Here is a 119,098-nt window from a genome sequence, read left to right as displayed (position 1 = left end):
TACAGTACTTTACATGAAAACAATTATTTGTATAGCCAGTATTGTTTTTGTAATTATCAATGAGCAAGAAAATAGAAAGAAAAAAATCCAAGGAGAATGAGGCTCAAACACGCCTTAAAGGGTGGAATCGTGTTCAACTGTTTTTGTTGTGTTTTTGCATTTCTCTGTTGACCCAATTTGAGCAATACTATGCTGCTGTTTTTCTTTTAAAATTGACATTAATGATTAACTGATTGAGTGAGTGAAAAACTTTTCACCAGAAAAACACACAGCTGCTGTTTGTAAATGTGAGAAAGTCCGAGAATTTACACTAGTAGCAAAAGCAATTGTGTATGGTATATGTATTGATATTTGTATATGGAAAAACAAATTCGATCAAAACATAAACACCAACAACATAAGGCTATAATAACAACGTCAGTAACAAAAATGTTTCTTTTTGCAATGCAAAGCTCCTAAAATACATTTTTAAAAAGCCAGTATGGGTGTGGGACAAGTCATACATACACACACATATATAATAGCAAAAGTACATTACTGTAGGTATCTAAGCACTTCAGCTGTTTTGTTTTACATATCTCTATTGAAAACTACATTAGTTCATGTAGAGTGCACTCCATCCATTATTTAACGTTATTAGGTAATTAATAATATATATATATATATATATATATATATATATATATATATATATATATATATATATTATTTATGCAATCTTAAAAACCACAAGAATGGGATCATATTCTGTATAAAGGTGTTCTAGGTGGTGCGTTAGATCCACAACAAATATTTACCGACTAACAAAATTGTGTATGTTTTCCTGCAGCAGATATATTTGTGAGAAATAAATGCATTTTATAGAGAGACTGAAAGAGATGACATACCAGTACATGTATGCACCTTTTAATCAGATTTGAAATTCACTAAACATTAAACCTGTTTAATTATGAAAGAATATTTCTATAATGAATTAATTCAATTCATCACAATATTTTTGAAAATACCAAAATATTATGCATTTTGTATTATTATTATTAGAGTTAGATGTATTTGCTGTATTTTTTAGATCTTAGTAACTTCGTCATAAATAAGTAAAGAAATAACAGAATAGAAAGCAATGTTTGGCAAAAAAAAAAAAAAAAAAAAAAAGGTTGAACTAAAATTGTGATGCATTCTGTCTGTAGCATTACATTATGAAGTGTATATAAACAAAAAGTATGTTGCCTGAAAATATTAATAGTATTAGTACAGGGTTAACCAAGATATATACCCAAATAAATGCTCCCATGCTTTAAAAAATGTAAATAAATAATGAGGACAAAAAGTCACAAGACATGCTATTTATCTATTTCTATTTTTTGTATTATTCATAGTTAATCTGTTGATAAACAGACAGAGAGCATGAGTCTTAAAATCCATATTGGAAATGGGCACTTCATACGCAATATAGAGCCCACACAAAACTAAATAAATATTTGACAACCTGCTGAACCTTGTAGGGCCTCACAGAAAGTTAGGAACACCTCTGCAAATTGATATCTAATAATAATCAAGTTTTAAGTTTGCTACTATGCCATGAAGAGAACTCAGATTTAATTGTAGGTTGTACTATTAGCAACACTTACACTATTTCTGACATAAGTAGAGAAGGTTAGCTGCACTGAGCTTGGCACAGGGTACGGTACTCTCCACCGGACACACACACCTGGATACGTCTGTGGTAATTTACATCCTCAATAGTCAGCCTGTGGGCCAAATGTGGCCTACAACATCACTGTGTAGTTATGTTGCCTTTCAAATTCAATGCAGTCTATATTTAAGGTTTATTAACCAAGAGAACAAAAACATTTTACTATTAGCATGCAATGTTTTTATGTCACATGTTTATGTTTTTCGTACTGATGCCCTACCTATACAACATTTCTTAAATACGAATGTCTTTTGCCACATGCACAACTTAAGACATATTAGTTTAGCCTATGTGTTGACTTTATAGCCATGAAAGTAATAGATACCAACTGTTTCAAATAAAGACTGGTTCAAAAAAACTATTAATTAAATCTACTTAATTAATAGTCGTGTAGGTTGACCAGGCCTGTGCCAATTTATATTCTATCTGTAAGGCCATAGACACTGAAATTAGTTTATAGAACTGTTTCTTTACCATGAATAACCTGAATAATATTTTAAGTTAAAACATGTTTTGTTTTGCTACACCATTAATTGCTCAAATGACTCATTCAAGTCTATAGAAGAGATATAGTGGTAGGTATATAAGCCTTAAAACAAATTCACTTAAAGCATAGCAAACTATTGTGAAGCAAGCTCCCATTTAAATAATTCATTAGTATTTTGTAATTATTGTGATTATAAGTGTATTCATAAATTCATAGGGGCTGTTTCCTATAAATAAGCGAAATACATTTTGAAGAATAGTATAGATATTGCATTTAAATAAAATACAGACTGGTATAGCTCCTTTTTTTTACCATGAATCATTTATGCTTCTTGTAATTATGCATAGTGTTATTTATCAACCATATTGATTGTTAAACATGGGGGTTATTATCTACCCACTGTAGACATATTGCTCCTTTGGCTATTGGCCATTGTTTGTACCACTTTTAAATAATACACACAACAACATTAGCCAATATCGGTGTGCTGTAAATTGTATTTTTCTTTTTTCTTGTCTTTTTTTTTTTTTTATTACAATTCGCCTTAATAAGAGATCTATGCTAATGTATGAGGTCAGATGGCAGGAGCCCAGAGGTGTTGACCTTTGAACCTTAGGCAGACCTTCGTGACCTAGGATTCTTGACCTCTGCTGTTAATATTGAGGCAACAACAGAAAGTCATTTACATCTATTCAAAATAGGCTGCAAATGTGGTTACATATTAATGATTTCTTTAGTAATTTAGCTTATTTTTTTTTTAAAGTGTACTTATTAGAAATTCACAAGTCATAATAAATTAACAAGAATTCTGAATGTGAAAAAGAAGGGCTCATTCCTTTTTTTTTGCTTATTGTAGAACCCTCTAAAATGGAGTTGCTGGCAAGAGTACAAATATTTAGTTAGTCTTGGACTTTTGAAACTCGTGTATTTCAAAACCAACGCATACAGTGTGCTTAAATGCTAAAAGAACTCGGAGAAGCAAATATTTTGATAGTGTGGTTACTTATTACAATGTCACTGCTTTCATAGTCGAGGTTCATTACTACAGACTCAAAAAAAAAAGTCAACATTTAATACTGGACAAACAACATGCACATTTAATTTCACTTCAGTTCATTCAATTCAGACATTAACACTTTACTACTTAAAAACTACTTAAGAAGTATTACTTAAACACATAATATTTCAAATATGTATTGGTAGGTTACATATAAAAACGAATTACATGTTTCTCCAAATGAAGGTTGTATTACTGAGTTATGATTTATTTAAATTCCGCTGATGATATGTGCTGCAACTTCATGGTTTTACTACTGGGTAATTTCAATCTGGATTTATGTGACCAAATAAGATGCCTTGAACTTGCATTTAGAAATGTTAACCTGATAGCCCAATACACCAAATTGAATCATATTAATCAAATTAATATGCAACCTATAAATAACCCTAAAGGAGACCAAATCTAATGTTTCCAAAATATATTGAAGATAAAGGGCCTAGATGGGAAATAAAAGGTCTAGGCATTTAATTCCCGAAACAAACAAAAAAAATTAGCAAAATTATAACTCTTCACACAGCAACTGGTGACTTTTTTTTTTTTTTCAAAAGAAATTGCATCTGTCTTACACATCAATCAATAATTAAATCAAATGATATGATTAAAAGACTGCATGTCTCTAGGCATTAAATAGTCATAACATATTGATAAGGGCTCCATTTTATTCAACGCTATGCTAACAAATACTGATAACACGAAGCACCTAAATATCGTGTAATAATTTGTAAGCCATTTTCTGGGAACTTTCCAGACGATTTTCGAAATCTATTCATTCTTGTTGTTAACGAAGACGATTTAGACATTTAATTGATAAATTGATAGAAACGTGTATCCCTTTCCTGGTATTTATGGGCATATTGTTTTTATTTATTAATTCGTTTTTTGTTTTTTTTTTTAATTATGAAAAAATTCAGAATTATAGGCTAAGCTTTGATGTCTTGTTAAAAACTACTAGAAGCTTTCTTCTGAACATAGTTCGAATATTAAAAAGGACTCATTTTTTATAAACGCAAGACGTGTTGAATATTGCAGTATTCATAATTATTATTAATTATTACTCATAATTATTCATAATTATTACAATCATGTATGAACAAAACTGTGTATCATTTGAAACTGTTGCGTTCTCACTTACAAACAGTTACAACAGCTCCGTCTTTAAAGTTAGCTGGAATAAAGGTTTTGTGACAACTAAAAAATCCACTTAAAATCAGTTTACTCGTTTAAACATTTTATGGCGAGACGGTTAACTTAGAGCGTCTCTCTCTCTCTCTCTCTCTCTCTCTCTCCTCTCTCTCTCTCTCTCTCTCTCTCTCTCTCTCTCTCTCTCTGTGTGTGTGTGTGTGTGTGTGTGTGGGTGGGTGAAGGAGGGATGGGGGTGGGGTAAAGATGTTCATTTTTTGTTGCTGATAAAATAACAGTTCTTAAAAGCAGACGTTGTTGAAGTAAAGTATTGCTACAGAATGGAGAATACAAGTGTGTGTGTTAATGGTTAGAAATATATTAAAATAATAACCCTATTTGTATAAACACATCCGGATTAATATATATATATAATTATATAATCTATCTATAGCTATATATATATATAATATATATATATATATATATATGTATCTATAATTAAATCATATAGACTATAATCATGATTATTTCATAAGACTATAATATTATTATATTATTATTATAATTATTATAATAATATCCTCTTATATATAATAAATACACGAAAAAATTTATCAGTCTTTTATTTCCGACATGTTAATATGTGATATGCAATCCCCAACATGTAAGTAAAAAGGCTGCACGTAAAACGTTTCGAATGTATGTTTAATGTATTCTCCACTTTTTTTTTCTCTCTAATAATCGTCAAATGTTCTATTTAGACAATTTCCTATTCATGCAAATGCATAACGCCGTGCTGTTATTTTCCATGGTAATAGCACTGCAGCGCTTTTACACTATTGTATTTATCAGTACACATTTTTACCCATCATCAGCAACGTGTGGTATGATTTACACTTATTTTTCATATAATCCAGTAGATCTATATTACATGTGAATGTATTTATTTAAATCAGTTTAGATACAACACAAATTATCCTGCATAAAAGTTACAAGATTTGTTTTTGTTTGTTTGTTTTTGCGGTGGTGTATTGTGTTTTTATTTTTGTATTTTCACACCCAACTTTTTAGAAAAGAGAATCCAAGAATGTGCACAAAGTTTAAAAATAAATAACATTTATTAAAGACGTTTATTAAAGACATTGGCTAATCTATTATACACTCATAAAAATATGTTAGAGGATATGCTGTATCTTTAATTGAATGAAAATGCCACTATTAACACACACCTGTATATAGAATAAAGGGTTACAAGTGGGGGTTACATATTGCCACCCAAATGTAGAACCGTTCTTTTGTTAAAGTCGTCTCTTTATACAATCAACTACAACCTCTGCCTTCTTTTGTGTGCTTTAATAAAACAGATTTCACGGATAACTTCCTCCTAACAAAGTGACCTCACGCCAAAGTTTTTTTTCTTGTTCTTTCAGCTTAACAGAAATCATGAGCTGCTTCAAAACCCCTTTGTCTTGACCGTGCAGACCACTGCAATAGAACATGTTAAAAGTCCAAAAAGCTGTAAAGCATGTCAATGCTCAGTAGCTATTATCATAAATACTAAAAGTATTAGTTCACCGGTAGTTCTGATCCCTCAAATTTGTTAAAATAATATACTGAGTACAAAGAAAATGTTTGCTGTGGATAGTTATTAATGCTGGTAACTGATGGTATTAATATAAATGATACATAATAATAATAATAATAATAATAATAATAATAATAATAATAATAATAATAATAATAATAATAATAATAATGTCCTGTTTCTTAGAATTTTTAATTTTTCCTGTTTATTTGAAATTTTAATTCGGTGTCAATTTAATATCATAAACAAATAGTACGCATTGTGTGTGTATTCTGTCAACTATAGCATTTATACTGGCCTATCTTTTTATTTTATTGCGTTACTGATTAAAAAACAAAACATAATGAAAGGTTGGGGTCCGTATCACGAGAAGCGTTGACTTGTGCTTCTTGTAGTTTGTTGAGGAGAAGTTCAGACAATGCTTTCTGTTTCCAAAACATTTGCACCTCTCAGGTTTTAGTGACCATTTCTTGAAAACCAGATTCATGTTCTGCATGAATTCCATAGGAAAGCTACTTTGAACTATGCGGTAGACCCGTTCAAATAGCTGGATAACATATAGATTATTAAGATTATTTCCACAAACGCTGGTTCATGTAAGATACCACAAACGAACACCTTGAAAAAAAAAACACAAAACTTTCAGATGTTCAACCAATAATATAACATCATAAAAGCATCATGCCAAATTTACAATTTTTGTCAATGTATTAGGAGTTTTTGTAACATTTATTCATATACCTTATACATCTTGTTTTAAATAGTTACTTAATTTAGTTAAAGCTACAATAAATGTATCTGCCTACTGTAAGTTAAAACACCGGCCGTTGTCATACAGTTCTTGTCAGCTTGTTGAAAAGGTGGATATCATTTGATGTTATTTTTAATACTTTTTGTGACCCAATTCAACTTATCCATAAACTGGTAATTAGAAAAGATTTTAAAAAATAATAATAAAAAAATAACGACAAAAAAAAGTCCTTTGCAACAGAATGACTGACAAGCCAAACAGAACATAAACAGATTAGGCCCTGCTGAAGCGCTATTGCAGCATGCAAAACAGTACAATTTGTAGGTTTACTATAATATGTCGCATTACAGATTTTTTGTTCATGTGTCGCGCTTCATTGTACAGTTACAAAGGAATTTCACGTACTTACCATATTCCTGCGATACATAAATATATTTTAAAAGGGTTATTTTTTTAAGATCGTGCTGTAAAGACAGATGCAACGTTAAGCTCAAACTGATTGCCAGTAACGCTATAGATTAGCATGGGGTCTGCAGCACTCTGATTCTGATCAATACCACTGCACTCACATACCAGATGGCTTGGGAAAGAACAAAAAAAAACAAAAAAACAACCCCAGTTCAAATCGACCCACAGTCATTTTGGCCGTCTTCGTTCTATGCACCCTTTCCTCCCAAATGAACATAACTAGTGGATAAACTCACAAGCACTTAACTTAGTTCTATATAATTGACCGTCTATCTGACATTGTGACCGCATTGTGTACACATGGCTATTATTATTATTATTATTATTATTATTATTATTATTATTATTATTATTATTAGTAGTAGTAGTAGTAGTAGTAGTAGTAGTAGTAGTGTACAACAACACACATCGTCATTAAAATTAATATAAAATTTGGTGAAGTGACATAACTGTATTGAAATGCATTTGCATTACGTAAACGTAGAGTTAAAGATCAACTTTTAAGAACAAAATATATATATATATATATATATATATATCATATATATATATATATATATATATATATATATATATATATATATATACACACACACACACACACACACACACACACACACACACACACACACACATACATACACACACACACACACACAAACCCGTCGATGTATTTTATTTACTGGAGTACCTATTACACGGTGGCTGCTTAGTCGTTTACCAATTTTTTTTTTTTCAAATGGACGTTTTTATGTTATGCGTCCAAATTGAAGAGTTCTAGACTGCTGGAACTGCATACTTTTTAAAACGATTTGGGGGATGAAAAATATATATTACAATATAAATGGTCAGGCCTATGTGATTTTGTTTGTTTGTTTGTTTTATTATTGTTGTTATTATTTTAATGTCTGGAGCTAGATAGCTAGGCCTGTTTAGATATATGTACAGTATAATAAAATAAACAGAAAGAGCTTACGCTTTAACAGTAATTTAGAAATATGTTTCAATTATTTAAAACGCAAAATTGGCTTTACTGACTACACCATTATGTTATCAAATAACTTTTAACTAAAGTATGTATTACTCTGTCTTACAGCATAAACCATTGTCAATAATTGAACGTTTTGTAGTTTCTTTTTATCAGCCGACAACAGTTAAGGGACTGCATTTAATACTATCCATTAGTAAAAACTAATCGAATCCACAGATAACATGTTCATTTGATGCTTGGTATGGAACTTTAAGGACTGCTAACTACCACATCTCAACCATTAAAAAATACAACATATATTTCTTAAAATTGCTAATTGCCAGCTTTTAAACATCTAGTTTTTATTGCTAGTTAAAAATAATGGCCGTCAGTAGACGATGTAGACTACTTTGCACACAAAGGGCGTATTATTTGCCTGTTACATAATATATACACAATTACTATTTGTATTATCTGTGCCACAGTTGTAATCCGAATTAAACGAGGTTAGTAGAAGCTTTTACAATTGCAAAGCGTCAAGTACAATGTTAGAGGAACGCTTTATTGTAAATTAACACCCAAGGGGAAATCCATAACAGGTATATGAACCAACTTCCCATTTTCTTGCAAGTTTTCCTAACAGCTGAAAGTGCTTGGAGGAGGCAGTTTCAGAGAGACCCCCTGCTCTTCTTTTGACAGCTGATCAAAAAGAAAATAGGTCACGCTTCTCAAACTTCTCTCCACCCCATCCTTAATTACTGTCCCTTTAAACAATAGCAACATCTGCGCAACCTCCGCTAATACAGCCACCCATGGCAAGAGAGAACAACCTGCTTCCGAAGAATCTGCTGCTTTAAGATTTTTAAAATCCAACCCATTTTTGTGCTAATGCCCCTTTGTCATGTCAAAGCAACATTCTTCTGAGATTAAAATATAAAATAAATAGCAATAGGGGGTAGTGTTTTTCCAACCAGATGCCTTTGTGATCAAAAAGTACAGTAATGGTCGGCCCTATACATGTAATCTTTAACTAATACGTTTTTTGTCATAATCTGCCGAAGCAGCAGAGAGGTTTTTTATTACAGTAAATCAGCGAATAAATTACTGCTAAAAAGGGGGTCACTACAGAATTCATTGCAAAAGCACGACCCCTCAGCAAAAGCAGATAGAAATATACAGTAACATTACCCATCTGTCATTAAACTTGGATAATGCACTTAAATGAATTCTTCTACATGGAATATGAATTGTTATTAGTATGATTAGTGAAGCAGCTGTGATTCAAAAATATTTCAAGAGCATACTGCAGTAAAGGTTTATTATTATTATTATTATTATTATTATTATTATTATTATTATTATTATTATTATTATTATTATTATTCTATTAAAGAGTAAAAACTTAATTTCAAACCATGGTAAGCAGTTTCTAGATATCCCGTGAGGGCCTGTTGGACTACGGTCCTGATGCTCTGGCAGAATTGATCTGAAAAGGTTTAAAAAAATAAATAAATAAAAATAAAAAAACATATGTTCGAGCAGCACTTGGTTCTATACACGAGTGGTGTATTGTTTTCTATATAATGTACTACTAATAACTAATAATAATAATAATAATAATAATAATAATAATAATAATAATAATAATAATAATAATAATAATAATATAGTAAACGTGATTATGATTACATCCAAGAAATGTGGAAACAAAATGTACATTTGGTTTATAATTGGTTGTAGAGCCAGATGGGGCTAAAATGCTACAGTACTGAACAAATCAAAGGGCTCAAAATGATGTATAAAGCACAGACTGTGGTAGTGTAATTTGAATGTATGCACACCATCGTCCTTCTGCATTGTGTTCAATGCGATAATGGACGTTAGCCTAAATACATGTTAAGGTAAGTGGAGTACTGGAGAATATGTTTTCTTTTGCATAGATAATAGGGGACGAACTGGTTAAATACAGCTAAAAGCAAATCTAAGTTTCTGACGTTAGAGTCCATATGTAAAAGCAGCATACAAATCTCAACCGAACATGAAAACTAGTATCCCACGCCCCTCTCGGTGTGTATTGGAGAGATTGCCTTGCTAGATATTCAGAAGCGTGCACTGTGAGAGAGGGTTGCTCAGACGTCACGTCTGTCAGAAGATAAGGCCCGCCCACTCCGCTGGGGTAGGATGATCGAATAGCAAACCCATCCTGGACAGCTCCAGCAGCCTAAACAGAAGACGTAGGAGGAGGAAAGGGCTCGGACATGGCGAGAAACAGCACTGGCCCGTCTGCTAGAGATCGGTAATATTTTATTGTATTTCTAAAACCCGAGAGGCCTTACAAAAACCAATAAAACCCAACCCTGGCACAAAAACATACAATAGATCAATGGACTGAATGAAGACTGCTTACAACGCCTATAGATGTCTGGCCAAGGAGCTGGATGCTTACGCCATGAACCCAGAGATGACAATGGACAGCATTGGCAGTCTGCATGGCGGAGTAAGCCATGAGCAGGATTTGATGAGCAGTCACAGCCCCCATCACGATCGGAGCACTGGGGCTTCTTTAAGGATACATCAGGACTTAGCTGCTGCTTCTTCACGATCCGCTATGGTTTCCAGTATGGCTACGATGCTGGACGGGGCTGGAGACTACCGCCCGGAGTTGTCTCTCCCGCTCCACCATGCAATGAGTATGCCCTGCGACACATCCCCACCTGGTATGGGCATGAGCGGCACCTACACCACTTTAACTCCACTCCAGCCCCTGCCACCCATCTCTACCGTTTCAGACAAATTCCACCATCCGCACCACCACCACCATGCCCACCACCAGCGTCTCTCTGGGAACGTAAGTGGGAGCTTTACCCTGATGCGGGACGAAAGGGGGTTACCAGCAATGAACAATCTCTACAGTCCCTATCATAAGGAAATGACAGGGATGGGTCAAAGCTTATCCCCCTTGGTCAACAGCCCCCTTGGCAATGGTTTGGGCTCCATCCATAACACCCAGCAAAGCCTCCACAACTATGGCGCACATGGGCACGACAAAATGCTCAGCTCAAACTTCGACGCCCACACTGCCATGCTGGCCAGAGGGAACCAGCCCCTCTCAAGGAGCCTTAGTGTCCCTTCGGCGGGTATGATGCCACATTTGAACGGAATGCATCACACTGGTCATCCAGGCCACCCTCAATCTCACGGGCCCGTGTTGGCTTCCAGCCGGGAAAGGCCGCCCTCCTCCTCGGAAACTCAAGGTAATAACTCGGGGCAGTTAGAAGAAATCAACACCAAAGAAGTGGCACAAAGGATCACTGCGGAACTCAAGCGGTACAGCATCCCCCAGGCTATCTTCGCCCAAAGGGTGTTGTGTCGCTCACAGGGGACCCTTTCAGACCTCTTAAGAAACCCCAAACCTTGGAGTAAACTTAAATCTGGAAGGGAGACCTTTAGAAGAATGTGGAAATGGCTGCAGGAACCCGAGTTCCAGAGGATGTCAGCCTTAAGGCTTGCAGGTAAGACAAGGTATCTTGACAAATGCTATATAATATAGAATTGCGCCGATCGTACAGATTCATACAATTTTGAAACCAAGCACTAAAACACAGTTCGCGTAAAGAGCTATTATTGTACAGTCTCTAAAATAATGTTTTTTTACACGCAAATTTCCAACAGATAACCAGACGCACACATTATCATAACATTAATTTAACTACCAGTAAGACACGTTTTACATACCATCGTATTGACATTTGTGTACTTGGCAAATGTTATTGAAATTTAAGTTTGTTGCTCACCTTTTCTTCAAAGGTTTCTACTAAAAGTAAAACAAAACACATAGTCTCGTGTTTTAAATTCTGTTAACATATACTAAGTCAGTTTCTACATGAACGTTGTTTTAGTGACAAGGTGGTTCTTTTGTTTTATACATAATTTTTTTTTCCATCCTTAATTTAGTTTTATATGTTATTATTTTTGTCTGCTAACGTTTGCTTTTAGGAGATTTATAGGAAAACGCATAGTGCTACAACATAATGCTACCAGATTCCCCTTTAAAACATTTGTAATCCCCCTTTGTCTCTTGTGCACTTGAAGGGGAGGAGGGGGGAATACAGCTCTCTGCGGTATTAATATGAATCTGGTGAATTTAATACAAGGACATTAATTGGTATTGCAAATAAAGTAGTTGTTGTAATATTACACGTGTTGTTGTAGCTAATATATCCACTATTAATGTTTTCATGAAGTCAAGCTTTGTACGGCATATCATTGAAATTGTAAATATATTTTCTTGAAGATATTTGTGCAATTCTAGCGTGATACAAGTACATCGATATTGTTCACATTCGACAACTAAACCAGCAGCGATAATTTACTGGGTAGTTAACGCTGAGCAAATATATTTTGTGAAGGTTGTTTAAAAGGTTTATTATCCCAGGTGTTGTCCAAAGCAAATGTATTAATTCATAACAGACTTCGGTTAATACGTTTCGATTTAAGTAAGAACGTCTATGGTTAAAAATAGGTTTACAAACGCATAGCTGAAATGTAATTGAAGCCGGTTGATCAATTGATGTCTTTTATTGTATTGAAAACTAGTCATTTAAAAGAGACCATGGAGAACAATACAAACAGCTGCCCGTGACTTGTTCTGTTGTGAGGTGGGTGCACTCTCTAGCGGTACGAAATGGAAACTTTTATTAATCCGTTATCTATTGTTCTATATATATATATATTTCCGATGCTGGTTTATCATTACTGTTTAATATAAAATGTATTTTAAATTGTTTGCCAATGTTTCATTAGCTATATTAAATCTTTTTTTTTACATTTATTTACAAATTCACACGTTATTTTTTTGTTATTTCTTTGTTTGAATAATTACCAATGCGCTAAGTGTGATTCAGTAGTAGTTATCAACTCTACTTTCGTGTTGGCGATATGCTTATAAATGAGGATTGTTGCGCGTATTCATTGGTCTCGTAGAGCATAAGTATCTATATATATATATATATATATATATATCTATATATATATAATATAATATATATATATTATATATATATCATGTTATATTCTTGTAAGATAAAAATGTAGCCTCTCAGAATATGATTAATTGGTGCTTTATTTCGAACAGCATATAGATGTATTTTAAGTAATTAGTCAAGCTGTTTTCTGTATTTTGTTTGCATTAAGGTGTTAAATACAGTTTTTTTTCAGTTACAAGTGCTTACTTAATAGTTTATTGGTTGTTTCTGTGGAAAAAAGCAAATGTTTTAATTAAACAAATTTGTATATATGATCACCTTTAAAAGTTAACAGGGTTTTGGACATCTGCCTTGTTTATTTTAATACAGTATGGTAGTAATGTCAAAAGGAAATGTATACCAAAATATTTTACATGTCAACATCATAAATAGACTGTGCTGGGTGTACAGTTTAATTATAGCATAATAATATGCCATTTTATAATACCAGCACTTGAGTTTTGCGTTACAAAGATAATGTATTTTCCTACCAAAACATTAACCTGTTATAACAAACCAATGGAACACATAAACGGTCACAAAAGACAAAATCCTAAATTGACACAATATCCAATTGTTTACAAAGTATGCATGTGAATAAATCTAAACCGAACCCAACCCCCCCCCCTGCATTGCTAGTTTGGAAAACTTAGAAATATATTGCGCGCACTGTTTAAAACATGTCTGGTTGTGATATACCATTATCGTTCGCATGTCACAAATCTATTGAAATGTATTTATATATGATTTGCTTCTATTTAAACGAGATAGCAGAATAAGCCGTAGTGACGATAGTTAATCTTTCCAAAGGGCTAACATTACGTTTGATTTTACTGTTGTTCAGTCCACAGATTGTAAAATATACATGTAGCGGGGGTTCTGGAGGGCAAGTATTATGTGCTCCGAGAAGCTGTAGGGATTGGAAAGCGAGGAGCAGAAACTGCAGCAACTCAATGAATTATTGATAGAAATCTCTGCATGACCCAGAGCTGGAGCTCAAAACGTCACCTTGCCTTGGGTTAACCAGGCACAACGTGAAGATGGGAGCCAGGCTTTTGTTCTTCTGTGTGCGCCATAAATCATGTATATTCTTAAATAATAGAATGCTCCTTTTTAATTTACTCTTTGACCTTTGTCCCACCAGTTTGAGTTACGCAGTTCATTTTAAAAGATCTGCAATAATAATAATAATAATAATAATAATAATAATAATAATAATAATAATAATAATAATGATGATGATGATGATGTCGTAGGCAGGCTTATTAAATGCATAATCAGACGCACGGTTTATATTTAAAAAATGAAACTCACAGAAATCATAAAATTGTTCCACTGAAACATGTATTATACTTAAAAGTCACTAAAGGTGTTAAATCATATCACATTGTCTTAAACAGTATCCAGGGGGATTTAATCAGGAGTCCTGCCCCTGCAGCGTTAATCCTGTCCTAAGGTTAAGCATGGTCTGATTGCTCTTTTTGTATTCGTTCATGAAGCTCCAACAAACGACTGGGAAACACAAGCGTACGTGATCCTTGTATTTCTATATATAAGGGATGACTATCGGATATACCAAAACAGATAGTTAAAAGAGACAGACACAGAAGCGCGCACTTAATTAAGCAGCATGTTAAGGCATTTTACTAATTGCATTTTAAATGGAAAAGAGGAATAAGAAGTAAAATTACAATTAGGATTGTTGCTAAATTAATTCAGTGGAATTAGCTATTTGTAATTAGGATGTTAAATGTACAGTCGATTAGCTGGGAGATGTTATTTAGTATTCACAGCTCTGTTGATGTGCAAACGATTTATGTAAAATACCCTCATTGCACGATAGATGATAATGTACCGATACTGGCAATTTTGCAACCCAACTAAACGTACGATTAATAAAGTATCATTATTGTCATCAACATCACTATTGTTTATCTTTCTTTTAGTTTTTGTTAACTAGAACGATGTACAACGGTTTCTCTTAGAATGTTCTATTGTAATTGCCTGGTTTATTTTTAAATTAGTAATTTTACACATTAAAACATATTAGTACCGCATAGATTGTTCCTTGTAAACAGGTAGTGTGTTCTTTCTGACACCCCATTTTCAACCACTTACTGCTGCCTGTTGGAATAAGTAAAATGAATAATTAAAGAGCCCCGTGTTGTTAGCCCTTGCCTCTAGCATTCCCTTGTGAAAGAATAACACCTTCCAAATATGCATTAATGTAAGATCCCTAAGAGCATTGAGGGTAGAGAGAAAAAGACACACGAAAACATTGGAACAAGATCCAATGGAAAAAGCCTCCCTCATTTATTTTTATTCCAATCTTTCAATCGTGTGGTTATGTCACTTTCTAAAACAAATGTGTGTATATGGATGTGGATCGATACGAATAATCTCTTGAAGATTAAAAGGGCATTAATGCTGGCAACAATAACATAAACGTGTGGACCCAGTTCTCATTGATCTGGAACCTGATCCTGGCTGATTCCAGTAAAGGTGATCATGGCACTCTCTTCCCAGCACTGGACTCAACACCAGTCTCCGTTTATGATCGGCGTCATCGTAACCATATAGTTGAACTGACTACCTGTTTGGATTATTATTATTATTATTATTATTATTATTATTATTATTATTATTAAATGTAGGTATATACGCAATCAAATTGCAATATTTTCTCGTTTGTTAAAACAAACAAATAATAAATAAATAAATAAATAAATAAATAACTGTTGTAAGTTTATGCAAATTTTAGGTTTACAGTATTTTAACTAAAGGTAAATCCCATAATAAAGTAACCATACACAGATAACCAAAAATGTTGTTGTAATAAGCCACCTTTATGCAGAAAAATCTCGGAGCTCAGAGCAGCCATTACATCGAATATGTGCTCGATGCCTCCTAATTCATATAGCCTAGGACAATCACACAGTGTGTGTCAGTGGAACGCTTTTCTAATTATTTATGAATACATCTGGACGTAAGGGATAGCCAGCATGATATGTCACATTAATTACACGGAAATTTGCAAGTGTGCTTTCCAAAACCCTGAGTCCTGATTAACAGAAAATAATAAAACGTAAAGAAAATTAAGTCACCGCCTTTTTAAGAAAGAAGCCCATGTGGACAAACTAAAAGTGTATATGCACTGATTAGCAAAACGTACATGGAACCACCTTATTTCCAAATATGTGCATGGACAGCGAAAGCCTTGTCGCCATGTTTTTTAACACGTATTTGATTGCCATTAAAACGTTTAGGCCTCTCCGTTATAGGTGATACATTGCTGTTAGCCGACCCATTGCTCGACCGAAATTTATTTTCAAATATTAAACTAACTTTCCGAGTATACAGTACGTTGATGTTTTTCCTCTGAAACCCACGATACGCTGTAGGTTATCTATGTAGGCCTAATGCCCACTCTAACAAATATTGTATTCCTCAAACAGGAATCTAATCCGGCGTTTATTGCAGCTCAGAGATAATGTAATGTACATGTAAATGTAAGATATAAGATGTAAACCATTGATTAAAAACAAAAGCGTATTTTCATAGGCATGACGATCGCGTGACGATTAAACCCTTTTTTTTTAACCGGGTCTCTAAACCACAGGAGGCAAAGGGAGGTTGAATGGATTCGGTTCACATTTTGGACGTCGAAAGCACGTGTGCCTACATGGTGGTAAATTTCCTCATTAAAATTTTGAAGAATAAATATCAATGGAGATATTTACATTTTGGTATAGCTGCAATGTATTCAACTTTCGCTGTTCAAAAGCCATTTCCCACTGGTATCAAACTTAGATTTTTTCTAAATCTGTAATTTAGATTACTAACATGAAGATAGGCCTGTGTATCATCACCAAACAGTCCTATAATTAAGGTGGGACTATGAGAGATGCATTTTGTAAGTGCAATGGCTGGTGCCAAGAAAGTGTCTGAACTTCTCCCATGTGCTATACAAAAATATTAATTGCCCCAGGTCCAGCTGTTAACTTGATCAGCTTAACAATGATTATATTCCTTGTATACTATTAACTATGCTATTGGTTTGAACGAATACATTATCAAAACATTAATCTACTACAATTCTGCAAAAGTGCACACATTATTTTATTACATTTTTGTTATTATTAAAATATACACCAGTAAAATAAATTGTATTTTTATAGTTGTTTTTATTTTTTATTTTTATAAATACAGCGATGATTGCAGACATTACTGGGGAAACACATAATATGTACCTAACGGATAAACATGCAGTATGCTACACTGTATATAACAATAATAATAATAATAATAATAATAATAATAATAATAATAATAATAATAAACAACACAGAGGGCTCTTTTCAATTAGGCTAAATGGCAGTGGATCAATGCTATCATAAAGAGGCCACAGTTATGAAAATTAAACACCCAGAGCAAGTTCTTGTCCACATTGTTTATATCGCTAAAAACAAAATGTTCATATTTGAATGATTTAAATGAGTGCTTCAGTTAAGCAATACACACAGTCTGTGTTAATTTCTGATTGAGTGAGAAATGTAAAAGTCAATGTTGTTTATATAAGCCTTTTTTTTTAACGTGTACATTGAGTTGAATTAGTGAAATACAGGTTAGTGTTAAAAACAATAAACTTAATGTGGGGAAATAAACTATGTATGTGTTGGCTAACACAAAAATGTTTGTGCTTTTACTAATACAATTATTTTGTTTATTTTTCTATGTACATTTTTTACTATCATTTGGGACATTATTATTATTATTATTATTATTATTATTATTATTATTATTATTATTATTATTATTATTATTATTATTATTATTATTTTCAGCTGTGTAAGTCATCTGCATATTTGGAGTAGTCTATAATAATGGTCTAAATAGTGCCAGATCTAAATACTGCCACCCTAAAAGCATAAGCCTGTTCTGGCAGAATTCATTCCACTGTATGTTTTATTGTCTTTTCTGATATTAAAACAGGGGCCAGTAAATATGCCAGCAGGATTAATACAGGATGGCTCTATTTAGATGCAGCACTGTCAAGATCATTAAAATAGATCCCTAGTGATGTTTAATATGTTTAAGTGTGAAAATGTTAAATAGACATACTATGCCAATCAGGTGAGGTAACCTCATGGTTTGTAGTCCAATCAGTATATCTAACACAGGTCTTATAAATTGTATACAATGGTCTGATTTTTCACATCAATAATTCATATCATACTTATTTTTTACTGACAGCTTATGCAATGAGTCTTACTAGGACACTCATTTTTTTTTAACATAACCATCAATAATACTGTGCTGTTTTTTAATGATGTATCTCGCTGTCCCCACCAGGAGGTTACTGTAAACAAGATGAGGCATCTCAGCGACTTATGTTCTCTGGTAAATTATCATTTTATTTTTATATTTTTTGAAAAAAAAGGAGATTCCCTTTGTCTCTATAATAATAAAACAATACTATGTTATCAACATTTGAATATGTTCTTGTTTATTCAGGAAATCTGTGCTAAAGAAAGGCATTGTCTATCAAGTTTCAATATTTATTAGTATAATATTTTGTGATAACCCTATAACAAGTGTTTTTATGGGGATGAGACTGTATTCATTTCTTATGGTAATACTATATTTTAATGATCTTTTACAAAGGATTCATAATGCATAGAATTGTAAGTCTTTTTCAAACCCATTTTAAGGACTTATTCTCTTAAAATGTTACATGGTTGTTGATATTATTGAATAATTTATAAGACACCTTTGTGCAAGTATATTTAATGATTTAAACAGTGGCTTCAAAGTACTAAAATCAGCCACCACTTTCAAATTGCAGCCCTTGCTGCCTATTTTATGCAAAAAAACTTACTAACTATATTATGTTTTCTGCAATACTGTCTGAAATTCTGTAGCATAATTATCTTTACCAGAAGGTCAAATAAACTAAGGCATTTAACTTGGATAAAATGACAGGAGCTCATGTTAATTGTATTATTGTAAAACATGTAACCAAAAGGCAAGATCTAATTATTGTTTTACAGGCACACAACTATTGTTATCACCTGTTACAGACTGAATTTGGACAGGCTTTGAGACTATAGCCCCTACAGATTGCTGCTCTTTGCCGGTTGCTCATTAACAAAGGAGATGTCCAATAAGCAGCGCTGGGGGGTGGGGTGGTGAGAAGGATGAGCGACGGGGTGTGGGGTCTTTCCGTGTGTTCGACCTGGAGCTAGGACAGATTGAGTTGTCAGAATAGCTTTACTTTCTCAACAATTCATAATTACAAGGAAATGTATTTGCAATTATTAGTATCCTTTTAGGTACCTTTTAGGTACATTGCATTTAATTCAGAAGAGGTACTTTTGATTTATTTATTTATTTATTTATTTATTTATTTATTTATTCGTTTGTTTGTTTGTTTACATCTGTCATTTTGTTTATATCCTTAGATAAATATAACAGACTACCAGCTATTTTGTTTTTACTTCAAGGAAGCTAATAATAATAATAATAATAATAATAATAATAATAATAATAAATAATAATAATAATAATGGATAACAGTGACATGCATATCTGTATTGTGTAAAACATACTTCTGCAGTCATAATATTATTATTATTATATATTATTATTATTATTTATTATATTATTACTTATATATCCTAATAATTACAATATATTTTGGGTTTGAACGGTTTTGGAAAACATTGCTTCAAAATGTAGCACATCAGTCTTTTTTAAAATGCATTTTCTTTCTTTAAAAAAAAAAAAAAAGGTCTCACTTTTGAAACGCAGGCATCTCATGGCAGTTAATTTACAACCTGCCCTCGGGTATTGATTTCTATATTGCAATGCTCATTTTCTATTTATTGTTCTGTATTGGCACTTCCCCCATTTTGTTACATTTTGCTGGTCGGGTTTTCCCATTTATTACGTCTTTCTCTTCTTTTGTGATATCTACAGACTTTATTTTAGTTTGAGACCAAGTGTCCCTGTTTCACCCAGAACGGTATTAAAGAGGTACGAAGAACTGAACCCACACTTGCGTTTCACGCTAATTTAATGGATATATTTACTTTAATCTTTGTTTAATGTGCCTATAGGATGTACTCTCAAGGTTTAAGTTGTAGATATATTTTAGTCACTAAAGTGGTTTGTGTTCAAATAAAACGTTAGTTCAATAAAAAAAAAAACATAGTTTGTGTTAAAAATAACACACACACACACACACACACACGCACACACGCACACACATTATGTTTAATGTGACACAAACAGTTCTTAAATAAAAAATTTAACAGAAGACTTGATGGTACACATTCTTTTTTTAATTTAATACCTCTACGAAGTCCTTATGTAAATTCATTACATATTAAATACAGTATAGCTTTTGATAAATAGTATGCAAGCGAAAACATTTCAAAGCATGCATTTCAACGAATTTAACTACTTCAAATTATGGGTAAATTGTATAACCAAAGATATAGAGATGGTATCACAGACGCCAATTATTATCAATCTGGGGCTGCCTTATACCTAATGTAACATTGGGTAATCATTGCTAATTGGGGTCTGTGAAACGTTATGATTACGTCTGTGATGAAAAGACAACATGATATTTTTTCCCCTTTTTTAATGAATCTTATTTAGCTATCATTTATAGTAGGCTACCTTAAATAAATTCTAATTCAATCCAGGTAATATCTAGTGCAATGCCAGGTATTCTAGCAGGTGGGTTACTATACAGTACAGTACAGTGTCTTCTTTCCCAGTGCTGCGCTGTTAGAAGCCATTGATTTACATGTGTCAGAAAGAAAAGATAAACCACAGGAGAAGCTGTTACCCTTTTGATGCAAGGCCAGGGAAACCTTCGGTATTGATCCTATTGATTCAACCTTTCCCTTTAAGCAAACCACATAGTTAAAGACCCTCTGTTCAGTAGATTCAGGCTTCATTCTGAAAGTACTCCATTAAATATTGTCCTTCGATTTGTTATTGCTTGGAAATCCAAGAACATCATGCAACACGGATTTAACACGCAAATTAGGAAGCAGCGGTGCAGAGTACAAGGGATAACACCGTCTATTTTACACGTGTACGACTGAGTCGAGGAGGTGTGAGGATTGAGTCGAGGAGGGATGGGGTCTGAGGCTGTCCTAAAATGGACACCGTACACATGGCTCCAGTTTTATCCACACGCGACACAAGTGTAGTGTAACGATAAAGTTTAGACTGCAATATGGTCACAGTATTAAACAGATGATAAATCACGGACGCCTGTAAAATGTAAAATTGTTCCCACTACTAAAGGCTTTATACTAGTGAGTTAATAAAGTCTTCATGATATATCAATAGGAAATATATACACACAATCTTCTTTTCATGATGGTGTTTATATAAAGATTTAGGCATATTCGAATTCTATACATATGTTTATTTTTATTTGTATTTTTTTATTTTTAAACACGAGAAAGTTGTTTATAAACAGAAAAAAACTACTGTATTTCGGACTGGGACTTACTATTTACTAACTCGTTATAAAATAATGACATACACTCTCCCCTCTCTAACAGTGACAAAGCCTCTGCAATTCTTCCAAGCAATGATTTATTACAACTGAGGGCAGTGTGCTAAGAAACTGAAAGTACAAAGCAAAACTAAAACAAATAAAAATGTTAACACACAACAAATGACAACTGATGAACACATTAGTTGTCGTGCCATTTAATTTAGAAGTTAAAAACTCTTTATCCAGAATCCAGCAAACAATCAATAGCGCCTGGATGTCAAGGTAAAAGTAAAAATACAGGTGCAAATACATTCAAACCTCAAATGTGAATTCAGACTATCACTCCTGTAACCAAATGGCCTATTTCCTGTGTATAATTTAAATATATCTAGTACTTCACCGACTGTTACTATGTATAGGGGTTCTGTATACTTCCTATTTCTGTAATCAAGGCCTTTTTTAATTTAAAAGGAGAAAAAAAAAGATCAATTCCCTGCATGTTGTGTGTGTGTGTGTGTGTGTGTGTGTGTGGTGTGTATATATATATATAGTATATAATATATATATATATATATATATAATATATATATATATATATATATATATATATATATATTTTATATTTAATTATGTTTATTATTAGTGCAACAAGATAAGCAACATCGAGGGGAAAAAATCATTTTCTATTATAACCCCTGTTAATGGATCGAGTCAAGCTCATCTTCTGATTAGCGTCTGGAAATGAGAGCAACACATAAACAGTTAACAATGTTACCTGTCTTCAAACACACAGAGCCAAACCCAACATTTTAAGAAATCAGCAACAGTTACAACAGTGTGTAGGTCCACAACTAACCCGATCACATTTGCTAAGCTGAGCGACAGAGTGGACCATTAATTGTAGGGTTAGCAGTAAACCACTCTGGTTCATTCCAGTCCATTAAGTCCGTTCTATATACCGTCTATAAAATGTTTTTCTCAAGTGTTTTTTTTTTTTTATTACACAATGTACTGGAGTTGACATAACCTAAGGCTGGATGTTTGCTATTGCTCGACACACATTGCTACTTCAGATCCGTGTTATCATCGTATAATACTAAACAATGCAATGGAGATTAGCGCACCCTACAACATTTATAAACGTACTACGCGTAAGTTATGTTATTAATAGTTTTTTGGACAGTTTTGTGGATAGATTCATCACGTTGGACTGTAAATTGCAGTTTTCCAGTTCAGAAAATTAAATTAAAAAAAAATCAAACGGCGAGAATGTTTGTGCCCCTGCAGTAACAGATTATAAATTGCCTGAGTTCAAAGGGACAATGTTTATCATTTGCAGAGTAAAACCAAAATAAGCAATCGACTACCCTACCCTATAAATGCATACAGGTATAACACAAAGCAACGTGATGAGGAAAGAGACATCGAATAAGGGTTTACTCATTAATATTTTTGTTTGTGTTTGAACCAGAATACAATTCATTTAAATTATAAACAAGTATATTATTTTGTAAGATCCTCGTTTGTCTTGCTTGCACGATTTCTGCCAGGAATGTTATATGTTGTACAAATGAAAAGTGAATAAATAAGCCAAGTAAGAATTTTAATTAGTCAACACGTCTTTAAATCTTTAGATAAAGACACACACACACACACACACACACACACACACACACACACACACACACACACACACACACACACACACACACTCCTGTTGAGTTTAAGCTCATCATAACACAGACTACGTCGCCACCCTCTGGACACCAAAGAACTACATCCCTTTAAACTGATAGATCAGACGGCCTTTAATTAGTGTATGGTAGGAAACGGTACAAAACTTAAGCCAACTGCATTGTTTTTGTTTTCATTTTTTGACAGACGCTGCATCGTTTGTTAGGATTGATGCATTGTATTATTATTATTATTATTATTATTATTATTATTATTATTATTATTATTATTATTATTATTATTATTAGTAGTAGTAGTCGTAGTAGTCGTACTATTAGAACTAGTAATATTAAGCAGTTGTAGTAGGATAATATTAATGGTATTTTTTATCAAGCCTTGTTACATAAAGTGAAAGTTCATCATAACAACCACTACCACATTGTTTATTCTTGATATAAAAAAGTCAGAACTGAAATAATTTGCTTATTCGTGTTGATACCATTCTCTGGGAATTAAAAAAAAAAAAAAAAAAAAAGTATAATTAGTAGTTCTTAAGTAAAATTAACGAGGATGCCAGTGTGTAGAGCGCGCCAGTTTCAGCACCTTGGACAGATACACGCAGTTGCTTACTAGACAAAGGAAATAATTATGACACAGAATACTACCTGTAAGAATTGACCGCTGTTTGGTATCACTACTACAATTGTATGGCTTCTTGAAACGTTTTATGTAATTGAATTGTGCAACGGTTCAACTGCATTTTAAATTATATTTTCTTTATCCGTAAGGAAATTACAAAAACGTTTCTATTTGTACTTTTTTTTGGTTGTTTGTTTTTAAGATGGAACCATAGTTTTGGTTGTTTGGGTAGAGAACATCTGTAATGATTTAACATAATGACTGCAACAATACATTTTAAATGTAAACACTAGAAGCAAGTGATCAGTATAGTACAGGATCGGGAAGTATAGAGCTGTGTAAGTTTCAGAAAATAAATCCACGATGATTCCTTGTCCATGTGTTTATTTACATCCTAGTTCAGATAGTTTCTTCTTACATAATGGTTTTGTACACAATGGAGTACTTAACCTGACTTATATTGATCTCATTTGGTCTCAGTTGTGCATACTTAATTCAGAGAGGTAATCAAAATGATTTCTGAGGCTTTCCTTTATAGGACTGTACCAAGCTAGACAGACTTCACTGGAATGGGCTTTCCACAAACAACATTATTAAAGTGTTTGAAGTTTCTTTATCTATTTGAATGGGTTGCATTTTACATTAAGTCCAGTGAAGTCTTTGCATGTAAGTTTGTTTTTGCTAGACTTAAGTAAAACCATATTTACTGGTTAGAAGCCAATTGAAAATAAGATTAATAACCCAGTATTTTAAATGACAGGGAGCTTATTCCAGTATTGGAGATTGTGTTTTCAATTCAGATTCATTTGTTCTATGTTTTTTTTTTTTTTTTTTTTTTTTGTTGATGTTGGTGTATTTTAATCCAAATCAAATTGTATATGTGTGTGCTGCTGGCACACTGTTGTGTGAGTTATTTTTGGGATTTGTAAATATCTCTATAAAATGTATATTTTAAAAATACCAAGTAAATATGGAAATATGGCAATTTTTCAAGAATCTTTACAGATAACACATGTATAGTTTTAATTATGTGTTTTACTGAGTCTTAGCTATCTTGGTTGTTTTTTTTATCTTCTAGTTAAAATATAAAAAATATAATACTATAATAATATTATGTGTCTACTTACAGTCAATTTAGTTTACATAATTAAAAAAAAGGTTATTTAGTATGAAAACTCGATATAAATCCTTTCAGGTATCAAACCAGCTTCTATTTTTTTTTTTCAACCAGCAGATAGAAATACCACCTTAAATTACAATTTTGTCAACTTCCATGTATCTAAAATGTAAGTTAACTTGCAGTGTCTCTTTTTTTCTTCCATTCAGCATGCAAACGCAAAGAACAAGATACAAGCAAAGAAAGGAGCATTACACCAAAGAAATCCCGTTTGGTTTTCACTGACCTCCAGCGCAGAACACTTCTCGCCATCTTCAAGGAAAACAAGCGCCCCTCCAAGGAGATGCAGATCACAATCTCTCAACAACTGGGCCTCGAACTGACCACGGTCAGTAACTTCTTCATGAATGCCCGGAGGCGGAGCTTGGACAAATGGATGGATGAAGGAAGCCCAGGGGCCTCTTCCTCAACCTCCAGCACTTGTACCAAAATATGATTGAGGACAGTGTACCAGAACAGGGCACGGTACCCGTCAACAACATTTTTAAATTTGCTTTAGAGGGGATCTGTTCACTGGTGAATAGCAGACACACACACACACACACACACATATATATATATATATATATATATATATATATATATATATATATATATATATATATATATATATTTTTTTTTTTTTTTTTTTACTTTTCAACATAAAAGCAGAGTCTATTCAAGATTAAAGCCACTGCCAGTAAGAAGTCATGGGCATTTAGTTTAACTGCAATTTTTATATCCACCTGTGTCTTTGGATTTGCACTTAGTTGCTTTTCCGTGAAAATGATCAACACACAAAAGCTTTTAGACCACCCCCCAAAGCAATTTTACTTAGGCAATCATAAGCCAGGCCAATATGTTCAGTTATTATTGGAGATGCTTGCACGTGGTTGTCAAATAATAACCATCCCCATAACACATTTAAGATTTGACAAAATGTGACCAAAGAAATTAGAATCTTTTGTAGACAATTATCCATATATTAAGAAAATAAAACATTGCGAAGGCACCAGTAGACCAGTAATGCAAGTTGTGGCAAGTGGTTTAACCTTAATCTTTAGTGGCACGGGAGTCCCCCAGTAACTGTAATCTCAGTTTGTTTCCCAGTCTCAGTTTGCTTTCCAGTGTCAGGTACTGGCAGGTATGCAAGCACAAATTTTACAGATTTGACTAATGCTGGTATTCAGGAACACACATCTACATGTATGTTAGTCTTATAACATGCACCAACTACTAAAAGTGTTCTCTGAATGAGGTTTTAGTGGTTGGCTTTGTATGGAGCACAATGTTTAAGCACATTTCTTTTGCAATAGAAAATGGACATTTTAGGGAATATCGTTCTTCATACATTAGAAAACTCAGGATGTCATTTTTCAAACATTTGAAGAACATATTAGCTTCATTCTCTCACAAACATATTTGGGGTATTTTCTTAATCACGAACATTAAATGTTAGTTCCTCTAGTTTTAAAACGACTTACTAGCAAGTGTACAGAGAACTTTCTCATGATACCAAAGTAATTTCTATCCACACCAAATATTTATTCAATTTATCGAAATGGCAAAATGTGTATTTTATACAATTTTAATCTCATACAAGTTTTATTTATTTATTTATTTGTTCTTTAATAACCAAAGACAAAATGGCTGTAGGCTGTTAAGCAAGATTGAGGAACAATAAAATGTGTATACTATATTTAGTTTAACTACTGATGTAGTTAAGCTAAACTACATTCTTAATTCTATTTAATTGGAAGACACTCATGCCCTTTTCAACATCACCCTGGTTTCTACCTAAAGATAGATTATTTAAAAATGTGTGTAGCAGTTGCCAGGTGTTCTTGATTTTTTCCCATTAAAACTGAATACACCAAAAATAAAAGTGACAAATGGACTGTTCAGAATGGGAGCCAGGTCATCAGTTCCAAACTACAACATGTTCCCAATTTGGCATTTACTGTATTATATTTACTATGTAGTGTCAGGATCAAACACATAAGGCGTCGCATTCATCAGTAAACAGCCCCTCCAGGAACACCCTTCCGTGTTCAAAAGCAAGCCAAAGGCTTTAAAGACTCTTCAAGGACACTTGAGACTTTTTCTATTTATTGCCGAATCGAAACCAAAGAAACTTTTTTTCTGCACCTAATTGTTCTGCAACAAACTGTTATAAAAAAATAAATAAAGAAGAAAAAAGAGCACGTCAGGAAATGGAGAACATGCTGTGTTTCGTTGGGCGTCTTGGACATTTCATGGAAGCAGATTATAAGAAAGGGTACAACAAGCAGGGAAGCAGTGCCACTATGGCCGTTGCTTCATGAGACTGGGCATTTTGCATCTCTTAAAATTGAAGAGTGTCTTTAACGTGTGCCTATGCAGTTTTTCAAGAAAATGGAAAAGAACAACCAAAACCTCATCAGCTACAAAACCAAAGATTAATGGATATTCCTACACTTTCCCTTTGTTGTTGCATGACTTAATGCATTCACTATTTACAGGTAAATTGATTCTAATTGTTCTTTCGATTGAAGAAGGGGCTAATTCACTTGTGCATTTTTTGTTCTCTTTTTTATATGGGATTTGGAAAAGGATTCATTTCTTTCTCCAAGCATTAGATGTTGGGATAAATAAGCCAGTACAGCACCAGATTCCATACGCATAACTATATTGAAGCTAGTGATTGTATTTAATGCATCCCTGTTGAGATGGTTAACTGATAGTTGAGATTCTGTTTTTCTTTGGGACAGTCAACCACAATACATTCTTGAATCCAACCCCATTTCATCTCACATCTTAATTTGAACCGATCGCTCTCTTACTATGTCAGCAATCAGTCAAACCACAATATTCATCATTTATCCTCTTTACCTTCTGTGCATCAGGAATGATCTATTTCCCATAACACTATAATCTCTCTAAAAGATACCAACTGTTAAATACATGTTTTTTGTTTTTTTTTACCAAACATAATTTGCAAATATAGGAGGCTTTACATATGGATAACATTTTATAGAGGTCACTTGGTTTTGGACACTTAGTCAAAAATTGTTTGAGATCACAGGGCTATACTAGCTTTCTTTAAACACTTTGCTTACACTAATTCATTTTCTAAGGCAGGGTAAACATTTACAAAGAAAATGACTTGAGAGAATCATAAGTTAATAATGAAGACAACCAAGACCAGTAAGGAAATACAACAGGATAATAAAGACAGCTTTAAGTATAAACCCATCCATGTACATAACTTTGTTTCCAAATTCAGATGTAGTTACAAATAAATTAAATGCAACTTCATGCTTAATGGATAGCTGTCAAAAAGTAAGGTTTGTTTTCCTTTATGATGCCAAATAATAATAATAATAATAATAATAATAATAATAATAATAATAATAATAATAATAATAATAAAACAATCATACATCATCAAAGACATAAATGAAAGTATTTTGCAATAAAATAAATCTGTTATATTCTTAAGGGAGGACTAATACTTGAATATTGCATTATTCTGTCATTAGGTTTAATCATATTTCCTCATATAACTTAATTACTCCATAATACTATAGTACAATATCTTCAATTATAAATCGTAATCAGCTTCTACAGACATTTTGCATTTTTAATAGCATTCCATGTACATGATCCCAATGTCTCTTGCTTGGAAGAGAAGTGAAGTCTGTGGGCACGTCCAAGATGAGTTCAACTTTCAAGAAACAAAAACTGTCAATCATCAGTTACAACTGTACAAATACTTCGGTTCAATAGCTTTATCCTTTATTGTTCTCTCTTTCTCTATTATTAGAGCTTAACCCAAAGATTCTACATAGGCTGAACAAGCAGGCCACCACTTCAGCCTTTCCAAAAAACAGGGAGCTCTCTTTATGAGGATTGCTTCATAATGGTCTGGCTGTATGAATGGAAAATGTGCCAACCAAGGAAGTGAAATCATGATATTTTCATTGCTTGTCATAGTACTTATATTTTCAATGCTTTCTCCAAAATTGTGGGGTTTTTTGTTATGTGTTATTCTTTGCAGTACTTCGTTTTTGTTTTTTTAAATCAGATTTTAACTTAATCAAAACCACACTGAAGTACCCTGTACCCTAATCAATAAGGCAAGGTTTACATTTCTCCATGTTTGTTCTTTTCATTTAATTTTTAACTTGTTGGAGTTTATTTATTTATGGCGATTGTATGTTAGAACCTGAGAATTATAGAGGGTTTTTTTTTTTAATAATGAATTATTTAATTATTTTAATCTTATTTAATTAGATTGTAATTGTTTGGGTAAATATTTATGATTATTTAAGAATGTTAGAATGACAGTGCATCCAAGATGCAATGACTCATTTTTGTCTTAATTTATATAATTGGTTTTAGTTTTGCTTTAAAAAGCAACTGAATGGGGTATTTAATAATTAGTTTAGTAAAAAAAAAAATGAATAAATTGTTTGATCTGTTATTTATTAATTTATAGATTGTAGTATTTATGAAATTGCCAAAAAAAAATGATAATTTGAGGATTTGTAGATCCCTTTATCGTGTTAGCTTTAATTAAGTATCTTCCTTTCTGTCAAAACAATCTTTTGAAACCAAAAAAACATTAGAGTACTACATTTGTTTTCTATGCTATTAAATATTAGACTGAGAGCTCCTCACAACAGCCTGCTCAGTACAAGGACAAGCAATGAATCTGGGATTCGTAGTGCTACTCTTGCGGATGGGGACACACGTTTAATGGAAATTTGCCGTTTCACCAAAGATTACCTGCAGTTCAAAGTGGCTTTCCACAGCTTTATATGTTGGAGGAAGAAAAGGACTAAGGAAAGAAAAAAAAAAAAACCCTTAACTAGCTGCTTCCAAGACTGAATTGTGTGTGTGTAAAAAAAATCTTTCTATTTCTAGTGAGAACCAAAGAGGCTACCTCACTGATTTTTTCCATTTGTAATTTTAATCGTGTTGATGATACCAAAGATACCAAAGATTTCTTTCTATGTGCGGTCTGCGCTTGGCCCATGCTCTTGTTTTATACCTGTATCTCTCTGCCTCTATTTCTATCTCTATCTCTCTTAAAACAAAAAAGACTGCTTTCCCCAAAAAATAAGTGTAAGGGGAGGGGGGCTTATTTGTGTTATGCTGAACTCTATGTACATGTGATTGAAATTCACCAATTTGACCTTAGAAAAGTGTCCTAGTGTGAGTGGAAGTTCTAGAATTGCTAGAAGGTTACTGTAAAAATTACCTGGATTCCCATAAAGTCTCCCTCAGCTGTTTGCAACCCTCAAAATAGGAATTAGGATTTTAACCAAAGAAAGCTGAACTCAGTAGGAACACAACAGCAATACAGCTTCCAAGAAGTACCATTCAATCTGTACTTTAATATAGATGAAATGGTTCTTCTCAATAGGACAAGAATTGAAAAAAAAGAGCCCCTGTAATCACAGCAATGCTATTTAGGCATCAAATAATAATAAAAAAAAGTTTCTACAGCGATACAAAGGCACTGTCATTTTGATTTAGTGCAGTCTGTCAAAATAAAACTCCAGAAAGTGTCCCTAATTAGTCTTTTAACTTTTCATTTTCTTTTTTAATTGAATTCCACATTTTAAGTAATAAAACTGCCAAGTACTGCTTCCATTGTTCCAGTGCGAGCTATAAAATCTTAATTCACATGCACACACACACACACACACACACACACAAATCTAATTGTTGAGAAAATATTGTATGTACATAGGGAAGGTGACATTTAAAAAAAAAAAAAGAATAGTAATGACTGCTTTTCATGGACTCGAAAACGCTTTAGTTGCAAAGTATGAAATAACAATGGGACGAGTGCCTTGCTTGAACCAAAGCGAAGTTTTTTCAAGTCTAGACCTCTCTGTGCTTTCTATTCCTGTGAATACCTCTGCGTCAAATGGGCCACATTTTGTGTTATTTTGGTGGCCCATGTACTGTGGTGCTTTGCAATGCAATCATGCAAAGAACAAAGAGAAACTATGATACCAAAGGCTTTTTAAATCTAATTTTCTTCTATTTCTTTCTTCTAATGGTTGCAAAGCTTTAAACAAAAATAAATATTTGAGGCATGTTAGTGGCGCAGACCGTGCAATTCCTTACCGAATTTTCTCAGATATACCTCATAGATAATAGTGTTTAGAGTAATGTTATTATAGCGTATGTAATAAATTATTCATTTGTTTTTTTGGTAACTGTGACTTTATGGGAAAAAAAAGCTTTGTACATTTTAAGTTGTGATTTTTGTAATAGTTGAAGAGGTGCGCTTACAGAAACAATTTTCTTTTCTTTTTTCTTTTTCTTTTTTTTTTGTTTGGTTGGTTCTTTGTTTATTTGTTTGGATTGGGGACAATTGCAGAGCGAGCCCAAAGTTTACAGTTTTCATATTTTGATGAAGAAAACATCTGTTCTTTTTGTTGTGTTTTAGACTGTGTTCATTTTCACATCTGTCTAACTTGGTCTTACTTGTTCTGTGTTAAGGTGTAGCATAATTAGCAACTGCCAAACAGTGCTATAGGCCTAATTTTATGCATGAGGCTATTAACAATTAGCAGTGTGATGCATTGTGATTATTAAGATTTTTGATTTAAGAATAGATTTTGTTCCTTTTTAATGGACTTAATTTATGCATGGGAGCCTGTTATTTGTTGAAGATTGTGGCTCAGTTGTGCATATACTGCACTGTGAGAACATACACAGTTGAATTGAACACACTGGTAAATTTGTTGCACAGGGATAGATGTTTTAACAGGGGGAGGGCTTGGTGAATAAAAGGTAACCTCGCCAACAATCTAAGGACATAAAAAATGCTACTATTTTGTATAAATTAAATGTGCTATTTGCAAAGTACTTGCTTTTCAAGTTATTGTGAAATGTATTTCATAAAGGGGAGGCATGATTGATTTCTGGTTTCTTAGGCTAAACCCAAACTGGGCAATCATAAGCTATTGTTTTCCAAGGGATGTTCAGACACATACCACTGCGTAATGGCTATACAAAACCAATACATAAACGATCCCGCCAAAGCCACAAGGAAAGTAGTAAAAACCATCGAATTTGATTGGATTACTCTTTGAAAGGGGGCACATGAACTGATGGGAGTTGCACTGTGAATGTCATACAGGAATGTGTTACCCCCTCCAGCTTATAGTAAGGACTTAACAGTCTTTAAATTACTGCAGGCCTCCAGAACAAATCCAGAACATGTAGAGCCATTTTAAACAAACCAAAAAAGCTACATATGGAAATCAAAAGTAATAATCAGCTTGAATATCTGTCTGGGTGTATATGAATATCTATCTATGAGATCTAACATGAGAACTGTGTGTTGCACAAATGTGTACTGACAACCACAGAACGAACCACACTTCCAGGGTATACAATTAGAATTATAGAATCAGAACATAGAATTATCCAAGCCAGTAATTGTGCAGACCTTGGATCAGTTGTCAGTTATGAATACCTATAATGGTTTTGTCTTGCTTAGATACTGCCGTGTACATAAACAAAATTGATAGAGGGTTAGTTGGTCAAGTCAGACACTCATATTGAAACAAAATCTAGCTCTACAATATATGCTTGGCAAGACACACCAGTTAAAAAAAAAGCATACCCACTATTAATTCTTACATTGTTATGTGCTAAACAATGTGAATTTCCTTTGGAAAACAAAACCCTAGCCTAAGAAATCAATGTCTTTAACATGTAAAATTCAAAATAATGACAAGCTATACCTAAGAGCTACTCTTGGCCCAGAACTTTTGTTGTTTTGTTTGTTTTTAATTATGTGCCAAAAAAGAAAGTCAATTAGGAAGTTGTTTGTGTTCATTATCTCTCTATCTATAGATACATACATACTAAATTGCTGTTCTTCAATCAGAAACAGAAAAAAATAACAATAACATAGACAGCTCTATTATGCTGAATGCTTATACTAAATACACTTTGAATCTGAAGTTCTGCCAGCCTGGTGTGCATCAAAAATAATGATCAAAGGTCTGTTTTCATGGCGTTTTGATTGCACGGTCTCTGCATCATCATCAGTTAAACAGGGTGTTCTTCTTTTGTTTCAATGGGCCATGGGGCTTGATAGATTGGGATACAATTTTGCCCTTATAATTAAAATTGGTATGCATTAGAAAAGTAATCTTACAAACCAGTAATGTTCAATGTTACACAGGTATACTTTGTAACTCCTGTAGGTTATTGTATTGTGAGACTCAAAAGTCCAGAATTGCATACAGTATGTGTTTTGTTCTATGCTGTCATCTGGAACTGTTACCTGTTTTAATGTATTGCCAATATTATGATTACTTGAATACAGTAAAACCACCTTTAACCAAAGTGCCCAAGGGATACGAAAGGGTTGGTAAGGCAGATAAACGGATTGGGTCCACCAGAGTTTATACTGGTGAAAGATTTCATGAGATGGATGAGAGGGCAGTCTGAGGGGCGAAGTGGCAAAACGCATAAAACACCGCCATGCCTTTCACCTCTGGGTGCATGGGTCAGTCCAGCTTGGGTTCAAATAAAGGGGATTATACTGTATGTTAATTTCTCCAACAAAAGGTAAAATAGGGCATTACACTGATGAGATAATGAAAACAAAATGGATGATTTTAAGGTCACAAATTCAGTATAAAGTTTATAATAAAGTTTCTTCTAGTTGACTGAAAAAATGAAGAATAATTTGGTGTTAAAAGGTATAAATCTTGAGCACTGGGAAACTTTTAGTATTTGCTTGGCTTAAATCTATCCATTCCCACATTGAATTGGTTCACCACTGGATAAAGAAATCATAACGATGAAAACTACTATAATAATCCTTGCAGCTTCTGCAAAATGAAGTTGGCTAGTCACATGTCTCAACATCGCTGTGACCTTAATAAGTAGGTTGGAGAATAAAATGATGTTGACAAACACACGATCAAAACTTTAGTCGGCATTTCTTAATCAAAAGCATTGCTTTAAATTTCATAAAATGATGGCATATTTACACAACTGATGGATGTTTCAAAAGTTTCTTTTCTTCATGAATATATATATATATATATATATATATATATATATATATATATATATATATATATATATATATATATATATATATGTGTGTATGTATGTGTATCTGTGTGCAAGTGTTTGTAAGTGTTTCGTAACAGTTTATTCAATACTGAGCAAAATGCAGTGCACATTTAGTTTGCATTATTTCAACATCTCTTGGTGTATAAATCCTACAACCAGGTAGGATTCAGAATTAGCATTTGAGCACTTACCTGTAATCGTTTTACTCGCTGAATTTGTAACCTCGACACGTGTAAGCATCGTGTGTTAAAAAAAAAAACAACAACAAAAAAAAAACAACTGGAGTTACAACTTGCTGTATCAGTGTTACATGTTTCAACTACTGCATACATTGGAGCTTTTAATATTGTTGAAGTTGTTGATGTATTGGGCACTTTAAAACCTTTGCAGAACATCCCAATCCTTTTTTCAAAATAATCAGTTGTGTGTTTGTATATGTTTACTATTTGCTGTTTAAACATAATGCTCTACATTGCGTGCGCATTAGTGTTTTGTCTGCATCATGCTAAAGTTTTTTTGTTCTTATTTAATTTTTATTCCCACTACCATCAAATGGTAGTGCTGTATATTCTGCAATTAATATCAAATAAACAGCTTTGATTCATTCACATTAAACTTGAGAGCTGTTGTTTTCATTGATTTTTTTAATGTTTCTTTGTTCAAGGCTGACTGCACGTTCACCTGCAGGAGATCCTATACGTTAGTATTATTATTACCAAGTAAGGGAGGATTGCTAATGTAAAATTGTAAGTGAGCATTGCATAAATAGAGGTGGGCAGTAACACTGGTATGTTTCACTGGGGATGCCCTCCTTTTAATCACAAACCCTACCAGGGCACAACAAAACATTACTTAAAGCAGAGTCAATAATGTCCATTTTTATTTCAGATAACTTTCAGGTTCAGCAGGACCCACAATTAGGATCAAGTTCCACAGTGATCAGCTTGACTTCAATTTTACTGTTTTTTTTTTTCTGGAACCAGTATAAACCAGCTGAAAACCATTACTGGGAGAATTTATTCCACTAAAGCCATACCCTTATAGTATATTCAGAGTTTGCTCCAGTGCAATAAAAACAAATTAACAGGAAAAACACATTGCACAGTTGTCAAAAATAAAAAATTCAAATAAAAATACAAATGTAAACAAACAGCTTTGTTAATTTGAGGCCTTGCTAGTTTTGAAGCATAGCCAGTATTTCTTTTTCACTATTTTTAGGAAACAGAACCTATCTTCTGGTGCCAAAGCATTTCCTCTTGAGTTTAATTGAATATCGCCATAACACAGGAAAACAATGCTGGCTATAAAGCGCTGCTGGATTTTACGTTCAGGCTTGACTCTGGTGGGTTACCAGGCCCCAGTGGAAAGACTGTTGATTGCTGATCCAGACATTAGGAACATCCGGGAGGGAACAGTCCAAGACACTGGAGATCTGGTAACTGTTACATTTATTTCTTGCTATTTCTTATTACAGCAGTGTTAGATAGTCCGGTTATAAAACAAAGCTGAATGAAGCTCCAGCATCAAGACATTCTGTGATAAGAACTGAATTACTAGAAACTTGACTGCTCTCTCTCTGTCTTTGCATGCGCCCACATGATGAACACTTTAGAATTTATCCAATTTCTCTTACAGTCACTCACGGTGCAAAAGAGAAAGCGTCTTTGCTCATGCTGTATCATGAACATCGACATTAACTGTAACATAGAGTTCTGTGAAATGGGTCTTCTTTTCTGTTTAGGATCAAGCAGCCTGGCAGGATGCCAGCAATATGTTTAACAAGTAAATTAAAACAAAAGAAAGCATTTTAGGTCAAATTACAAACTACTTTTCGTTAATTCAGACAAAGTAAGAACTCAAAGGAAGTGAATGACAATCGCAGACCATAATGGTCTAATAATCTTGCAATAAAAGTACTTGTGGGACTAATGCTTCCACTAGCTCAGCATAGTGCTCTAGATGCAGCGCTACCCTTAAAATCCACAGTGGTGTACTCAAAAGCATTATAGCTTAAGTGCCCATTTAGGACTTCCTCCCAAATGTGATACAATCTCTCGGGATCTGTAATAATGCATCAAGAGAGGGTGGTGTTCACACATTGTAGATCATTCTCAAAGATGGCAGCACTTACAAACGGCCTGCTGTGTTTTAAAAAGTATTTTATAACTTGTTCAATCCCACCATTGCTGCACAGACAACATTGGTCTGGGTTTAAGTTTTTCAACTTCTTATCTCCATATATAAAATGCAAAGTGCAAAGTGGTTTTTGGGGCTGTAGGCACACACATAACCCTGTGCCATGATGCAACATGCTTTCTGAAGGATTGTTTTCTTAAACCCCATGGGCTGCTATTAAATACTTCTATTGCTCATTGCTCATCTTCATTCCTCACCTTAAAGACATCTGTGGTTACAAATACAGAATATGAAAAGCACACCTTAGGAAAGGTTGCATTAGAGATGCTGTTGTGGACATGGTCCGTGTTGATGTGTTTAACGTAGAGATACTAAGAGACCTTGACTGAACTAGCACACATACAGTGGATCTCAAAAGTATTCACCCCCCCTTGGACTTTTTCTACATTTTATTATTACAACATGGAATCAAAATGGATTTAGTTAGGAGTTTTTGCCACTGATCAACACAAAAAAGTTCATAATGTCAAAGTGAAAAATAAAATCGACCAATTACACTATATAACACAATTTTGGTTCCTGGGTAGTAAGTGTTATTTCCTAATTGCTTATGCCTCAAAAGTATAGAAAATGGCTATTACTCCCCACAAACTTTGCTTTTGTGACCAGGACAGTGATATTTTGAAATTTACCTATTTCCAATGAGAAAACGGGCGAATTTGTGTCTTTTCGTTCACATAGTCAGAAAAAAACAACATATGAATCCAAATTAACATGTATTTATACTAAAGTAATACAAAAATGACTACAAAAGATTTAGAACTGGTGGAAGCACTCGCCTTGCTCCTCTGAGTACGCTCCCATGTTCTCCTTGAATTTATCAAGATGAGCATCAAGGATATGGACTTTGAGGGACATCCTACAGCCCATTATGCCGTAGTTCTTCACCAGAGTCTCAACCAGCTCCACATAGTTTTCGGCCTTGTGATTGACCAGGAAGCCCAGAACCACTGCGACAAAGCTGTTCCAAGCCGCTTTCTCCTTACTAGTGAGCTTCTTGGGGAATTCATTGCACTCCAGGATCTTCTTTATCTGTGGTCCGACAAAGACACCAGGTTTGACCTTTGCCTCAGACAGCTAAGGGAAGAAGTCTTGAAGGTACTTGAAGGCTACCGACTCCTTATCTAGAGCTCTGACAAATTGTTTCATAAGGCCCAATTTGATGTGCAGTGGTGGCATCAGCACCTTCCGGGGGTCCACCAGTGGCTCCCACTTGACGTTGTTCCTCCCCACAGAGAACTCGGTCCGCTGTGGCCAGTCCCGCCTGTGGTAGTGCACCTTGGTGTCCCTGCTGTCCCAAAGGCAAAGATAGCAGGGAAACTTGGTAAAACCGCCTTGGAGACCCATCAAGAATGCCACCATTTTGAAGTCTCCTATGACCTCCCAGCCATACTCATCATACTTCAAGGCGTCCAGCAAGGTCTTGATGCTGTTGTAATCCTCTTTGAGGTGCACCGAGTGAGCCAGGGGAAGAGACGGGTACTTGTTACCATTATGGAGCAGCACGGCTTTGAGGCTCCTGGATGAGCTGTCAATGAAGAGGCGCCACTCATTCTGGTTACAGGCAATTCCGATTGCCTCGAACCGACTGGTCACATTGTGGCAGAAGCAGAGCCCATCTTGACGGGTGAAGAAGCTGGAAAAAGGTTGGTGACGCTTCCTCTGATCTGTGACTTGCACACTTTCATCCAACAAGTTCCAGTGCTTGAGCCTAGACGTCAAAAGCTCGGCATTGGACTTGGTGAGACCAAGATCTCTAATCAAGTCGTTGAGGTCTTTTTGGTTGGGGTAGTATGGGTTTCTCTCCTCAGCTCCACCTCTGAAATTGTCATCTGGATCTACAACATCTTCCTCGCTCTCTGACTTGCTGCTCTCTTCTAAAGACGGCTGCTCTCTCTCCGGAGGAGTGGGTACGGGGAGCTCATGGCAGTGTGGCACCGGGGCGATGGATGAAGGAAGGTCCGGATACGTGATAGCAGGTGCATTCTTGCCAGTCCGACGTTTGGAAGGGTCCACCATGCAGAAGTAGCAGTTGCTTGAGCGGTCAGTGGGTTCCCGCCAAATTCTTGGGATAGCGAACTTCATGGCTCTCTTTTCCCCTCTGTACCATCCTACAAAAATACATTTATTTCACCCATGACTAATGTGTAAGAGATTCTTGCAACATTTTTCATATATGATATATTTTTTCAATAACATTGAAAATTGTAAAACATTTTAAAATTAAAAACTTTTACAATTTTAAAAATTAACAAATTTTATAACATAAAATTCCGAGCAACAATTGTCCATCTTACCTTCCAGAGTTTTTTTGCAGTGCTCGCAGGTGAAATGAGGTGCCCAGGGTTTGTCTTGATCCCCGATAGGCATGCCGAAATATGCCTTGTAGGCCTCACACATCTTGGCAGATGCTTCCACGGAGGACTTTTTCGCTCATGTCTTGATAAATTGGCCGCAGACATAGCAAAATGTGTCTGCCGGATGCTTGCAGCCTCTTGATGCCATCTCAGAAAAATGCAGATATGTATCCACTTAGGCAGCTGGAACTAAACTGAACTGGTGGGCTTAAGGCCCCTGTATTTATATTACTGTTTATATTACTGGAAAGTTCTAGAAAGTTCTAGAAGTTACTCCAAGTTTACTCAGCACTGAATCTATCTGGAATGTTCTGGAAAATAAATAAATAATACATTTCAAAATATCACTGTCCTGGTTACAAAAGCAAAGTTTGTGGGGAATAATAGCCATTTTCTATACTTTTGAGGCATAAGCAATTAGAAAATAACACTTACTACCCAGGAACCAAAAAAACAAAACAAATTTGTTACACGGTGTTATTCTAAATTAATTACAAATATAAAACAGAAAATAATTGATTGCATAAGTATTCACCACCTGTGCTATGACACACCTAAATAAGCTCTGGTGCAATCAATTTAGAAGCCACATAATTAGTTGAATGGAGTCCACCTGTCTGCAATTAAGGTGTTTCACATGATTTCAGGTTAAATACACCTGTCTCTGGGAGGTCCCACAGTTGGTTAGTACATTTCCTAACAAAAACTACATCATGAACACGAAGGAACATTCAAAGCAAATCAGGAATAAAGTTCTTCAAAAACGCCCATCAGGGGTAGGACATAAGAACATTTCCAAGGCATTGAATATCCCCCAGAGCACAATAAAGTCCATTATTAAGAAATGGAGAAAATATGGCACAACTGTGAATCAACTCACATCAAATATTGGCTAGTTTGCCAGAAGACATGTGGGAGGCTCTGAGACTAAGTGGAAGATTCTATGGTCTGATCAGACCAAAATAGAGCTTTTTGGCCTCAACACTAAGCGCTATGTTTGGTGCAAGCTTAACACCGCACATCATCCTGAGAACACCATCCCTACCGTGAAGCATGATGGTGGCAGCATCATGCTATGGGGATGCTTCTCTGAGTCAGGGCCTGGAAAGCTCGTGAAGATAGAGGGCAAAATGGATACAGCAAAGTACAGAGAAATTCTGGAGGAAAACCTGCTGAAGTCTGCAAGAGACCTGGGACTTGGGAGAAGATTTATCTTCCAGCAGGACAATGACTGCAAACATACAGCCAAAGCCACACTGGAGTGGCTTAAAAACAAAAAGGTCAATGTCCTGGAGTGGCCCAGTCAAAGCCCAGACCTCAATCCAATTGAGAATATGTGGAAAGAGTTGAAAATTGCTGTTCACCAAAGGTCCCCATCCAATTTGACGGAGCTTAAGCAATTTTGCAAAGAAGAATGGGCAAAAATTGCAGTGTCCAGATGTGCAAAGCTGGCAGAGACTTATTCAAATAGACTCATGGCTGTAATTGCTGCCAAAGGTGCAGCTACCAAATATTGACTCAAGGGGGTGAATACTTATGCAATCAATTATTTTCTGTTTTGTATTTAATGTAATTAATTTAGAACAATTAGTAGATTTTATTTTTCACTTTGACATTATGGCCTTGTGTTGATCAATGGCAAAAACTCCTAATTAAATCCATTTTGATTCCATGTTGTAACACAATAATATGTGGAAAAGTTCAAGGGGGGTGAACACTTTTCACAGCCACTGTATCTATGCCAGGCAAGAAGAACTGAGTTACTTACAATAGGACATTGATTTAACATCTCATCCACTGGATGGAGCACAAGGAGGATGCTCAGGGTCACACTGTGAGTCAGTCAGTAGCAGAGGTGGGATTTGAATCAGTGACCTTCTGGTTACAAGCCTTGGACCTTAACCACTGGACCACACTGCCTCTAGGGTCAGATAAAATCCTCTTAATAGTGTTCAAAGAAATGAAAGAAGTTATTTACAAACCGCTAACCAAGATCATGCAACAGTCTCTTGACACAGGGGTTGTAAGAGAATTGCAAACGTAATACCAATCCACAAAAAGGGAGACAAAACCGAACCAGGTAAGTACAGACCAATTAGCTTAACTTCTATTATATGAAAGCTTACGGAAACTATAATAAGATCCAAAATGGAAAATTACCTATATGGTAACAGAATCCTGTAAGACAGCCAGCATGGTTTTAGGAAAGGGCGATCGTGTTAACTAACCTGCTTGACTTTTTTGAAAATGCAACATCGACAGTGGATAATTGCAATGCATATGCCATGGTTTATTTAGATTTGCATAAAGCTTTTGACAAAGTTCCACATAAAAGATTAATTCTCACTGAACACCGTAGGGATTCAAGGAAATGCATGCATTTGGATTAGGGAGTGGTTAACATGTAGAAAACAAAGTACTGATTAGAGTAATCTCAGAATGGAGCAAGGTAACCAGTGGAGTACCACGGGGATCACTATTAGGTCCTCTGCGATTCCTAATCTACATTAATGACTTAGATTCTGGTATAGTAAGCAAACTTTAACTTTGCAGATGACACAAAAATAGGAGGAGTGGCAAACCGTTGCAGTAGCAAAGTTCATTCAAAATGATCTGGACAACATTCAGAACTGGGCAGACACATGGCAAATGACATTTAATACAGAAAAGTGTAAGATACTGCATGCAGGCAATAACAATGTGCATTATAAATATCATATGGGAAATACTGAAATTAAAGAAGGAATCTATGAAAAAGACCTAGGAGTTTATGATGACTCAGGAATGTCTTCATCTAGACAATGTGGGGAAGATATAAACAAGGCCAATTAAATGCTTGGATATATAATGAAAAGTGTTGAATTTAAATCAAGGGAAGTAATATTAAAACTTTACAATGCACTAGTATTACAGTTGCTTAAACGGCAAAGAAAAGCTAGGCATTAACTAAATACATTTTTTGTTTGAAAGCAAAAGGTAATACTTAACAGCTACAATTCATATATACTTTTCAAGTACAAAGCTATTGTTGACAAAAAGAGCAGCCTGAATGGTCAGTAGAGGATGTGCTATTAAAGAGATCTTGATATGAGGCAGCTTTCTTTTTGCAAGTACAATAAACCTTACTGCAAAATGCATATAGATTGCAGCATCATTCAGTTATAAAGAGGACAGCACCCTCTAAACAGTGGTGGTTAACATCTAATGGCAGAAGATAAATTGGTCACATTCACATTTACAATTGTAAAATAAGTTATATATTATTTAGTCTAATTTGTTCTTGACAAACACTAATACCTCATTGTGGTCACAGATTATACTCAAAAAAGTGTTTGTCACCCTACACCTATCATATTTAGTCTGTGCTTTTATATTTCCCCTGGTTGACCAATTTCCTTTTCCCATTGCTTTGTTGCTGAGCAGTTGGCAACACGTGTAATAAAACACCCAATTGGGAAAGCTCTCACTGCACTTCAATCAATCAATTCTTTGATTTGACTGGGTAAAAAACCATTGAGAAGAACTTCACGTTTACAATACAGGACCTGTCCACAAAGGCTCTAAAAAGCTGCAAAATATTTAACACAGCAGTACACATCATAACCCTTCACCAAGCCTTTACAGCCAAATAACAATTACAAGACCAAATCATGTCAATATTTCAACCTATTTACCCAAGTCGGAGTCTTTTTGTTTTTTCACTTAGGTTAGTTCTCAAGCTATGGCAATCTATTTAAGTACTTTCATTCTGAGGTCATGCAGTGTCATCTAACTGCCTCTCTAGCTTTTCAATTATTAGGATGCAGCTGAAGAGCAAATTTCAGATCCTACAGGTCAGCATCTTTCACTTTCTAGTTTCCTTGTCAGACTGCTGATGACCTATAAGCCTGCAATGCATTCAGACTCCAGGCTTATCTGGGTTGAGAAAGCTCATTCTTTACAATTTGATCAACAGCCATTGTTGACTTTAGATAACAGAAAAAACAAACAAACAAAACACTTGATTACAAATGTATTTATTTTTAAATAGGAAGACCACTTTAAATGCCAAACATTAGCCACCGGGTGAGTCTTTTTTTCACCCAGAATTAAATCAGCTGCAACACCAATTGATGTCTAATGCTATCTATTGTATGACTAAACTTACATACCCCATAGAGCGGAACAAAACTGCTAAATCCACAGGCTATGGAAGATAACTGCTCCTGTCCTCCTCTCCAAGCTTGCACATTTGAGGCAATGGTGTTTAAGGCATCCTGCAATGTGTGATTTATAAATGGTGTAAACTGGCTCTATATATAATATATATATATATATATAATATATATATATAATATATATATATATATATATATATATATATATATCTATAAATTCGTCAGATTTTTCGTGTTATCAGTACCAAGTGAGTGTGCATGGGAATATGGAAACTGTATTCTTATACTTCCAAATCACCCAAGTCAAGGTGCAACAACAACCCTGGCAGATGTAATTGTAGACGTTTCAGTGCAGATAAGCCCATTCCTGACGCATGTGAACTGGTAGGTGCACAGAACAAGAGTATTCTGAATAGTGTTGATATTGAATTGCTTTTTAAAACTGAATTGAAATATCCACCATAACACCAACTGGAAAACAGGTATCTAAAATAAAACAGAAATATGACAGAAATTCCTGTCCTAAAGACTTTTATAATTTATACAAAGAAATGAAAAAAGGGCAAGACGCTCAGGTAGAGGAAGAGGCGGTGGTTGGAAGTGAAAATGCAAGCAGCACCACCAACACCAACGTAGGTGACACCATGTCTTTTACAGGCAAAAAAAGATTGAAATAAAAAAAATAACATTCTGTTGTCCTCAATAAGTTATTAGTCTAGGACAGAAATATTAACAACTGACCCTGTCCCATGTGGTATAGAACTATCTTCTTGTGAGCAGAACTTGGGAGGGCAAAAACACATCAAATTGTTTGCTGAGTAGACTAAAATATAATTCAAAAAGCAAGAAGCGAGAAGATGTTCTTACATCAGTAGTGAACAACCCTGGGATTTTCTTCCGATTAGGTACTAAACATGTTTATTAACCTCAATAGCAGGTTCAAAAAGCTTCAAAAGCTTGGAAAGGAACTGACTTTGACGGGAGTTCTGCACCACTGCCTTAAAACAATATACAGTGCGTAAGACAGGGCCAGCAGTATACATACACACGTTTAGTTACACTGTGTAACATTTTTTTTTTTTTTTTTTTTGTTCCTGGGTAGTAAGTGTTATTTCCTAATTGCTTATGCCTCAAAAGTATAGAAAATGGCTATTACTCCCTACAAACTTTGCTTTTGTGACCAGGACAGTGATATTTCAAAATATCACTATTTCCAATGGGAAAACGGGAAAATGTATGTCTTTTCGTTCACATAAAGTCAGAAAAAAACAACATATAAATCCAAATTAACATGCATTTATACATACATACATTTACGATTATACTGTATTTACTGTATAATTGTAAATCTCGAAAAACTACTCACTTCTAAATCTTTTGTAGTCATTTTTGTATTACTTTAGTATAAATGCATGCTAATTTGGATTCCTATGTTGTTTTTTTCTGACTTTATGTGAACGAAGAGACATACATTTTCCCATTTTCCCATTGGAAATAGTGATATTTTGAAATATCACTGTCCTGGTCACAAAAGCAAAGTTTGTGGGGAGTAATAGCCATTTTCTATACTTTTGAGGCATAAGCAATTAGGAAATAACACTTACTACCCAGGAACCAAAATTGTGTTACATAGTGTTATCTAAAATAAAAACAGGAAATACATATTTTTTACCAAGACTACAATTTTATCTACTGATCTACCAATTAAAGCACCAGAGGCAAGTATACTGCATCTTTCTGCTCATTATTTTGCAAGTAAGTTAAAAAATGTAAAGATTTTCACCATGACAAGACACTTCCGGCAAATAAAAATAAAAAAAAAAGCATTGGAATCTCTATGAATCTGCCTTAGCTGAGATGGCATGTCAATTTCAAATATGCTTGCAATTTCCTTTTGGAAGTATTTTCTTTTGAGTGCAACTTGTTTCACAGATCTAAGAATGCAATCAGAGTTTCTGTCTGGCAAAGAAAGCTTTAGTCTGTCCACACACTGGGTTAACACAGAGCGGGCAGCGCAGGGGTAGCTGTCTCGAACATGCCTCCTTGGACTTCAGGTGACTTTGTACCAAATCAGCAAGTGCCTGCAACAGAGATTTGAGAAAGATCAGTGCACATACTGAGAAAGAAGTCCAAGCCCCACATGCCCAAAACTATTCAGCGGACGAGTAATTCTGTTAACTAAAACTTGTTCTTCAGCACTGGTAATGATTTTCGCAGTCTTAACAAGTTCACATTTCTCTATCCCATTTCGGTGTCAGTTCAATTTCCACGTGCAATATTTTGTAGGATTAATGCTGAGGAAGCTTCTCGCTAAAGTAGTCTCCACCTCCTGGGATTACAGCTGTGTTTGTTTTTCATTTGAATTATCAGCCACTAATTCAATCAAAGGGTTTCAACTGACGTCATAACCAGTGAGAGTGAAGTTCAAGTGGTTTAGAGTCAGCTGGAACCCTGAGATTGATTTAGTGGCTTCATAATACAGTAAACGTTACAACAAGCCAGCTGTTCTTGTGTATAATGTATAGTGCTTTTAAACTAAAATAGCGAAATGGTTTATTGAGATCATTTTACAGGAAATGTTTTTCAGGTGATAGGTGAGATGCTTGGAGGACAAATGATCAGTACACAGTGCATTACTGAGCTGATACATACAGGAAACTAGACGGGAACAGGGAAAATGTTTTAAAAAAAAAAAAAAAAAAAACAGAAAAATGCTACTAATAAAGAATTTACCAATTACATTTTTTTTGTAATAATAATAATACAAATGCTCCCTAAGAATCAGTCTCCAAATCAAATGTTTGGTAGACTGCCTCAAAAACTCATTGAGACAGTTGCTATTTTTTTTAGTATCGACAGTTGAATAGTATGGTACATTGAATCTCAATTTTGTAACGCTTTAAACTCTTGAAATGAAATGCGTATTTTGAAAAACCTTTAAGTTTTTCCAATGGAACGATTTGCTGACTGTACTAAACTTAGCAGCCTGGAGTGCATTATGCAACGAACTTGCAGTTAATTGCTCGAAGGCTGGTGCTAATGACTGTTTTGTTCTGAAAGCTTAGTTGAATTGAACTTTAAGGAAACTCATAATATATTAATACTTGATGTCAGCAAAAAAAAAAAAAAACAGGACAAACAGCTACATATACCGCAGGAAAAACCCAATCAATAGTTCTGGAGAGACAATACACTGCAAATCTTAAACAAAATGAATTGAAGTCAATTGTATCAGGCATACCTTAAAAAACAATGGGTTTCCGTTCAGGGATTCTGCTCTTCTGATATTTTCTGCACCGCACTGAACACACAAAGTAAATCAAATATTTAGTTGCTGAAGATCCAGGTTTTCCTGATACATGTCTCTTAAACAGTTTATCTCTTTAAAAACAAACAAACAAACAAACAAAACCTGCACCTGGATCTGAGCAGTTTAAATAAAACTGTAAGTGTTTTAAATCACACACAGTGGAGCTGTATTTAACAAAGAAAAAGGCAATTTTCTTCAGAGGTGAATCATTTTAACAGTAGAATAATAATTTGTAATTGATCCCGTTCTTACTTCTTGCTTACTTGTTTCTTGCTAGTTTTACAGCTCCTCTCAAAATAAAATGCATTTAGCTTTACAACATTGCCTAAATCTATTACAACATTTACACTGAGGCATTATCTAAATCACACAAATTAGTGTAGATTGTCCTAAAAGATGCCAGATTTGACAGTGTCATCAGATTGCAAGAACAATTTTATTGTTAATGTACCTTTGAAGACTGCAGCATTTAGGGAATACTACAACTACTAAGACAGCAAGCAAAAACTTTGATCCATCACACTTTTATACTTGAATGAAATACTTATCAATAACAATTGCACCAAACCTTCTATTTTTTTTTTTGGACACCTGTTAGCAGTGTGAATTCCTTTAACTGCATTTAATCACATATTTTAGGCAAACCATGTCACACACCTGAATGCTGAAGCAGTATTAAACTATTAAAAAAAAAAAGAAGAAGAAAAAGAAAAACACAATACAAATCAATGCGGAGTGTGCCATTCACCCTGCATGGCACCAACAGAATAGATTTGCGGTTAGCACATGAGCCCTTGGATCAGGAGGTCAGGAGGTTCACTCAAGTCTAGACACCAGTCTAAAAGAAGCACTCCACCGCAGGTTAGACTCCTCTCTGGGACAGAAGGTGAAATCCTGCTTGGTTGTGAAAAACAATCTCGGCTGAGATTTTGCTACTTCCCCATAGGTCCCCACTGGAAGGGAGAAGGGCTTTGCAAGCTGTATCGGCCAACGGAAACGCAGAATACTGCTAAGCACATTTGCCATTGAGCAGACCAGAAACCTGAGAGTCTATGTCAATCCAATGTCACTTTTAGGGACATTTACAATGTTTTCAGCTTTTTATAAATCAACAAATAATAGATTTGCATTGTTCTATTTTTCATTGTTCTATGCCTAAAGCATCTCAAAGCTCTTTACAATGCAAATACTTGATGGAATAAACTTCAGTAGACAAATGATTTTTGTGCTGCATGTAAAGCATAATGCAAGCTCACAGTGTGCAAGGACAGGGGTCCAATGGACCCTGGAGGACTGCAACACATAGAAAAAAAATGTTCACTCCCAAATGACCCTGACAAAGCAATGTTTCCCAGACTGAGGGATCAATTAATTTACATGAACACTGCTGTTAGGTGCTTGGGGTTATTTTGAATGTAACATTAACGTCAGCTCAATGCGCCAACAATATGTACCACTGTACAACAAAATGGAGTGAGTGGATGGAAATTATATGAATGTATTTCTAGCATTACATTTTAAATACATGCTAACATACCAGTGTATGTTTTTATGGTACAAGTTCTTGATATATTTGCTTCCCCTTATATAAAGAAAATAAATATTGCTCCTGTTTACCTTCACAGGCAGGTTTACATTGCATTTGCAGTCAGACGGTGTAGAACAACCGAGTGCAGTCATTCTGGAGAGATTTCTCAAACGTCAGGGAAATAACACTGAACATGACAAAAACAGTAATACTTCTACCTGTACAAACAAACAGCCTCTCTCACTAAAGGGATCAAAATCAAAATTCTGGGTGGAGGTGCTTAGTCAGGATGCCCGTCATGGGGAGCCTAGAGCCAAGAAAGTTTGAGAATCCCTGCTATGGCAAATTTGGTTTGTTAGTCCGACTGTTAGTCCTTCAAAAACGTCCATAGAGTTTGAAAATATTTTCAGTATTTATGAAACCTTCTTGCCTATCGTAGTATGTTTTGTACATTCTGCTTGGTGGAAAATACGTCACCACTCACCTCCTTCCCCAGCACCTGTGAATACTCAATGTCCAGCTCATGCAGTGTTTCAATGTGGTCACTGGTGAAAGCTATTGGGACCAAGAGGATATTCTTCTTCCCTCTCTCACACAACCCTTTAATCGTATCGTCTGTCTGAGGGCCGAGCCAGGCCATGGGACCCACCTGAGTCATGAAAACAAAACACAAACCGTCATTTTCCCCTCGCTCACTGTAAACTGCATTGTATCAACACATGAATTAAGAAGTTATGCCTTACAAAGAGTGAAATAGAAACTGCGCCTATGTCAACAGAATAAGCACTTCTAGAGATAAATGTAAAAAAGTAAGACAGACAGACAGTGGTTCTGCTTATTCCCCTAAATTTTGATACTTTCAAATCACTTCTCTCAAAAAATGGGCAGTTACCAAGTTTCATCATAACATGGCAAAGGTCCAAATGCGGTTAAAATGCTACTTTTGATGGCTGGCTTATTTGTTTTTGCATTTCTTTGCTGCAATTACAGTATGTCAATTCTTAACAATAATACCATTTTGTACCCAAAATAGATTTGGCAGATGTAGAATTAAAAGAGAACTACAGTAATAATGAAATAATGGGCTTTGTGCATTAAAGAATGCTGCTTTATAGAGTGTCTTTTTGAATATGGGTGTGCTTCTGTGACTATTAAAGAAGACAAGTCTGGAGAAGTTAAATGAATAAAATGTACAAAACACTCTTTAAAATGGCTTGGTGATTCGGGACCTGTATCTGCAGTTACAGTTTCTTGTGCTTTAATGTAAGCAGCAGAGCCACAAGAGGAGGGCTTTATTGTCTGGTAAGGCCCGCCTCGTGCATTTACAAGTCCGCCACGAAGAACATGCTTTGTTAACGGTATGTTTTTATCTACCGAAAATATAGAAAGAATAAAAAGTAAAGGAAGTAGGCTTTGAGTCCAGGTTCTTGTATGTAAGTTTCAGTGTTTAAGTTAGGTCTCAATATAAAATAAAAATAAAAATGCAGTATTTAAAAACAGGTAGTAGCCAATCATGTTAATGCTGATTGTGCGATCAGTCTGCATCTAGTTGTTTGACTTTTATAAGTTACCATTCAAACCAGAGACTAGGTGCTATTCCTGCTGTTGTGGTTACTGCATTGCCGCTGACTCAAACTCTATTCAATTATTTTTTTCACTTTATGTGCTAAACTCAGTTTAAATAGGCAGATTGAACGTAATGGACACCAGGGAAGCAGCCTTTAGGTCTACATTATTTAAAAGACAACATTAGAAAGGGCACGTACTAGAACAGCAGAAAAGGGTCAATCGTTTTTTTATTTATTTATTTTTTCCCGCGGATTGATTTGGAACAGAGATTAAATCGTTTGAAGGATAACATTCAAGATCCTTTACTAGAGGTCCCATACTGACCAATCACTGATTTATTTCCTAATGCTTGCTAATGGTTCAGGACATACATTTCTTCATTTTCTTTGTAAAGCAAAATAAGTGTTCTTGCACTACAGTAACCAGGCTGTAATAAACTACCATATCCACTAGATGGCATCACATAACTATTTTCTATCATAGGAAAGTTAATTATCACAAACCTACAGCTACAGTGAAATAACCTTTATAATGTCTGAAACGCAATCATGTTGACTAACCAAAATGAATGACCAAAGCGTTTTTTTGGTCCTAATGGCAAACAATTTATTCTCCACTCAAATAATAAAAACATACATTTCAGGAAGTGTGAACTTAAATAGGCCAAGGTTGTATGTATTGGTTAATACTAGAGTGCCAAGCAACTATTTCAAGTGCCTTATAGATGAATAGGATGAATCCACAACTCCAAACACTCAATAACAAAATAGGAGGTAAAACTGGAAGAAACTGTTACCTGCGATAGACTTCTTTAAATTATTTTTAATTGTTGACGTGGTAAAATTACATTAATTCTATTTAAAAAAGGAACAAAAACTATTTTAGCTTGAAATCAACTGAACATTACTTACAGGTCCCTTCTGTTAACTGAATACTAATAAATGAATAACTAAAGTTAAATTATTCTCATTTTATGCTCCCATTCCTATAGTAGCTACAAACTACAGTGGAAATTCAATTATTTGCAGACACGTGTGTTGCTTAAATACTGGATCTGTTAAACAACACAAACATTTAGCGTTGTAAGATTATGACAATGGATTTGGGAAACGTTACCCTGGACTGCCACACCAGTCTATAGGGGTTACAGTGGTTCAGCTTCTCCATGACATGCTGGACAGTGGCGCCCACCTCCTGAGGGTAAGGGTCCCCTCGATTCACCACCTACAACAAAGGCAAAACACTGAGAGAAGAACAAGAGAAAATACAACCGTGGAACCTCCCAGCTCTACACATCTCTTCAATGAGGACACCCAACTGAACAGAAATAGCAAAATGCAATAAGCACAATGCCACTGCTCCCTCAAGTACTGTAGTACATTAAGCTATAGTACCGTAAAAAAGTATTTGCCCCCTACCTGATTTTCTGCATTTTTGCATATTTTTGACACTGAATGTTATCAGATCTTCAACCAAAATCTAATATTAGATAAAAGGCACCATGAGTGAATAAATAACACAACATTTTTATACTTATTTATTTATTAAAGAAAGTTATGCAACACCCAATGCCCTTGTGTGAAAAAGTAATCGCCCCCTTAGACTCAATATCTGGTTATGCCACCTTTAGCAGCAATAACTGCAACCAAATGCTTCCTGTAGTTATTGATCATAGCACCATGGAGGAATTTTGGCCCACTCCTTCATGCCGAACTGCTTCAACTCAGTGACATTTGTGGGTTTTCGAGCATAAACTGCTCGTTTCAGGTCCTGCCACAACATCTCAATGGTGTTTAGGTCTGGACTTTGACTAGGCCATTCCAAAACTTTAAATTTCTTGTTCTTCAACCATTCTGATGTAGACTTGCTTGTGTGTTTCGGATCATTGTCTTGCTGCATGACCCAGCTGCGCTTCAGCTTCAGCTTCAGCACATGGACGGATGACCTGACATTCTCCTGTAGAATTGTCTGATACAGAGCAGAATTCATTGTTCCTTCAATGATAGCAAATCGTCCAGGTCCTGATGCAGCAAAGCATCCCCAAATCATGACACTTCCACCACCATGCTTGACAGTTGGTATAAGGTTCTTACTGTTGAATGCAGTGTTTGGTTTTCGTCAGACATAACAGGGCCTATGTTGGCCAAAAAGTTCCACTTTTGACTCATCTGTCCATAGAACATTGTTCTAGAACTCTTGAGGATCATCCAGGTGCTTTTTGGCAAAGTTGAGACAAGCATTCATGTTCTTCTTAGTGAGCAGTGGTTTCCATCTTGCTATTCTGCCATGAAACCCATTTTTGCCCAGAGTCTTTCTGATGGTCGAGTCATGAACACTGACCTTGAGAGAGGCGGTGAGAGAGGCCTGCAGATTTCTGGATGTTGTTCTAAGGTTCTTTGTGACTTCCTGGATAATTTTACACCTTGGTCTTGGAGAGATTTTGGCAGAACGGCCACTCCTGGGAAGATTCCCTACTCTCCCAAACTTTCTCCATTTGGACAATATGGCTCTGACTGTGGTTTGGTGGAGCCCCAGAGCCTTAGAAATAGCTGTTTTTCAAGAGGTCTTCAAGAATTTCTTTTGATCGTGGCACGATGTGCCTCTAGAACCTGTGTGCTGACAACTTCACTCTGAAGGTAAGGGCCAAAGTTAGTCAGATTTATATTGGGCAGGGCTGGCCCAAATCAGGCCTGATTGTTAATCAAAGTATTCAAACAGCTGACACTAATTATCCCTTTAACTGGGTTGAGTAACTTTTTAACACCTGAAGATTGCATGCCACCAAATGACACCAAAACAAATGAAAGAAGCACCAAACTTTGGTGCCATTTTTTCTCTCAGACTCCCTCTATATACTACTACAACCCACAAAAAGGATCTGACCAAATTCAATGTGAAAAACATGCAAAAATGCAGAAAATCAGACAGGGGGCAAATACTTTTTCATCGCACTGTATTTTCTATATTTCACACCTGTTTTTATGAATTGTATTTTCATGTTTTAAAAGCACCTTTATGTCACCACCCAACATTAGACAGATATATGACAGCTCTCCGCGCCAGTTCTACAAAATAACCACATTAACGTATCTGGTACACTTTACCCAGTACCCCAGTGGAGTATGTGTACAGATAGTCTGGAAAGTAGGACATATAGCATATTTTAGTCTTGCATTCAAAAGCAATGTTTTGCAGTGGATTTATGATAGTATCTTACCAGTGCAAGTGTATGCATAAATTACAAACATGCCCATGCTGCCCATTAACACAGGTGGAAAATAACCTGCAACTTTATTTATTGCCAAAAGACAATATATGAATTTACAAAAAACCCAACTGTTAAATGAAGTTCATATTAAAATACAGTAGCTCACAACTCCTAATAAAATCAGCCTTAGTTAACCAACGGGAGGTTCTTCTCTCTTTCACTTTGCATTACATGTTGAAACAACAACAAACAAGAACTGGCGAAATTAATCTAAATCCCTATCGAAAACCCCCTGTATCAACTACCTACACACTTCCGAATCCCTTTCTAGAGCAGCTAATGATGCAGTTAGAAACTGATACTTACAGACATGGGCAATGAATGAGCAGAGAAGAGAATGACCACGTCGTTACGTTTTTCAACAGGAAATTTCTTTAGCTCTTTTTGTACATGATCTGCAAAACACTGAGAAAAAAAAGGAAGAAAAAGGAATCAGGAATCTTTCTGGCACCTGTTGCTTTGCAGTTGCTATACTCTTTAACTAAAGTAAAATGGTTATTAACTTCCTTGTTATAACCATGCAGAGTCTTGAACAGTTTCACAAACATCTAACTACTTAAAACAAAAACTAAAAATCACTCATCTTATTAAGCTGTGTGGGCTCCATCCAGAAGTTTATCCTTTTCTGAATATGCAATAAACACAAACACTACCACAAGGGGGAGCATGAACTTCTGTACAAACAGCCCAGTGCTCTGTCACCTTGAATTTATAAATACAACATCTATTTTCTTAGATGGATAAACTTGTGGGGTGGGGGGGGGGGTTGCAGTCTGAAAGGCAACATAATTTTGGCAATATGAAATGTGTCACAGACCAGTGAAGAATACAGTGGATACACCATGAACGTTCACAGCTAACTAGCTACTCCAAGAATAACCCAGGAGCTTCCGAAGGGACTGAGTGGGTTATTTAGGGCTATCCTCAGGAGTGAAAAAACAGCACTCTGTGAATGTTCATGGATAATTCTATTTGTATAACAAGAAACATTATGGAAAAGAAAGTATGTTTAAACCTAAATTATTTTGGAAAATTACTTTCCTTGGATCTGCTAACAAAGCGGCATGATTTGGAAAGGTGCTTTTTTTTTTTTTTTTTTAAATCACTCTGCACCAATGAATATAAAAATAAGTTATTTGATGTTATATCTTTCAATGCTTGTTGTAAAATAAAATTGCTCAATCCACAGTCACAGCCATTGTAATTACACATCTCAGCTATAATTAGCCTTTTTATATGAAAATTAGCAGGTGGTGTCGGTAATCTTAGTTAAGATTCACCATTAAGGGAGCAAACCATTCATTGTGATGTCACAAGCCTGTGCCACTGGTGCTTGATTCTGTGACTATAGAATCCAGACAGGTTTCATCCTTGACGCCTGTCATCGCTTTGTAACTTTTGTTCTTATAACTTCATGTCTTACTTCAATAAGAAGAGGGTGCGTGGGCCATCTGTCAATTGCACTCCACCTCATCTTTGGTTCCTCCCCTTTATTGTTGTAGTATTGGTAGATTGCATTTAAACTGCTACCTATAAACCAAAAAAAACAATGTTATCTTTTTTTTAAAAAGAGTTCTGATAAATACATGAATGAATGAATAAATAAACACACACACCATATGGCTTTTAATTATCACTTTAGATTGAATGATTTCCTGTTATTTTATTTTGTTAGTTCCCCCCAGGGTTTCCGTTACTATGCAACCAAAGCTGAGCTGCAGGCACAATTTTCCTCTACTAATACCACAACATGCCCAGAGGAATGGAAAAATCACACAGGCCCAATGTTCAGTGGTAGTCAGGCTCAGAAACCAAACAGAACATTGGATCTGCAGGACTCGAGGAGCGTATTCATTTAAACTGTGGCTTACTATAAAGAAAGGAAAACTCAAAACACATGCTGCCATTATGCAGAATTAAACCGCATCTGGACACTAATCTCCCATTGCTTTTTATGGAGGTCAGCCACGCTGTTATTACTCAATACAGTAGATGCCCGCTGGAAAGTCACAGCATCAATTGTAAATCAAAACCTAAAATCAACCCGTGCAAGTGCCGACTTTATCACATTTATTGGACAGCAAATACGAAACAGACACAACTGGTCCAAATATATTTTATTATCCACCAAAACCAGCCTATCAATACTTTGCACCGACTGAAGCAACCAGTCCTATAACCATAACTGCCGAATCAGCAAAATCACAACCGAGTGGTGCTCAGCATCAAAAACAAACCGAGACACAGACAGTTAAGTAATATTGCTCCATTCAGATATCTACCACTGTCCTGAAACTATAAGCAGCTCTGACAAGTAAAATTTTGTTTTTTTGCTCTAATTATGCATATTACCCTTTACGAACATTTTTGGGACTATTTTCCTTAAACTTCTCAGCGGAAGGCTACCCAACAAATCATTACTACTTCAAGGTAAATCTAGGTTTTAAAGTGTATTATTAATAATAATAATAATAATAATAATAATAATAATAATAATAATAATAATGCAACAGTGCTAATGAAAGTCGTGGTCAACTACAACATTTTAGAGACTGCATCGAGAGGGCACTATCGCCATCAGAAAATAATTGTTCTCATTATTTTCTTTAAAAAAACCACTTACCTAGTTATCAAATAACCTTGTACTTGTCAAAGTTGCTCATAGTTTGCCTCAACAGTGCCAGATATCTGAATGGAGCAATAACAATGAATTGTCCATGTCGGTTTGTTGTTGTTGAAAGATGCTGTCTGAGCTCCACTCAAGCGGACAGGCTGTGATTGGCTGCCTTGGCAGTTGCGGGTACGGAACGGATTGCTTTCACCCGTGATTGGCTGGCTGGTAATAAAATACATTTGGACCAACTGTATCTTGGTTTAGTATATGCTGTCCAGTAGATGTGACCTGAGCTTTCATTACTGCAATCAAAACAAAAAACTGGCACTTGCATGGAATCATTTTTTTATTTGGTTCAGCTGATGCTGCCATGTTCCAGTGGGCACCTACCGTCTAACAGACGCCCGCTAGAGCAAGTAGCTGATGGTACTAAATCGTTTAAGTCATGGCAATCTTTGGGATCTAAAATTTAAAAAAAATAAGAGTTGGGCAGTATTTTCTACAGCGATATACCTGTAACCTGCTTTAGTTAAGGAGTATTGTGTTTATGGTGTATGATTTTACACACAATACTGGCAGATAGGGCTCATGTTACCTGTTGTTGAACAGCTATACTGTGGGTACTGAGTAAAAGCTACAGCTCTTTCCACTCCATCCCTCTCCATCTCTTCAATGGCTTCTTCTGTAAGTGGATGGACGTAACGGAAGCCAATGTAAAACTTGTGGGGAGCTGCCAAGAGAGAAAAACAGACCATCAGTAGGTATAGGGGCAGGACAATATAGCTTGTTTGTGTGGCCTATGCTATTTTAACAGATTTTTGGAAATACTGAAAAGACAAGTAACATACGGAGAATTCTAAAAATGGCACAAGTAAATCCTACAATATAGAAAGTCTAATTATAATTTGAAAGTCTAATTATAATTTAGGTAAAAAAAAAAAAAAATGAAAAAAAGAAACCAAACCGAGCAAGATACAATGTATTGTAAAGATATACGCTTGCCCTAGTTTTTTTTTTTTTTTTCCTCATATAACTGAGGAGGTGAATCAGCTCCTTCTGCGCAGTGATTATAAACAAACCCTGCCTGCTTTATCAGGAAATCCCCATGGACCACCTTGCACAGAAGTCTCCCAAACGTTCACTGGTGCTTGTTATCTAATCACCAGGAGACACCAGCACCCTGCTTCTGTATATCACTAAATGACAGAATGCTGAGGTCCAACGTTTCTGCAATGCTAACTGCTAACTCCTTGCAGTCATGCCTAATGCCTTATTCACTTATTCAGACAGAATGACTCGTTTTCTGTCTAGTACTTCAGACTTTTTTTTCAAATGTGTGGACACAATTTATACTTGTACTATAAAAGTATTATATTTAAATGAGGTTCCTGGAGTTAACCTAATGACTGGACAAAAAGAAAGAAAGAAGTGGGGAACCCAGACTAGGCCAGTTGAGCAAAAATATTTATGTAAATGACCCAAGATGTAATAGGGATGTCCTTTTAACCATACGGGCCAAAATAATAGTGAACAATGCCACATAAATCACAGTTGTTTCAGAGTATATATTAATTACACACAACAGGGTGTTCAAATATGGTTCAATATTTGCATGCCCAGGCATGTTAAAAAGCAGAATTGTGCTTACAAAATGGCACCTCCCACCCTACCAAAGTGGATTGTCAAGTAAATCTGTCTGAGTGGTTCTAAAAGTTGCAAGTTATGCTGGTATGGTGACACTTTTACACTGCTGTGGCAGGTTGGAAGCCCTGGCTATGTAATGTGTGGGTGTGTTTGGTGAATATTGGGTTGGCAGGAGGGGGTTAAATTCCTCCCTGCCAGAAGACTCGTGGGAATGTGGCAAAAGAAAAAAACTGTTGGGGGCTGGTGTTAAGGTTGTTGTTGGTGTCGAGGGCTGTGCTATACTGTGTTGTGTTGTAGGCTATGGGTATAGTATTGTTTTGTTTAAGACTTTTACTCTGGCCACTGCTCCCGTTTGTTTGTTAGTGTGTTTTTGTTTGTTATTAAAACATGCACAACAGTACTTAACACTAGAATGACTAAGGTGTCATTCTGACCGTTTTTGGAATTAAAATTTAAGATGCGGTGCATGTGTTTAAGACAAAGTGCTGTGCTTTCCTGACTTTTCCTAAATATATGCACTAAATACACTGACAAAGAAAGAATCGCATAGATGCAAAAAAATAGCAAGATATAATACTGTCATATCTATTCCGACCAGGTGTGGTCAAATTGACCGATGTATATAAAACATATAACAATGAAACGTTGCGGTATTATTTGTATTCATCAGTCGGGACTTGCCGCCATGTACTGAAGTTTGATTATATCAGTCTGCATTCCTCAAGTGAGCAGTCTGCTGACATTTCTACTACTTCAATGAGCCTCCTGATAGCCCATCAATCAGCCTTGACAGCTCACAGTGCCAGGCTGCCTGTGTGCACTCTGGTTACTACACAAGTCACCCGTTTTTCTAAGAAATTCATTGTTATCCCAATACACATTGAAAATGTATCATGGAAGATGCAGGACAGCAAAGCAGTGTTTGGAATTACTGCACATTTTACCAAACAATGATTCTGATGCAGCAGAGACGGACAATGACAAATCTAGCCCTGAAGCAGACTGGATGTGCGAAGATGAATTTTCCAGCAGCAGTGACACCGAGGGTGCAGGAGATCCAGTGGGAGAAGCAATCTTGTGGCAGCCCCTGCAAGGATGTCAGCCACTTCACCTGATTCAGCTGCTTCTCCAGTGGTAGCGCCAGCACCACCTGGCATGCAAGGCTGGTAATGATGGTACTGTTTGGAATACTATAAATCGTTCTGTTGAAGCCGCAAGTAGAATGGGTGAGCATAACATTTTGAAGAAAGTTCCAGTATGCAAAATGCAACATTGATGAAAGAGCATTGAGTGCTTTTCACCTATTGATTGACATGCATACACTTCACAACATACAATGCTGCACTGAAGCAGAAGCCCATCGACAACTACAAGATGATTCCTGGTCAATGCCCTTGGAGGAATTAGAAGCTTTCATTGCACTAGTATATGACTGTGGAGCATTTGGTGCAGAAGCCTGGGTTACTGTTGATAGCTGTGCCAAATGCGCAAAGACAGTGTGTGGTAAGTGCACTCCATATTTTGAAAAGCGCAGGATCTGTGTGATTTGTGCCACCACTTAGGCTTTGTAAATGATTGTAAATGAAGCTCATTCTGTTCAAATGTTTATTTATGCATGTAATTTCGACTATAGTATGTCTGTGTGTAAACGCATGGTTTTCCATTGCGTATATGTGCTGTTATGTTGGCAATATAAACCCATTTATTTGAATCTTTTTATATTTATTTACATCGTTTCAGTTGTATATAAATGCATGTATTTTCAAATATCTGTTTATTTAATTTTCTACCATTTTTTGAGGTTGTGCTTTATGTAGTCTGTATATAAACAAATTTTGTTTCAAATGTCTGTTTATTTACAATGTTTTGGTTGTGCAGATGCTTTATATGACTTTCCTCAATAAAACTACGACTTATATTAAATTGTTTGTCCTTTCATTTTAATATTTATGTTGTTTTTAATTAAAATTGACCGGTCTTGGTTGTTTTAGGTATGCATATAAAAGTGGTTGTTCTGGTGTTAAAACTGCAGCTTCTTGTGTCCAAGTCTCATCCTGACAGTAATAAGCCTTGCCAGTGACGCTACCCTGTCAAAACAGCTCGGAACACTTGTTAGCCACTGAGATTGCTTCTTTTATTCCAGGCATTTTAGAAAACCTATTATCCTCTGGCCACTGAGTGGCTTTCTTTCCATGTTTTTCTTTTTTCTACTTTAAGAAACTCCAGTCTAGTCCGTTTGTATCTGACTTGGTAGTTTACCAAACTGACAAGGAAAGTACATTAAAGCATGCTGTGCTAAAATGAAGAATAGCACAACAGGGAGCCCGAGATGAGTAAAATCAATCACTCAAATTGTTTTCGCCATAAAACTTGAAACTTTCAATGTGTAGTTGACAATATTCTCTTTATAGAAAACGAAGGCTTTTATTGTCCCCAGCTAGCTTAGCTGTTGTGTGAATTGGTAGTGGACAGTAATCATTTGTTGCTCGTCTGCAGCTCTTTTCTAGTGTTTTACTTATACTTGGCGCCTGGGTTTTAATATGGTGTTACACAGACCCTACCGGAACCAGCTGTAGACCAGCGTCAAATTATCATTTTCTACGAAGGGCGTATTGTCAACTACACGTTCAAAGGTTCAGGTTTTACAGAAATGTCACCTTCGAGCCAGCAGTGGTCCATGGGACACTGTTCCTGTTTTTTAGGTTCTGGCAGTTTTTGTTTTTTGTGTGTATAGCCGTTTTCACACTATACCATCCAATCCCGTGTCCAGTCGCCACGGGGTGACTCACCCCTGAGTTCAGCCCTGCCTGCACTCACGTTTGCCTTGCTCTGCAATCTACGGGGTGATATTCATCCCTGGTTGGATGTGATAGTTTCACACTACATATTTTCATATATATATATATATATATATAATTGCATTCACAATTCATTTTTCAACCCGAGGCGAACGTTTCACCCTGGGTTGAAAATTCTCAATCCTAGTCTCTGGCAGGGGCGAGTTCGCACCGGGTTGAAACTGTCAATGTGAATGCGCTTGTCTGATCGCCCCATGGCGAACAGGCAAGTGTGAAAAGCCCTTGTGGTTTTGTAGGGGGTTAATAGAGAAAACTGATGCAAGACAACACATACCTGTCTCTGGAGACATCTCATCCAGCAATTTCACCATTCCTTCTCCTTGAAGAGTCGTCCACATCTTAATCGGAGAGCCTCCGCCAATTCGGCTGTACTGTTCCTGAATTTTTGGGGTGCGTCTTTTAGCAATAAATGGTGCAAGTTTACTGCAATTTACAACAGAACAAAACAAACAAAAATCATAACCTAGTGCAGTAAGACACTGCAGTCTGCATTAAATATCATACTTTAATTATTATTAGTGCAAAATATACTTCACACATGCTTTGAGACATGCCTCCTGCTTTTAGTTATTAAAATACTGTCGGCGCTGTTTTACTGGGACGCCCCGCGTGAGATATATCCCGAATAAGAGGCTGTCCCAATTAAACTGTTCTGTGCAGCTGGATGACTGACATTGGCGCAGTTTGTGTCATTTACAATGTGTTTGACAATCTCTTTTTGTCGTTAGCCTCCAACATAGGTGCTACTTGGAAACAGTGTGTTATTTTATTCAAGGCAGAATGTGGAGTAGCATTGTTAATCTCTTTTATTGTTTTTGCATGCCATTAATGTGGACTCTTATTGAGACTGCAGTATTGCAGAAGCCTTTGGCTGTGTCTCCTGGATCAGCAATAAACCACCGTAAACAAATAAAATAAGAGAGACTTTACTTGGTTATTTACTTTCAATGTTAAAAGATGAGCTCTCTTACTTCTTTACAAATACAATGGAAACTGAAAAATATCAGCATGAATAAAAAGCTCTTTTTTATGTGTGTGCTGCTCTTACTCGATTCTGATTCGATGTGTTATGTTGATCATGTTGTGTCAATCATGGCAGAGATTTCTTGTTTCTCGGGTCCAAACCGTCAGCCGAGTGTAGATATACTATTTACATCCTCGCTATAGGCCTTCATTATATGATTAAATATTGATTAAAAAATAAATGAAAAAAAATCAAACTGCTGCTGATGTTGGCTCGTACAGCTCTATGCAACCGCCATGGCAAAGCATCTTTTTTTAAAGATTATCTTTTTTTTTTTTTTTTAATGAGGAACTAAGATTTCGATTAAACATTTGCAATTGACACAAAACTGAAACTACTGTGTTCTTCAGTGAATAGGATACAGCCAGAATACTGGATGCAGCATGCCACAAATAGGTACTGTACTTGTAATTCTACTTGTATTCACAATCTCATTGCTGCTATTATTATTATTATTATTATTATTATTATTATTGCTAGTAGTGACAAACACTGTAATAATAAAGAAAATCAAAGAATAAAACAGTACTAATATTATTAATAATTTAGCTAATGCCTTTATCCAAGGTGATTTCCTTAACTTACTCAAGCAGCTTATATTGTTCGTTTTGGTTTGTCCTTTTACTATAGCAAATAAAAGGCTTTGGACCCAAACAGGGTTGTTATAGCGAGGGTGTACTGTATTTAGTATTTGACTTGTATGTTTAATACAAGACACTTGCACACTTGTTATTTCATTTTTGTTATTTTTCACCTCCCAGTGTTCAACATTTAACAGAGGGTATAAAGAAGTCTGGATCAGAATCCAATATCATCCCCTACAAAAAAGTAATATACTTCAAGTAAACTTGTGCCAAAATTGTCTGGTTTTAGTATACTATTGGTACCATTATACTATTCTATTTTGGCACAAGTATACTTGCAGTTTAAAACTTTGTATATTCTTTTTGTAAATAATGTAACATAGTTCTCAAATATTGTACATCTTAATTCTCTGTTGCATACCTGCATCGTCTCTTGCTAGATATGCATCTACAGATTCTGACAAATACTTTTAGAAAACCAGGAGCAACTTCTGCTCTGGATCAAAAAGCTATAATGCTCTGCGGCTGCCCGCCTATGTGGATAACTATCAAAAAACTAGTAGAAACTAACTAAAACACAAGTCTGAGAAAAACAAATGGAAATCTGGAAAAAGCATGGAATTTTGATGTTGAAAAAGTGTATGAACCCTGAGATACTGTACCTATATTGAGTACAGTGTACAAATCACACTCCATAGGTTAATTATGGGCAACTTGACATTTTTTTGTACAACCAAATGTCTACAATGGACTGCCCGAAGAACAAGTACTATTACCCAAATTTTGCGAGCCGTACTTTGTATCCTCCTTACTTTTGCACTGGAAGCGTCATCAGATCCCTGTCCATGAAAAGCCTAAAAAGAAAATCATAGACATCTTCTATCTTCTCAGGTCCCCCCATGTTGAGCATTACAATTCCAGTTTTGGGTTTCCTGTTCAATGACAAAGCACATACAAAAGTTTCAGTGCGCATGCTCAAAGAAACTGAGCAACACACATGGATATGTGGCATTGAAACATTGAAAGATATAAAATGATTCACTGTAAGGTAACTTGGAAAGCAGGCATAGCATGTGAAAGAAACTTCCTCGCTGTTGAGGCTAATTTCAGCCAAGTGCAGTCAATTTCATTTTTTAAATCACAGGCTCCCTGTCGTGCTTCAATACAATTGAACATAATCCTGCTTGACTACAGTAACTGGAAGTTGTATGGAAAAAAATATGATTCATCAACAGTTCCAGAAAAACTGAACACTAACTAGTTTTGCACTAGAGCAGAATGAAACTGCTGTAAATACAGGACAAACCTGTATAAAAATAATAAAACAAAATCAGACTACACGTGCAATTACAAATATTAAAATGCGTCTTACTTGCTTGATACTTATTTTACTTCTTCACATTTAATTGTTTGAGAGGTGTATTATTGTAACAGGATTTCTTTAAACTTTTAAAAATAAACCCATAACTATTAAACACTTAAAGTAGTTGGGTTCCAAAAAAATATAATGTTTCACGTCCCCTCTCCCCACATGTTGCTACAACTGTTTAAAAGTAACGTACCTGGAATTTTTCTTTTCATTCTTAACATACTGCCAACTTTTTACACTTAGGCCTAAAATCAAGCTAAATTGCCTGTGTTGATGATTATATATGATAAGTGTGTTGGTTTGGTTATCAAACAAACCAAAAAAGTCTGGCATGTTTTTTATCCCGTCCCAAGTGTGCAACTAAAAGTTTTCCAATGCATAGAAGGTAGTTCATACCATTTCAGTTTTTAATAAGCCCCATGAGAATTACATTGCATTTAATGTCATCCTCTCAGCTTGAATCCTGTCTAAGTCGTGGTGGGGATGTGTAGTAACAGAACCACAAAGACAGAGGCAGTTAAGAGCATCAAAGAATCTAAACAGAGAGAGCGAGCCCTAAACATGGCGATAAGCTCTCTACCTAGAGGGTTTTGTTTTTACTGTCCACTGACAGCTGGGCTTTAAAAGGGCAACTTTTATTTGAACCTGCCAATGAGATATCATGGAGTTTGAGCCCAGAATCGTTAAAAGTTATGCAAGGGTATCTGTTCGGTTTCATACTATACTGGAATAATGGTCCATGTTAACTGACAAATAGATATATATGTAATCGATATAATGTTGAAAAACATATTGCTGTGATAAGTATAGCACAGGAGACAACATAGTGTTCTGTAACATTTTAACATTAAAAACCATTGGTAAATGGCATGTTTTTTGTCCATGCATGCATACATACACGTTCTTCATAATTAGTAGAAGGCTGACTACTTACCTTTTACAACTGGTTCTCAAACAAAATGGAAAATAATATATACTATAGAACTGAAACAAAATGGCTCGACTGAATCCTACATCCTATAAATGAGTGGTGAAAAATATTCATGTACCCTAGATCCACATTTAATAAAACTGCGTAACACAAAATTATACACCAACCAAATAGATGAGGCAGTTTTATCTGATCACTGTGTTTCACAGTTTGAGCATTCTAATAATAATAAAAAAAATAATCATCAATTTAGCATATTTATTTTGGAGCATTAGATTTCAGTGTAGAATATCTATATGTGAAAGCTGCAGAGATGTACTTTATTAAAATTACTTATTCTCAAATAGTTCAGCTGACCAATATTTCAGCCTCTTAAATGCACAGAGCCCCAATCAGTATGGACCTGACTGTCACCTTTTACATACTTCTGTTCCTGAGACTGTGGTGTGGCAGCTGTTGTCTGCTTTGTTGCTGTCACTGCTGCTGCTCTGGACTGCCATCGGGATGGCTTACTGGCACACAGCGTTCTGCCACTGCTACCCTTTACAACTGTAAAGGACAAAGGACACAAATAGGACACAAAAGGAACAAGAGACATACAGAAGTAGACACAAATGCAAAGTAGACAACTTACAGACTTGCTCAAGACTGTTTGGCACTGGCAATTAATTGCTGGCAGCCTGGCACACAGGACTTACATGTGAGGTCAATGCACGGGGCTTTGCAAAAGAGCTCACCCTACCTAAACTAATGGATGCAACCTTCCACCAGCGGTGACCTCTCACCAGTGTGGGAAAGGTGGACAAGGGGCTGAGGGGTGTACCTGTTAGAGGTAGAGGAAGATAACCTGGCTGGACTTCTAATTGGGTACAGCGTTTACAATGTTGTGTCTATGTCTGTAGGGCTATTTAAAGAGAGCCTGCCAGTCACTCAGGTTGAGTAAGGAGTGTTGCTGAGTACTGTGCTCACAATCGTCTGAATCTGTTTGCTGCCTGTACTGTACAAAAGACCCTACTCTATTGCTGTAAACCTGCTTCCAGTCTCGTTCCTTTGCGTTTCGTTACAATAGCATTACAGTCCTAGTAGACCATTCATTTTGACTCGTGGTATTCCAGTGTAAAATCAGCTTGGAACATGTAGCTAGCAGTTGTGCTGTAGTACAGTACAATAACCAGCTATCTATGGAACACAGTATTTTCACACGTGAAAGAAATTATATTCTACTGCGCAGAATAAAATCAAACATTCAATACATTGTTACATTTAAAATTGGAGCGTTTTAAGTAACAACTGCTGCATGACACAAACTCCAGCTCGTTATACAAGCTGCAGTTTTCTCATGAACGGGTTGTGTAACTACACAGCAAGACCGATATGGTTGGTATACCCGAAGTGTTTATCTAATTATAGCATATCTAATTATATTTTTCACAATCAGTGTATGGGGGAAAAGCGTTTGTATCCACTTAGCAACAATAACACCAGAAAAACACATTGATAACATAAATAAAGTACAAGACATATATATATATATATATATATATATATATATATATATATATATATATATATATTTTTTTTTTTTTTTTTTTTTTTTTTAACTAAAGGAAGTCAGTTCAAGGTCATCGTATTTACCAAATATTAAACATAATCAAAACTACCGTTGTAAATAAAGCGAACATTCGGTACTGTAGACTACAGCAGAAACATCTTATTGTTAGAAACAATAAGACATTTCAATGCTGATAGAAAATATGTCACAACGCGATTACTACGATCAAAGATCTCAACACCAGACAAAAAAAAAAAAAAAAAACAACAACAACACTGTTTTCAAATTACATTTGCATTGCGTACAGTGCACTTACATTGTCGTAATAGCCGACTTGCACTTCCCAAAACTGCCATGTTGTGTTACTAAAATATCTTCCCGTGATTTTAATAACTTCAACAATAAAAGTTCCTCTTAGAAGTATTTTTTTCCTGTTAATATAATATATATATATCTATATATAATATATATATATATATATATATATTATATTATTATTCTGGACAAGTGTTCCAATTCCTGGATTATTGGTCAACTGTCTGCAGTTTTTATGTACCAGACCTCCTGGTTCTCACATGTTATCTTTACAGAGGTCCTGGCGGGATCGTTTTGATTGGTTCCACCCCAGCACGTCGTTGTAGCCTGACACGTGATCTTTCTTGCGCTGACACTGATATCATCATCAACTCGATTCTACGCATGTCTCGTACTGGACAGTTGCAGAAATAATAACGTCACAGGCATGTAAATTCGCCTTCGCCTAACACCAGTATTGCTACAATTGAATATTTACTACCGGATTGCATCAGTCTGGAATTAGGGTTGCCACCTGGTCCCATAATTCCGGAACACTTTGGGACGAGACCTGGTTTTTAAGTTTCGCTTAAACTGAAAGCAATAAACGCGTGAATTGAGCGCTAAGCACTTGCTTAATTTATACTGCTTCTTAATTATCTGAATCATTGTGATAATACAAATCTTACAAAATAAAAAAAGCATCTCGAATAAACGTGTGTGTAGGTTTATTCAAGATATTTATTTATAATGATATTTCAGTTCTCAATATTTAAAAGATGCTATTTATATCCTATTAATTAGTAATATATAGCCCTAATTTACATTGACTCTCCCAATTAAATAACAACACTGATCCAGTGTTCACGCTATCTGGTGTCAAGAATAGTGAACAGCTGCTCAGTATTAATGATTTCAGTGGGAGAAGGTGATATACTATTAGAAACTATAAAGAAACTTTAAAATATATATTTTTAAAACTATTAATAAATAAATATTGAATGTGTACTTATTTATTTCATTTGTTAAAAGCTATTATTGTATTGTCATGCTGCCTCAAGATAATTAATCACCAGAATCAATTTAGCAAAGGTTTAGGGCTCAATTCACATGTTGATTTCCTTCAGTTTAAAGGCAACTTCAAAATCCTGTTCTATCTCACAGTGTTCCGGAATTATGGGGCCAGGTAGCAACCCTAACTGGAATGCAATCAGTAGAAACCGTTCATTCCACCAAAGTTATATTATTGAATTCAGTAAATATTACATCAATTACAGGCAACTGTCAACATTAGTACACACAGAGACTAATGAGACAAACTAAAAGATTCAGAATATATAATGTTCATTCATAGAAGCTGAAAAAAAGAAAGGCAGTGCAAGATACATTCTTTACAAGAGACATGACCTAACTGTTTATTTTTTTATTTTTTTTTATTTGATAAACATTAGCTTTGTAATGTGTCATTAAAGTAGCTGGGTGTGACATCTTTTAATAAAGACAACATGTGTTTTATCAATTAAAGTTTTCAGTTTTAAACATTTGCTCTCAGTTGGTAAAAAACACATTAAATCAAATTCAAATAACTGCCACAATCCCAAAACAGGACAAGTACACAATGTGATTTGTATGTTATCATTCATAAAGCTTTAAATTGACTTTCACTTACACATCCTATCTTGGAAATGTGGCTTTACAGTATCTATTATATTGCATTCCTTGAAAAATAATGTTTGTGTACCAGATCAATATTAAAATGCCATACCATTTCCTTTGTGTATGTTCATCACATAATTTCATAAGTCCTACAAAAATATGTCTGGGCACAATATTCTCTGTATTATCACTATTTTGATTGCAATATATCCTGCTTACTAACAGAGCAGTATGGGTATCATGCTATTCTTTTTATTATCAAGCTCTGCCCAATGCTTTGTTGGCCTTTGTTGGTAGAAAATTCTAAAGACAACATGATGGTTCTACACACCATCTCACTTCCTACCTTTGGTAATTCCAGTACATGTCAAGGATATACCCTCACAAGGAGGTACTTCGGGGAATTATTATTTCTTCTTTCAAAGAATTGCACAGGGATAGCTGAGCTTGGGTGCTGTATTTCTTTGTTTAATCATAAATAAAGTGTGCAAACGTGCTTAAAACTTAATGACAAAAATATTAGCAGCTTTACATTAAAAGCCTGTAAAAATGTACTATAATTGACTAATTATATAATATATAATATATAATATATAGATATATATATATATATATTATATATAATATAACTATATATAATTATAACGTGAAAACTATTACACAGTAACTGAGTTGCATTATAAAGCCAAGAGCCAAAGAAAGAGCTAATTATCTCCAAGAGCTGCTGAAGAAGAACGTTTTTGCAACACAGCAGATGATGGTCAAGACAAAGGAGTTGTATTTACGTTTAGAAAAGCACCCGTAGCAAACTACAAACTACCTACAGACAGTACCAAATAAATATGGAATAGCAAAATCAGAGTAATAATCAAGAAGTACCGGTACCACAGAACAAACGCTTGAAAGAAGTGGATATCCAAAGAAAATTAGGGGCACAGCAGGTAGGGGATTTAAAAAAAAAATCCAAGATTAAAAACCAAGGACTTAAAGAAAGATTTTGAAGCATCAGAGTGTTTACCATAGTGGTGTGTGAAAGAACTACAGAGGTGAAAAAGGGGAAAGCCTTCAATGAAGAAAACCTTGTATCTACAGTTAAACATGGAGGTGGTTTGATCACGATATGGTGATGTTTCAGCATTTCAGGGACTGAAGACATTCATGTGATTGAAAATTGAATGAATGCACCCATGTATCAAAACATCTACAAAATACAATGATACTATCTGCAGGTAGGCTGATTGGCACCATTTATCTTCATATAGCTCTAAACTCTGGAATTATTCAAGAAAACAAACATGAAAGTTCTGGATTGACCTTTGCAATCACTGGATCTCAATTCAATAGAAGTGCTTTGGAATGATCTGAAAAACGCTGTAGCCAAAACTTGGGTATCCAATTTGTTTGAGCTGAAGGAAATATTCAAGGCAGAATGGGCCCAGATTCCACTAACAATATGCACCAGGCTGGTCATGAATTATCATAAATGTCTGAAAGCTGTAATAAAAGAAAAGGATACGGAATTCTAAAGCAGGGATGCCAATACAATACTTTCATCATGAACACATATTTGAAATTACTTAAGTGCTTTTTTTTTTTTTTTTTTTTTTTAAAGACTGTTTGTTAAACGACCAGAAATTGTGTATTTTGGTCTTTGTAATATTAATTGGTGGCTACTCTTGACTAAATTCTTTTATTTAACATGTTTTCTTGAATTATCTAAGTCTAGGGTGCCAATAATTTTGTCTGCGACTGTGTGTGTGTGATATATATATATATATATATATATATATATATAAAATTTAAATGGTACAGATTTTGTCACTGAACCATTTGAATTCATCTAACAAAAAATGTTCTTAAGCATGAGTAAATGAGGGTTGCTTCCCCTGAGGTTAACAAAAGACAGACTCAGCAAAACTAAAGGGAGGGTAATGTTTATCTAATCAGGCAGCAAACCATAGTGTTGTGGTTATCTACACAGATATAACTGCAGCTGTCCATGTATGTGGGAGGTCCTTTTGTAGGGTTTCACTGTTTTAGATAGCCCATATGAAATGTGTGGGCAGAATGTGAGCAAAGCCACTACAGCACAGTAGTCGAATGCAAACTAACACAGGTCATTTATTAAACCTTGGAAGAACATGCATTAACTGTTTTCTAATTTAAACATTTAAAGTTTATTGTCAACTCACATTTGCCACCCAATCACAGGAACCTGAAAATACATTGAGTTCTGACCTGTATACATGAAATAGTACAGTGTAGATCAATTATGAAAATGAGTAAGCTTAAAACTGATAATTGTTGCAATTCTTATACTGATGTCACATTAATAGACAAACATTTCATGTTATGTATTTAAAGAGAAAATCTGAACTTTAATGTAAAATAATAAGTTCTCTAGTTACCGTAAGATCACTTAAATATGGCACATAGCCTATTTATTTTTATATATAGTGCAAGCACTAAACTACGGTAACGGCAAAGTAAGTCACCAATTGGTCTCTACAGTTTACAGTCCCTGAATACACAACCAAGCTGCAGCTGTAGTGTTACATGTTGACTCAATCAGGGCAGCAGGCAAAATCAAACATGAGAGCACGGAAATCATAAGATCCAAACTTTAAGTAAAGCAACATTTTGTCAAGAATAACCAACAGTATTTGTGAGTCTTTGACCTAGATATTTTCTATGCATTAAATGGACATTTGTCTGTACTCCCTAGGGAGTATTATGTGATTGCACAACTGAATGAGAATTGTCTGTATTGCAAAATGAAATGACTATAATCAAGTACTGAAAGTTTTGCAGATACCCAATGCATTTAATGACATGGATTTCTTAGCAGACAAGGTAGCGCTGTGTAAGGTTCTCTTCAATTACAATCAAATATTCTGGACAAAGATTGTGGCAATTAAAGCATTTTATTGTGGAAAAAGCAAAGAACAAAGCTTGAATACAAAAAAAAGGGTGTCTCCTCAGTCAGTTGTTGCTCTGAGTTTCAAAGGAGCATCTCTCTTAATGGCATCAGTATAAGTTGTATGTGAGCCCTCTCTCCGAACGGTTTGATCGGAGCTGCAGAGGAGTGTTTCTTTAATGGTGTCAGTAGATGTTCATCTGAGCACTAAGTCAGTTACACAGTATATAAAGATTAATTGCAATCACGTTTTAAAAGCATTCAGTGTACATAACAAGAGACACGTCTGCTAACAATTACACCCAACATCTGCCAGGAATGCAAATAATAGCTTCTTTCTCCCTTCTTTACGAGCTGAGTGTCACTTAATTCAGCCAGCCATCCACCCCCTCCTTCACACAAGACCCAATTATATGACCTGTGATACATTCCAGGGCATGTGCTGAACTCATGATAGTTAAAACTAGCTGTATGCAAGCATTGTCTAATGTTTAATAAACCTTTAATGCAAAGCTTACAGCTGTTTTTACAGACAAGCAACACTTCTCATAATGTGAAATCAAGGAGAAAAAAAAAAAACCCCACAGCATGTAGCCAGTTTGAAGCGTTTCCTTATTTAAGAATCTTATTTCTAAAGGATAATTATTTCTATGCTATGTTTAGAGAGGACTGTTGTTTTCCACTCTCAAGGTCTGCAGCGCTGGATGAAGCGTGGGTACAAGCACACGTCCCGGATGTGGTGTCTGTTCAGCAGCCAGGTCAGGAATCGCTCCAGCCCCAGACCATACCCACCATGAGGACAGGTGCCGTATTTGCGCTACAAAATACAAGAATAATTGAGATCAATTTAGCATCTGATAGGATATATACAAACGAGAATCAATATAAAAATAATGGATTATTTACAGCTCTAAAAAAGCCACAGTGACATTAAAGGCACTGATAGCCTTTCACAGAAACACCTGTTTAAAATATTACCAAGTTTGTTTTTACTGTTTAAAAGTTAAGGATTAAGTCTAATACAGTATGCTGTGTGCACATACACGGGGGAGGGGACAGTTTTGCAGGGTGTGATGTTAAATCAGGACATTTTCAAAATTACAGATAATGTACAAACAGTTAATAGAAAAAATAAAGTATGCCATGAAATGAGTATTGAAGTTAATGATATTTTAGGTTAGCAAGCATATCCTTAGCAGTATATAGACAAACTACATTTCATTTATTATTAGGAATGAGTCTTGGTTTTAATGAGCCAATATAGATGTTTTTAAAAAACAAAAAACAAAAAACCACCACACACAATTGAACCTGCTTATACTTAACAAACCGACACATTTTTTCAGGCTAAATACATGGATTATACTGACATCTAATGGCTTAACACTGTAACAACCAAACAGAAATAGCACAGCAAGCCAGTAACCTTTCATTAATATGAATTTGAGAATTATTCAAAAACTGCATTTTTATCATCTGTAATTGCATGACAAATCACCACAAAAATATCAGATTTAACACCCTACCCCCCATCCCCTGGATTTACACCAAACTTGGATGCTCAGGGTTGTTCAAGGCAAAAAACTAAATTTTCATTTTCAAATTGCATTTAAAACCCGCAATATGCAGAAGCTGAAGTGAGACTTGGGCATTGCACTGCACAGCATTTCTCATTCCTCTGTAGCCAGTGATACTGCTGACTCCCACCCCCTCCCCCTTCCCCCCGGGTAAATGGATACGATAAATAAATTGTAGTCTCCAGATTCTTCAGAGGTTTTTAATCATTCCGAGCCAAATTGTATATGTATCTAACAATGTATTTTTCCTCAGCTTTCATCTCTAGCTCATACAGTTTTATAGGGGGTGGGGAGTCCAAAATCAACCAAATGCTTAACCCTGTAAACCGGAGGGGGTACGGTGTTACCTGTTGGGCGATTTGGACATTCTGGACAATCGTTTTTGCATTCAGAATCAGAAATCGGAAAACTATTTCGGTTTTTCATAAAAACAAAACAAAAATTCTACCTATTTTTCATTTTACAATTTCTGTGTTTAAAATATAAAAACAGATTCAGGCTTGTTTTCCCATTTTTCATATTGGTTTTTGCAACAAAATATTTGAAATGGAATAATCTGTAATACAGATTATTGAATAAAGGTAGTCTTTATTCAAGCAGATATCTGGAGAGACAACACTTCATAGGCAATCTGTTAATGCTTCTCTAACAGTACATACTTAAACAATGACAGATACCCTAATGTATCGGAAGAGGGACAGACCTATTCAACCAAGCGTGCCAGCCCCCTTTAGTGATCCTACGACAAGCTCTGTAAGATGCTAACATTTCCTCTCTCCCTGCGGTTTGCAGCTCTTACAAAAGAAGGAACTGCAATACAATGCGAAACTGTAAACAGAATTCACCCCCACCCTTCACCATATTCTGTTACAGAAGAACCCCCCACTGCAGCATGAAAACACTCCACAACATTTCATATCTTAAACATTATTTAACTCCTTCAAGACCTTTTAAAAAAAAAAAAAAAAAAAAAAAGGCAGACACGGCCATCTCTCTGTGTCCCGCTGTTATGACAATGCAATAATTTTGCTCCTGTGCTTATTGTTGTGGTAGTGTACTGTCTGTTTACCAACATTATTTATTAATTAATTTAGCAGTTGTTACAAAGTACTGTATTACAATACAGCCATAGGTCTACGTTAAGTTAATATAATAATCATCCTTGTATCACTCAGGTACAGTGCATTATAACATTAAAAATAATAAGCCTTCACACACAATGCGGAAAAAAAATCCAGGTACAGTTCTTAAAATGTATATCTGGCTTTATAACTTAACTGGATTATATTATCATAGCACATTTGTCCAGGGTGCTCACATATGTTTAGAGCTCCCCTTTCACGGGTACCCAATTTGTTTCACTCGGTGGGTGCATCAATAGATAAAACAAGCCTGTATCAGTTTTTGTATTTTAAACTCAGAAATTGAAAAATGAAAAACGGGTCGATTTTTGTTTTTATGAAAAACAGAAATAGAAAAATGATTCATTTTCTGGTTATCCGATTTCCGATTTAGAATGCAAAAACGATCAGCTGGAATGAACACGGACCTTATAACCAGGCCAGAATGTTACTGAGCTGAATTGGAATTTACCCATACTTATTGTCCGTACCTGATCTGTGTACCAGTAGTAGGGAGTGGGGTCGATGTTTTCCCTCTTGTAGCCTTCCAGCAGTTCTTTACTATCCCAGATACGCATTGACCCTCCAACAATCTCACCAACATTAGGCATCAGTACATCAACCTACAAAAGCACATGACAATAAAACCTAAATTCAGCATAGACATAGCTAAAAACAAAACAAGTTATTGAACTCTTAACAACGAATACAGTACAACATAGACGTGTGGTACCTTCTCTGGTACTACCCTAAAGCACACCATACAAGCTCAAACCCATCAGTAACTTTGACCTACACCCACTGTAAGCACATGTAAAATTATATAAGTGTATTATATCAATGTGTCATGGAGGTAAGCTCTCTGTACGTCCTACAACGTTACTGTAGATCACTACCAAAAATCATCTGTTGACAGGCATTTAGATTCTAGTGTTCACCGAAAGAGAAAGGCAGAAAACCTGAGCAGTACAGCGACTACTTTACTTTCAAAGAAACAAAAAACGGTGACTTCCACGTTCTAAATGTCCAGTGAAAACTGTGAAGCATGAAACATAACATTTTGACCTGACAGGCGTTTGTTTGCGCAAATATGCCTATTGAAAAATTGGACAACCAAAAGTTACAGTACGTAAATTATTCAGACTATAGCAAATGGTGAAGCGATTGTTTCATCAGCCCAGCTGAGACGTGAATACTTCACAAGCAGGAGATTATGGAATTGGAAAAACAGTCTGCTTGCTTGTCATTGGTCACTGACGAGTCGACTAATACCCAAGCTCAGTATGTGTTACACGTTGTATTTGTTTTGCAAGATCTAACTGGTGAACATGCATCTGACATAGAAATGAAAGCTGTCTTTGCAGATACACTTTACCTACAAGCTGTTAATTACAGCACCATTTTCCAAGCTATTGTAAAGTGCTTGAATAACTTTGAAGTTGAGTTTCATGCTGTCAGTGCATTTGTCTTGTTATTTGCTGTTTAAAAAAAAATGTATATATATATATGTACACATAATTTATAAAATAGTTCTGTGCACATTCCGCAAAAATATTACACTGCCATGAATTAAAAAAAATAAAAATAAAATAAATCTGCGATTTTCACAGGGCCTTAACTGTGTACAGCCTTTGAATAGAACCCTTTAAAGGCAATTTAATCTCAACATAAAATGCACTCTCAAGCCTCATTCCCCTGGTCCTCATGACCCAGATAGAGGAACCTACTGATTCAGTAAGGCGTCTGTCTTCAGGGCAGCGCTGCATATAGAAAGACTTGATCTCAGCTGGGAAGCGACAAAGCAGGATGGTCTCATTGATGGTGTCAGTCATGAGTCTCTCAGGAGCTTCAGGAATGTCCTATTGAAACAACAGCAATTTCATTTAATTCAGGTATTTAGTGCATATTAAAACATCAAGCAATGAACATGGAACTATATAGGTATTTTAGTACTCTTTAAAACAAACCAGCCAACAGGATGCCCTCTCATTGTTGCATGTGTAACTGAACTAGGGATGAGTCGGTATACCGGTTTTTCGGTTTACCACGGTTTAGGTACATTACGGTATTAATACAGTTTCTTTTATTCTAAACCGCAATTATAGTAATTTGGTTATACAACGGTTAACACATTTTTTTCAACTGCAAACACGCTTCTTCTAAATCAAGCGATTGTACTTGCAGCCTTAGCAAAGTGTCTGAGGAAGATCTTTTTGTGAACTGATACTATATTTTGATAAAGGTTTTGAAGGAAACTGTCAACGACACAGAATACACGTTTCCATTGCTGCGTTCTGTTACCCAGAGCTTGCTGCGCTGGCTGCTCTTGGCTGCTGTATTTCTCATGTCACATGCAGCTTTTAGAGAAACACCTTCTCCAAACTTTGCACACATTTTCAACATGCTATATTTACATTGGTCTGGATTATCAACAGTCAGTTTAATGTAATAGATAAACATTAACTATTGTAAAATTATACATCACTTATCATGGATTTAGTACATTATGTTTTTTTTTTTTTTTTTTTTTTTTTTTTTAAATAATTGATTGATTGATTTAAGGTAGCGGCCTCCCACGGTAAAATTTCAAAGCTGCGCTGGGCTATGCAAAATCTGCACATATTTCTGTGGGTGTTGAGTGACGTCTACAGCGTATCTTCGCGATTCTGTGCAGAACTGAGGAAATCTGCGCTATAAGAACACGACCAGTTTCAAATAAAACTAGCACAGACCCGCAACTGCAGCAGGATAGCCTACTTATTATCAACATAGTTTTGTTTAAACTAGTTGTAACAGTATTCCAATTTTTGTTGGTAAGTGAAGAAATCTTATTTTATTTTTTTTTACAAACTCCACATGTGTAATAATCACTGGAAGCTTACTTGTGCAATGTCGTAAATGTAAATCCAATAACATGTTTTAGTACTAAAATACTTTTTTTTTGCTATACATATTTTATTTATCTGGTAGAAAAAATAAATGACTCATCTGCTCTTAAATAACCTGAGGTACATATTTGTGTTTTAAGCAAAAGATTGATCATTTCCTCAGTTCTAGTTACCATCAGCCAAACAAAGTATTTATTTATTTATTTAATTTTACACGTAATTTTTTTTTAACAAACTACAGCACCACATCATTTTGAGCAAATAATAGACCAATACTGCTGTAATATAACATTGAGAGTGTACAACTTCATTATTATTATTATTATTATTTTTTTTTTTTTTTTAATTATTATTCTGATTGTCTTTATAAAAAATAAATGTACCAAGTTATCTGGCATAGTAAAATACTAAATACCAAAAGTTGAAATCATTAAATGAAAGGAAGTGTGATTTGTTGGTTTTATTTTTGTGAATTATGGCAATTTAAGTGATTTACAGAAGCCTTTATTTGATAACTTGCATGATGTACTGTATACCGTGACATTAAGATTACCACTGTATTTTTTTTTTTTTTTAACGGTTATCATACCGTGCAAATTTTATACTGTCCCATCCCTAAACTGAACAATACTTCTTAACAACCCTTTAAAATGACGGAAAATGAAGAATGCTTACTTCTCCAAATTCATAGTAGGTCCCATCCTCTTTTTTCACATCGTGCTCCTTCAGCCAGGTGATGGCCTCTGGGTAATTCATTCTCTTGAAAGGACGTTTAGGGGGCTTGAAATCCTGGAGGCATCAGAGCATGGAAAATGTTATATATACTGAATCCACAAAACAACAATGACAGAAACAGTAAAAGGAACAAAGTTGGGGTAAACATTTTGACTTTAGTGTGAAAATAGTCAATTCTCACTAAAATTAACTTAGATTAGACAAATTTCCCGACACTACTTTTGGGACAACTGATCCAATGATATCAATGTCATTACCATGTAGCAGCGCAAAAACCTGCACGATCCTAGCAGACAAAAGAAAAGCTGTTGAAAGCAGTGGATGATGCCCCACTCTAGAAGATGCTGCTGCAGATTGTAATGTTCCCGCAAACACTTTATCAAACAATTTGAAAAACCGAAATACAATAATACAGGTCAATGAACAGCAAACTGTGGACTCAAGTCGTCAGAGTGGCTGATTTGCTCAATACCCTGATGTTAACGAAGCCTTGCTTTGTGATTTAAAAATGCCCGTGATCAGAATGGGACATGCAGGTTTCAAGTGCAGTTCATTTGCAATGTATACTTTTAAAAAGTTCACTTTTAACAGTATTTTCAATAAAATGCACAATAATTGTGCATTACAATTATGTACTATACTGTTCATTGTTCTGTAATTGAAATTTGATTTCAGCGTTCTTTTAAGTACAGCATGCATTTAGTTTAGGTTTCTGATAATACGAATTACTGACAACACGATTCTGCTTGCTGGTCCCTTGAAATTCGTATAACAGCCACGTACAGTAAAATAATCCAAGTATGACATGCATACACATTGCACCCCCACTTACCCTAACTCTGAGGACATGCATTCACAGATATGGATAATACTGTAATGCACTCACAAACTACATTTCTGACTAAATAAAGTCTATGGTACAGATACACTTTTTGCCATTATACATTTTTTCAACATTTAAACTTCATAAAAACCCACATTATATTTACTATGTCAATGAAATCATAAATATTACAGTAGATTTTTATTGAACATACTGGGTTAACATCATAAAGCATGGCAGCAGCTGGAGACTTCAGAACCCTGTCCACAACATCACAAACCAGGTCTTCCAGGCGGTTCAGCAGGTCCTCAAATGATATGAATGGACACTCTGCCTCGACGTGAGTGTATCTGGGGGAACAGGTAAAAATCACATTCCATCACAGAGTAGAAGCACAGGTTTTACCCAACAACCTAGGATAACCTACCCAAGCAAAGTAGATTGTTGTTTCCAGCCTGCTTCTAACCCATCCTAGGGATAGGTGGGACTGAAGAAACAGTGACTATTAGATAGGAGTAAATCTTAGGTCGGGGAACGTTGCAATAAGCACCAGAGACCCTTACCAATACTATTCAGAAGTATAGAACCATTGTGAGGAGTTTGATATTTCTTACTCTGACAGATGTCTGCGTGTTCTAGACTGTTCTGCGCGGTAAGACTGAGAGATACAGAAGGTATCTCCCAGAGCGGGAATGCATGTTTCCAGGTAGAGCTGGGAAGACTGGGTTAGGTATGCCTCTTCCCCAAAGTAGTTCAGGTTAAACAAAGTGGATCCTCCCTCGACTTGAGTCTGCACCAGGGTAGGAGGTGTGATCTGCAAAAACAGAAGACCTGGAGATTATGGATTCAAATTTAGGATTCTAGTGCCCGTTCAAAACTTGATTTTGCTTTTAGCATTTCTCAGTAGCTAGTGTTAAAATCTATAAGTTTGTTGTATTACTTTAAAATGGAAGGACAAATAAATACTTTTCATAAAAGGCTTAATATCCACACAGCATCCTGATTAAAAACTGTAAACAACATTAAAAGTGTGTCGACCTTACTGTATAACTAGGAGAAACCTCAAAATTAAAAGGTCAAAGTAAAATTTCTTCTGTTAAACCGAGTTGCAAATATTTTGGGAAAAATACATATATATTACTGCCATTTCTTACATGTAACAAACGTATTAATAAATGTAAATGAATTATTAACGTATCAATCAATAATAGTTTTACCTCATTGTATCCCCGGCTAAAGAAGTGTTCTCTGAAGCAGTGGATAACAGCGGAGCGCACTTTGAGGATCTTGGACACAGTTTCTCCACGGATCATCATGTGCCGGTTGTTCAGTTGCACGTCCACATCTGATTCTTCATTGAGCAAGTTATCAGCACCACCAGCTGGAGCCAAGCCAATCAGCTCCCAGAAATCACAGTGGAGCTCATGGCCTCCCGGAGCCTGCAAAATGTAAAGTAACATTAGCTAGGTCTCAAACACTGGTATAACACTGTATAAAACAATTATGTACATCCATTTGTACCAAAATGTTTATGGCCACAAAGAAGCTTTAGTAAAATAGATCTAGATTTTGAAACTATGGGCCCAATACACAGCTTTAGTTTATGCATTCGTACCACTTTACATTTTACATATATCTGGAGAGCTGATTATTCAATTGTCATGAAACTTGGAATGAACTCCAGACATCCAAGTATCTGTATGTCACACTTGCGTTTACCTGGAAAATAATTATATTTTGAATTCACAGCTGTGATGTTTGTTTTTTCTTTTAAAATATACTTACTTGCTTCCCTTCTGGTACAAGCTTCAGTGTTCCATAAAGTGCAACAGTGCTTTCAGTGGACAGGACCATTGCATTATAGCACTGACACTAAGAAAAGAGAAACACATACATATTTAGTTAGGTTATAACACAATTAATGGCTTAGGAAAAGAAATGGACACAAGAACGAATACTACTTTACAATAAACAACCCAATCTCAAGATCTGCAATGAGAGCTCTGGGACAAGATGTGGCACTCCAGGTTTGTACCTGTGACTGGACCAAGGTGACAAAGATTAGTGGTCTGAAGAATTATCAAGGGAGAAAGAGATGTATGAGGGAGAAGTGGTATGGGCCTCACCCTGTTATAGTCAAGAGTAGTTCCAAAAAGAGTACAGTTAGTAATAAAACCAATGATCCTGGTGAGCCTAGTCAGGTGAACCAGCCTAGAAGAGAAAGGAACCTTAAATGGCACAAACCAAGGTTCAAGTCACCTAGAACCTCAAGAAAAAATAGCTTGGCACACGGTTGAAACGGACCTCTGCTTTTTGTTGGAGAAGTGAAGTGGAACAGTAGAAAGGAAACTGGATAAGTTTGGGGATGCCAGCTATGTGTATTTTGTGTGCTTTGTGATGGTGGTCCACTATGAAAGGTGCTATATAAAATAAAGATTGATTGATTGATTGAATGGGAGTGAGAGGTTTGAAGTAGAAGATAGAAAGCAACAAACAACTATGATTCCAGGCAAGTCTAGAAAACAACTTGAGAGAGAGAGAGAACACCTGGTTAGAGAATGGAAGCAACTGAGGAAGGAGTGGAGGAGGGGTGAAGAAAGCCAGAAGGAGGCCATCAGGCTTCTGCAAATTATCTGAAACTGGGCTCTCCAATCTTGGTCCTGGAAGGCCGGTATCCTGCCTGATTTTTTTTTCCAGCTGTACCCTAAATTACTTAATTGGACCACTTAAATGCTTAGTAGAAGCTTAATTGGTGCAATTAAGTAATTAAGGTTATAGTTGGAACAAAAACTAGGAGGGACACCGGCCCTCCAGGACCAGGACTTGAGACCCCTGACCTAAAACATAAGCTTGCAAATTGCACAAAGCAGAGCACCTATGAAAGAACTGTAAAACAAAAGGCCATCCAAGAACAGCTTTTATAAAGATCCATTCACCAGAGGAAAAAAATGGTATACTTACAGCAAATAAGCTCTTCACCAGTTACCCAAAAGCACATTCTTACTGGGTGTAATGTGGGTCTGAGCCAGGGTCGCTTCACTTGGCATAATGCCAGGTGTTGTGATGCCTGGACTTAGCACTGGAAGAACAGTGTAATCAGATCAACAGCTCGCTGCCAGTATCAGCAATAGCTGGTACACAGAGAACAACATTCCTCTGTCCAGGACCAACAGGAAAGGTTATTAGAACTAAGATTCACCTAGAACAACTAGAGGCTGCTAGAGATTGGAGAATTGATGTGCCAGATGATGTGCCAGTGCCTTATTTTTCCACCAGATATTACTACAACTACTCTTTGACCTGACATTGTCCTGTGGTTAGTCTCAGTTGGAGCTAACAGTGCCATGGGAGGTTTCCGTGGATAAGGTATACGAGAGAAAGAAACTTCACTATGCTGAGTTAGCCGCTGAGGTGGAACAGTGGGGGTGAAGAGTCTGGCTTTATCCATAGAGGTGGGTTGTCTGGGATTCGTTGTGCACTCCATGACCCAGCTTTTTAGAGATACTGGGTTCAGTGGACAGGAGCTGCGGTGTACAGCGAAGGCTCTAAACAAAGTGGCAGAGAGAAGTAGAAACTGGCTTTGGTTGGGACAGACTGGAGATTTCAAAGAGAGGCGATGGAGGAAGTTAGTATCAATGAAAAGGAATGGATAACAAAGGTAAGTGATGGAAAAAGTTAATATCAATGAAAAGGACTGGATGGCTAAGGTAAGTAAACTGGGCTGGGTTGTGTTAAGGGGTGGAGGGGAGTGGCACTGGGATGCCAGCGTCACTGTTGAGACTTTCTGAGGTGTTAGTTGCCCACTTGATGACCCCTGTGAAGTGCCCCACCCAGCCATTCCAGATGGTTGTCATGCTGTCTCTAGGAAGGCCGCACTTTGGTTGATCCCTGGAACCAGCATCGCCGCTGTTACATGTGCAGATGTGCCAGGGAAGCCACAAACGATCCCTAGGGCCAGCATTAACACGGAACCAGGCAGAGGAAAAGTGCTGCCTGCTCATACATTACAGCAAAGCTAAGTCTTGCTTGGTCCCCACCACTACAATCTAATTTTATCTTGGCAAATGCATAGTCCAATAGTAGCATAAAGTAAATAACAGCTAATACAAATAGATATTGTTAACTTTAAGAGGTTGAAAAAAACCTTTTATAAATATGAATTTAGAAGTTACTTGTACACTAAACATAAGCACGGTAAAAATGATAATTTGAAATCTCAAACCTACGACAAATATAGGAGGATTCAACTGATTTACGAGTTTTTTTATAGCATAAAGTACTGGATTATAATTTAAGACATACTTTTTAAACCAATTTCCTCTTCTCAAAAATGACCTGCGTCTTAAATTTGACACAATGATGTGTGCATTAAATTTGGCAAAAAAAGAAATGACTGCCCGAGTTGACAAACGTGACGGACTGCCGAGAAATGAGGAACAAAAATAATACTGCCCGATCTCGAATCATCCATGACATACAGGCAGCTGTTTTCAAAGAAGCAGAAGTCATTGTCTGGGAGATGTCAAATAATAAAGAGGACTGCAACTCAAAGGATCATGACTAGGAGAGATTTGTTGATATTACAGGCATGTTAATTTGCCTATGTACAATATGCTTCGGCAATATGCCTAACAGCCGAGTTTGTAGCATTTCAGTGCAAAAAAAAAAAGTGAGTATTCCTTTGAACAAATGGTTCTTGTATGTGTAATTTAGGTTACATCTTTGTAAATGCCTCTATTTGAAGTTTTTCTTTTTCCTCAAATTGAGGGTGAGAAATTTGGGCTGCATCTTCAATTCGAAGGAATACAGTATTCCTTTAAGGAATTCTCATATCATCAATATTCTCCTAATATTTAAAATTGTACTCGTTATTTGCATTGATTACTAAATATTGCAGCAAAATGGAATTTGTCAACTGATTTCTTACATTAGAAAAATGGAAATGATACAATGCATCACTTACAGCAGAACAGCAGTTTTCAATACTATTTTAACATCTGTCAAAGGACATTTTGCACAACTCACATTCTTATGTAACAAGGGAAACAAATATTGGAAAATAATTACCAACTCATCAGTAAGGACACACTGCAGGTGGCCTGTACCGTCTCGAAGAACTATGAACATCAGGTTCTTCCCTGCAAAAAAGTTATACAATTCCTATTGAGAGATGCCAATCAATAGAATGTGGTGATGTGTGTACAAAAGACTATTGGACAAGTTACTATTGACAAATATTTTGTTTACTTTCAGTTTTCATATTTTTAAAACATGCTTATAAAGGCATTGTGAGAGGGTGTGTGGGTGGTTCACGGGAGTCAGAAAGTGTCTAAGATGCTGCACAAGTCCAGCAACGGTATCTACAACCCCCCCCCCCCGCAAAGTGTCTGTACGTGTAGAAATAAAAATCCATAAATCAGAAGGAGAAAACAGAAAAGATACTGTAAATAAAACCAAAAAAATAAATAAATTGTTCTTTGTTTATTCCAGTTCTCCAGCCAGAGTTTCCGCTGTGTTGTATCTTGCAAGGGCTAAACCAAGGGATAAGAGAGGGTCAGTTTTATGGGATCTACTGTCTCCCCAAGACCTGCCCCCTCAACCAATCAAAGAGATCCACGCGACACACCCTCGCTCAACCTCTCTGTGTCATCACCATGATTGACAGGCGGGTCAAACAGGGCTTCTGACCCCCCACCCCCACCCCCCCTTCACCCCCAGGATCAGGCATGGGCCTGATAGCCAGCACTGACCTCCCATCACAGGCATTCATAGAAAAATATATTTCTGTACCTTGTCTGCGCAACCTGTGCACCCAGCCAAACACTTTCACACGCTGGTCCCTGAATTCCTCTAAACATCGAATCTTAAGCTGGAATCAGAAAACAAGCATGTTATTAGCTGGCTTCTGTTGTACTTTCACAGAAGACTGGAATAAACTGCGTGTGACTGTGTGATTTATCAATCAGTGAAGTTTACTGTACAGACTAGGAGTTTCAGATGCACAGGTGCAACCGTGATGTACCAGAGGAGAAGTATGCTACTTATCTTAACTGAACACCTTTTAAAACCATGCAATCTAAATCCACAGTTTGGTGGTTTTCTAGAGATCATCATATTATATAGAGGGAGTTCAGATTTTAACAGTTCCCTTCATGCCATGCCCCCATTCTCAATGAGACCTCCACATAGAACCCAGTTGATAAGGATTTATTAGATTTCAATTAATTACATTTATAATGTTGCACAAACTAGTACCATATGAAACCTAACTCACTGTTTTAGGCTCTGGAAGACTAGGATCATTCTTGATCACAATCTTTTTAGCTTCTTCCAAGTTCTTTTCTCTGCGAATTGCATCTTCCGCCTGTACATAAAATGTCAAAAATCCCATTATCAGTACAACCACAGCAAGAATGAATAATACAAAAATCAAACACAGTTTTAAGCACGATAACTAACCTCTTTTTTATCTTTGCCTTCATTTTTCATTTGTTCCCGACGCCAGAGCTTTACCACACTCTTCATCTGGGTTTTAGATATAAGAGCCCAGCGCTAAAAAATGAAAATACACACGCATTTTAGAAATCAACATTAATCAAATTACAATTTAAATAGTCTAAAAGATGTTAAAAAAATAAAATAAAATAAATAAATCTCCAACCCCCAAAATATACTACATATATTTACCTCATCTTCCTTTTGTGAGTCGACATAAATATTGGGAAATGGTTCCTTTCCAAAAAACAACATTGCCTGAAAAGAGAGAAAAACTATGAACTTAATGCTGTGACAACCAAGAATTTTAATAAATGTACATCTTATTGGCACTAGCGACATCACGCTCCACTTTTTTCTTGAGTTTATGCGATTCTTTGCAGTTTGCATGCATATATATTAGTGCCTATAGGAAGTATTCACCCCACTTGGACTTTTTAATAATGTGTTGTGTTACAACCTAAAATCTTGATGCATTTAAATTAGTTTTTCCCTTTGATTTACACAACCTACTCAACACTTTCAATGAGTCTTCATTAGGTAAGTATTCACCCCCTTTGTTATGACACTCCTAAATAAGCTTGGTTACAAACAATTGTATTCAGAATTCGCACAATAAGTTAAATGTAGTCCATCTGTGCGCAATAAAAGTGGTTCACATGATTTCAGATTAAGTACACCTGTCTCTAAGGTCCCACAGTTGGGTAGTGCATTCAAAGCAAAGATACTGCCATATAGACCAAGGAGCTTTTAAAACAACTCTGAGATACAGTTGTGGAAAGGCACAGATCAGGGGAGGGGTATAAAAAGGCATTTCAAAAGACATTGAATATCCCTTGGAGCACAGACGAGTCATCATTAAGACGTGGAAGGAATACAGCACCACCCAGAATCTGCTTAGAGCAGGCCATCCTCCCAAACTGAGCAGCCGGGCAAGAAGGGTATTGGTCAGAGAAGTCACCAAGAGGCCAATGACAACTCTGAAAGACCTACAGCATTCCATGGCTGAGATGGGAGAAACTGTCAATGTGTCAACAACAGCGGAGGTACTCCACAAATCTGGCCTGTATGGAAGAGTGGCAAGAAGAAAGTCATTTCTGAAAAAAGCCCACGTAAAATCCTGCTTGGAATTAGCCAAAAGGCACATGGGAGATTCTGAAAAGATGTGGCGAAAGACTCTGTGCTCAGAGAAAACAAAAATTGAACTATTTGGCATAAATGCAAAGCGTTATGTCTGGCGCAAACCCAACACTGCACATCACCCAGGTAACACCACCCCTACTGTGAAGCATGGTGGTGGCAGCATCATGCTGCAAAAGACCTAAGACTGGAACAGAGATTCACCTTTCAGCAGGACAATGACCCCAAGCACACAGCCAAAGTGACACAGGAGTGGCTTAAAAACAAGAATGGCCCAGTCAAAGCCCAGACTTAAATCCCATTAAGAGTCTGTGGCAAGACCTGAAGATTGCTGTCCACCAACGATCCCCATCCAACTTGATAAGAGCTTGAACAATTTTGCCAAGCAGAATGGGCGAATATTGCACGATCCAGATATGCAAACCTGGTAGAGACTTACCCAAAAGACTCACAGCTGCAATTGCTGCCAAAGGTGGTTCTACCAAGCATTGACTAAGGGTTGTTGTTTCACAATAAAAATTCTCTTGCTTCTTCAAAGTGTTGAGTAGGTTGTGTAAATCAAAGAAAAAAAAAAATCCCATTTAAATGCATCAAGAAAACTTACTACAGGCACTGTGTGTGTGTGTGTTTATTTTATATACATATATAGACACACACACACGTATACAGAGTACCAGTCAAAAGTTTGAGTACACTTGCTGGAAACTAGGTTTTTTTCATAACTGACAATGCGTTACGTCGTATACGTTTCTGTAAATACTTGAAAAAGAAAACACATTTTTACAATATACAAAACATAAGGAATATCAATGCAATGTTCAAGAAAATTAAAAATGGTCTCTAAATCTTGGATTCCTCCAAATAGCCATCCTTTGCCTTAATAACAACCTCACAAACACGAGGCATTCGGTTAACAAATTTCAGCAGGAAATCACCTGACATGTCTTCCCAGCTCTTCTGCAGCAATTCCCAGAGATGTAGGGCACTTGTGGGCAGTTTTGCTTTGACTCTTCTGTCCAGTTTGTCCCATACAAGTTCTATGGGACTGAGGTCTGGAGACTGGGCAGGCCAGGTCATTAGATTGAGTTGTCCTTCTCTTTCCTTCTTCTTATAAACAATCATACACATTGATCCCTCATTATTATACAATATATGCATAAAAAAAAAAAAAAAAACGTACAGTTTACAGAGGGGTCGTGAATTACTGAATGGTCCTTATACAGCGTGATACGGTAAATGATAACGACCACACACAATGCATTATTTTAGCATTATTTTAGTATACTGTATACTGTGACCCCTTTTGTGTGGGTTTTAATGTACTGTAATATTATTAGGTTGTATGAAGGATAAAACAAACTAAAGCATCTCCAAAATAAATCTGTGAGGAGAACATACTGAAGATCAGTGCCGGCGCTAAGGGGGGTGCTGGGATGGGCCCTGCACCACAAAATGTCCCTTTGGCCCACCCAAGTTCACTGTCCTTAGCAGGAGAGTAAGCTTGGGTGGGCCAAAAGTGTACATTATTTTCCATGTTTCATTTTCTAACTTTATTCAATACATTTTTTCAACCTGTCATCAGTATTTAGAAATCGTTCTTGACAGACACGACTGAATATAGATTCTCGCAAATCACGTTAAATTATTCCAAAAATACCCACCTACTCTATTTCAATTTAACAAATTGAAAAGTTCACATCCAGTTTAAGAAGCCTTTAGAGAGTGAGAGAGAGAGAGAGAGAGAGAGAAGTACTGTTGTTAAGGAATGTTAACAGAAAGTGAAGAAAAAGGTCAATAAATTGAAATTAGTGCTGTTTTATGAGATGAAAGTAACAAAAAGTAAATAATATACCGCAAACTCATCTATTAACAAAAGAATCATCTATTAACAACAAAACAGCATACCTTAAATTGAAATTCAATTTACTCAAGGACAAAAAACAGCTTCCCTTAAATTGAAATTCAATTTACCCTAGGTGCGGATGTTATTTATTTGAGCAAATACAAAAAAAAAAACAGCTTCCCTTAAATTGAAATTCAATTTACACTAGGGTGTGTAAGATCTTTATTTCAGCTGTGTATTTTGCTCCAGTTTATTTAAATAGGTTTTATTTTAAATGTGCAAGCACAATGTGTCAATCATTCCCCTCAGCCTCACCCACTTCCATCGAGGAAATTGTGGCTCTTGCTGTCTGCTGACACGTTCACCCAATCACAGCTAACTTTAGTTGGAAGCCAAAACTGACACTCAACAGACGAGTTCTGGATGGGGGCTCCGAGTTTTACAGAAGAACCAGGCTTAAGTTAGTTACTTATTCACAGTTATGTATTGAATATTAGCTCACACTCTAAGGGTGAATCACATAGTCTGGATGTGCCACCTCATGCAAGGTATCATTCTAAAGCTTGAGCAGTTCTCTTCAACATAAAGGAGACTGCAGAGTGGCACAAGTAGGCATTCAAAGGCTATGCTGTGACACACACATACACACACACACCCCTCTCCTGCATATTAGTGCACATTGTGACGGCTTTGCCACCTCAAGTTGGGTGTGATGTTAAAGGTTAAGCAATTGTCTTGTGAATAGAGTATGGTGCATAGCGGCATGTACAGTACTATTAAGTGCTATTTAGTATGAAAATTAGAGCATTTATTATGAATTATTTTGCTCAAATTGTGAAATTAAAAATATCAAACAAGCAAAGAACAAAACAGATTGAGCAGCATTAAAATCTGTTTGGGAACTGAGCATTTGATGAAAGCACATTTAGCAATTTGATTATATTGTTTTACTCAAAGACCGACGAAGCCGTTTCTTCTGTTTTGTTCTTTGCTTGTTTGATATTTTTCATTTCACCAAAATAATTTACTCAAAGACCAAACTAACCTTTCATTTAATTATTTGATACTTTGTAAATGCTCCGAATCATGACACTGCGTGTAACACATACACACACATACATTACATTAAGGTCAGTATACACTAATGTGGACTTTTCAGGCTCAGATTAGAGGTTGTTTGGGCAGTAAATATTTAATAAAACACAAAACAATAACTTGTTGAAATTCTTGTTCCAGTTCAAAATGCTTCATTACACTGTCAAGAAACACTGTGTGTATGGTAATTCTTAAATAAGGTAAAGCATTTTTGCATTGTTTAATCTGTGTATACTGGTTCATAGCTTGAGTAAATGTATACCGCTGTTATGGTGGCCCACATAACAGTTCTACTCCCCCCTGCAGATGATGGATATGAATTACAGCCAATTACATAATTCCTCTTTATACAAAATAAGATACAACAGTACACAAAACGAATTATTTAAAATCTTTATTCCAGGAAGAAACACACTGAAGTTGTACACTTCATTTTTGTGTCCTTGGAGGATACAGGATAATGTTACATCATACACAATACAATGCATAAGAAATAATGTGTTAAACACAATGTGTTAAACAAAAAGCAAAACAATACAATATGCACAGCAACATGTTCTTTAAACGGATAAATTGCTATGATAGAAAAGGCCCTGTTAATTGGATGCATGTTCCAGTAAGATGGCATGAGACAGGAAAAGGAGTGCTGGCCAGAACTACAAGCATGACTAAATTAGGCACTAAATATGTGAATGAATCTCCTGGGGCCGGTTTTGCAAAACTTTCAATCTGGATCAAAGTGATCCAGATGAAAATAATTGCTATTTTATTTATGCCTACTTAGCAGAAATTAAATAACTAAATCTGAATTGAATAAAAATAAAACTTTTAAAGACATCTTCATCGTCTTCCTCTATTTGGACATAGTGTGTTTGCTATGACAATTCAAACAAAACACAGATGCTCTATGACCATTTAAAAGCTAAATCCACCTCTGCAGTAGGATCACAACAAACCTGGTATTTTGGATCAAAGTAATCCTGACCTCCTCCTGAAATTCTGAAAAACCCAATTGAAACATTTAAATCGTGATTAAAAGTGCGATCGGATTACCAAAACGAAATCCGGATCACAGTAATCCCGATCGCATTCTGATGTTTTGAAAAACCCAATTGCAAAATATAATCCAGATCAAAATGCGGAAATCCGATTACTAAAGCTTTGAAAAACCAGCACCTGAGCAAAGTGCACAGCGTGAACTTTGTTTGGAAAAGTCTTGCAGGAAATAGGAAGGTGCATTTCCAGTAACACACCTGTAAATGGGAGCTGTGCTTTTGTTTCCCTTAAGATACACTATCAAATCTGAATTAATCCAACAACTGGCTCTGTGGAATGCCAGACAGTGTGTTTACATAGGTTTTAATAAGAATTTATAGCAAGAAACTGCACCATTTAATGCACAGTGCTGATAAGGTAAGGTCATTTTGGTAAAGCTATTGTGTTGGTGTATTTGTAGACTTGATAGTCAAATCATTACAATCTCCTTTACATTACCTTCAATGCAGTTTTGAAAGGTTTCCCTTCCGTCCCATCTCCAGTTAAATCATCTCCTTCTTTATCAGAGACATACAGCTCCCCTGGGTTATTAGAAAATAATAATAAATAAAAGAGGGCTGTGTAGGGTGATTCGCATCCACACAAACAGAACTACTGAAAAGAAGTGCAAAAGCTGATGTTTGCTGAAGTCAAGTTTGAAATGTGTTTTTGTTTTCCCAAATTAATTTACAATAAAAACTATTTAATATCACCCATGTTTCTGTCACTCTGCATAGTATCACAACAATGGGAATCAATAAGGAAAAATTATGATAATATCACTTTGGGTATCACAGCAGGGTTATTATCATGCACACTGATCAGTAAAACAATTAATTTCCAAACCACTAATATCACTTGAAAATAAAAACATACATCTGGCCACTTGTTGCTATTGAAAATTGCTGTAGAGTAATTGAATTGTCTTGACATATAGTGCACAATACAGCACAATAACTTAGCAAGGTATATTTTTGGTGTTTAGTAAATTTGTTGAACACGAACAGTAAAAGTATCAGACTACACTGAATGAAATTAAATATAAAAAGACAATACTGTAATCAATGAGAAATTGAGGATAATACAATGACATTGTGATCAACACTATGTCACCTTTTCTACACATGACCTACTGATAATTATTTTGCAATGGCCTACTGAATGAAAGCAATCGAGTATGAAAAGATATGTGCATGATGTTACGTCATCTGTCTCATTTATAGCCTGGCACAGATAGCAAAACTACATTAAATACAACGTTAATTAGATATCATCGCCACATAACTTATGTCAAATTTAAAAGACACCGTTAACGTTACCGTTTGCTAGCTCGCAACGTCTGTTACACTGTAACTTACAGGCAACCTCACATAAAAACGTATTGGTTAACAAAGCTTTGATTATGACCAAAATCTATAGTAGTGAATACTTTCTTTCTTTCTCTTTCTCTCTCTGTTCTAACTTACCTGTCTGCATGAATCCGTCCTGTCAGAGCCTTTTCCTGTCCGTTTACTGTTAGCTAGCAGTCTCAAGCCACAGATGTTGCTAACGTTAACCAACATGTTAGCTACAAGCAGACCTAACAGTCACTAGCTAACTACGTCCCTGGTAACGAGCAATTGGCAGAATGTTCTGTTTTTGTGTGTGTCAGTTAAATGTACCGTACCCGGATTAAGTAACCATTGTACAAGTCTCTTTGATGTTCTTAAGGGTTGACATTTTCATTTTCATAAACAAAGGGTCACATACAATTTACCTTACATTAGTTTGACTGAGTATCGCTTCCTGGAGAATTCTGATACGTACAAACAGATAGTGTACTGAGATGTGCATTAAGTAAGCTGTACAAAAATTAGGCTATGGGTAAAAACAAATATGAACCAAATAAGCACAACTAGCACGTGCGACTTCAATAAGCATACCAGTTCTAAAAAAAAAAAAAACTGAACAAGAAACCAAACACAATACAATTGTAGTCGGCTACTACAGAGCTTATAACAGATATTTTTTTTTTTTTTTTTAATGCTTTACTTACACACGCGTTGTAATAATATAACGTAATTTTAGGTGATGTGTGCTGACTTACCAAGTGACAGCTGTTCAGCAATCTGTGTCACTTCTGCAGCCATGACCTCGTCTTATACTTCTTTAAGAAAAATATCTGATAACCTGGTATAACTATATATATATTCTAAATTACAACCACTAAAAAAACGTCTTCCTGGACTCAACCCTACGCCTCAGAGTGCAATCAAACTAGTCTTCTTGTCAGATTCCACCTCGGCTTCTCATTGGTTAGTAATTCATGGAGCTAAAGAATGTACCCAGTAGTGGAATGACGATTGCATGTTTGTCTGTCCTTCACCGTAGCCCTACCTTGGCTGGGCATGTATGGTTGAGCAGAACGCTTATTTCAATAAACGACAGGACGTTGCATCAGCATTGCACTGCGGCGATTGAAAAGTCGCATGTTGTTTTAGTGAGGACCAGAGAAACTCAAATTAAATAAAAATGTTTTTTATTTCTCTCTCTCTCTCTCAAAAGTATACACACTGTAATTTTTTTGTTTTTGTTTAATGCTACATAGTTCCATAATGTTGCACTGTTACACAAAAGACAACATGGCATTTACCCCTCAAATGTTCTGTCTGTAAGGATGGGATGGGAAATCAGTGCAGAAATTCCTGTTCCAGAAATATTTACCATAGGCTATACTCTGTGTGACTGGGAAGCTAGTTCTACTTGCATGCTTTTATAACCCCTTTAACTTCTGAAGAGAATTTGAACCCACGCCACCAGATATTAAGTGCTTGTGCATATTCCATATACATGCCTGATGTGTCCTTCCTAGAGTATTATCTTACCTTCTGCCTTTTGTGCATACTTTATTTATTATTATTCAGGCTGATTGTGTGTGTGTGTGTGTGTGTGTGTGTGTGTGTGTGTGTGTGTTTTGCTTTTTTGAAAGCCAAGCACAACAAAATGTTTTTATCTGTATGAACTTTGTTCCCACAATAGCTTTAATAGTTTGAAGAGTTTTTTGTTTTTTTCCTTATCTCTCTCTGAAGATGTGCCTTGGCACTTGCTTCTAGGGTACTATGACTGCTTGAAAGAAGCCCCCAACCTACAGAGATCATACTAACAAAGGTATAGCACAGAAACAAGTAGTAATAGAGTAGTCCAATAAACCAAGCAATTCATTTAACAGTCTTATGATAGATAAGCAACCATATTTATTGAATTTCCACTTTACAAGTCAGTGTTTAAAGTACATATTTTTATTTAAAAAAAAAAAACAGCCATAAAATTACAACTAAAGAAGCAGAAATAACATTTTGTTGATGCTGTGATTGAGGCAAGCAAATTTATTTTGCTCGATAAGTCACAAGTCCCAACAATAATCATTGAGTGAGTGATATAAATTTGTAAATAGATAGATACATATTTTGATATCCATAAAATGTATTTTTGAAAAACAACATTAGATACATAAACTACTTTTGTTTTGGCAGACCTATGGATGACTCAAGTAACTATTGAATCAACCAACGATCATTGGGGTGCAGTTTTGCAATATGAAGAACTTGTGAAAGGTGAAAGAAAGGACAGAATGTTCCATCACACCCTTAGGTTAAGTCAGAGTCAGATGACCAGGGACAGAAGAAGGGTATGTTTATGTTAAGTGTTATGTTTGCTTAACCATAAAATGCTTGCTTAATCTTAACTGGTTTCTGAAATGAATATAACAAATGTAATGGAGGGGGGTGGGTTAGGATTAGGCGTGCCAAATCCTGATAGGAGCAAGGGAATTTATGTAGAAACTATATAACCCATGTGCATGCTTTAAACCGGTAGAATACACTGGTTACTGATGAACTGACTGTTATTCTCCGGAGCGCTCTGTATTTTGATGACCACTGCAATAAACCTTTGATGCAACAATCGGTGGCGATTGATTGTCTCTGCACTTCATTTTGCGACCCTTTTTGCGCAATTAACAAAAAGCTTGTGATCATGCACTTAATGGCTTCCTCAGTTTAATCAGGGTATTAAAGGTCATTGCCAGGGCATGAGTAATGGCGAGAATACAGATACAGGTGAATTGGCATTTTCTGGATCTCCAAAACTCAGAAAATTTACAAATATTTTAAACCTTCTTTTGGAGGGTTATCTGAAGACATATCTGTTGTAGGACAAACCTATTTGTGCTTTTGTTTATCAGCAGGCTGCACAAAAAAAGTCAAAAAGTATTTACATTTAAATTGACTTTAAGAACATGTTGGTCCTGGATCAAAAACCTGAATCTGTTTCTTTTGGCCCAAATTAATAGTTGTACCATACTTAAATTGGTCCTTAACTTTTCTCATATTCACAAATATTATTATCTTTACATTATTAACATAACTCTCTCAATCTTTTTTTATTATTATTATTATTTTTTTTAATTTGCACTGCTTGTGATGAAGCCTGTATAAATTGCTTTATTATAATCTAGCTCACAAAGATTAACCATTATTTATGGGCGAAAAAAAGAATCTAATTCTATAAATCATATTTTTGTTTGGTTTGAAGATAGAAGTTTTTTTTTATTATTATTTTTGGATGATAGTGGATATTTTTATATAAAACATTTGCTTTGACTTCTGTAATGTCAGTTTATCCTGTCACAGAAGTTCACTTCTTGCGTTATAGGAAGTAGTTTATATGGGCAGGAGGAGGTGTCCTCTTACTTTAATAAGTGAACCTACAGTGTTGTGACAGGAGAAAAAAATGGTTAACTTGAGTCTGTAAAACAAGATGATCAACAGCAAAACAAAAATGTACTGTTAAGAATTATGTTTTTTGCAAATAATAGGTAAAAACACAAAGCTGATTTTATACTGGGCCTTTCATGACACCCACAAGTATTGTGTGCAATATGTTTTTGCCAGCAGTGTACATTGGTAACTAAACCAACGGCTTATCTAGGTTAAGCGTAATTGATATACTATTGTGTTGTACACTAAAAACAAAACAAACTCAAAATACTTATATTCCTACAAAACGGCAAATGTAGGATCCCATGCACAAATGCACAACTGTAGAGAGCTGTTTCCAAATAAACAGCTATTATGTAAAGACTTTTTTCTTCATCCAGTAGTGATGAAGCCTACCAACTGCAAAAACAATGTATAAAACTTAAACTATTTGTAGCGTTACATGCAACAAATATTCAGATTGGGAGTGACACAAAGCAGGAGCTTCAGATTTATTTCCAAGAAAGGGGGATTCAGTTTCTTTTAGGTATAGTTTACTTTAGCAGTAACTTTATTGACCTTTTTAAACACAAATGCACCAAGACGCTAATCAGTTTGAACCAGTCTTTATCTACTCTTTAACAACTTTACTATTGTCAATAAAGAAGGAAAATAACTTCTCCCTTAAACACTGTGGGTACAGTATCTTGCAACTAACTATTGACACTGTAACCTATAGTGCATGGGAATTGCTTATCCAGATAAACTTCAGTTCAAATACTGTGATGTTAATCAGGGTGACCTAGTCTTTCACAGTAGCAGGTGTTTTGTTTTTGTGATATATATATATATATATATATATATATATATATAATACACACACATACAATACACACACACACACACACACACACACACACACACACACACCACAAGTGTGTCTATCTAGCGTGGGATACATTTTTGTTATTCCACTTGAGTGGGATGACAAGAGTGGGATAACATGCTTACCAGAACTAGTTTTGAATATGTTTTTTTATTTTTACATTCCAATCCAGTGGTACGCTGCTACAGTTCAGGACAGAACTGTGCTTTGGTAGTTCAAACAGTACTGCCACAAATACATGTTTTATAACAACTCTGAAATGTTTTAAATTATTTCAAATTTCTATTGTTGTTTTGATTTGGAGTCTGATTTCCTTGAGAATAAGTTTAGACAAGAAATGCCAGCTACTGGTCTGCACAGTCTGTTGACAATTAAAGTAAAGATCTTGCAGCTAAAATAATCCCAGAATTAAATGATTTAATATTTTAAAAATTACACTGCACTGAACATTGTACTAGTCTTGGCAGTCACCACTCATGTTTTGCTTGAAACAGAGAACAAATGCAGCACCTGCTTATTGTTAGTTTTGTCCTTGGCAGTCATTAGCAAGAAACCTATTTCTAAGCGTAAAATGAAGAGAAACTGTCACACCCAGTAATTCCGCATTAGTAGTAAGTGGATAATATTTGTGGTACCACAGTAGTTGTGGGAGACTGTTCATTAAAATATCTTGCATATTTTTAAAGATGAGACAATTAACTACTCAGGGGTACCAAGCTATTTAGTGAGCAAGTAGTCTGAGTGAAGTTATCCGGCACCAAACCAGTTGTGAAGCTTTCCTAAAAAAAGGAGAACACTTTAGAGTACCATTCTACTTGTGGCATGTCTTGTTCATTAAAATATTTAGCATATTTTTTAGAGAGACAATTATATATGTAGGAATACCAAGCTATTTAGTAAGTAAAGGGTCTGAGTGAGGAGAAATGTTTAATACAATCAACACCCCTAATATTTCTTTAAATAATTTGCTGTTTTCAAACTTTTGAACACTACTGTATTGTGGTATAAACAGAATATATAATGATCGTTCGTAGTATACATTTTTTATTTGCCTTGGGAGAATGTCCTTAGGTAAACCACTCACTCCTCTCTAAGCTCGTGATTTAAGGCCGTTAACCAGACGCATTGAGACAAGTGAAAATGTGCAGCGATGCCACAAAATTAACAGAACCTATACTTTTGATATATCAATTATGAAGGAACTGGATAAGCCTGGTATATATGATTTATTGTCATATGTTGAAATATCGTCAGATATATATATATATACACATTTTACTATAATTTTTTTTTTACAAAACATTTTCACAATAGAATGTTACTGTATATTCATGATCACTTACTTAATCTTCTGAGGCCCAAGTTACCTATACAGAGCAAATTAAAACAAACATAACGAAGTATAACGACATGTTTGTGTTGAAAAGGCATACTCAGATGGATATTTATATTCAAAAAAAACAAAAACAAAAACAAAACAAACAAACAAACAAAAAAAAAAACGTTAAAATGTGCAGTGTCTGTTTGAACTGGTTGTCTTAGCTGATGATGGCACCAGGTTCGCAGCTCGTGGATTTGACGGTTTTATAATTGCTTCAACTTCACTCCCTAACCGTCTGGCAAAGGCTCACCAACAAGCCCTGGTTATATAATTTCGTGTTATTTAAGTCTTGTTTTTGTTAACCAGTTCTACTGTTTAGCCCATTAAAAAATCACTGCTTTACCAACTGTTTATTTAAGTCTTTGAACACGTAAAATAAAACGTTTATAACCAGTATTAAAAATAGTCTTATCATCTCATTTACATATTAGCACACAGCAGTGAACAATTTGTATGCGCTCCTTCACAATCTTTGAACTTATTTCAAAACGTGCCCTATATAGTCTAACTATATAGTGTGCAAAACCCAATTGTATTGTACCATGCGCTGTTCTAATACTAAAGCAAACAACACTGCGGAAGCAGCTGCTCTTGTGTAACACTGAAGCACAGACTGCGTGACTATGCAGAAACACTCCGGTCAGACGAACACGCTCCGTGACTTTCTGGCAATTTGCGACACTCTTATGACATTTACGCGAGTTCTGTTCGAAAGTTACCAGGTAATTGTGTCGTTGCTAAGGGTTAATCCCCCGCCCCTTCCTATTCATCGTGCCTCTGATTGGTAGAGTGCGTCTCTACCGTCAAGTGAGTTGACGGGGTCTATTTGCTGTGTGATAAACGAGTTGTGATTCTTTTGCTAACACAAGTCAGCATTTGTAGTGTCCCTTTCTGAAAGTATTGACAATATCACAGTGTTTTTCAAGACGTGTAAAAAAGCGCCCTGTTGTTGTATTTTTTACATAAAATGGTCGGGGTGAAGATAATCGGGAATGACTCTGAGTTCCAGCCAGAGCTCACCAGCGCCGGTTCCAGGCTCACCGTAGTCAAGTTCACTATGGCCGGGTAAGATGGGGAAATCCATTCACACAGGCCCTGGCCATTGTGGGACCGGCAAGCAAACAGTGGTGATGATTCTTACCATAGGCTAACTAAAAAAATGGGGTTACGATCTGTTTATTTGATTTGTTTAAAGAGGTAAATCTGCTTTAAATCTGTTATGAACTCCTAAGCACACAAACAGTAGTCAAGTACAAAATTTAAAATGGTGTGTTTGCTTTAGTAAAATTGTTGGTTAAATACGCCTTTCTTTTGCTTTGTTGATTATACTTTGAAATTAGGATATTTTCTATTGCATTTGTTTTTAAAATGTAATACAGTTAGGAGTAGGTAATTGTTTGCCTATAAGTCAGTTCTGTATGTATGGTATCTGTATTTACAAATAAAACCCTAATTTTAGTGTTCCTAAGCAAATATGTTTATACGCCGTTTCGTTGTGATTATTGGCTCATGACTGGACCAGAAAGCTGATACAACGAAGCTGTAGCCTACTGTACGGTTATTACAGCACAGAGAGTTTTCAACAGGAAGTGCAATACTTTTCATCTAAATTGAAATAGTCTCATTTTGTGCTGAGGACGTTTATGGTAACTTTCAGTTTGTGTTTCAACTATGTGGTTAGCAGAAATTGTGTTTGTGATGTATCACTTATTTTTGTAATCCGTAATGCCTCAATTTAAAGTAAAAACAATAGGCTAACTAACACAAGCAGAAGTTGGTGTTAAAAAGTAGCCCAGTATTATACAGTATTTACAGAATAGTCTTTATACACTACTTAACAAATAGCTTACAGTACTGGTGCTTATGTTTTTTTCTTCTTTTTTTATTGTGTGGTCAGATGTATATAATGTACGTGTAACTGAGTATTTTGTAATAGATCTCTAGCAAGTATCTAGCAGCAAATTATTTTAATAGGTTTGACTCAGCATTGCTTACTCCCAAGTATCTACCTGTATGGATAGAAACTGCTAGAAGACTATACTGTAGAAAAAAAATTCTCTGCCTTGCATATGAGCAGATCGCTCCAGAGTTTTAACTTTAAGCCGGGCTTAAACTGCACGATTTTTGCAATTGGGAGACGCAGCGTCACTCACACTTACCGATTGAACTACGATTTCTCACTGTAGATCGGGGATTGCAAGCTACACGCACTACACAAGATATCTTGTCACGGACTGCGCCTATTTTCATTGCAGAATTGTAGACATCATTCGGGAGAATCGTGGACTCAAGCGAGGAGGCGATTGCTGTTGTCTGTGCATTGTTTTGCTCAGAAAAAAAGAAGAAAACGTAGAGATGATACATCTGAATGCGCAATTGGCTTAATAGACTGATGATGCAACTCGAGTCGAGTAGCATCCAAAATATTAAAACATAATCTGTTCAAAAAGTGATCTTCATAAGAATACCAAATTCTAATGAATAATTTGAAAACTTTTAAAGTTATAACAATTAACAAGTTATAACAATTATTTACTTACCAGGCACCTTCAATGAGTGATCATGATAGGAAGTGTCACTTGTGTTAGAGGGGCACAACCTTTCTCTTTGTCGCTATTGTTGCTAGCTTGTCCTATTGGCTGCTGGCAGCATTCGTCAAAAAATCGGCCTGTAGCCCCTCACACACTTCAGAAATTGCTTTGTCGGGGACTAAAGTTTTCTGACATGTTAGAAATTTGTCGGGGCGTCGGGAGATCGCAGAAGCTATTAACGGGGCATCGTAGACCCTCTCACACTTATCGACCATTTTGTCCCAGATTTTAAGAAATTAGTCACAAACTCCTCAGCTTATCGGCGATCAGCAAAAATTGTGCAGAGTAAACCCGGCATTAGACTGAGTCATTCTAATGGTTGATGCTGACAATAATTTAGAGCTATTTGGGATTGAACCAGTTTTATTGCAGGTTGAGCACTTGTACTATTTTTCAACAAACATATGTTAATTGATGTATTTTGTTTCTTTTAAAGGTGCCGACCTTGTGTAAGAATAGCTCCCGCTTTTAATATGCTAAGTAATAAATACCCCCAAGCAGTTTTTCTTGAAGTGGATGTTCATCAGTGCCAGGTAAGCAATTTCACCTGTAGGAGCCTGCCTGAAATGAGCCCACTTGTGCTGGTGTGTTACCATATAATTTAATCATTTATACTGTATGTTTGAGTTGGTTCCCCAGGAATCTTTTCTTTTTTTGTAAGTGTGACATCCTGTTATGACTCAACTAGTCTCGTTTCCAGAAATAATTGAATGCTGATATGTCAATGAATTGATTACCTTTAATAGTAAGGCAGAATGCTTTACAGTTTAATTGCTGTAGTCACTTCATGGCCAGATATGTGTTTACTGCTAAAAGGTTTTTTGTTCTTTTTCTTTTTGCAATCTAAGTACAAGTTAATGTTGTAAAGCTGTACACATAGCTCCTTCATATTCCGATATCCATTATTGTCAATGGACAAGAGAAAATCAAATGTTGGTTAATGCTGAATGTTTGTAATGCATCCCACTAGCCAGAATCATTAGACTGCATTCTCTAGTTGTTGAAATAGCTATCCAATCAAAAACAAGTATCTCTGTAATTATGTATCACTTATTGCTCTCTCAAGATGTTGAAATAATGAACCCCTTTAGGAGTTGCAATGCTGTTTGACAATTCTTTTTTTCCAGCTGGCAAAAAAGCAGGATACCCAACCTTTAATTATGGAATATACAGTAACACTATCAAGACCTGCTTTCAACTAACATTTTTAGATCACTACAGAAAAAGTAATTACAAAGCCACAATTTTGTGGTTGAATCACGGGGCTACTGCATCTCCTAGTGTGCTAGGTAGCTAAATATCTCTGGTTTAAATTTGACATGTTCAGATCACATTTTAACTTGCCTTCATCATTTACCAGTTTAAAGTAAACAGAAGTGCAACTAGTATTAATGTTGGGCAGAGCCATACCGAAGGGTAAATAACTATTTTTATTGTTGTGTAGTGAAATGGAAATGGGAGCCATGAAGTTAAAATCGGCTAACTAACTTGTAACAAGATAGGCAACGTCGCATGTTGTGCTAAACATACCGATGAGTATCCATATATTCATCAAAGCGTTGTCCATTATATACAGAACTTGAGCAAATTTTCACATACCGAAACGTGGTAGAAAGACAGATGCAACAAAGCTCAAGAATCCATATTGAAAATCAGCTGGATCACACATGTTTAAGAGTATCAGATTTTCTCTTTATTTTATTCATTTTTATCTTTACTTTGCAGGCAACTGCTGCTGGAAACAATATATCAGCTACACCTACATTTTTGTTTTTCCGGAACAAAGTGCGAGTTGATCAGTATCAGGGGGCTGATGCCTCGGGACTAGAGGAGAAGATAAAACAACATCTAGAAAACGACCCAGGAAGCAACGAGGACGCTGATATCCCCAAAGGATATGTGAGTGCCCGTGTTTAATAAAGGGACAATGTCTCGATGTATATTTTGGTATGGGACGGGGAATACAGTGAACCCTTATCCTTGGCATCCGGAACAAACACATTTCTGTGAAGCTTTCAAAGTTACAAAAATGTGTTGTTTCTTTATAAAAATATCTAAGTTATTCATTAATTAAATGATTACGTGCTATTTTAGATGGATCTTATGCCATTTGCAAACAAAGCTGGATGTGAATGCCTTAATGAAAGCGATGACCATGGGTTTGAAAATGGATTACGAAAAGATCTAACCTTCTTAGAATCAGATTGTGATGAACAGGTAAGTGAAATGCCCATCCTGGTACAAACTTCATTTTTTCCTGCACTGAATATAAATTATATGAGCAGCAGCATACGTATTTACTAGGAAATAAGTGTTGTCTCGAGAGTTGCAGGCAAAAAGAACAAGGTGATGCCAAACTCTCTTGTCGCACAACTGATTTCAGATCTGACAATTATTCCTTGACAAGTGCTTCTAAACTGCTGCTACTAATACATTATACATTCATTGTCTATGTTGCCAGACTGAGGTTTCTTTAATCTTTTTGTTTTATGCAATTAATCTGTATAACTAAACATAGATGAGTAGTTGGATTTCTCATGCACATCAGTTCCAATTAGTTTGAAATAAAAAATGTGTCTCTTCAATTTATGCCAAGAGACTGTGCTTCTTAGAGGAAAGGTAAATGAGAATTTGAAATTTAAAGATACACCCCCCCTGATTTAGTTACTCTGTATTTCTGTCGCTCTAGCTATAGGATTGCATTTCAAGACAGGCTACTAGGCTTTTGCACAGTTTAGTTTAAGATTTTGTGAGGCCAGCTTGCATGGCGTTGGAAAGCCTTCAGTGTAAAGCAAAAGTTGTTTCATGTTAGGTATGTTAGATTCCATTTAATTTTTCAAAACTTTAAGATTAAAGATATTGGAACTGTAACATTTTCTGTTTTTTTTTTTGTAAAGCCATCATAAGAAGACCTCCATTGGTGCTGTTACTTAATGATGCACTGCACCATTACTGTCAGTGCGACTACATGGGTACAACATTTATGTGAATATGGGCTATTGCTCCTCCTACTAATTTGTTCCCAGCCTATGCACCAGATTTAGACAGCTCACATGGCAGTATTAGATATGTATGTAATGGTCCAACTTTCTTCCAGGATGCTGCATAGGATTTATATATTTGTTAAATGTTTTGTCACTTCATTAAGCAGCTCTACCTTGTCAAAACTGTAATCTTGCCCAAATGTAATGGTTTCTCTTTCTCACTGTATAAGCAGTATATGCCTCTGGAGGAGTTTCAAGTTTTGTAATATAATCTTTGGTTCCTGGATAATGCTGACTTTTCATTGTTTTTGGAAACCTCTTTTTAGTACTAGAACTGAAGTCATTTATTGCACTTGTCAAAACATTTCACCTCAAGCCATTATGCTTGACCTAAAGTGTTTATGAACAAAGTGTTCAACTTTAAGAATTTGGTGATAATGTTAAAGGTAATGCTGAATAGAAAATAAACCTGCTTTAAATGTTTATTGTTATAATGTACAATTTCTCTTTTATTTCAGCTGCTAATTACGATGGCCTTCAATCAGCCAGTGAAGCTTTTTTCAATGAAACTTCACGCCATTGATGTTGGTAGGTTTATTTATTTAATTGTATTTATTTGTTTGGCACCATGGGTGAAGGATGCTTCTAAAACAATGATGTGCTGTGCTTTCATGATTGCAGTTATAGAAAGTTTCAACAGTTGCATGAATGAAGTACATTTGTTTAAAACTGCAATATGCAGAACATATGTTATTTTAGTTCAAATGTACAGTACTTGGACACAAGTACTAGACTTGAATGCATCTCTGCATTATGAAAAATGTTGGTGTTGCAGAAACAGATTTAACTACTCCTACCTCAAATCTGTAAAGTTCAAATTACTGCTTTTAAAGGAAAACATAACTTTAATAATTATTTATCCATACAATCAATTTTATGGTCACTACTTTGGCATGAGTTACGACCTTCATTCTGGCTAACAAATTCTACATTTTGATTCATATTTAGTTAAGATTAGTTTATTCGCTTTCGGTCCGCAGTGGTAGAATGTAGTGATCTTGTAGCATTTCCAATTTTATCACTAGAATAAACATAAGAAAAATGCTAGCAAAACCACTAGAAATTAATATATTGATTCTTTTGTATGCTATTATTATATATATATCAATATATATAATATAGTATATATATATATATTATATTATATATATATATATATATATATATATATATATATAATCGTTCGTAGATGATAATTTAATGAAGCAGCTACTAAATTCACCTGCCATTTAATAGATCGAGCGACACTGGTGACACAGCCTGTAATTACGAAAATTCGAACCCCATGACCATATTTACAGTCTACCATTTTACTTAAATAAAAAGTCATGTCATAAGAAAGTCTTCCCGTGTAGTCTGGGATATACACAATTTACTTACACGGTGTAATTATTTTGTTACTATAAACACTTAAATAAAGCAAATGTCCACCACTTTACACCTCCATTTTGTCTTTTGAATGCCATGTGTTTCTTTGTAAGTTAAGTCTCTCTCAGCCAGTGCTACTGTTGAAATAAGATTTAATTTGTTTAAAAATATTCAATTTGTTAAACGGTTGTGATTTAAAAAAAAAAAAAAAGTTTGAAACAATATGTCCTACACAAAAAGTACACAGTAATATAAATGGCGAATGTTATCCATCTTATCATTGGATATCCAAGAGAAATTTTTGTATTTTGTTGTTACTTCTACTACAATTTTGATTTGTGCAAACTACACCTTTGTATAACAAATTTAAACATGTGTTTTTTTCCTTTTGTGTGCAGCTCAAGCCCCAAAGTACGTGAAAATATTTATTAATCTTCCACGCTCTATGGACTTTGATGATGCTGAGAGAAGTGAACCTACCCAAGCCCTAGATTTAACAGAAGATGATGTTAAGGAAGACAGCCTAATACCGCTGCGTTATGTGAAATTTCAGAATGTCAACAGTGTAACTGTAAGTGCAAAGCCTCTTGAATACCTTTTTAACAAAAAAAAAAATGCATCCCCAAGTTTTAAATAATCCTTTGAAAATATAAAACATTTAAGAACATAATGGTTTATCTTGTTTTAATTTTATACAGTGAAATATAATTTTATTCTTCTAATGCTATAATTTATAATTTATTTTTCCCCAGCTATTTATAAAATCAAACCAGGGCAATGAAGAAACAACAAAAGTGAACTATTTAACTTTTATTGGCACCCCAGTACAATCCACAAACATGAATGACTTCAAACGGGTAAGAACCTTTTTTTCTAACCAGATTTGTTTATCATAACCAGTGAATAAGTAGAATTTATACAGAGCTGAAAACTATTGCTGATCCATTAATAAAATGCAAAATAATTTAGCCTTTGGTTGTAACAATGAAAAAAAAAAAAAATTTATAACGTTCCTATTGTAACAATACTTTGACTACCAGAGGCACACACAGCTATTGTCTCATAGGACACAAATACTGAAGCAGGTTAGAAAGTTTTAATTGTTTGCACTTTAGGCTGTGTTCACTTTAGACTGGTCCGTTGGTGTGATGTGTGAACAACAAAGTTCGCTTGGGAAATTAACCGTACCAGGTCCACCAAAAGAGGTTGTCTCTGTCCGTTTGGGAAACGCATGAGTCTGGTTTGCTTGCTAAGCCTCAGTGTGAACAACTGCTGGACTCGGATCCTTTTGCACATAGGAATCAAACTATAAAATGTAACTTGACTCAGAAGTAAACATTTCACACATAATTTAGTTAATATTCTGAGGAAACAAGTAGAGCAAAAACAGCCTTCGTCTCTTATCCCTGTCGGAAACAGTACAACTGTTAAATCGTCCTGGTTGTGGATCGGTGTGCTCGGCAAGATAATAGCAGGGTAATTATTAGATTGCGTTAGCACCATTCAAAAATAAAATAAACAATGGATCTGTTTCAAACCAGACCAAGGTCTGTTTTGAAACAGACCCAGTGTGAATGCAGCCTTAGTTTGATTAGACTTGCCGGTGTTCTTGTAATTTTGCCAATCTTCTTCTTAATTACGTTGGTTATATTTTAACATTAAACTCAGTGAATATGTTAAAACTTCAGTATAAATCTATACATACACATAAAGGAAATGCATTAATACGTTATAAAACAGTTAGCCTAATATTATAGGCACCTTTGTTTATCTGCCCCTGACGATAGTTCCAGTTGGATTTGTAGCTGAACTGTGGTGTTTATGCTACAACCTTTGAATTGGTCTTATTCTTACTGTGATTGGCTGCAGACACAGCAGTTCTAGCCAGAAATTGGATAATGTTTGTGTTGCTTTTCTTGTGTACATTTCAAATTTAAATTTAGTGAGTATTTTGGATTTTTAAGCTGCATACCTGCCATTTTTACGCATTAATCTGGACCGCAGCACCTAATATTTAATTTTTAACTCTTAACGGTCCATTTATTCTGCGCTTGTTAGACGTGTCATGTCCAGTTTATTTTCACACATGCTGTTTATTTTAATTTAAAAGTTTATTTTTTTTTAAAAGGCATTGAATCACAAAAGAACACTCAGTACTGTATCTCCAGCCAAGCCCCACCCCTTGTTCGCTATATTTTTCACATACCTCTTTTTATAGACTTGCATACTGGTAAATCCTCTCCTGATCACTCGTTTTATCACCAAACTCCTCAGTAATGAGATCCAAGTCATTATTTTATTACTATAACATCTCAAAAAGCTCTGCAAATGTCAGTGATATTTTTTGAGCATTTGATGCAGAAGCAGCTACCTCCTTTATTTGTGTCTGTGTTCTCTATGGTGCATGGGTCTATCAGATACGCCCTTTTTTTCGGCTTCATTCGGCTCCTATCGGTCTCACTCGGCCATTGAAAAGTTTTCTCTGCTTTTTCCGGAGAAAAAACCAACTAGAGACCTGTGCTTTACATCTTTTTGATGATGTCGGACTGGAAAGGGAAAGTTGTAATGCCGGACCTGGTCCGACATAGGACTGCACAGGGTTAAACTATTATTGTGGTATTATATATACACTGTTATTTTAACAGCTTTAGAGTTGGTATGCTGTCAGTGAACTGAAGAAAAAAAAATACTGGTAACCTCTGGTAAATCTGGTAACCCTAATTACATGGACAGTATGAGAAACTAAAGCTCAGGTAGAAATTTGGTAGACAGCAAGCCGATCTGGACAAAATAAAATAGTAAGTGTACTTTGTTTATTGCCTACAGTAGGAGAACAACGCAGTGTTGCATAACTGAATACTGCATCATTCTCCTACTGCAGACATTCAATAAACAAATTAATTAAATTAGCGAAGTTTCCGTTCGTTCTTCCGCAGCAAAATGTAAGAATCTAAAATGCTATTAAAAACTGGAGCAGGACTTCAATAGCTTCCATCTTTCAAGTACCTTGAAGGATAGTGTAAACATCCGGTTCACAGACCATATAAAAAACCGAGTGCACTTGCAAACTGCATTCTGAACACAAAACAGACTCTGTCCTGAAAAAAAAATGAAAAGGGGCCAAAAAAAGAACTTTAGCTCGCATCAAAACGAACTCTGTCCCATTGCTCACAGATAAGTGTGAACAGCAAGCACATTGATACATTGTTTCAAACTAAACGAACCAGACCGAGCCCGTTTGAAACAGACCCAGTGTGAATGCAACCGTCGGTTGATTAGACTTGTCCGTGGTGTTGTAATTTTGCTGATCTTAAGAATAATGTATACTACTGAGCCTTGCTTTGTTAAAATGTTTTCACTTAAATCTGTGCTTTTAATGCTTGTCCCTGTGTAGCTGTCTTGAAATTCCGTCGCAGTTTTATGAGTCGCATTATTTAGTTAATTTGGTAGTACAGATACATGTATGCTAATTTCTCATCAAAAAATCTAGGAAAATGTGTGATCTTTAACATTTTACAGTTTGACAAATAATACCTCTTGCAGATAAAGTTGGTAATTCTGTGTTCAAGCAAGCTGGTCTTTATGACTGAAAGATGTTCTTGTCCTCCCAGGTTGTAGGTAAAAAAGGAGAAAGCCACTAAACTGATGACGAGGAATCAGGAGATTGTGCTGCATTTACGTCAAGGACCCCACTTTGCCAATGCTCTGGATAGCTGAATTACAGCAGCAACAGACAGTTCTTGATCTAGTAATTTTCATTTTCAAAGAATTAATCACTGCTTCTAATGAGGCAAGTCTTTTTAGCATTTTTATTGTAATCTGCTAAATATTGTAAATAAAATTAATCCTTTTTCAAAGGCAAGTTGATTTGTTAAATTTTTTAAGGAGATTGAATGTTGGATTAGAATGGCATCTACATGGTTAGTTAAGTTTTGTGCAATTTCTGTGTGCAGTTGTCAGTGTTGCTTACTGCATTTACAGTATGTTCCATTAAGTGTGTCTTTGTAAATGTATTAGGCAATTCATTCCAAAGGTCATTTATATATATATATATATATATATATATATATATATATATATATATATATATATATATATATACACACACATACACACACATGCACACAAAAAGTTTTGCATACTATTTGGGCATGTATTTTATGAAACGTTTGTTTTAATATAGATCATCAATAATGTGGTTGTGTGTTATATATAACCATAGTGCCTATAGAAAGTCTACACCCCCTTGAACTTTTTTCACATTTTGTTGTGTCAGTGCCTCAGAGTTTCATGCATTTAAATGAGGATTTTTTTTCCACTTATCTACACACCATACTCCACAGTGTTAAGGGGGAAAAAAGTTTTGTATTAAAAATACAAAACTGAAAGATCATAATTGGATAAGTCTCTACCCCCCTGTGTTAATACTTGGTGGAATCACCTCTGGCAGCAATTACAGCAGTGTATCTGTTGGGATAGGTCTCTACCAATTCTGCACACCTAGATTTGGCAATATTTGACCATTGTTCTTTACAAAACTGTTCAAGCTCTGTCAAGTTCCTTGGGGAGCGTTGATGGACAGCAAGCTTCAAGTCATGCCAAAAATTGTCATGCCACAAATTTTCAATTGGATTTAGGTCAGGGCTCTAAGTGGGCCACTCAAGGACATTTACCATTTTGTTCCTTAGCCACTCCAGTGTAGCTTTGGCTGTGTGCTTTGGGTCATTGTCATGCTGAAAGGTGAACTTCTGTCCCAGTTACAGCTTTCTTACAGAGGGCTGCAGGTTTTCCTCAAGGACTTCTTTGTACTTTGCTCATTCATTTTTCCTTCTATCCTGACAAGTGTCACAGTCCTTGTCGTTGAGAAACAGCCCTATAACATGATGCTGCCAACACCATGCTTCACAGTAGGGATGGTGTTCTTTGGGTGATGCGCTATGTTGGGTTTGCGCCAAACATAATGCTTTTCATTTAGGCCAAAAAGTTCCATTTTGGTTTCGTCAGACCACAAAACTTTTTGTCACATGGCTACAGAATCTCCTGAGTGTTTTTTTGCATACTTCAAATAGGACTCAAGGTGGGCTTTCTTGAGTAATGGCTTCCTTCTTGCCACCCTACCATACAGGCCAGATTTGTGGAGTGCTTGGGATATTGTTGTCACATGCACACTTTGTTCAGTCTTGGCCATAAAAGCCTGTAGTTCTTGCAAAGTTGCATTGGCTTCCTGGTAGCCTCTCTGATCAGTCTCCTTGCTGGGTCGTCCAGTTTAGAGGGACTGCCTGATCTAGACAGGGTCTTGGTGGTGCCATAAACCTTCCACTTCTTGATTGTGCTCCAAGGGATATTCAAGCCCTTTGATTTTTTTTTGTACCCATCCCCTGATCTGTGCCTTTCAAAAACTTTGTCCTGGAGTTCTTTTGACAGCACCTTGGTGCTCATAGTTGAGTCTTTACTTTGAAATGCACTACCCAGCAGAGGGAACCTACAGGAACTGCTGAATTTATCCTGAAATCATGTGAACCACTATAGTTTAACACAGATGGAGACCGCTTAACTTGGTGTGTGATTTTGAAGGCGATTGGTTACATCTGAGCTAATTTAGGATTGTTATTACAAGGGGGTGGACACTTATACAACCAAACTATTTCAGTTTTTATTTTTAATTCATTTTCTATAAATTTCTAGAATATTTTTTTCACTTTGACATTGTGGTGTAGGATGTGTAGGTAAATGGAAAAAAAAAACATCTAATGCATTTTAATTACAGGCTATAAGGCAACAAAAGGTGAAAATTTTAAGAGGGTGTAGACTTTCTATAGGCACTGTGTGTGTGTGTGTGTGTGTATATATATATATATATATATATATATATATATACACACACACACACACACACACACACAGTACTGTGCAAAAGTTTTAGGCAGGTGTGAAAAAATGCTGTAAAGTAAGAATGTTTTCAAAAATAGACATGTTAATAGATTATATTTATCAATTAACTAAATGCAAAGTGAGTGAACAGAAGAAAAATCTACATCAAATCAATATTTGGTGTGACCACCCTTTGCCTTCAAAACAGCATCAATTCTTCTAGGTACACTTGCACACAGTTTTTGAAGGAACTCGGCAGGTAGGTTGGCCCAAACATCTTGGAGAACTAACCACAGTTCTTCTGTGGATTTAGGCAGCCTCAGTTGCTTCTCTCTCTTCATATAATCCCAGACAGACTCGATGATGTTGAGATCAGGGCTCTGTGGGGGCCATACCATCACTTCCAGGACACTTTGTTCATCTTTACGCTAAAGATAGTTCTTAATGACTTTCGCTGTATGTTTGGGGTCGTTGTCATGCTGCAGAATAAATTTGGGGCCAATCAGATGCCTCCCTGATGGTATTGCATGATGGATAAGTTTCTGCCTGTACTTCTCAACATTGAGGAGACCATTAATTCTGACCAAATCCCCAACTCCATTTGCAGAAATGCAGCCCCAAACTTGCAAGGAACCTCCACCATGCTTCACTGTTGCCTGCAGACACTCATTCGTGTACCCCTCTCCAGCCCTTCGGCGAACAAACTGCCTTCTGCTACAGCCAAATATTTCAGATTTTGACTCATCAGTCCAGAACACCTGCTGCCATTTTTCTGCACCCCAGTTCCTGTGCTTTCATGCATAGTTGAGTCGCTTGGCCTTGTTTCCACGTCGGAGGTATGACTTTTTGGCCGCAAGTCTTCCATGAAGGCCACTTCTGACCAGACTTCTCTGGACAGTAGATGGGTGTACCAGGGTCCCACTGTTTTCTGCCAATTCTAAGCTGATGGCATTGCTGGACATCTTCCGATTGCGAAGGGAAGTAAGCATGATGTGTCTTTCATCTGCTGCAGTAAGTTTCCTTGGCCAACCACTGCGTCTACAGTCCTCAACGTTGCCCATTTCTTTGTGCTTCTTCAAAAGAGCTTGGACACTACATTTGGAAACCTCTGTCTCCCTTGAAATTTCTGCCTGGGAGAGACCTTGCTGATGCAGTATAACTACCTTGCGTCTTGTTGCTGTGCTCAGTCTTGCCATGGTGTATGACTTTTGACAGTAAACTGTATTCAGCAACCTCACCCTGTTAGCTGAGTTTGGCTGTTCCTCACCCAGTTTTATGCCTCCTACACAGCTGTTTCTGTTTCAGTTAATGATTGTGTTTCAACCTACATATTGAATTGATGATCATTAGCACCTGCTTGGTATAATTGTTTAATCATACACCTGACTATATGCCTACAAAATCCCTGACTATGTGCAAGTGTACCTAGAAGAATTGATGCTGTTTTGAAGGCAAAGGGTGGTCACACCAAATGTGGATTTGGTGTAGATTTTTCTTCTGTTCACTCACTTTGCATTTAGTTAATTGATAAATATAATCTATTAACATGTCTATTTTTGAAAGCATTCTTACTTTACAGCATTTTTTCACACCTGCCTAAAACTTTTGCACAGTACTGTATATATATATTTTACATGATCCTTGATCATTGTTGATCTAAGATGGTCTAAATCGTTGTAAATGTTAATTCATTAAGACATTTATTATTGATTCAGTCTTGTGTATTATCTTGCTCATTCCATTAAGCCCTGCAAGGTTTTAACAGGTTTGAAATGATGCCCAAGAGAATCGTTGGCTGTCCTACTAAACATGCAAATAAAGAAGCTACATCCGCTGCTCTGCACATTTATTCCTTCTTTTATGGGAACAGACTGTGAAGTTAGGCTTCTACCAAATTTGAATCCATAATTTTTTTAATGCCAACAGGGTCCAGCTACTGCACAAGCAAAACCTTATTATAAGCGTATAACACATTTTTACAGAAGTCTGGAGAACTCCTTTCCAATAATGATGAAACTTGTATTTTTTTTAGCAGAATATATGTACCAAGTAACTTATTCATTAAAATGTAAGGCATGTGGAAATACTAGTATTTAAACCTATATTGTATTTATCAGCTAAGCATTGTAATTGTTTTTAAGGAATTGTATTTTTAATGTTTTTTAACTGTCTGTCTGTGCAAATGAGATTCACACCTGTCTCTCTCCTGGGACTGCTCAATGGGGACATCACTAAATAGGGGAGAAAAAAAAAATGTGCTGCTTGCAAAATCATTGCAAGTGTGTGGATGATGCAGCCCTGCTTCACATATATAACATTTTCAGTAAGGTGGATTCATAAAACCAAATGAACCATGGGAACAGTCAGGGAAAACATTTATATAGAATACTTCAAAGAAATATCCCAGCTAAGACTGCTGTGTTCAGGCCTTATTTTTCAAAGATAATGTTGCATTGATGGCCTTGTCTTAGTAAATGTGAAATCATCTAATGCTCCAAGGGCAATGGGGGCATAATCATTTCAGGATGTCTTTTTGCTGGGGTGGCTATGAAGAAATACAAAGAGATTGCTGAGATTCTCTTCTGATGACCTCAGCAGTGTGGGTGATCTCTATTAAGGATCACCAAGCATATCGCAGCCATAGCTTACTAAATAGCTTATAATCCTTTGTAGCTAATGATCTAGTCCTCATAAAAAATATTTTATTGAGCAAGCCCTTTCCCAAGTGCAGTGCTACCCTAATATGTTATCTGTCTTTTAGGAATTACGATTGAATTGACATGGGAAATGTTGTTTTCTACAATAGTGACTGGCAAAACTGGTTCAAGTGGTGCTTTTGTGGCATAGTACACCTTAAACCTTCTTTTGTCCAAAGCGTTTGATTTTGGCAGGCAGTAAAAAATAACAAGGAGTTATGTTCGTCTGTAGCTTAGCCTGCATATATAACTTCTGTGTTGACGTTACTACAAAGCAGCCTGTAGGTGCAATTACTTGCATTCAATTGGAAACAGACCTTGAGTAGGGAAACTTGTTCTTTTACAAGAGTTCTTTTTGGGACACAGGGTTAAACACTGATTCATTACATTAGGTGAAATTTCTTGAAGTATCTAGTTAATGGCCAGCTGAGCTTGCTTAGGTCACTCTTGTATGTTATGAGTCAGTGGTTGCCCTCTGCGGAAGGAAATTGAACAGGATATTTTAACAGATTTCAGTCTGGTAGACAGGCACACATAAGCCCTGAGAAAGCATGCAAGCAGCGAGAGCAAATTATTTGAAAGTCTTAGAGATAGGAAATGTTGAGTGAATATAATTGTTAAAGGCACATTTCAGCAGGAAGTATATAATGTAGGAGTGGTATTTGTTAATTCATTTGTAGTGGTACTTTATAATATGTAATAGAACTTTTGTTTTGGCTTTGGTTAAGATAATGGGTTTTGCCTTAAAAGGTTATTTGGAGAATAGTGGTATAGTTCTGCCATTTTAGAATTAATTGCTTTTAATAGACCAAAATATAAATGGTTCCTAATTACTTCTCCTGAGATTTCTACTACACTGCATACATTTTTGGGGGGGTCAAATGAACACAAATAGGTCTTGAATATCATAACATTACCGTTAGACTTAAAGTAATGTTACATTTGTGGGTTTTTATCAGATAAATGAAATGTCCTATTTGAAAAAATCTACTAGAAATACTAGGGTACATTGACATTGTTTTTCTTTTTACATTTAAATGCCGGGTAATGTGTTTGAGGATTTTCATATAGACATAAAACAAACTGTGTGGTTAAAACATAATGTTGTAGGCACAGAGTGCTTAGCTTCCCTCCATTTTAACTGACGGGATTGCTGTTTGCAGTTGTGTCCACTAGATGTCAGCAAATGCACACTTCATCCAATTGTTGGTTACTGGGTTTTAAAATATAAAATAACCCTAGAATACAGACACAGCACAACAAAAACCTCTGCAGACTAGTATATATGTGTCATATAATATATGCAAAGACTATTTTGAACTCACTTCACTATATTCCTAAATGTGTGCTTATTGTGAACAAATGGTAATGCTTCACCCTGTAATGGAACAAGTAGTACATAAATAAATTAAAGCAAAATAATCTTTAGTACTAGATTTAAATACAGAAATAGATTGTGTAAAACAACCTCTCTTCCAGTGCACAGGAGTCTCTTTAATGTATTTTTACTGTATTAGTACGTAAACACAAGGCAGGGTCCTATTTATTATTTAATTGGTGGCTCATTTGAGATATTATGGAGTTTAGATCATTAAAATGGGTTCCCTACAGTTACCCCAACCTGGGGATAAATCTGCTGAATTTAATTTAATGCTCAAAGGGCAAAGATTCACAACATTTTCCGTTTGCTAAATTAAATTCAGCAGATTTGTAAATGTTTCCCCCTGCGTAACATACCCCTTCCTCATATGAACCGTCAACTTTTCAGGACAATGCGTTCAATTTGCATATTTATTCAGGTAACTCATTACCATGCATACTTTTCTAACAACAGCAAAAAATCTTAAGTAATTAAGACAAACCAAAAACATTTGACATTGTTGGTGATATCATTAACTTATTTGACAAGATTTTCAATATACGTATCCTTCAGGATTTCTTTCATGCAGATTACATCACTGGGAAATTGCCTTGAATAATAATGGTGTTATAGTGGCTGCACCTGTTCGAGCACAGGAGAAAATAAAAAACCCTGGCGTGAATGATTTCTGTTGTATTGCTTAACATTGCCATTGCAAATGGAATCTGGCTAGTGTCTGAGGGGGAATTAGCTTTGTAGATTGAAGCCAATGGTCATGTTTTTAACGTGGCAATGTTTGACAAATAAAATATCATTTTTCTACTATATAGTGCATGCTTTCTGACCCTTTCCAGCCTTCTGTGTACAACACTTCACTAGATTAAAAACTCAGTTAAGTAAGCAACTTCAAATTTTTCTTTTTTTTTTCTTTTTATGATGTTTGTCATCTTACCAAATGGTACTAAAAAGTACTATTTCTCTCACACTGAGGTTTTTCTTTAAATTTTTTTAATGAACTGCTTTTCGGTTCCGGCTGCCTGCCACAGATACATGTAACATAGGCTGCTAGATCAGCCAGTGTCTTTAGAGAAGTACAATTGTGTGCCAGCTAGTGATCTGTCACATTTTATGAAGTTTCTTTGTGTCTGCTGGCAATACACTGCAGCACACCAGATGGCGCTAGCGGTAACTCATATAAAGACACTGGCTACATTACATATGTCCATGGCAAACTGAACTGAAAAGCAGCTCCTAAACTCATATTCAAAGCGCCTTAACATAGACATGAATTTTAAAAAAGACACACATGTCTGAGGAATTGCCATCAGAGCCAATCTGAATGATAGCAAACAGATAAGGAAGACACAGAAAAAGAAAATGTAACTCGAAGCTACAATACTTACTCTTTTATGTTTTTTTTTCTCTTTTTCAGCCCTTCCCAAACCATGTCACTCTATGGACCAAACAGCCTATTACTTACTGTACAGATTTAGGATTCATTAATGTAATCTACCAGTTGAATAATAATCCAGGAAACTAAACAGAAATGAAATATGGGATTACCTTTATTCCTCACCGTGCTTTTATTTTACTGATAATGTTTACAGGTGTGATTGTGCGTTATTCAGTATTATCGATATAGCAAGCTTTAGTGATGTTCCTGCCCCGGATAATACATCTTAATAAAACTTGAAAGTTAGGGCTCCTTTTTAATTGGTTGCTGTGGAAATATCTGTGAGGTGCTGAAGTGCTTTGAAGAAGGACCTCCTGTTTTGAAACGCTAAGGGTTTTTTTTGTTGTTTATTTGTGTGTAATTAATTAAAGTTCTCAGTGTGCAAGCCAGTTCTTTTCCTGTTTCTAATCAGATGGGTTTGGCTGTTTGTATATGGCTTTATGTGCCATGTGGAGCAGCACCTTGAAGGATAAGGTATGTTTAGCAAGAATCTGTCTCCTTTTAAAGCAACGACTTCCCTTAAGGAAAAAATATTTAAACATGCATCAATATATACATTCTATTTCATTAAAACAAACTGTCTTCGTGTCTTTTTGCATCTAACCCTTTCTTTGGCACAAAATAACTCACGAACAAGTTCAATTAACTTCTGGATAGGGTTTGCTGTTCTTGGCAAATTTTGAGACTGTTAGTCCCAAATGGCAAGGCAGGCTGGGGTCATAATGGATAAAGCATACCAAAAAAGCTCAGCGGAAGAGGTGGGTTAACACAGTAACTTATCCAGTTTTAAATAATAACTGCTGTGATACATTCGACATGACTACTTTTTTTTGTGTATATTTTATAAAAACAAGTTTCTGAAAAGGAAACGCTGGCATCTGGATTATATTATAAAATATTGTAAGGGTTAACAGTGACACGAGTGTTAACAAGCTGATAACATTGTGGTTATAATACATGTACAGTAACTAAAATGCTATCTTTCAACTTATTAGCTGAAACATTAAGAAACAATGTGGTTCACTAAGCAAGAGAAAAATGTAAGCAAGTCTAATAGCAAAAGGAAGCAGGCTAGACCTTATTCAAACCACATTATTTAGATATTGGGTCACACTTATGATTAGTTACAAAAGGGGTAAATGGCCCATAAAGCTTATCTTCAGGAGCTTAACATGTTTTCAAGAGGATTCCAGTGGAGTGGAGGCGGAATGTTTCTTCAGGGAAGTGAGTAAAATAAAGCAGCTGTGTGGGATTAAAGAGAAGACATCTCCTTAAGAGGCCCAGTTCAGTATCAACAGCAAAGACACAGCACTGCCATATGACACACTCAAACCTCATGTTAGAAGAAGGTTAATCTTGTTTCTAATTTAATAGAAACATGGCAATTTAAACATTTTCTTTCTAAACTTACATTTGAACATAACAAAAATACATACAGTATTATTTTTCTTATTGCAATGTCAAATGCAATGAAACATGATCAAATGTTGTTGAGCATGTGTGGCAAAGTGGTTGGTAAGGGGAACAGATGTCGCGGTGATGCGGTGCAGGAGTGATGAACAGACAGCAGTGATTCAGTGAAAAAAAAAGTGCTTTTATTTGTAATCCAGGTCTGGTGACCGTCAAATAATAAATCCCCGGCTATACACAACGATGTGTAAAGCGCGGGGATAACAAAGCAGGGCACAGTCACCAGTCCTGGGTGAGTGCAGACGTGCTTGTGGTGCGTGAAGACACGGTGACACATGTTGTGACTGTTCTGTGCAGTGGTGATCCGGATTGTGCTGACCCTGGTCGACAGCTCCGGATAGGTGAGTTAACTGTCTGGTGGTGCAAAACGCAGACAATTACAAAACAGACAAAACACAAAACACAATACACAATACGCTCTTCTCTTTCTGCAGGAGAGCTCCTCTCTTGGTCCTTCTCTCTGCTGAGCTTTTACCCAAACGAAGGAAAAGATCAGCGTTACCCTGGCCCCTATATGTAAACCCGCATGATATCTAGGTAAACGGTTGCAGCTGCCTTATTACTTGCAGCTGCCTCTCGTTTACCTTTCAAATCAATACGGTCTTACAACAGAGTCACGCTTCTTTCCAGGCTGACTCACTTCCCTGACCCGGAAACGAACTGTCAGGCCAGCCCTTCCAGATATTTCTCCTCTCGTTCTTTAGCGCCCTCACAGGTCGGGAGGAAGATTCATCACCAGAACTCGTCTTTCCATCACAGCATGGTTAAGAACTGAGGAAATAAAAGCATTAAGGAATTAAAAAGAAAAAAATTGGGAGAATGATTTGAAACAACACAGGTTACAGTTAAACAGCTCTTTATTTGCTGGTCAATAATAATATCTGGCTCTACACACCAATGTGTATCGCTCAGCTAAACCACAGGGTTCAGTCCTGAAATAATAAGACACTAAACAAGACACACACAAATACAGAAACGATCACTTGATCCAGTAGTGAGTGCTCTTTGTGCAGGTGGTGCAATATAAGTTTATAGTGAACAATGGTGCAGTACAGTCCGTGTTTAATACTGGCATTGTAGCAGCACCTCCCAGAGAGTTTAGCCTTTCTAATAATGACAAACAAATATTAGTTAATATGACAAAACAACACAACACAAAACACTCACAGTTCTTTTTTGCTGTACTCCTTTACAGGTCCTTTCGTAACCACAACAAAAGGAAGAAATTGCATCGTCACATCCCCTGAAATATCAGTCAATTAATCAATCAAATTGATTTTGTAAAGCGCCTTTCATGCTAAGGTATCACAAAGCGCTTCACATGACAAAAAAATGTACTATACAAAAATAAAATAAATAAATACATGGTGTTTTAAGCTTTGATTTAAATGCATTTATTGAGTCAGCTTTAAGGATTTAAATTGGAAGATTGTTCCATAGTACAGTACATAATGACTAAAGGCTCTTCCACCAAAAGAGCTGCATTTTATCATTGTAGTCACCAGAAGCCCTGCATCAGCAGATCTCAACTGGCGATGGAGGACATAAGGTAAAAGCATATCATGGCAGGGCCATTTCCAGAGACAGCCATAAAAGTCATTAATACAATTTTAAAAATAACTCTGGACTTCAATGGAAACCAATGTAAGCTGGCAAGAACAGGTGTAATATGTTAAAATCTTTTTGTATCTGTCAGAATTCATACAGCTGTATTCTGAACCTGCTGTAAGCAATTGATAAGTTTACAAGGTAGACCAGCCAATAGAGAAACAAATGCATGAATTAAAATTTCTATGCCAGATTCTGCAAGATACAAACAGACTTGAGATATATTCCCCAAATGACAGTAAGTAGACTTCACTACAGTTGAAATGTGTTGCTGAAAACTAAAAGTAGAATCAAATAAGACTCCAAGACTTTCCACAGCTTGCGAAGACGTAATGCGGGGGCTGCCAAAGGTCATTGGTTGTGGGATTTTATTTAATGCTATTTTAGAGCCAATTAAAAAAAAATCAGATTTATTTGCATTTAACTGCAAATAATGTTGGATATCCTAGCCTCTATTTTATCAAGGCAAGTTGATAGCCTGGAGTTTACGTTTACATCATCTGAACTCATTTTAAAATAAATCTGGGTGTCGTCGACATAGTGGAAATTAAAACCATGTTTTCTGATCACATTACCCAGTGGTAGCATATACAAATTAAAAAGTAAAGGACCAACAACAGAGTCCTGTGGAACCTGTGGCAATGTGGTTAACTGTGTGCAGGTGAAGGTAATGCAGCAGTGATTAATAAACAGACAGACAATTAAAATCCAAGTGCAATGTAATGTCTAGTGCTCGTGGCGAATACAGTTCTTTAGTGCAAACAGAAGTGCAGTGTTGTTGATCCAGGTTTAGTACTGCCCTTTGGCGACAGTTCCGGATCATGTTAGCCATCCAGATAATAATACAACAATATATTAATAACGACAAACAAAACAGACAAATCACTCACATATCACAACACAGGTTCTCCTTTTGGTTGTTTGATTTAACCATTCACAAAGGAATAGATCACCTCACTACGTCCCCTTTATATACCGTCAACCATGACCCCTTGGTTAACAAACACAATCTGCTAATGCAAGTTCAATCTGCAAATGCCACACGTTAACCTTCTGGGTCAATGATTTAGTGTAACGTAGCTCAGACGATTCCGCCTAACCTTGGGAATGAACTGTCAGGCCATCTAGTCCACAGTACTCTGTTACCTTTACTCACAGGTCGGGAAGGAGATCTAACACCAAGAATCATTCGATCTCTGTCACAAACCCCAGAAAAAACAAGAGAATTAGTGTATTTTGATCCTCCAAAGGACAACAAATGGATGTCGGGAGGTTAAGTAGGAACGCAGCCAGGAGAGTACTGTGCCAGTAATGCCAATAGTTTTCTCAAGGCGGTCAAGAAGAATTGTGTGATCAATGATGTCAAATGTAGCAGATATATTCAAAGACAATCCCTGATAACAGCACCTCATCTGCATTCGACAGGATGTCATTAACAACTTTTATGAGTGCAGATTCTATAGTATGTTGTTTCTGAAAGCCAGATTTAAATTTTTCAAATAGATTATTAGCAGACAACTGAGAAATAGCAACCTTTTCCAAGACTTTTGCAAGGAAAGGTAAATTAGAAATTGGAGGTCGAACAAGCTTTATTGATAATATCGAAAACATCAGTAATATCAGTTGTAGCAAAAGTCTATGTGGAGCTGCTATCATCTCGATGCCCACATCTGTTAAATCTTCACTAGACAGGGTAAGAAAATTCCTTATTGTAACAATCTTGTCAGTGAAGAAATCACAATTCAATACTGAAGTACCTGCATCACATTTTGGTGTTTTAAGCGCATTAACCACTT

General features: G+C 35.9%; 4 protein-coding genes across 6 annotated transcripts; 2 read left to right on the top strand and 2 right to left on the bottom strand.

The window, feature by feature from the left end:
* Window positions 1-10,371: 10,371 nt before the first annotated feature.
* On the top strand, window positions 10,372-25,718 carry LOC121318081 (one cut domain family member 2-like). 2 transcript variants are annotated; one of them, XM_041254345.1, is made up of 3 exons: window positions 10,372-11,648; window positions 18,513-18,560; window positions 25,324-25,718. In XM_041254345.1, exons 1-3 carry the CDS (start codon window positions 10,529-10,531, stop codon window positions 25,608-25,610), a joined length of 1,455 nt encoding a protein of 484 aa, XP_041110279.1. In that variant the 5' UTR covers window positions 10,372-10,528; the 3' UTR covers window positions 25,611-25,718. The 2 variants fall into 2 exon arrangements, with proteins under 2 accessions (XP_041110279.1, XP_041110289.1); XM_041254355.1 differs by lacking the exon at window positions 18,513-18,560.
* An 18,883-nt stretch (window positions 25,719-44,601) lies between these two features.
* Window positions 44,602-65,674, bottom strand: LOC121318069 (ferrochelatase, mitochondrial-like). 2 transcript variants are annotated; one of them, XM_041254325.1, is made up of 11 exons: window positions 65,536-65,674; window positions 64,093-64,216; window positions 62,180-62,299; window positions 60,034-60,182; window positions 55,853-55,987; window positions 54,067-54,173; window positions 52,950-53,048; window positions 50,492-50,599; window positions 48,291-48,455; window positions 46,210-46,269; window positions 44,602-45,049 (listed from the first exon to the last, which is right to left on the bottom strand). In XM_041254325.1, exons 1-11 carry the CDS (start codon window positions 65,573-65,575, stop codon window positions 44,915-44,917), a joined length of 1,242 nt encoding a protein of 413 aa, XP_041110259.1. In that variant the 5' UTR covers window positions 65,576-65,674; the 3' UTR covers window positions 44,602-44,914. The 2 variants fall into 2 exon arrangements, with proteins under 2 accessions (XP_041110259.1, XP_041110268.1); XM_041254334.1 differs by having other exon boundaries at window positions 64,082-64,216; window positions 65,536-65,643.
* A 4,403-nt stretch (window positions 65,675-70,077) lies between these two features.
* On the bottom strand, window positions 70,078-91,101 carry nars1 (asparaginyl-tRNA synthetase 1). The gene is made up of 15 exons (XM_041254315.1): window positions 90,925-91,101; window positions 89,298-89,380; window positions 83,918-83,983; window positions 83,690-83,782; window positions 83,505-83,594; window positions 83,021-83,099; window positions 82,298-82,368; window positions 79,016-79,102; window positions 78,448-78,669; window positions 77,845-78,044; window positions 77,445-77,580; window positions 76,348-76,461; window positions 74,512-74,643; window positions 73,276-73,407; window positions 70,078-70,903 (listed from the first exon to the last, which is right to left on the bottom strand). Exons 1-15 carry the CDS (start codon window positions 90,965-90,967, stop codon window positions 70,772-70,774), a joined length of 1,680 nt encoding a protein of 559 aa, XP_041110249.1. The 5' UTR covers window positions 90,968-91,101; the 3' UTR covers window positions 70,078-70,771.
* A 5,545-nt stretch (window positions 91,102-96,646) lies between these two features.
* LOC121318055 (thioredoxin-like protein 1) lies at window positions 96,647-106,701 on the top strand. Its single transcript, XM_041254303.1, has 8 exons — window positions 96,647-96,906; window positions 98,869-98,965; window positions 100,158-100,331; window positions 100,527-100,649; window positions 101,935-102,004; window positions 103,243-103,415; window positions 103,597-103,701; window positions 106,456-106,701. Exons 1-8 carry the CDS (start codon window positions 96,809-96,811, stop codon window positions 106,483-106,485), a joined length of 870 nt encoding a protein of 289 aa, XP_041110237.1. The 5' UTR covers window positions 96,647-96,808; the 3' UTR covers window positions 106,486-106,701.
* The last annotated feature ends 12,397 nt before the right edge of the window (window positions 106,702-119,098 follow it).

The sequence above is a fragment of the Polyodon spathula genome, chromosome 1 (genome assembly GCF_017654505.1).
Source record: "Polyodon spathula isolate WHYD16114869_AA chromosome 1, ASM1765450v1, whole genome shotgun sequence".
Taxonomy (NCBI): Eukaryota; Metazoa; Chordata; class Actinopteri; order Acipenseriformes; family Polyodontidae; genus Polyodon; species Polyodon spathula.
Note: the sequence above shows the minus strand (reverse complement) of the source record. Positions and strands in the feature narration are given on the sequence as shown.

Bases quoted from the DNA above. Each gene is read 5' to 3' on its own strand.
- LOC121318081 (XM_041254345.1), top strand. From the start codon at position 10,529: ATGAAGACTGCTTACAACGCCTATAGATGTCTGGCCAAGGAGCTGGAT. The intron at 11,649-18,512 runs GTAAGACAAGGT...TGTCCCCACCAG, and splicing joins GTCAGCCTTAAGGCTTGCAG to GAGGTTACTGTAAACAAGAT. The intron at 18,561-25,323 runs GTAAATTATCAT...TCTTCCATTCAG, and splicing joins TCAGCGACTTATGTTCTCTG to CATGCAAACGCAAAGAACAA.
- LOC121318069 (XM_041254325.1), bottom strand. From the start codon at position 65,575: ATGGCAGTTTTGGGAAGTGCAAGTCGGCTATTACGACAAT. The intron at 62,300-64,092 runs GTATGTAAAAGG...GTCATTGAACAG, and splicing joins CCACAGTCTCAGGAACAGAA to GAAACCCAAAACTGGAATTG. The intron at 48,456-50,491 runs GTAACGTTTCCC...TTCATGACTCAG, and splicing joins GACTGGTGTGGCAGTCCAGG to GTGGGTCCCATGGCCTGGCT.
- nars1 (XM_041254315.1), bottom strand. From the start codon at position 90,967: ATGGCTGCAGAAGTGACACAGATTGCTGAACAGCTGTCACTTG. The intron at 83,100-83,504 runs GTGAGTTAGGTT...TTCTGATTCCAG, and splicing joins GTCTTCCAGAGCCTAAAACA to CTTAAGATTCGATGTTTAGA. The intron at 70,904-73,275 runs GTACGGACAATA...TGTATTTTGTAG, and splicing joins ACTACTGGTACACAGATCAG to CGCAAATACGGCACCTGTCC.
- LOC121318055 (XM_041254303.1), top strand. From the start codon at position 96,809: ATGGTCGGGGTGAAGATAATCGGGAATGACTCTGAGTTCCAGCCAGAG. The intron at 103,416-103,596 runs GTAAGTGCAAAG...ATTTTTCCCCAG, and splicing joins AGAATGTCAACAGTGTAACT to CTATTTATAAAATCAAACCA. The intron at 103,702-106,455 runs GTAAGAACCTTT...TTGTCCTCCCAG, and splicing joins ACATGAATGACTTCAAACGG to GTTGTAGGTAAAAAAGGAGA.